This window comes from Buteo buteo, chromosome 14 (genome assembly GCF_964188355.1).
Source record: "Buteo buteo chromosome 14, bButBut1.hap1.1, whole genome shotgun sequence".
Taxonomy (NCBI): Eukaryota; Metazoa; Chordata; class Aves; order Accipitriformes; family Accipitridae; genus Buteo; species Buteo buteo.
Window position 1 is genome coordinate 30,080,308 of NC_134184.1, and position 144,179 is coordinate 30,224,486.

Here is a 144,179-nt window from a genome sequence, read left to right on the forward strand (position 1 = left end):
AAGGCTATCATCAATTTCTAATTTTAGCTTAATCCATGAAAAAAAAGCATCTCGCATTTCTCTCTGGTGTTTCCTTATTAAGAACACTCTTATATACCAAAATATCAAGAACACAAACTACGAATTCAAGTTGACACTCACTCCCACAGAGACACTCTCGTGCGTGTACTTTGAAATACTAATCCAAATAAAGGTAATGCAACTACTTACGCTGTGATACAGCTAAGCAGTCCCTGAACTGCTGAACGATGAGTACCCAAAAAGCAAGAATTTAGCTACAAATCACACAAAAAGGTGATCTGTCCTGCCTTTGAACCCCTCGCCTTCTCGTTTCCTCTGCTATATCTGACTACTCTCAATAACATGAAGTTCCAAAAGAATGGTATCTCCTGATTTTCATTATATGGAGTAGGCAGTCATACAAGACCCTATTTAGAAAAAAAAAAAAAAATTGTCATTAACCCTTACATTTTAAGTTACATTAATTCCTTGTATTCAAATTCTAGGACACTGTTTTCAAGGTCAAAATACTGTCCTACTACTCCAAGTACTGACTATTTTATCTCATTGTGAATACTCTTTAAGTATCCAAGATTCACATCCTCAACACCAGCAAACACAATCCACTGTAAAAACTGCAAATTCCTTCGCTCCCCTGGTTGCAGGCTATCAATCACAACATACTTAGCCATTCACCTAGACATTTGTAGGTTTAGATTCAGTTGTATTTTAATCATCATTACTAAAGGAATTTTTTTTTTTTTTTCCAAACTGAAGGAAAAGTTTTATCTTCACACAGAACTGGAAATTCTTCTCAACAATTTCAGAGGGCAGAATTAACACAACATGCTGAGTTCACATGATTTCTACTCACAAAATAGCTATGAAATAATCAAGGTAGGAGCTGTGGGGGTGAAAGCGAGAAATTCTTGGCCATTATGATTTCAGCCCGGTCTCATCACTGGAAGTTTCTGAGAGACGGCGGTGCTATGGCTGTCCTGCTGGGGAAGCTGTAACGCTCGCTGCCCTTATCACCCTGAATTAAGGGTGTCGAAGCCGCTGCCAGCATGGGACGACCAGTGCCCAGGCAAGGGTGCAGTTTGCCACTGCAGGGAACAACTGCTGGTCGAGATTTATACGTTCATGGTTGATCACACAGATGTCTGTGCTCCTGCTTACCTACTGCTCCCTGTAGTCAGCCAACAGTCCCAACTGTACAGGACTGGACCAAAACAAGGAGCTTTGCTTAGTCGGGCCCCCTATTCTCCCCCCACCCCCTTCATTTGACTTCAAGCTCACCACGTTTTTAAGAAACTGTGGAAAGCAGGAGCTGCACTTTTAGCTGAAACTAAAGCTCTGAAGCCGACAGGCAGGATCTTGCACCCAGACCTATGCTTCCTGACCTCACCGCTCATGTAAAGCTGCACTGCAACATGTTGAAAGCGACTGCAGTTAACATTAGTACAATATACAAACAATGATTTATCAACATTGTATGCTTTATTGAAAGTTGACAAGTGCAACAGTTAAATACATTGACGTGTTACAACTGTTTAGAGAACATGCACAAAAACATATGCATACTACTATACAGATCATATGCAAAAAATCCATACTGGGAAATCCAATTTTTTTTTTTTTTAAATTCTTTGCTAGCAGGGTTTGATAATTTTTGGAGTGGTTTTTCCTGTCTTGAACCAAACTACAATGAACAAAGATTTACTTCAAGATAATCAGCAGCCAGGGAACTTCAGAAGTTACACAAACAGCATAAATCTGCCAAATTCTGAACAGTTGCGTAGGTGCATTCTTATTTACGTAGCATAAAAAAAAAAAAAAAAGACTTTCCAAACTTCTTCAGATCAGCCAATGAAACAACTAAACTTCAATCTGTACAACCTAAATAGTTACAGTTTTCTATTTTACAAAGTAATTACACTAAATACACAAATATACAGTAGGCAAATAACCTTCATTGTAATTATCCTATGACCCAACAGTACGTCACCTACCTGCTTTCTATATATAATACAGCTTTATGCACCTGTCCACTGCTTCAGAAAACGGTGCAAATATTTGCACTTAAGGTTTCAGGTGACAGTTAAGTGTTAAACACTGAGTTTACCTTTCTCCCTCTTCCTCTTAGATCCTATGCACCAGTCCTCACTTTGGAACCCCAGTGCACTATGGGGGATTGAGCCATCGCTTTTTACTCCAGTCTATTTCTTCATATTTCCAACCTCGAAAAGCACTTGTATCAGTTATATCACTGGATGAGTGGAAGATTTAAAAACAAACCAAAAAAAATTCAGCATGCAGCTTCGTTTCTCAGCCATTTGCAGAAGCTGCTCAAGTCCCCAGTGTACTTGTGCTAATTCTCTGGAAGAAGTTTATTTTATTCAATCAACCTAAGAACAAAGACTCCTTCAAGCCAAAGGGGGAAGGGAGGAAAGACAGAGACAGATGAGTGCGTAATACAGGGGGGGAGAAGCCTCTCCTGATGTGTGCAGGGCATGGAGTCCTCAGTCTGGGTTGCAGTGTGCACTGAAATGGATGAAGGGAGGCTGCGGCGGATTCCCGCTAGTCCTTCTTGCTCTTGGCAGTCCAGAGGCCAGCGATCACGATGGCGATGACATCTCGAACTACGCCGAAGGCCCTGACCCCTGTGACGCCGGCTGAGCAGGCTGCTGTGTCGTCCCTTGTGACTGGGAAGAGGAAGGCGGGGAACCAGTCTGCAGCTGTGCTTGGAACTGGGCAAGCTGCTCCGGGCTGGCAAGTGTTTTTAGCAGAGTGTTTTCTTGCTCCAGCTGGGAGTTCTTCTCTATCAGCTCTTTGATTTGCTCTTTGAGGACCTCCACTTCCTCCCTTACCGCATACATCAAGTGACTCTTTACCAGATCCTGAAACGCAGAACAGAGCACGTGCGTTAGGAAAGCAAGCCCAGCGCCCGGCCCGGGCTCCCTCCCAGCTCAGCCGGAGATCCAGCGGATCACACCTTCGCAGAGAGCCGGTGCGAACCCAGCTCCGCTGGGGCGCAAGACAGCATCCCCAGCCAGGGCCTCGAGCCCCCTGCTCACGCCCGCGGGGCCAGACCGACGGCCCTTCGGTGGAGCGAGTGGGGCCGGGCAAAGCCCGGTTAAGACGTCCCAGGGCTCGTTCGCCCCAACCGGGACCGAGGACGGGGACCGGGACGCGGTCACAACGCCGCCGCCTGCGGCCCCGCCGCACACGTGCGGCCCCGCCGCCTGGCCCCGCCCCCCCGAGCCCTGGCTCCACCCCCTCCGCCCCGGCCCCGCCCCCGCCCCGCGCACCGGCTGCAGCCAGTTCTGGGCGCAGGTTGCCGCATTTCCCTCCCTCCCGCCGGCCGTGCGCGGCCGCCGGTGACGTCAGGGCGCGGCCCGGCCAATCGACGCCCGAGTTATTTATAGCCGGGAGTTAAAGGCTCGGAGTTTGCCTAGCAACAGTCGGCAGAGGCTCCCGTGAGAACGGCTCCAGGCACCGCTCCAGTAACAAAGGGCGGCCGGGCCCCAGGCGCAGCGCGGCGGGACCGCGCCGGGGGCAGGGCAGGGCAGGGAGGGGGGGACGGTGGGTCGGACCGGGTCGGCGGACCCCGAGGGTGAACCGCCGGGTCCGGGCAGCCCGACGGGGGAGAAAAAAAAATAAATAAAAATAAAAAGCGAGGGCACGGAGGATGCGCCTCTTTAGCGGGGGGGGGGGGGGGGTGGCACGGAGCGGGATGCGCTGGGAGGGGAGTTCAAAGCAGTAAAACGGAAAGCACCCAAAAATACACTCCTCCCCCCCCCCCCCCGCAAATAAATGCCGCTTGCTGCCCCAGCAGCGCCCCTCCCCCGCCGCATGGAGCCGGGATCAATCGTTTGGGGAGGCAGGAGCCAAAAGCGATGCCGTCATTCCTTCCCCGGCATCGATAGGGAAACGTGCGCATTCCTCCCCGCAGGAAGCCTTTGATCAATTAAACCACCACCACCAAAAAAACCCAACCAAACAAACAAACAAAAAAAGCAGCAGCCCCCAAAGCCAAACCCCTGCGTCCCCCCCCCTCCCTGCTCGGCCCCGCTAGAAAACCCGTGTCCGCGCACGGGTTAACCATCGCCCGCCGCATCCCCATATTGTTTACTGCTTTAAACACGAACGGGGTTTTATGCCCCAATCGGTACGTACCATCGCTTGCTCGATTTTGTTGTCGATAGCTACCACGCTTGCACCAGAGGAGCTGCAAGAGAGAAAGAAAGAGAGAAAAAAAAAAAAAAGAAACAACATACAACATTAGCGGCGGCTGAATTATTTAAGAGACAAGAGACGCGGGCATTGGTAGCCAGTTGGCTGAGAAAGTCATCCTCACGCTGCCCTGCCGCCGCCGCCGCCTCACCGGGATGCTCCAATGCAGCAAAGCAACCTGTGAAGCCGCCCCGACCCCCCCCCCCCACTACCCCTACCCCCCCTTTCCCCGCCTGCAGCCGGTTCAGATACCCCGGCGTTTAGCCCCCCAACAGACCACAAAGATGGAGCTTAATGGCAGGGCTGCGGCAGAAGCGCTCGGCGCCGGGGAGGGCAGCCCCTCCGGGGAGGCGAGGCGAGGCGGGCGCCCGGTGCCGCCGCTGCGGCGGCTCCCCCGGACAAAGGAGCCAGCCCGGCGTTCACCTGCCCCGCTCCCGCCTCGCCGGCGAGAGCCCCCTCGGACACAACACGTATTTACCTACTGTCGAGCCTCAGGGACGAGTTGTCGGTGCCCAGCAAGGACGATAAGAAAGAAATTGAGAAGTGTCTTAGTTGATAAACTCCTAGATCCATTGCCACTGGTCTACAACATCGGGCATTCATGCAATCGCGGCCAGAAACGCTCCCCGGAAGAAATCAGGTCTCCCTTTCTCCGGACGGACGGACGGGCGGGCGGGCGGCGGGGCAGCTCCGCCGGGCGGCGGCGGCGGGCGGCGGGACCCTGCGGGGCGCGGGGCTGCGCTCGGCCAGCTCCCAGGTCAGCGCTCCGCCGCGCCGCACAAAACCTGGCCATCCCGGCCCCCCCCATAATTTATGCGGCGGCGCCGGCGCCCATTGGCTGCGCCGCCACCCGGGCTCCGCCCTCCCTTCCGTCGCATCTCATTAGGAGCGCTCCCCCCCCCCCCCCGGCAGCGCCCTGCGCGCCGCGCAGCGCCCACGCGGGACGGACCCGCACGCGTGGGGGGGGGGTGGACACACGACACGGACGGGGGACGGGACATGGCACACGGACACACGACAACACACACACGGACACACCTGTGAGACCCTGACAGGCTCGCCGTGCCGATTTCCACGCGCGAGAATGAAGAGGGAATTAAAAAATAAAAAAAAAAAAACAACAACAAAAAAAAAAAAAAACCACCGAAAACCAACCAAACACCGCAATGATAATTACGGGAGCGGAGGGGAAGCCCAGCCGCCGCCGGCGGGAGCGAGGGGCCGGCCCGTCGCCGCGCCGACACCGCCACCTACGGGCACCGGGCAGCGCCGGCAGCGCCCGGCCCCCCCCAGCCGCAGATTCGGGCTCTGTCCCCCGTGGGGAGGCAAATTTTTAGCCCCCGGACCCCGCTTCGGCTGGGAAAGGCGGTAAAAAGCAAGACGGGCGCACACTGTATGCGGGAAAAACCCGTTCTGACTCTTACAGAGTCCCCAGAGCAGCAACCGTCCCTTCGTATGCCTTACGCAGGCCTCATTAGCCCATAAAACCATTCATGGAAAGGAAAAAAAAAAAAATATTCAGGCATCAGATCATCCACAAAAAGCACGCACAGCACAAGCCTGCGGATTTCTAGCAAGCCAGCCCATACTCTTCTTCTACAGCAACCTATTCACTCACATTTAGATTCTACCATACTAGCACTTACAGTCGTAAAAGTTGCAGCATGTGCGTTAATAATTTAGGAAAAATTCTTCTCCCACCTAACTGTGGTGTGTTTCTCAACACACGTTATGCTCTCACACATCATGGAACACAAGCCACTGCAGTCACAACCCATCCAAGGGACCCTCTCCACCAGTGACAGCTAGGAGACCCAACAGCTAGAATTAGACCACTGCAAAATACTGCCACAAGAAACGGCCCACCTCTAAAAACCACTCTTTTCTAGACCTGCACTTTCATCAGGCATTGCATGACTTAAAGGCACAAAAATGAAGTCAAAAACCTCTTCGATTCTCTACCGCAAACTTCTCCAAGAACTAGAAGTCACATCTATGTCACAGGTGTTGCTCCCAGAGAAGCAGGAAAGCCAGGAGGCACAGAATAATCATCTTAAAGCTAAATTTAGCATTTGCGTATCTGCATCATCCTTCTTAGTTTATTTATGTTGTCCTAGCCCACTATTCTTTCATTCAATAATGCCAGCAGAGTAGTACAAACTAATCCTATTCACGAGAGAGGTCACATTTAAGAGTTCCTCACAGCTGCTTTCCTGCTACCACATAGGATGCACGTCCCGCGAGGGCACAGCTCTCATCTCGCCCTTCGGGCACCTGGGGAAGCTGCCCAGGATAGCGCCTAACGGGCAGAAAATTAAAGGAAGTTTTTCAAAACAACCCTTGCCTGCGTTGACTTGCAAATTTAATAGCGAGTAAGTTAGAAGCAACGCATTAAGACATATGCATCCACCTCCTGACGGACAAACACTCATAACCACACCTTGTACGTACGCTTCAACTAACCACTTTCTTTGCAGAGGTTACTTACTACACACGATGATACTCATCACATTCAGTGATCAAGCCAGCCATTTAATAAACAGCTCCAAAAGCACATCATCTGCACCAGAACCTGTATCAACTCCTGTCCTAGGCTTGGTCTAAATTAATGTTTTATGAAGGGTTGGTTTTGAAAATCAGTAACGTCTCAAATGACTGCTCACCATGGCAGTTACTGGGGTCCCTAGAACAAACAAAATTGCAGCTGGACACAAGCTCAGGGCAATCTTGGTCCCCTGAAGCTCTTAATCAGAGTAGGTGTAAAAAGGGAGAAGTCCTATTTCTGCTAATTAGGTCCTTATAAAATGACACGCTCAACATAGCAAACTCGCACGCCTGAACAAACATACCCTTGAAACGCCTGCTTTGCAGTTGCAGTACAGACAACAAACATTTGTATGTATATTTTTACATGTACAAATAGAAAAAGTCACGATGCGTTGTTGGTGCTGTCATAATGATAATTATTAAATGCCATCATGATAATTATTAAATGCCATCATTCCACTTATGACAGAAAAACGATAACGATTAACAAGAAATAACATTGCCTTCTTTAATCTACATTAGCATATCTTCACAAGGAAGAGATAAAGATATGATCCTAAATCCAATTCCCACTAAACTCATTAACCATCTTCCATTAACTTCAGTGGGCTTTTAGCAAATTCTTTCATTTATTTTTAGATGCCTACAAGCCGAGTTGTGATTCAACAGAAAGCTGTCAGCTGCGTAACTAGGACTGCATATTAATATGCATGTTCTGCTTTGCCCACCCTATAAAAAGCAAACTGTAAGTGTCCCTTTATGGCTGAGAAAGCTCGGAGCTCTCAGATCATCTAGGAAATAAAAAACAGGACATGTACTACTTTCATCCCCAAAATTGGGTGGGGGGTGGGGAGCACCACTAATCTCCGATATTCGCCTCAACACCCCATCGTCTGCCTGACGAGGACAGAGACTGAACTCCGTATTTAAAGGTTGGGGGGTTGCTGTTGCTTTTTAAAACTATGTATCATTTATGAAATAAAACAATCTACGGAAGATCTAAGGAAAATAATCCTCCAAACTCCCTTTCCCATTGCCTGCTCATCGCTTTGTCTCCCCTCCTGCCTCCTCCACCATGACATTCAACATGCACTTCGCTCAGATCATGGTGTTTTCACTCACTCACCCTCCCTGAACAGCACTAGAAGGGAATCAAGATGACTGCTATTGTGTGGCTCAAAACCTTCTAACCATCTCTTTTAACACCTCATTAACAGATACTACACGATATTAGACTCCTGCCAAAGCTTACAGTTCTACATTCCTGGGAACAGAGGTGAGAAAGGCTGCAGAATTCCACATTTCTGTAAAGCCACACGAGGGACATTTGTCCAGAGACCCCTCACATGGAGGGCCACTCGCTTTGGAAGCCTGCATGTCTACGGAGCACCCCGGGTGTTCACAAACTGCATAAAGTAATAGAAAAAAGACTCGAGATGGGTGATTGAGAAACGAGTAGGGCAGAATACAATACAGTGCTAAACAAGTAGTTCACCGGCATCTCTGATCCTCAAATAAATTAACTGCTTAGGTTGAAACATACACGATAGTCAACGACTTTTTAACAGCTTCACCTTTTGTAGTGTTTCAGTTCTTAAACACTGTTTGTCCCACTAAATAATTTCCTCTTGTCTCAATTCAATCGTGCTAAGCACTTGAAAAAAGTGCTTTTCATCTTGAGCACATAATGAGGTAAGCTGCAGCACAGAATCATTTTGTCTCTATGCAAGTCTGGTTTGGCATATATTTCTGTGTGCATGTGAAAAAATTCTTTCACTTAAAAAAATTTATCTTTCAAGTAACTTGTCAATGTATGCTGCCTTTAGATGCCAACATTAAAAGCCCTAGACAAGCATCTCCTGAACTTAAACTAAATCTTGTCTTTTGACTATGTTGCAAAGACACCACACCAGAAACCATATTAGAAAACAGCAATTTCTGTCACAGTGCACCTTCATCTTACACGACAGACAGGCTCAGATCCTGTGGACTTCAGCTGCAGTTTTCAACTACAAAATAAAAGTACTGAAGAGGTTAAAAAAAAATAAATCTGTTAATTACTCAAGAAAAGACTACAGTAATTAGATTCTACATGACATCTGACTTGACATTTCACTTGGCATCTAAAAAATGGTCAAGAAGTGGCAAAGTACTATTCTGCCTTAAAATTCATAAATTCAAAACTATGTTTATTGACAGCAACCACCCCAGTATCAAACTTACACAAAATTGCTCCAAGCTAATAACCTAAAGAGGAAACTCTGGCTACAGTTGCCATCAAGGACTGAAGGATTATTCCTTTCAATAGGCTGTGATTTTTTTCTTCATCTCAGTAAAGGTGCAAGATAGGCTGGAGAAGCTGCCCAATGATATTTTTTTTTTCCCCACAGTACGTGAAAATTATGTTTTTCACAGACTAAGGACCAAAAAAAAAAAAAAAAAAAATCACATTCAGATAGTCTAAATAAGGATCACAGCAGCTCAGCCAACCTCCTTTTCCAGCCTCAAACTTGTAGCTAGGATCTTGATCTAAAGAAACCAAGCCACTGAGAACTTATTGCTCTGCACCAAAGGCTAACACATATTTTATTTCTAGTTTGAATTCTGCAGATTTCAATTTACATACCTCTGCTAAACTGAAGAACCTCTCGCTACCAGATATTATTCTCTCAGTTTTCCTAAATGTGTGCTTTTCCTCCCCCACAGTAAAGTTATTTGCATCTATAATTTGGTTTGCTAGGAACTGGTTTTTAGTTCCATGAAAAACAGATAAAAGGGAAAGCTATGCAAGATGCTAGTGAAATGAAGTGCTGTATTTGTAATTTTATTTTTTCTTTGCCAGATGTGCAAGCATAACTAAATAAATATTCAGCAGAAAGAATACATACACCCTACTGGGGTTCTGGAAATAACTTGACAGTATCTCTAATCGCAATGCGTACACAGAAGTATCACGCTGTGCTCTATGCACAGGAGACAGAAGGCTGCATTTAAAAGCAAGAAGATAACCATGTAAGATCAAAAGACAAACAAGGAGTGATTCTCACTGGCTCCTCTGAGAATATCCTCTTTCCCTTTTACAGGCAACTAATTGCCAAGTCAAGCCCAGTTGGTTTTAATGAGAATTATAATGATTCTACCAATTTTAATGCTGACAAAATAAAACATAAGGTCTGTATCAAGTACCTGGATATAGACAAACACAGAGATAATCCACTCTTCACTGGTCAGAGGGAACTCTGCAAGGAAGCATGAACCATCTTAAAGCAATTTTATGCTTGGAGAGGGACATGGGGCATCCCCTTTCCTGAGATCATCCATAGATGACCATCTAGCAATGCAGTTGGGATGAAGGACCCTGTTTCTGTGCATATCCACTGAGTTTCAAAGCCTCCTCACAGAGTCAAGTCACTTGACTCATTAAAAGTGAAAGCCCTCCTCAGTATCCTATAAAGTGTCCTTGACCAAGGACTGCAAGTGGGAAAAGATCCACCAACTGTGTTAACATCCTGAAAGTTTTAAGTGAGACATCTGAGCCAGGAATTGATTTTCTTTCCTCCAGAAAGCTGCACGCAACGTCACTCTGCATGCTGACACTGTCCCCAGGATGGAAGGGGAGAAAAACAGTTTAGTGCCATAAAGCAGCATATGTAGAAAAGTGATAAAAGGTTACAATCTTTAAGTTTCACTACCTGAAGCATGGAGCTGAAATTCGCTTTTCCTTTATGTGAAATTTGGTTTAAATTATTTTAGATTTAACATTTTTCATAAAAAGAGCGTTCAATTCCCTGGTCTTACATGTAGATTTCACGTGCAATGCTTTTCTCAAAGTGAAGGAGAGCACCTTGAAGTGAAAACCACTTACACTAGCATTTAATCCCATTTGTTCTAACTGTACAACAGATTTTTCAACCATGTCTTCCAAAATTAAATGAAGAGGGAGGGAAGAGTCACTGGAGCATTTCAAGTTACACCTAACATAACAAAAGAAACATAGCAAGTATAGGAAGTGGTTTGGCACGATGAGCATTTGGAAAGCCGAAGTTCTCTATATTAATATAAACAGCATCTCTGACCCAGGGGGGCAAACAGCCCAGGAGGGACTCTGGGACAGCGGCTGACACCCACCCACCCCACCCTTGCTTGATAACACACAGTGGGATTTAGTCATCAAATTAAAAAACCCAGCCAATTTAAGCTGTAACTGAGAAGGGTCATCTTTTGTTATTTTTTAAACTCTTAATATCTTCTATTTCCTTAAGGCTATGGAGAAGTCACACCAAGTCACATGAAATGGGAATACTACATCTTACTGACTGGTGCTAATTGTGGAAGGGGGTGGGGGGGATGGAGGACCTTAAGTCCCTCCATTTCCCCTGTCCCCAGCCCCCTGTAAAGCCTACACCTGTTATGCTTTTTTTTTTTAACCACTTAATCCCTTCCTTCCTCTTTTCCCACCTCCTCCCCTTTTTCTAATTGCTTCCCTTGAAACTATATTGAAAATCTTGGATCAGCTAATAATTTAGTCATGCTTATTAAGAAATTATTTATATGGCATAACAGCTGGCTTACATATCTCACTGAGTATCGTTTTCCCTTTGATGGCCACTTTTCAACACTTGAAATTAAGCCTGTATTTCCCACAGAAGTATATCACACTAGAAGCCAACTCAAAGTTGCGAGGAACAAAGCTAAAACCCCTGCAATTAACCAGCATTGTCCTATGGTCTTCAGAAAGTTTGGAAAGAAGTTCCCCTACTCCAGCTTCTATGGAAATTATTAAAAAAAGTCAACAAAGATGAAAGGAGAAAAGTACAGAAACAAAATATAAGGTAAGACCGCAGTGCGGGAATGGAGCACACGGGATGTGGAATACAATCTGCCGTGAACGAGGATGAAGGTCTGCCACTGCTTGGCTTCTGACATGGCAGATCACTCATTACCACCCTGTTCTGCAGGACAACTTTTAAGGCCGTTCTGTTAAATAATAATAAACCTCGAACACCGCTACTCGATTACACATGTACTAGAACAAAGACAATAAGGTGAGAGTTCAATGCCACTTTTCCTCCTCAGCAAATATGCTAAGACGACAGACTTCTAGCCACTTGTCTGTTTACACTAATACAATCTCAGTTTCTTCGCAATCACTGGCAAAAGGCTTCAGTATCAATGAACAACTAGGTGACTTGCTTTCAGATTAAATCCCCTGGCTCTAATGCATGTATATTACACAAATTTGTAACACCGCATTTCCTAATTTCTGAGTGGTCAAAACCACTCTACTTCAGTTGTGCCTGAACCCAAAGTTTATCATCTTTTAGAAACTTCCTAAAAAATTTAGAGAAAATACCAAACCTGTTGTTCCATCCAAGCAGAAGTGCACTTAAACAGGCTGAATTCACTCTAATGTATTTAAAGGTATTTTTATACCCAAATGGAAACTTTCCATTATAGGGGTCAAATCCTATGTATCTCCACCCATTCAGGAAGCATGGGGGAATTTCCAGAAACACATAAGAATGACCTGATTTACCAGATTTATTGCAGTGTGGTATATTCCGAAGTCTTGCTTCCCTTTATAAACCACCAAGTCGGGCATTTGCTGGACAATTTCCTGCCCAGCCTGTGCTTTTCTTTTTTTTTTCCTCCTTTTCTTGTGGAAACAAGGATATGAGAGAAACCCGATGTATGCCTGTGCTTCAACTCAATTTGGCATTGAGAAACAGGTACAGCTAGACCCTGGAATGGGAAAGTAATCCCAGGCTTCTTAATCCAGGCATAGCTTCAGTGACTTAAGAGACACAAATCCTGCTGACTCACTATTACAGAAATCCCAACAGAGTATCTCCATGTAAGAAACATTTAAGCTTCCCGTACTGAAGAAAGAAATTGTAAAGCAATATTGGTTTGAAACAGAATGCAAGATACCTGGGAAAGTACATTAGACTATGAAATGAGGTGTGCTTTAAAGTTACTTAAAAAATTACCTAAAGACAGATAAATAGATATTTTAATCTGACCTGACTGTGCCTTATGGCTTTTGAGATGTATTACCCACTTCAGCGCAACACTACTTTCCTGTAATCCTGCCACACTGCAAACCAAAGAGAACAGTCAGAACACAGATGTGCCAGCTCAGCATGTTTTGAACATGTCCCTGGAGCACCTTCCAGGCCAGAGACTGCAAACGGCTGGCATAGGTCCACATCATCTACGGAAGGCTTGTATATCCTGAAGTCCTGGTCCTCCTTCAGGTGGGATTCAGTCTTCCTCAGTACCCTACTGCTGCTCTAGAGGAGACTCGGGCAGTAGAAAGCCCTCCTTTTCCACAGGACTGTATCTTCTAGCTTGTAAACAGCAAGTACCTCGAGACCATCGGCTCTGTGGTGGCCACTGACGCCACTGACATTTAGCCACCCTTGAGCCAGACATTCTGCAAACAGAAGATACCCTCTTAATCTTTTAATACACAGCTTGCGAAGGAAAGATTACAGCATATTATTTCATACTTATTCAATAACCAGGTAATCGTCTTTATGCAGAGTTGGCTAAATTTATGAGTGGCATCCTGTTTACGAAGCAGCCCAGTCCATTCCCTCATACTGCTGATGGCTGTTTTCTGGTGGACATGCACCTAAAATATGTTTCATTGGCTGTTCCAAGAGTCTTTCGTACAAAACAAGGTCTGAGCTCATGTGTATACTGTATCAGGCACCTAACACTTCTTGAAAACAATTACCTCATCCTCCAGAAACCACTGATCATTAAGGTGACACCTTGAACCTTTGCGGCTTAAAAAAACCCACCAAAACTCAAAACAAAACAAACCCCAACCAACTGCAGTATCAGAAGTCTGAGATGAGTAACCCACTTAGTAACGCATGGGAGTCCAAAACAGCTCCTGGGGACGTTTCCTCGTTCTCACGCAGGGTGTTAGCCCAGATGCCCACTGGTCCCTCTTCCACAGCATCAACGCGGCGAGCTGCCACACCGCTGTCAAGTTATAGGAAGGAGAGAACTCCTGCTGTGGGACAGGATCTAAAACCCCTCTTCCAGCTCCACTGTTGGAGCCAGGGAATCGCTACTGCCGTGTCCCACCAAGCAGAGGACAAGTCACCTCTTACAGGAACAACCCTAGGCAGCCTTCCCTCTGGGGAGGCACTGCCTGCACCCACACAAGGTACAGAACAGGGGAATTCCTCTCTGACTCTTCCCAGACACTACTAATTGCTAGAAGCCCCAAGCAGGTAGACCGTAACAGCAATCAGCAGTTCAAGTACAAGCAATCATGACAGCGATAAACAAAAGTATTTGTTAAGTGAATGTTTTGAGTCACAGGGTAGCACTGGTGCAACTGAGATAGGCTCCTGCCTTGAATTAGTTTGCCCAAACCTGTTTTTCAGCCCCATTACTGAAGAACTCAGCATTTTAAAACAAGTCCTTGATAAACCGAAACAGGTAAAAAAGAACCATCGAACTGATTCAGAGATTGGGGTTGAGGGAATTTACTTACACTGATAAGACTAAAAGATGTCAAGGTACTTCAAAGGATCCTTGAAAACCCTGGAAGGACCCCGACCTGATTTAACTGGCATAAACAATTACTTTTAAATAGAGTAAATACTAGGTTTCAGGGGCTGTCAGATTTTTGTTTTTTATTTTTCATATCAGAAGGCATCTATTTAATATTTATCTAATGATGAATTAAAGTCTGCCTTTTAAAAACAGTAACAAGGACTATAGTGGGTTTTCTACCCCTTGGTATCATCAGATAGAGACTGGATGCCCTTTACTAAGGTACGCTTTAAACAAACTGAATTTATTGAAGTTCGGCTAGGATGACCTAAATATAATAGCGCAAGACCCAGTAGTTTTTGCCCCTGCCTTCAGTATTGTTCATGTATGTTAACCAACTACAGCCCACCTTAAGCATCCCAACAGTTAGCGGGTGCATCCAGCACACCCTTCTCCCAGCTGATGCCATAACTAGAGGCTCAAAGATCTTCTGACTTGGTTTTCCCCCGTGCCGAGGCTCACATCATCTGCATTTCCAACCACATTTCAAAAAGAAATACGGAGGATGCCACACCACCATTCATTCAGTACGAATATGGAGAGGTGCAGATATACACCGGATCTCAAGTGGACACAGCTGCTTGTCTGTGGTCTGCACTACAAGACAAGTAGGAGCTCCTGCACTCCCATATAATCACCATTTCCAGCTGCCTAGTGCTAGACAGCTACCCAGTAGCACAAAGACATTAGGGATCACTTTTCCAAAGCACTTTGGTGGAGATCCAGTGCCTGAACTCTAGATCTTGGACTTCATTCTGGCAGCCAACACTTAAAATGAAAAAGTATGAAGTATTTAATTTTCTTAAGAGTAACAGCCCTTCTCAGTAGGCTGTAAACTGCCCTTGACCAAGGACTGCAAGTAGGAGAAGATCCACTGTGTCAGTATCCTAAAAGTTTTAAATGCGATGCCTGACCTGGGAACCGCTCCTCCTTCCTCCAGAAGGACACACACAACTTCACTCACTCTCAAAAGAGATTCTGCCTCTAACCTGGAGAAAGCCAAATGCTTCTTTGGATTTGGCCCACGCATTCAGTAGGGTCAGTTTTGGAAAGAAAATACAACCACACGCAACATTAGCCAAGAACAGCTGCAAGAGAGGTTAAAGTTTCTCCTTCATTTGCAATTTCTGGTGACATGACAGTCAGCCAGCCTTAATTCACCAGAAAAACAACTAGAGCAAAACCAGCGTCTCTGCAAGAGAAACTAGAGGAAACAAAAGCAAGTGAGAAGTAAACAGGAAGTAGCTTACTGAATAAGAATACAGGAGAAATCATCCAAATTTTCTATACAACATTAACAGATGCAGATTTTGGTTTATGATTAGAGGTGCTACATCATGCTGCTATGTACATCAGTAAAAATCAGTTATAGTAAAACCTCTTAATAATGCAGAGAGGTTAAAGAAAATCACGCCTACTCCATCACACTTTTTTCACTACACTTTTGTGGAATAGCATGGTTCGTGGTAGGAAGCAATCTTCTCAGTATTGCTTTTCTTGTTCAGCAATATATGACGACACAGGTCATTGCTGTATACACGCGCTGCTCAAGCATAACATAACTGTTGTCATTATAGTTCAATTGCTATTATAAAAGATTTCCACTACGCTGATTCCTTAGGCATTCAGATGAATTAGTGTAATTTTTAACATTCATTTGAAACTTCAAGCATGTTTTCAGATACTGTCGATTGCTGAAGAAATTAAAAATGAGTTTTCAAAAAAAAGTTTTCCAATGTATAAATTTATATTCTTTAAAGAGACACCGTTCACAGAGGAAAGCTATTCTCCACAGGCAATACCACAAACATAACATGACAAGAATATCACGTGAAATATATTAACTGGTATTTGTCAAAATTTACATCATAAGAGCAAAGCTTTTGGATTTTAAGGGTGTGGCATAACAAAAAGCACCAGTTCAGAGATCAGAAGTTATGAAGAACACATTCTGTGCTCCCTCCCACAGAAGGGTATTTGCCTCCTGTACACAGAACAACAACTCTGCAACATGAAGAGTCAGGGCATTTTTTTCCCCCCACTATCATATATTTTTAACTCAATAAACTAATTCTTCCCATTCACCAAGTTAATTGGTATTTCTTTTAAACACTAGAAAGGAACCAGATCAAAAACATGTATTTCATATTTCACTGTTTATATGGAAAAGGAGGTTTAATAAATGTAACTTGCAGAAGACTAAACTGTATTTCAATGCCTCTCCAAACATTTAACAAAACCAATTAACTGAACTTTTCTTTAGACATGTGACAAAACAGAAGATAGTATACATTATGTATGAAAAATATTTGAATGAATATGAACTTCTTTGATAATAAGTTTCAAATCATGATAAATTCTTATTTTTGGTTTAGCATTACATAAGATTTGGAATAATTAGAATAACTTTTTTTTGAAAAGAGGAAAGAAAAGTACTGTAATGGCAAACATTTTATAATATGGATTATTTTAAATATTGTGGTAAAGATTTCAAGACATGTCGATTTTCAGTGAATAAGTAAACCACTCTGCGTGACACAGTACCCTCACGCAGTATGACACTCCTAGCTTGAAATAGTTTGAAATAGTTTTAACAAGTGCCAAGCACCTTGGTTTAGGAGAAGCATTTTTAAGTACTTGCTCAAACAAAATAGTTTAAGAAATCATTAAAACAGAGGAAGATGAGTAAATCAAGCATCTAAAAATTAAAAACTTTATAAATACCTCTTTAGATGCTGTTCCAGTTCCAAGAATAACACTTTCATGGTTATTTGGTCAGAGCCTTGTTTCTGGAGAAGTGTCACTTTCATTGATGTATCTATTTAGTACCTGCTGATTAGCTTCCCCCGAGATGGAGGGTCGGAAGAAATACCTCTCGGTCCTTGGCAGCCGTAAGATTAGCATTAGCATTCCACTAGTAACCACGGGTCCTGAACTCCGCAGCACTTTCAAGAATCACAAAGCCTCGCCCGTTAAAGATTATCCACTTGCTTCTATTCAAAGTTTGCAGAGTTTAATAGTGGTTGGTCATGATCAACAAAAACAAGAAGGGCGAACAGTGACGACACCACAGATCCTGAGATCACATGGTGTTCTGTTACATAAAGCATCAAGAGAGATTAAAATCTTCACGATTAGGTTTTCAAATCTCAAACAAATGCATCTTCTTTCAGCACTGCCAAATTTGCCAAGTCTCAAGCTGATTCAGCCTGCTCCCGCTTTTTGTAAAGCGCATGTTAATTGCTACAGGTAGCTAATTCTGCTTAGAGAAAGGCAGCTGAGTTGTACTGTTTCTCAAATCAGAGTTCCAGCGCTTAATGGCAACTGTAATTAGACACAGAATCGACAGTACCCACTTTGCCAGAAATACTTTACACAGGCAAATCCTATCCCTGACTGCTATTATAACAAGAACCTGTGACAAAGAGTTACAGACATGCATCTAGTTACAGTCTTCTGCAGGCCAGATAAAGACAATGACTCATCACGTATCAAGTCCAAATTCAATCAAATATTGCATATTCTTCCTCGCAGAAACACAGCTCACCATAAGGAATTTTTGGTGCATTGTAGGACATCTATACCATGTTAACTACAAGCCTACTTGCATAGGTAGCATTATCCAACGTTCCTTCAATGTAAACATATTCCTTCCTCTATCATGGTGAACACTTTTCAGTGCAAACATGAGTCAACTGCCATGGTACATTGTAGAGAAATGAACAACCTTCACTTTCCTAGTCTACACGTGAGCTGGAGAGAACCCCTTACGATGGGAATAGCCGGCTACTTGCAGCATGTGTGCAGGAACCCCCACCACAGAAGGGAGCATGGGCATTGATGTACACTCTTCCATCAGACCGAGACCACAAAAATGCAGACAAAACCAGAAATCAAACCTAGCAAATGTTACTTGGGTTTACCGCTGACTGCTAAAGCGATGTCAGATGTGTTTCCTCAAGATTTGCCTTGTAAGACTATGTAGGAAAGAAACCAAATAGAAAGGCCAAACAAGTTGGCTCAGAGCATGGCCATGTACTATTTAACTGCATTTCTGCTGTACCTTGCCAAGGCACTGAAGAAGTGACTGATGGCAAGAGAACCAGGTAGTATACAATAAAAAGAAAATAGACTGGCTTGGGGGAGGGGTAAAACCAACCCTACTTATTAGAACCAACAAGTCTACCATCACACAAAGGAAGTATTTTGGTTAGGAGGTGGAAAGGAAGCAAGCAAAAAGAAATAATGCAAAAAAAATTTTTTTTTTCTGGGGGTGAGGGGTGCAATGGGATTAGTTCCCCATTCCCAGAGCCAAGAGGAAATTCAGGTAATTTAAACTGGGCATCAGAGCTACTAACTGTGAAGCAGCACAGAATATTTCTAAATGGTCATCCCAGAGACTGGTATGCCTGGCTTGTAAGGACAGAGGATCACGTTCCTTTTAAAGCATACCAGGGAGATTGAAGCAGGCAAGTTACACTTAACAATAAATGTTTCTCCCATTACATCAAATCCCTCTCCCTCAGCAGAGCATGGAAATGGGCAACAGCCATGGCTCATTTGAGCATTCTCCTCTCGCTCCCGCCAAAAAGCCATGGAGGTGGGACCACTCCGAAGGCAGAGCACTTGTACTCCAGGATCTCGGTCCTTGGAGAAGAGGCAGACAGGTATAACAGCCCTACGAGAGGGATGCTTGCTACTCCTGAAAGCTTCAAGTGGAGACTAACATGGTACCACCACATATAAAAGGCGGGGGGGGGGAATGATTTGTAGAAGGAAGTGGACTTCCAACAGGTTTTCAAGGAACAGTAAGCTAGAAGTAAGGAACAGTAAGCCATCTTTGTTGCCTGTATTCCCCTCTATAAAGCTGCACAATTGATACTCGCTAGGAAGAAAATCTTTCTCCGTGACTGTTGTGCATATAGTACATGCACTGGTCACAGCTGTTTTCCAGGATGCCTAAAACAATGAATCCACATTGTGCTATGTTGGAGCAGGAAAGGGATAAAAGCTGTGATAATAGACTTTCCTGTGGACAGTCTTTACTTTCTCCTTTCCTATTCCAAGATGCCCTCTGAGCAGGAGCTCCATCAGGGCTGTGTCAAGACAGTTAAAAACAAGATCCACTAAGTTGTGCACATCTGACCAATACATCGCTCAGCTCCAAAACCGCTCTGACTCAAATCTGGGTTTCCTTTATAGCCAGAAGGATCATTAAATGTTAGGTTACGGGGGGGGGGGAGGATAATTTTTTTAAGAGACACAAATCTAAGCACTGAATATAATTTATGAAAGATAAATAACCAACTGTACTATCATCTCAAGCCCACTCAGAAATAAAAAAAAATACTGTAAAAAGCTATCTTTCCAGCATCCTCCTCATGAGCTTATGCTAAAATCCTTTTAATTTGCTCTGCTTGTTAAAAGAAGTCATGCCAGAGTCAGTTTGAAAATGAAAGGCAAATATATACAGGGAGATGTAGATATGCATGTATGATGCAGGACTACTGAATATATTCAGCTGCTTCATTCTGCAGAGAAGCCCACGAAGAGAAGCCACAGGTAGCTCCATCTCTGGTAACACTCATCGCCTTTCCTCATACTTTAGCCCCAATTCTAGTGATGACTTTACAGTAAGGCAACACTCACAGGCTTCATTTGATGCTAATTCTCCAATTATACCAAGTAAAATGGTTTCTATACCACTGATCTAAAAGCAGCTAATTCTAACTTATCACCTTTTTATTTGGGGGGTTTGTGCCCCAGAGGAGTCTTATCAGTTCCATTTATCACCTTCATGAAAAACAGCAAAGCATTTGCTTTGTCAGTTACCAGATTGAAATCAAATTAAATGTTAAAACATAACCACTTCAGAGGCAGGTATTCCAGTAACTTCATGATTTTTCTCATAATCATTCCCATAAATTTGACAATTCTGGTTACAGTGCATTCAAGTAATTAAAAACATTGCTCAGTTATGTGTAGGTCAACAACTTACAGGTAATAGAAACCACAAAGAAATTGTAAGTCAACTGGATTAACTAAGCGATGGAACATTTTTACTGCTTTGAAAAATAGCCTCTAGCTGCAACCGAAAAATGCCTGAAGTACAAGGATCTTCTTTCTTCTCCTGTCACATTCAAGAATTCAGCACCAAGCTATGCTTTCCTTCCTTTGTCCTGAACCATTGTGGCTGTTATATAAAGTGACAGATTGCGCACAGATGAATTATCACTGTGGGTACACTAGGATGTCAGATACGCGTAAGTTTTAGCATTTAATGAAACAAAAAACAACAGGATTTCATGCATGATAGCATCAGGGTACCTAGGTCCCCGTCATCCCCCCCCGCCCATACCTCTTATGTCCAGAGGGGAGGAGGGAGTGTATTTCGAGATACTTAACTTGCAGTACTCCTTGGCAGTTTTGCTTAAAAAAAACCCCAACCAACCAAACATCAGCCCAAGTTTAGATTTAACTTGGTAAGTGAATGAATCTGGCATTGAGCCAACAGAATTTACTGTTTATGTCAGTCTGAATGAAGTGCAGCACTTGAGCACGAATTCCTGAGCATGTCACACATCACTGAGTTAGCTGACATACCTTCATGGGGTAAACATTTAGCAGGTTCATTTTCCGCATGCTATAGAAGACTTCAGAGACAGCTTGAATAATCCAGACTTTACCATAGGAAAAAGCAGAAAATAAAGCACAAGCCAACCTTTAGACTACAGCCATAAAAAGCCCTACAGTTACAATGTCAATTTTGATGCGATGCAACAAACTAAGAATGAATTTAAAATTCTGATGTGCATACAAGTGCTTGACAAAGCAGAAAATATACCAGATAAACATTCAAGCTCTTCTGGAAGCTTTAGAGTTACAAACATGCAATCCTTAAGATATTTAAGGGTTAAAAAATTACTAAAAGAGTGATCTGAGACTGATAAAGGCCACCAGTATTCAGGATTCCCGAAGTTTCTTTTGTGATTACAGCACAGTCTCCAGGACTATTACTTTAGGGGTTCAAAAAGAACAAACTTTTATATGAAGCTACAGTGCTTAGTGTTATTGGAGATGCCCCAGATACAATTTGCATCATAACATGGGGTTTTTTAATGCTTTGTTCCCTGCCCCCCAACTTAAATCAATCTTTATGGAGTACTTTGGCACAAAGTGTTTTGCAAGACTGCTAGTCAGTGACAGCAGCACACAAAAACCAAATCTGACTTCACAAAATACTCATTAGAACTCATCAGTGAAGCAATGCATGCTGGATTGTCAAAGGAAATAAAACTGAATGAGAGAAGGTAAAAAGTACAAAAAGCTGTACAAAGACATCTGCACCATAATGAAAACCAGAGCACTGAAGTGAAAGACAAGTGCATGGTTGGCGGGTTGGGAACTATCTCATTCCCAAATGCTAGCAGCAGAAGTCACTCCTGTACCTTTGCTATCTTTGTATTTTGAACAGATGTAATAAAGTGCAGTTAGAGAAGATAGCTTTATTTCAGTCCATCATTAAGCAACTCAAAAAAAGTGTGTCTTTAGCTATTAACATCCTAATTGAACATCTGAGGAATATTCTTACACATCCTTCATAGTCATCACCAAGCAATACATCCGGTAAGGCTTTCAGTTACACAAAGATAAGCATTACAATTGCACAGGATTAGTCTGTTGTTTTACACTTAATTTTTATTTTCATCTTGGTACCACTCCATATACTGCCAAAAAGCAAATCCTCCCTATGTGAAAGATCAAGAAACACATACAGGAAAAATCATACTGGGTCTGAAACACCCATCTAGCCCAGGAGCCACCTCTAGGCATGGCCAGAGGCAGAGGCCTGGGGGAGAACCCAAAAAGGCAGGCAGATAAATGCAACTTTCCTACAGTATCCTCCTACCTGTCAGCAACCAGCAGCTTGAGAGGTTCCTGCACAAAAAGGAGTAACTTAGTGCTTAATAACTCAAGAGAACTTTCTTCCAAGAACTGGTCCAGTTGTTTTCTTTTAAAGAAATTACACACACCACAGTTCTGAGACTTTGAAAAACTCTGGTTGGGGCTAATTCTGAGTTAATTACCCAGGGAAGAGAGAGTTTCCAAACTACCAAATATGAAGCATCAACCACCCTGGCTACTAAGGAGATATGAATTTGAATCTCTAGAGCAGACTTGACTTAAAGAACACACATTATGAACACCTGGAAGCCACCACAAGCATGAAGGAGCAGCTACAGGGAGTCAGTCTTCTCCAAGAACCACAGTGAGCCATCTGCAAGCGAGTGCTTTACATTCCGCTAACTGAAGTCACTGAACTTCTAGCATTCAGTCGTACAAAAGAACAAATATCCTCAAAGTATATTCAAGCTGTGAAACTATGTTAGCATTGGGACAAAGAAAAATGTTTAAAAAATTGAGTAAAATATCTTCAGGGGAAGAAATAATCTCGAGCATTGGTACTGAATATGTATTGCCAACTGAAATATTTACTGGTTACTGCTTTTTGCACTGTGGAGATCAGTAAAATCAGATTCAGGAGACATGCCTAGCACCTCTACTTCTACAGGTAAGGCATCTCTTTACCCTGGCTATGCTATGCTATCCTAGTCTAAAGGGAGTGCTCCTTTCATTCGCTGTAGCACCTGTGAAATCCAAACCACCAGAATCTCTGATTAACCAGGAGCCTGATTAACATGGACTGACACAGCAGCTCAGCATTTTTTTGCTGCAAGGGACTGTCAATTTATTTTGCACATTACATCAGCTGAATGCAAAATTAATAATGAAGGATTTATGGACATTCAGCTAGATTGGAGGGGAAGGAACCCCCAACACACATGCACATGCGTTTGGCTGTGTTGGGGTTGTTTTGGGTTTTTTTAACCTATGCATGCAAGAGAAAACTTCAGAGAACTATGAAGCTGCTAGTCATACAGTCCATGAAATGGAGCCTCACAGTTCAGGGTAAATTAATTTCAACAGACAACTGCAGCACGAAGCAGGACTCTCAAGCCTTCCTACAGAGAAGGCTTTCCTATTGAGAAAACCTTCACAGGACTATTCCAAACCAAATCTACATCCTGCCCACACCTCCAAACTGAGACTGGTCACAAGGTATGGGCTAACAGGAACCAGTTACAGCTATTTCTGGTTACCAGAAACTCCTTGGTAACACAGGAACCTTATAAGACTAAATTACAGCTGACATTCCTTAAGCATTTGGTGACATCCATATTAAAGGAGTAAGTTAAATTACAACAATGTAGTTTAACTATTATTGAGACAGGAGGAGTTTTTAACTCTACAGCAATCTTCCTCCAAGTTGTTCCTTTCTTTCAGATTCCAGACAGCAGCCTGCACTCAAGCAGCAGTTCAGGCCCAAAAAGCTTTAGGCTCTGTGATGCTAGCATCTTATTTTTAACAAGTCAACCTGTTTCAAAAAGGAGGCAAGTAGCAGAACAATGCAGCATCACCTCTGAGACACTACACCAGCAGAAATTCATACAGGAGTAACCAACTCCTTTTGGTATCGAGCACAGCAGTTGTAACATGACTTTCAATGCTCTAAAGCAAGCTGCAGAGACCAGACAGACGGGGCTTCTCTGCCACACTCAACTTTTTCCCATGGAGGGAGCAACACTTCGCCATCCTGATTCTCTTCTGCAATTAGGCCAGAGACTCTGCAAGGTGAGATCTAGCTAGAAAGTGATTCTCTGATGTTTAAACCAGAATAAAGCCCTCCAGAAACCCACTGCTACCAACAAGAAGGCCACTCTCCCAGGCCCAAGCATTCAGCTCCTGGACCACCAGGACCGGAGGTATGGCAGCAGGACCCCTCAGCAGCAGCACGATGCAGGCGTGGAAGGAAGAAGGGTGTCACTTGCTGCTCAGACTGAAACTTCAGGGTCTGACAAGTATTCTGTCCATAATCTGTTCTCATACAAGTAATTTTCACCGTGCTGGGAAACCTACTCAAATATGCTGATTTCTCTGAATGTATGCAAGCGCTTAATGAGGTTTGACAGGAAAACAGCAGCAACAAAATAACACCGCAGGTAGCAAACTGAATGCCTTGCCATTTTAAGCCACAGATACCGTAAGGTTTTTTCCTGCAATGAATCCCATCAGTGGCCCACCATAAATGATTAAGCCACATTAGTTCAAGTGTCAGCAATACCCTAACGTTAAGCATTAGTTCCTTCAGCAGGCATTAGAAGACACTGCTAATCCTATACTTGATTAGTTCTACTGTGAACGTTTAACTCTTACGCAGCTCTTACCCTGTGTCTATTTTGGTATTCTTCTAAATTGAATGTATTCAGCAATGTTCATTTCAGAAAAGACTGAAAGTCACAACCTTCAGTTTTCTTATCTGGCCACGTAACAACAGCAAGCGGTTCTGAAATTAGCTGCTTCTGACAAAGCATTTTCTTCTAAAATCTTCTGACTATATTTTCATTTCTTCCCTTATCAGTAGGGAACACAGAATGTGACAACATTGCAGACATGCTGAAATGCCCCTCTTTTAAACCAGAAATTGGGACTTCAGTTCCATAGCCAGTAATCATCAGTTGTTTTTTTGAAATTAATTGCTCTAATCAGGTAAGTAAAAGCCATGGAGGTTATTTGGGAGACCAAAATAGAGGTTTGGAAGAGTATTACTGCATCACACAGAGGAATAGAGATTATTTTTATATATGCTACTATTAACGAGACTGAGAAATGTATTTATCATTAAAATAAATATTAAATAACAGAATCATAGAAAAACCATCTAACTACAGATTTGGAAACCAGAAAAACACGTCAGTGAACTAAGATATAATAATGAGAAGAAGAGAATAGAAATAAAAAGGCAAGTGGAAGCAGGGAAGGAACAGGGAGAAAAAGTAGTCAGAGGCAACAGCAAGGAGAGCAAGGCATTAAAGACAGAAGGGTCAGGAACCGCATGAGGGAGTGAAGAGGATAAAGGAATTATGAGCTAAAAATACCCAAAAGAAAGGTAACAGCAGATGTTATTTTTTTGGTACATTTAATACAACATCTGAAAAACAGAAAGAGCATTTCTGGAAGTGCCGGGTTTTTCTGGAAAAAGAGAAATATAGGAAGGGAAGGATTAAGGAACTAAATCTACAGCGAGCAGCTGCCAAAGCCCTGCAATTTCCCTTGGCAGACCAGCACTTCGATTCATTACCCAAAGCCATGACATCACTGTCTTACAATGACAGCTTTTGGAAAAGAGGAAGAAAAGGGAAAAAAAAGTCAGAAGTTTCAGATTCTCAATCTCTCTTCTCTGCATGAGTAAAAACATCCAACCTGTGACAACTCTTCTTAGTGCATGCTCCATATACAATGTACTGGAGAAATACTTCAACCTGTCCAAGGTACAAGAAGTAAAACAGTTATGTTAGCCAAGATCTTTACGTGGCTCATCTTACCCCACTGGAAAGGGCTAAGGTTGCAATGCTAGGGTAGCTTATTCCAAAACAACTCATACAGCTCTGAACTGTGCTGGCCTGCATTTTGTAGCCATGCACAAAAGCCTCTCCACCATGAAATTTCTCCTGCCTGGAGCACTGCAGTTCAGTATCACACCAACAGCCCACTAAGGCAGCTGCCATTCGGTAGAGGTGGGTTAAACAGTGCAGCAATTAAAAGCAAAAAGCCCGCCCACACCCACCTTTCCACAATCACAACTGATTCAGTCACCACAAGCATGAGGATTTTTTAAGAGAGTGGCACTCTGTGTGAGCTCCAAACAACACAGGGCTATTTTCACTCCTCTTCAGAGCACGGGGAAGAAGAGAGAGCAAGCAGGCGTTTGAGTGGGGAGGACAGATGGACGTACACAAAGCTAGTTTACTGACCTATCTGCATTTCAGCTGTAGTTAATAATGGCTAACACTTCACCCTGTTCACCGAAAAAATGCACCAGAAGCAGTAAGGATGATGGGTTCTAAATGTATTCCAAAAAGTCTCTGTACCTCTGGCTTCTGAATACCAATTTATCAAGTTATAAGAACTGAGAGTTCTTGTTTCCAAGGTGCCTGAAAAAAATCAAAGTTTATTACTTTCTCCTTCAGCGAACAGTTCAATATCCCATTAAACATTTGCAGTGATCCCTATTGGTACATACATACCGATCTAAGTCCAAAGATGTAAGTAATCTGCTCAGGCATTCATGGCAACAGGCTTTTCATTGACAAAGGCTGAACTTTCCATGTTTTAATAAAAGGCACGAACGCAGCTAACAAGACCAGTTAAATAACATTCTTTTCCTCTCACTCCATTACACATATTCCACTATTGTATTTCACAATGGGCTCCAACTAATTGCCATGAAAGGTCCTCCTACTTCATCCCACCCACATGTTCTTGCCTTGTCCTTTGCGCATTGGGTCTGATGGAAAACCAAAAATTATTACCTGCTACACCATGTGAACAATATAAAAGTGAAAGCAGAAATAAGTGACTGGCAGAGAGGGAAGAATGAGAATATATAAACATTTTTCATTCAAGGCTGCTTTCCCCTTCCTTACACACACACACAGGCCAACTCCACTATCAGCATAAGGTCTTCAGGAAACACCAGGCAGGAAGCACTACCACCAAAAAGCAAACATAACATTTTGTTGTTGTTATTGTCTAACTGGATGTTTTATTGTTGTTGTTGTTAAAAGGGGAGAAGAAATAAGAAAAACAGGTAAGGAAGAAAATATTCAGGCCATTTTCCTGGCCAATCATCTTTTCTAATGATGCCCATCATGGCAGTAGGATTTCCCTTTCCCAGTCTACAGCTAAGTGTGTGGCATGCCTGATTTAAGATTCATTGCAAACTGGCAAGCAGAGGGCATGCTCGGTAAATACAGATACAAACAGACTGATATTTACCTGTGTCAGAAGTTTATCAGAACAGTTGAAGAACCACATTCCAAAGAAGATAAGCAGGCAGGCAGAAAGGACAGCAGAAAAGAGAAAAAAACCTAAATTATAATCAAAGCTATCATATTAAGAGATACACAACAGCAAGTACAATTAACTTTAAACCTGTTACTTCAAGGTTACTTGAGAAGTGACTGAATCATTTGTGCCTAGGAGCAAAGAGGTATTGACACAGATATAGCATTACCCAACTATTTTATTAAAAAAAAAAATATGGTTAAGTCATGGATTTGTCACTGTGACACTGTCTGGTCCATTCAAAGGAACCCTTTAAGATAAGCACATGATTAAAAAAGTCTGTTTGCAATTTTACTGGAAGTAATTCATATACTGGCTATCAAGAAGTGTTTCCCAGAGCTCACTTTAGCATAGGCAAGCTTTGATGTCTAGAGGGTACTACCCAGCCTAAGGCCCCCTGTCCCTGCCCTTCTCTCCACTAATCATAGCCACAGCCCAACACAATGAATGTCCCGCACTAAGGTTAGCCTTTATAACTATCCTCCCCTCTTACAAAGCAGTTTTTCCAGTGGCCAGCATAAGCCAAACTCCAAAATGGAAGCTCATAAAACAAACAAAAAACCCACAAACAAAATCCATTCAGTGGACTAAGAGAATTCTGGTAGCTAAAAGCCGTTAGGCACAGCACCTAACAACATTCTGACTTCACAAGGTTACTCAAGCCGATGCCCTTACTGTGAAGGAGCTTAGTAGCACTTTTTCTGTTCTTGTGCTTTGTTATCCTGGATTCTGACTCTGTCCACTTCTCCTTCCCCACCTCCCCCGTATTCTTTTCTCTGTCATTTCTGATACTTTTCCCTTTGTTTTAGTAGACTGGCACACAGTAAACCTTCCACGTGTTTCCCCGCCACCCACCAGAAGACACAATTGGCAATCAAGTTCCAAGCATGAGGGTGGTGTAAGGAGATGGGTTGAGGGACAAGGGCAACAGATACCAAGCATGCATAATTCATCCGAGCTATGGCCGTCTCTGTAGAGAATGGAGAAAAATTGTTCCTCCTAGCATATCACACTGTAAAGAAAGCTGAGATCCACAGCACACAAAAAAAGATCAGTCTGGCACCTTTAAAAAAGCCAAAGGTATTGGGGAAAAAAGAAAAAAAAAACCAACACCCAACAATTAAAAAACTTTATCTATTATCCTGAACTGCACAGACTAACCCTAAAACCATTTTAAGTTCAGATATTTTTACATTCAGCTCAACAGCTCTCAAGAAGTGCTCAAAAATCCAAGAACTCCCATTGCCCTCAAGAACAACAGCTGGGTTATGTTTTTTAAAGACCTGAACCTTTGTTCAATTGCACAGCAAAAGGTATCTGAAGAAACTGGAACATTACATCTTAATTCTGTTTTATCACTTGTCTCAGTTATTTTCTTGCCAACCTGAATTAGGAGAAAATTAGATAGTCTTCAGTCTCAAACTGCTCATTATGCTCATGCGTAAAAAAGTTTTTACTAGAATTAAAAGGTATTCCACCTAGCACATTTTGTTTTTTAAAGCAAGTGGTTATTCATGCTGACTTGAGACTCCCTTCGTTCACCAGTTAGGGGGCTGCTTTTTTCTTCTTCAAAGCCCCTATTTGTAGAACAGCTCAGCTGCCTATAAAACACTCCTACGTCTCCCTACAACAACCATGAAAGACAAATTACCCATTTTTGATACAAACACTCCTCTAAATGCACAAAAGCAACTTTTTCTGGTTTTCTTATTCTTTATCTCTGCACCAACTTAGTTTTATATTAAGATGAAACTGCCACTGATAACAGGCACCTAAAATAGCAATGCATCTTTAAAAAAAAAAATCAAAAACCAAAACTATCCTTTGACCACGTACATAACGTTTGAGGAAAACCAAAGAGGTCATGCGTATTTTTAAAGTTGCCATATAGCACACTGCACACAAAAATAGGAATCAGAAGTGCACAATGATTCCAGAAATGTAACCAGAAAGTCTGCAGTCTCACTGCAGGAAGGCTCAACATTATCCACACCAACCCTGCCCCGGAGGGCTCTTTATATGTGGAATTAACTTTCGCAGTCATGCCAAGACAAAAAAGCCTCCCCGTTTACAACTGGGAACTTAAACATTAAAGAAGTTTTTCTCCCAAGCATCATGGAATTCTATGATTAATAATTCTACCTGGGATTTATTCAATGACAACAATAATTAAGGATGCTTTTCCTTCCTTTGATGCTTCCCTCCTGTTGGGGTCTGTGGGCTTGGAGAGGCAGCCACTCCTCTAGTCAGAAACACACAGCTGGTTTGCAGAGGTCAGGCAAATGCCTAATGATGACTTCTCCCCAGAAGTCTAGCTCTAAATATCTTTTATGTTAAATTTCATTTTTATTCAGCTTTTAAGTAAGCAACCCCAAACCAGTACTCTGCAGAATCAATCACCATCATACATAAATGCAAAATAGCCAGATATGGTGTCAGAAAAAGCATCTGCAATGCTATTAGCTACTTCCATCAACCACCCCACAAAATATAAGGTATATAGGGTCAGTGGAAAGCTCTGCCTAATTTAGTGAGTACCATTTCACAACCGTCATATGCCAGCAGTTTGCATCCCTGCAGATCACAGTGGAGCATCACCGCTCCTTCCCTCAACCCACTGCTGTTAGTTTGGTCAGATGCAGATACAGCTGTGTTTCTGACTACCTGTACATGCAGACAGGAGTTATTCTTGACCAAAGCTGTTCTGGTTTTCACTGGCTATCAAATGGTGTTCAGACTGAATCCTGCTTCTAGTGAAACAATCTACTTAGGGGTAAAATCCAAATCAACAGTTCAGAACATTTAAGATCTCATGGGGAAAATGAAGATGCTAAATCGTGCAAATGCCTCATACTCTGCCTACTTTGTTCACTCAGCCACCACTGAACTCCACTGCCTATTTTCAAGGAAACGAGGACTTGACCCTCTTCCCCTCTGCAAGGCCTTTCCGCTGATACCGCATTCAGCACTGCTGCACTCCTGAGATTAAGCTTCCACCAAGAAAAAAAACAACCACAAAACCTCAAGTTATGGCCAGTTTCTCGCAATTCCTGAGGATGCTGCTTCCACACGAACACTCCTTTACTTATCCTCTCCGCGTTAACTGGACGAAATTTAGAGAATTTAGACAAAAGTCTAGGCCCAAAACGTTCCTTCGCTGCCCGAACGGTTCATTCGCACCCCTGGGCTGCCGACGGCGCAGGAGGAAGGAGGGAGGCCAGCAGTAACCCAACCCCGCCACCTCCTGGCCGCTGCCGGAGGGAACCCGCGCTCCTCTCCGCCGCTCCATGCACGGTGGGGTCGCCCCCCCATCGGCTCTCTGCACGGATACGGATTTTTGGGGGGCAGAGGAGGGGGGACACGGAGCGGGGGGGGGGGGGAGACGACGGGACCCCCTTCCCGTAGGCGCCGGCAGAGCTCGCCCGGCCGCGGGGATCCGGCGGCCCGGCCGGTGCCTCGCCGCGGCCGCCAGGGGGCGCCGTGGTGCCGGCTGCCGGCGGGCCGAGCCGCGGTGAAAGCCGGCAGGGCTGGCCGGGGAGCTGCGGGCACGGAGCGGCTTCTATACCGGCCCGAAAAACTCGCCATAAACCCAACGAATCGATCACGATACACCCCAAATAAAACGGGATGGAGCCGTCCGAGGTCTCCTTCGTTCCTCCAGAAAAAAAACCGTTGCGTCGCCCTGAAAACAGTCCGCAAACCGAGACCCAACCGGCCGGTTTTGCCTGCGTTCACGCAGGGAATGGCCAGAAGTACAGACACAGAAATATCTTTTTTTTTTTTTTACACAGCGGCTGGGTATGTAAGAGCCCCTGACCCCCGCGACAGCACTCAAGGTGCTCCAGACAAAATCCAATTCGCAGCGCAAAGCGGGTTCTTGGATGACAGCGGAGCACAGCCCGGAGATGGGACACGGGGACCTGCCGGCCACATCTGTCCCCAGCTGCTCTCCATCCTCCCCGGCCCAGCCCACACACCTCCTACCTGGTTTTTATATCCTCCTCCGGTTCGTTTTCTGTTACTACAGGGTCAATGCATGAAGACCATGCCAAGGGGAAGCTTGCAGGGACAGAGAGCCCTAGAGAAAACCTGAGCAAGTAAATCTTCACCCTGGGCCATGCTCCCACCAGCAACTCCCCTCATTGACTGCCCCAAAAAAGTGGGTGCCTCCGGGACACAGCACCAACCCCACCAGCATGGCCCTTCCCCAGGGCACCCATCAGAGTCACCTGCTGCACTTTCAGGTCTAAAAAGAGCTCAGGGCCAAAACCTGTGTTGGTTTTCCCGCTGAGTAAATATTTAAGGCTGTGTGCATGCAGAAGCCCAGATAAATCTCCGCTGTACTCCACGTACATAGAGGAAGCCAGCACAGCTCTGATTGCGGGAGCCTGCTTGTGAATGGGGGCAGAAAGAGACCGTGATCCGAATCAGATTGGGAGCACACCATGTTTTTCTTGGGAGAGTTAACCTCCAAAACACCACGGCAGACAGGCTGCAGTACACCACGCTTGCCAACTCAAGTCAAGCTAGAACAATGTCCTCCCTTCCCTCAGTTCTCTCATCAGCAAGAAAGCCACAAACAAGGCTAGCAAGGTACTGGTGTCACACCAGAACATCCACACTTGATGAGAAAGGAGAATAAAAAAGAGCATTTCAATTTATGGAGGCATAACTTATAAGAGAGACCTACTCCCCCCCCACCCCTCTTCAAAACACTGGATTCGTAATATGTTTAAAAATCCTTCTCCCTTCCCCACTGAAAAGCCAATGTCACTTCTTAGATTAAAGTAATCCTTATACTAATTGGATTACTAGATTCCCTCCGGTGTCTTCCTGAAAACTCCCCTAAATTTACTACTTTCCATTGCTAGGAGGTCATTAGCTTACCCACAACAAACATGCCCACAGCATTGCAGCTTTATTGAGAAATGACCCTCATCCTTTGTGCCAGCCTCACAGCATATGACAGGACAGAAAAAAAAAAAAGGTGGGGGGGGGGGGAAGAGTTGTTTTAGCTGAAGATGCCAAAGGGTCATTGCACTCTCCCCCCCCAACCCAGTCCAACTTTGCTCACTGGCAGTTACCTTTGAGCAAGTACTAAGGCAGCAAGATGCTGTGCACTCAAATCCTGCCACTACTCCCTGGGATACTATGAGGAAGAAACAAGTCCTTGCTGAACCTAGCTTAAGAAAACACACACAAGCATGTGTGTGTGTACATAAGCACACAAGTGAGGTTGCTATGTCAGAACGCACAGATTTTAGATAGTCTTAATTTCTGAGACTTAAAAGTATATTCTAGCAGTGAACAAAGTCAGATTTTATGATTTAAAAAATAAAAAAAAATGCTTCTTATGAAAGATAAGAAGCTTAAAAAAAAAATAGAGTACTCCACCATGCAACCTTTTTCAGTGCTGCTATGTACTTCAGTGTTTTTCCTTTTTATGAACACCCAAACACTTGAAGGTATTGTTTTTTGGTTTTTTCCTTCGTTTTTTTCTGTTTGTTTGTTTTAACAGAGCATCAGCCAACATGGCAAAGACTTGTTCTTCAACTGCCAAAAGCATCACTAGTATAAAAGTGATGTCAGCACTGTTTTGTTAGTAACGTTGGCCTTCCTCGGAAGAGGCAGAGCATACACATTGCCAGGTCAAGCATTAATGGAAACTATTGTTAGTTTACTTAGCCCAGCAGCGTGAAAGCTCCTAAGACAAGACAACATCATCAAAAAAGACCTGGGATCACCTCAATCACTCACTCCAACTACTTCAGAAGATCCATATGCTCAGAAATCCAAGCGACTGAAGACATGGCAGAGGTAATCACAAAAAAAGGGATTAAGTCTTGACTTTTTTGAGCTCCTCCACCTCACCTTCCCCCTCACTGACTTACCTACACATGTACTGGAACACGGTATTTTGCAGAAAAAGATGTGCCTGCAAGATTGTGAACTCAATGAAAAAAAGGCTTTTTTTTTTTACAGTCTACCCTTCCAAATTTAGTAATGAATCAACTGTCATAACAGGATTTGACACAAGAGTCTGAATCTTTTGTTACTGTGCCAGGCTAGAGCTTTGTCTACTACTGTAGTTTCAATACTGCACGTAGACTCCATGAGTTATCTGATCAAAATCATATTTACACTTTTAATTATGAAAGCAATGTTTTATTCAATTATTTCAGTGAATTGCCTTAGTTTTCCTGGTTACTTAAGTGCCTGAGTTCTTTCTACTCTCTACTTTGCATAAAGTTACAAGAAAACTCTCTGAAAATGGACCTTGACAGGGATTGCACAGAAAGAAGAATACTGAAGGGCAAGCATTCTTAACTGACCAAATGTCTTTTCCTATAGGTTCTGCCAGTTAGAGAATTGAAGTTTGTATCTTTAATGTATGGGAACAAGTAATGACACAGCAGGTCCAATAAAAAGAAAAAAAGCAAGAAAAGTAGCTAAAAATAGAAGCCTTTGAAACCACTTAGTGACGTATAATAATACAGGTGCTACTAACCACAGAATAATAGAAAAAATTAGATTGGAACTGTTCTTTGGCTTTCATCTAGACCAACCTCCTGCTCAAATGAGGGCTAGCTTCAAAAGTAGATCAGGTTGCCTTCCAAAGCAACTGAACAAGAACAGACAGACCTCAAAGTTCATGAGCACTACTACCCTGCAGACCACCACAAGTTGGAAGGTGTCATCTGAAAGACTCAGCCTTAGGAATGCTGAAGAGCAGCAAACAAAAATGGTGCAGACTTCATATGGACCTTGCAATTCACATCAGCAACCCTCAACTAAAACAGCATGAGTTATTTTCTGAAACAGCAGAAAGGAAAAGAACAGAGCATCAGAAGAACTAGCAATCAGTTCCCAAATATTACAGTTCTAGGATATGAGAACCAGGAAAAACTGTATGGCTCATCAAAAGTACAGTTACAGAAGTACAGCAGGCAACTCCTCAGAACATACCTTATATTAAGCTGTTTTAAAAATTACTTCAGCTATTTGGCTTCTGCACTCCTGGTTGGAGGCCAAACCAGAATCTCAGCTCTCCAACAGCAGTAGCCTTTAGCATGTCATACCCATTTTCTTGCAACAGTTTAAGCTAAGAGATGACACTAGCCTGAAAAATAAGAAGTATAAATAAGTCTTCTCCCTCCTGGATGTTTTTAAGGAGAGAAGTCACATTCCCTCAGTCTTCCAGGTAAACAAGGCAGCAGCTAAAGAGAGCAAGAAACTCAGTACATGAAACCTTTTCAGAAACGCCCAAATTAAATTTGAACTGCTGGGGGGTGGGGGGGATATCAAAGTGAAAAGTGACAGAGAAAAGAGGACCAAATACATCAGTCACACAGAAGGCGGTAACTGGTTTTATGGTATTGTCTCAGATGAAACCCTACTTGCTTGCCTTGCAAATGTAACTATGACTAGGTTCTAGCTCCAAAGCACCCAGAAACCAAGACGACAGTGTAACTGTACCACCATATCATGCTAATAAGATCCAATTACATATTTAAAAACAACGGTCACAAACAATTATGTTGTAATTAGGTATGACGTCATGATCCAGGGTGCAGACAGCATTGAAAGAAGGCTATATCCAAACTGGCAAGAGAGATCCTACCTAAAAAACAATGGCAAGAGACTGATCCAAAATGTTAATGCTCTGAAGACTGCAGACTTAAGACTAAATAGAATCCATTTTAAAAATGCCAGGTCTGTTTAACAGGCAGGTGAAAATTAGAATACTTTGGTCTTAACTGTATGTTAAAAACCTGCCTATGAATCTGCATGAGTTTTATATGTTTTGGTGCTGTTCTGTAACACTCAAACGACCACTTCTACAAACACCTGCATACCTTGGGACTATTCCCTTCATAACATATCACCCTGTTTCAGTCCAAATGTTTAGATGAATGCTGCGCGAATTAAACCATGATTAACAGTTTGTTAAAGTGCAAAGTTATGTATTTGATTAGTAACTCTGTGGGTACTGCTCTCTACAGTCCCTTCTGGAACTCAAAAGCAAAATAAAGCAGAAAACAAGAACAGAAACACCAACATTAAGAGATGCAGAAATGAATTTAAGAGACATAGAAATGAATTTCACCAATGGCTAGTTCAGGAAAAAAAAACCACAGAAGAACACAGGGTACATGAAGTATGAAGACTACATAAATGAACTGGAGACATATCTTAGCCTTATATCATCTCATTTAAAATGGCCATGTTACACAACTACAATTTTAAGTATTTTCGAAGTCTATTAAGACCCAGTTACCTTTGAATCCCAAGCACTCTTGCCTGCACTGACTGCCAATAGTAACCACACACTTAACCGAATGTCTTTCTATAGCTTCTATGAGTTAAAGATTGACATTTCTACTGTTTCAATAACTTGATGGTCACACAGTTATGACAGAATTTTACTTTTTTTAATGCTAGAAGTTGTACTCCAGACTGAGCTCTAACAGCAAGGTTAGAGACATGCTAGAAATGTTTGCAATACATGTTTGCTGAGGTTAAGAATAGCTCAAAGATAAGCAGTTGCCTAAACTTGGCAGTTATGAACTGGGACTCTACACAGGCACAAAACATTCTTCTGATGCTCAGACTCATTTGTTCTCAAACACCGACTGTCCCGGCTCCAAAGCCGTACAAAAGTTTAATGAGGTGACAATCCCCTGCTGTCACAAAGTTTTGAGATATTCAGGTCACAGGAAAAAAAAAAAAAAAAAACACACCAAAAAAACCCCCATGGGTAATTTGACACAACAGGAACTCACTGAAGAGAGTTAGATAATAGGTGCTGGGAGTTAGGTTTTTCCCATAAAGATAAAAATCCTGGGGGTTTTCCCAACTTTAAAAGAGAAGGCTCACACTTGGTATCAGAAAATGTGTGCATATTTGATCCTTGAATCTTGGGGAGGATTTAAGAAAACCTCTGATAAACCCATTCTTTTCAGGGGAGTCACCATTCATAATCACTTCTTTACCAAAACTCTCACAGAAGCTTCAAACATCTTAAAGACAGTCTTACCTTTATATGCATCCATATTAAAACTGGACTTGGAGATGTAGGTTAGCAGGGAAAGAAGAGGTGTAGCAATGCATATAGCATCCATGGTGATTGAGTAAGTCTGTCTTTCATCAGCAAGAGTGCCATATTGAATTTATCTTCATTAACAGCATAGAATTTCCCATAGCATTTGTGGGAAATACCGATTTTGCAAATTTAGCAGTATTTGATCTCACATGCCATCTCTACCATTTCTCCTGAAGCCACTGTAATGCTATAGCTACTAGAAAAATAACTTAAAGTCATGGCAGCAATAAAAGAATTCCCTCAGCCCATAAAATACATCCATTTTGTCTACAGTGAAACACTTTTTTTTAAATTTTATTTTACATTCCACTTTCAAAAATAAAGTATACTGAAGGCCTTGTTTGTACCAGTAGAGCCCATCAGACTCATTATTTCCATTTAAAATTTGATGTAAGAACATTCATGAACACCCTGAATACAGACACACTAACAGTAGCTTGAGTAATTGTACCTGCCTGCTCCGCATTAATTTTATTTATCACCAGTTAGCATAACATGTAAGGGTCCATTAAGTTCAAATGCTTCCATATTAGAAAGCTGCACTGAATCATTTTTCAACTGATTGTAATTAAATAGGACTTTTCCCTAGAATTGGTGATCAGTTCTGAAAGCAGATCATGCACAACGGGACAGCTTCTTCACCTAAATTAGTCAGACATTGAAGTTCTTTCATCTTCTTCCCTTTTTTCATAGATTCTTACTAGGAAGTACCCAGGTTTCCATTCATTTTAAAAGCAAAACCAGATAAAATGGCATTTTGGTCTCTGAAAATACAAAAGTGTTCTATTTTCAGTAAAATCTTCACATCAGTATGCAAGACCATTACACTGTCATTACATTTCACAATCATTAAAAAAACGGAACTTCCAGATAACAAAGGGCAGACACAACCATTTGGACATTTTCTCATCACATGTAATGGACAAAAATTAAATGATCACAATTTAGACTCAAGCTTTACTGTCTCCCTGTCTGCACACAGAAGACAGCTTTTCATTCTTCTCTAAAATACCTGCATCTCAGAATTAGCTTTCAATGGAAAGTTACTCTAGCTAGTGATGGATACTACCACTATAAATACTTACTTGAAATAAAGTGATGGAATCAGCTGTTAAGCTAAATGGAAGACTTGTTTTCATCCTCAGATTGACTCTCAAACACACTACCCATAATCAACAGTACGATCCTCAAATATTAGCTAATAAAAATGCCAAAAAAACCATGAGAATTAACAAAAAAGTTAGCAGAGTCAGAAAGGCAGAGCTATAAATATTCAACATCTACCAAAACACAGGACAGTATCATCAACACAGAATAACCAAATATATAGCATAAAGAGTATCAAAGATTTTTATTCCTTTCTTGCACTAAAGAGCATAGAAGAGAGTGAGAATTTCATTCCGTTTCTCTCCCCCCATATCATGGGATAGAAGTTTCACGTTTTCGTCTAGATAATTACTACTTTTGTCTTTTGTGAATTATAGTGTCACCCATTTCGAAGTGAAACCAATGCATTTATTAGCTTAAGCAAGAAGGATTTGGGCTTCAAGTCATTAAGTATTTCAGAAATATAGGTTAGCCTATCTATAATTAGCATTCCTGATGATTTAAACATGGTTTGATGATTACTAAATTCATCATCTTTAAATAAACACTTCTGACTCAGCATCAGCAGAATAGAGACATTTTCATCAACTAATTTAGCTTAAGACTTTTTGGCAAGCAAGAATAGGAAAGAACCGATACTTTTATAAGATCAGTGAAGGCAGGAATAGGCATGCAAGTATGCTAACAAGTAAAAGGGAAAATATTATCATGAAACTGAATCCAGAATCACTGAAGACAATTGTTCCCATACTCCAGTGTTCTGCGTTTTCAAGTGAGTAATCAGTAAGCAGACACTACATAGACAAAAAAAGTTCTTATCTAAGTATTCAGGTAAGGGACCTACCCTTTTTTTATTATGATTAAATACTAACATGCTTTAGAAGTCAAGTTGTATCTTGTGGGAGCTAACAGAATATAAAATGGAAAACACTTATTTCAGTACTTAGTGGTCAACAAGGATGAAGCTAATGACTTCTGAATCAAAGATTTAATCCCATAATGGAGCCACAGTGTTCACTTGCCAACGATGAGCAGCAGTCATCTCAGCAAGTCACCTGCTAAGCAAGCCAGGAAACATACAAAAATAAAAAGCGCCATGTATCCATAGTGGAAGAATGTACAAAGAGTGAAAGGACATGTGCCCACTAAGATCCTCAGCAAACAAACAAAAAACAAAATGAGGTACTAGAATTATTTCATCAGTTCATTATTGTCCAGAATTGAGACCTTCCCACAGCTCTCAAAGATCTGACCCATATTCTGAGGCCAGATCCAGAACTTTACAGGTCATCTGAAACACAAAATCTTGTTTCCAATACACTGGTGTCACACAATGTATTGTCAATCTTTCTAAACACTCACAAAAAGATTTTTTCAAAGATTCATATAATCCTTTACACTAGTTTATTGATAATACATACACACCCCAATAATTGCACTAGAACACAAGTCATTTTGCATATCAAGTCTTAAAGTCTGTTTTGTCTACAGACTCCTTGGAAACTTGGTTTGCATAACACATTCCTTCCAAAAGACTCCTCTGCTGAAATTACTTTCTGGTTGGTTTCTTTTTCTTTTATTAAAGATGAGGCAGTTCTCTTCTAGTTTCAAAAACTCAATCTACACTTTTTTATCTTGAATTCAGCAGAGGACCCTTCCTTCCATCTTCATGAAGCAGGCATTCCACCCTACAGATTTTAACTGAAATCAATCCTTTCCAAATTCAGTAACTCCCTCAGCTTTTATATATCGCATTGGCTTATTTATTCCACATGGCACATGAAGATATCGGAGACCTTTAACTCTCTTTTCTAGTGTGTTACATCAGTCTTCAGCTACTAGGCTGCATACCGTTCCTCAAATAGCACAAGCCATTCAGATTTTTTAGCAGTACTTACACATGAAGCAAACCATTCCTTATTTTCCCCTACATCAGTTGCTTTAAAATAGATGAGACCTTAGAATGATGCTGAGTGTCTAATGTGAGCTTCTCCAAAGGTCTGACCATATTTTAAAAACAAAAAAAAAAAGGTGACAAGCGTATCTGTACTGGGTACAAGAATATGGCTGAATACAATAGCAACATATTTACGCAGTGCCTGTGACATTTTGAAACCGCCTTGCAGCAAAATATCTGGGGCTCCACAGAGCGCAACAGCATCAAACATTCATTCACCTGCTTACTGCAAGTAGCTTTCCACACTCCCTGTTGGTTTGGTTTGTGGTTTTTTTTTGTCTGGTGGTTATTTTTTCCAGCCAAATAAGTGCTAAGAGAATTCACCAAAGCAAAGTATTTTTTTAAAAGCTGTCAACTTACACAAGATTAGACAGTGTTACTAAAGAACAGTTCAAGTATCTAGAAGGTTTTATGAATAATGGCTTTTGTTCAGAAGAAGTTTTTTACGTCATTACAGAGAAACTTATTACAGGTTTAATATGATTTGCAACCTCCGCTAAACCAAAATAGAGGACTATCTCAGGAACTGGAGACACTTAATTACATGCTGCTTGTCTGGATTTTTCTTCAGGGGATGCATGTGGGGAGAAGGCTTCAAGGTCAGATTTAAGACCCTGAATTTTGCCTAGAGTAGTCCAAAACCGAAGCGTAACAATAATAAATAAATGACAATATGCTACCAAAAAGATTTCATTAACATTCTGAAAATCCACTTAGTAGAGGTCTAGCAGGGGAACAATGCTGTCAAACACTGTATGCCCACTTAAAGTTGTATTTTAAACCAAACTTTATCTTCCAAATTATATATATGTTCAAAGTTAGTTATAAATGGTATAATCTCAGGCTTCTGACTTTCTGTAAGCCACAGCATCTGTAAATCTTTACATTAAAATAATTTTCTGTTATTCCATTATACTGCTAAATTTCTTATGCTTTTCGTCAGCACAGTACATTTGAAAACTGAAGTCAGTGTCTCCTGAAGTAAATGCTCTCAGATGTTCAGTTTGAGCTTTAATAAGGAGAGATTTTTCAAAGAGCCTCAGCATCTCTTCTCAGACCCACATCCCTTTATTCATAGCTGCCGAATCCAGCAGCCCGACAGAGGCGACGCAGCCCCAGTTCCCTGCCCCAAGGTCCAGCCAAGGAGCGAAGCTAGCACACGTTCCCTATAGGTGCACACGCAAAAACACGTGCACAGCACATACGTACCCGGCTGGCCACACGGGGCAACGCAAACTCAGCACTTTGGGAAACAAGCAGCACCACCAGCCTCCTCCTGCTCCTCTCTGATCACGGTGAAAGTCCATTAGGAGAATATGCATGTGCGTGCGCGCACATAGAGGGAATATGGATACCCCTGTAACTGGCCTTGGGCTCGCTCTCAGTCTCCCTAGCAGCTGACCCCAGACCCTCGGTCCCCCCCCAGCTGCCAGCACGTGGCACACGAGCCCCTGTGGTCCCACTCCAGTTGCTGGTACTCACACCCCCTCGCAAACATGTAGACACACTCGCTATGGATCCCTCCAGGACGCGGCCTTGGACTCTCCGTCTACCCAGCGGCAGGTCCCCAGAGACTCTTGCCTCCGGTTACTTCGTGCACAGACACACACACACAAACTGGGGTTTCCCCAGCAGTTGGGCTAGACTCCCGGTTCCTCCAGTAGCCAACTCCTCCAGCTGTCTCCTGCAGATGCACACACGTTTTGTCTGGACTTCACAGCCACTCCCAAGCCTCTTCTTCTACTCCCTGGCTAGTCCTGCTTCGTAGTCCCTCGCGATCACACGGTGACACATGCACTCTCGCTTGACCCAGCCACGTGGGCCTGTGTCACCCGTGGACTGACTCTAGCTGCTGGCACCGAGACCCCCACAGGCACACGCAGTAGGTAGCCCCTTACCCAAGGAAACAATTAGAAATATAGTTTAATGAGAAGACAGGCCAGATTGCACTGATGAGGACAGAGCATGGCCAGACAAACATACAGTCCAGCCACCTGCTCGCACACAACCAGCCCCCTTTACCCCTTGGCCCCTCTATTTTCCCCACAGTTGTTCTTTCCCCTAAAATCACCCCAACCCCTCCTTTCCCCAACCTTGCTCCCTCCCCTAAGCATCCCATGCCGAGTTGTGTACAATCCCAAAACGTTCTTCCCCGTGTCCCATAACAAGTCCCACAGCAACTCTAACCCCTTCCCAATCTGCAAGCTGACCCCACAGAGTCTCTCCATTTTACTCATCAAGTGTGTGTCACCCAGGTCCCCGGGGCTGATATCCCCAGTGACAGCCCTGGCAGGAGCCAGGTCAGGGGCTTCTTTCTCCGACGAGGTTACTGGGGTTCCCCCGCCTGCCGCTGTGCCTCAGGGCTTCGCTGTGCGCACAGAGACAAGCCTTTTAATCACACAACCTATCACCCTCAATATCTCCAGACTGAACATCCAAAGCCATTCCAAGATTATTTATCAAAGCCACGAAAATAACATTTCAAAGTTCAAAGCTAATGTGTTTGGAAAATCATCATGTTCACCACTTGTTTTAAGTTGTGGGGTTTTAGATTAAAAAACACAAGCACATTATTTATCAGATTTACTTACTCAAGTTGTTGCTCTTAAGTGTCAGGTGCTTGCTCATGTGTAATCCTAATAAACGTTTTCCAACAGTTATCAGGCCACTTAAGTAATACAAAAAGCACCACATACCTTGTTGACCATATCATATTATATTTGCTTTATAAACACTCATGACTGTTAATGTTATTGCTAAGCAACTGGACTATCTACCATACAGTATTTGCATAGCACTGTCTATCAGCAAACAAATGATTTTGAACTCTTTTAGTTCACAATTCACAGAATTACACCCTTAACTAACACTGTACGGGTTATTTAAGCTTTTGATAAATCATTCAAATCATCAGATGACAAAAAACTCATTCACCACTAGCATTTAAAAGATTGGAACTGTAAGGAGATTAAAAAATATGGGAGGTTTGGGTTGTATGGGAGATGACAGGAAAGCTGAAGTTTTAATCATACAGCAGCTCTGCAAGGTAGAGGAAGCAAAACTGAAGACATTATCTGGAATTTGTGAAGTACCTTAGTAGCTGCAAAGATGCAAATCTGTTCATGCACAGAAGAAAAAGACTTAGTCAGAAAATGGAAGAGGAACAGAGAGAAAGGAACTAGGGCTGTGTTCCTAATGTTGCAACTGAAAAGCTGCCCTCTTCTATTGTCTCCCACATATTACTTTCTCCAGTAACCCTAATTGTGTCCTTCTCTACCAATACACGGGGCAGTAGCTCTATCAGATCCCTCTTCCTTTCCATTTTCTCTAAAAAGCAAAGGTTTATTTTTATTTGAATTAAAATCTCACTGTTTCCAAATTATTTGATCCCAATGAAATAATTTACAATCTGGCAAAACAGCTACTACTACTGAATTATACTCTAATGCCCCCAACCCGAGTTTCACTGTTACATGGTGCATTCCCTTGTGCAAACCTACAAAAATTCATATTCCAAGAGAGTAATGAGCTTGCTCAGACACACTGAGTGAGGGCACGTGGCTGGGCAACCCCACTAAGGGCAAGCAAAGCAGGTTCTTGCAGGGTTTATACAGGGAGCACGATTTTAACAGCTGAATTTCAGCGAGTGGCTCTGAAAATCTGATGTAACAAACAAGTTGTGCTCTCAGCACTGCAGTGATGAACTGAAACGCTGTCAGTCACTGCCATGGAAAGGTCAAATATACAGTAAGAGTCAGCATATCATTTTAAATGCCCCATTCTTCCACGCAGAAGCATCACCTCAGTTGAATGGTGTAAGCAGCCATACACTGGCTGAACAGCAGCAGGAGGAGCTCACATATTCCTGTTACTGTCAGGTCAAAACAGTGGGTAATTTTAGAACTACTCCACAAGAGACACGTTTAAAATAGACAGATGAATGATAGGAATTTGGAGTGGTGGGTGAGACTACAAAAATTCTGATTACCAAGTGTCTGGAATTGAATGCTCTACTAGCTAGAGATTAACCCAAATATTAGTTAGGCAGGTTTTCTAGGCATGGAGCTTCAGAAAGTCTATGGCCACCCACACAGCCATATGCTTAGGTTATACCAGACATTCCCAACATAAATTGCCTTATTTTTTGGTTTGGTCCTTCCCTCATCATTATTGATTTCTCACCTTTACTATTATCAGGGAAGCTGTGGCATCACCGTTAGCAGCCTACAGCTCAACACGGACATAAATGCAAAGAATCACGCACAAGAGGATATACAACTGATTTAAGCTGCTTTTGCACAACCACTGACCTGTTAGCATAGTTTGTGAAGTTTTTAGGACAGACTATATCTTTTCCGTATTGAACATGAGAGAGGAAGCTTTGGTTTGCTTGTAAAGTCAACGTTACGACAGCTGGGGTAGAGGGAGGAAGAAGTGGTAAAAAGGATATCATACCCACCAAGTGGAAGTGGGTAGCCAAACGAGAAGAATATTGCTACGCTTTTTAAAAGGAAAAAAAACTTCCAAGGTGATGCTCTTAAAATTTTAAGGCATATGGCTAACAGCAATAATTAGAAGTAGACAGAGTAAGGCTGAGGAGAAAGGACACAACTCCCTACCTCTCCAGCCCTAAAATGTCTACTTAACATGCACTGCACTAGCAAAAACATGTTCCCAGTAGAAGAATTAATTTAAATAATTGCTTCCTCAGGTGAAATATTTTTACGAAACAATACACATTTAATATTTATACAATTGACAGTACCTGGCATCATACAGGCCTGAAGTCTTTGTGGACAATGGACTGCACATCAACTCTGTCTTCCTGTTAAAATGTAAGGCATTCTGGAGACTATATCTCTGAATTTTTCCAGGGAGAGTTGGGGAATACAGGAGGAAGTGGTACGAGACGGACAGATACTTTTAAATACATTACATATGCTTACTCAGATCAACAGTCATAGGTTTTTAAATCATATCATAAAACCACATTGTTTTTCAATATAACAATAGAAGAAAGAGAAGGGAAACAAAGCACACACCATCAGTGTCAATGGAGAACTACTCACGTACTGATATACTGGGATAATTTTAGTATTACAATGCAATAGTGTCAAATTTGTACTGGTTTAATTCCATTACCAAAATAACAAGTTGGACTAAATTTAACTTTAAGTCCTGGCACATCCGATTATGCTAGAACTTGGATATCACAGTGATAACAACATGAAGGGATAAAAGAGGGGCTTTCAGGAAGGTATCTTCAGATACATGTAACAGTTACACGTGGCCTAAAATTCTCAGAATGAAATATTACAGAAAGAATTAAGAGAATTTAATCAATTTCAATGTTGTTGATCAGAGAAACACAAATTTTAAAATCCCTAGTCAAACTGTTACGGTTTTACCACTCAGGTTACAGAGGAAATGACTAACTTAACATCACCAAGTATCTGTTACATTTACATCAACATTATTTTAACTATTCTTTGTGCAGATTCTACTTCCACATAAAATCACAAGTGCAGTACTTAGTTCAAAGCATATGTATGACAGAAGGAAAACAAAGTCTTTATGGCTCAGCAAAGACAATTTCCTATTCTCACTTACACTTTCAGTCCTATTTTAAAAGGCAGTCAACAAGACTTCAGTAAGTTACTTCAGTAAATTGTGCTTCCTTCATTTTAACAACTAATCTGCTAAGAAGAATTTTATTTGGTCTACGCAACATCAAAATAAGCTCTACAAAAAGGATTGGGAGAAAACAAGAACTCCAGTCTCAGATTTGTGTTAGCACAATTAAAACCTTGCAATCAAGCTGTGTAAGATGTTAAGTCACGTATCTGCACAAGCAGAAAGCACGTATTTCTGCATGTGAAGCACCATCTGCAAGCAATAAACTTCTCTATCTTATTCTGGCCTCCAGGAACATGAATAATGGCCTTTCAAACAAAAGATACACAGCTGGAGGGGGTGCCAAGATAAACCTGCAGTACTTGTGTTTACTGTACGAAGTCCTACACAGTCATTAGGAGTTCCCAGGAACAGTCTCTCCTAGAAGCCCACGTCTCACTTCTCTCTACACATGCCCCGAACTACACCATCTATTCTGACATGCTGTAACAATTAGGTTTAGTATAACCCAAAAGCTGCTGTTATACCCCAGGAAGAGAGGAGGAGAGCCCCCAGATCTCTAGGTGAGATGTTAGAACAGACCCTCTTAACAGCGCTAGCAGGACTGCTTAACACAGCATTTGGGGAAGAAGCACTGCCCTATGTATGCACTGTCATCCTTCCAAGCAACAGTGATATCAAATAAGCATGTGTTTAGAGTCAGAAGGTACCCCACAATGTGTAAGACAAATACAACAAGCAATTATTTCTACCAGAAATACCAACGTGCCCTGCAAGGGCACATCAGCTCACAGAGCCTAAATCAAGACAAAGATTCCTAAAAGGTAAGATACCATGAGTTCGTAACAGTGTTAGATAGTACCTTGTCTATCCATAAGGACCACAATGTCTCTATGAAAATTCAGTAGCCACCTCTCAGGGAGGCTGTACTGCAGTTAACAGGTCCTCTCCTAATGCCATACAGAATTCTTATGGCTTCCCTACAAACGGGAAATGAAAGTGGTATTAATGAATCCTTTTGAGTTCTTAGATGAATGAAAGATCTTTTTATGAAAAAATCTTTTTATAGATGGCCTCAGGACTCAAAAGCATCTCCTCAAAATAGAAATCTTGAGCTGATGCTCTTATAAATACACCACAAAAGCAGGAGAGCCACTTCAGCATTCAAGTTCACTTCTAAAGTTAAAGATTTGAATAATTTTTTTCCCTCCAGTGGGACCTTTGGTCTTGATCTTCTATATTTCTATGGTTGTGACTGAGAAATACTCAAGTCCACCATATCTGAAGTTTAGAAAGTACTGAAAAGTTAAGTTGCAGGTCATGTTATTTCATTACCATTTCTAGAGGACATGATTCCCACCTTCCTCAAGCCCTAGCCCACTTTATTCCAAGTTTCACTGAGCTAGCACTCAGGTACTAAGCCATAGGAGTGGCAAAGCCACCTCTCGATAAGTAAATCTAGTGTTGTTTTGTAACACAAGGAAATCCCTTCTAAAAAAAAACCCAAACAAAACACATATTTACAGATACTTGTTCTGAACCAGGCTTGCACTCTTCAGATTCATTTACAACCTTCATCTTTAAACAAGTAACACATCTGTTGTTCATCACTGCAATAGCTACCATAAGCAAGCAGCTTCAGCAACTTACTACTTTGAGCTTCACAATTTAAGATTGAGAAGTAAAACCACCAAACACCACACATGGTTTAAAAATCCATACTGCTTACATAAGCCATTTCTTTTACTTAAAATGCAAATCAGTGACCAACAAAACCATGTTAATACTTTATTTAAAAATGAAAGAATTAACTGACTTAATGCCTTGTTAATCAGCCTGTGCTCAGCATTTAAACCTCACTGCCCTTACAGGGCAAGAGCATTCAGGTCAAGTCAAAAAAGCAGCACACAGGAGTAACAGATGGCAAAAAAAAAAGCTTCCTACAGCCCTATCTAGTGACAGAGGAGCACCACCACTGCAGTGACTGATCACCGCTCCTTGTGGGGACAAAAACATTCAATTACACATTAGTGCAGAATCATCAATAACTAGATAAATGTAGTATAATAATATTGTTTTGAAAGGCTGGGGAAAAGTTATTTTAAAGCCCTTATCTATTTAATGATTAAATGCTGGGTTTGATGGACTTTAAAGTCAAAAGGAAGAAACTGAAGTTCTGGGTTCCTAAAGCTGTTTACAAAAGTGATATTCTGCACCAACACACTATAACCATCTATAGAAATATACAGACATATCTATATATCTATTTATATAGATATAGACAGATATAGACATATAATCTCATTTGCACAGAAGAATATACCTGATACTCCAACATACTCTTACAGACTGCAAGAGCTTGGACTGAATATAAATTCATGCTTTTAACTTACCAAGCACTTAAAAAGATATCAAGACTAATGGTTTTGAAGCTGTAGAAAACAATATCCTGACTTTAAAAAACAGTCATCTGTATCCTTAACTAAACCTCCTTATAACCAGAGGAATAGCCTCCTTGCAGAACTCGTTATCTTAGTCTGCTTTCTGCAGGCAATCACAGTAGTTGCTTTAAGTTTGAGCTTATTTTGGTTTTAGCTTTCATTTTAAAGGTCAGTATGAACGTCTAGTGCTATGAAGCAGCTCTTTAAATAAGTTTAAGACATCAGAATTTAATTTACCACTTTCCTTTCATACTTCAATATAAATGTCACACAATGTATCATCTCCAAAACTCCTCCTCAGTGTAAAAAATAAATACACAAAATAGTGTTATTCAACTACAGATCCCTTTGTAACCTCATATATACATATTTGTGTACATATATGCACACCCCCATACAGATAATATTCATGGGTTGGAAAGATACTACTTTGATTTCTTCTATATATAAGAGCATAAAATGTTATATAAAACACTAAAATAGATATTTAGTTCCCTTACCTGTAAGAATGCTTTAATTTAGCAAGAGGCTAACACAAACTCGCAGCTGAAGCTGTCACTAACAGCACCATAGAGAAAAAACAACATATAAACTAAAAAAAAAATTAAAAAAAAAATCTTTCCACTACCTTTACATGAAGACACTACTACAAACGCAGTCAAAAAAACAAGGTCAGTGTGCTAAATAAGACAGGAACTAGGCAACAAGGGCAGAGGGCTTATTAAAAGTAGGTCTTCACTAGCAAAGCCTCACACCACTCAAGTACAAACTACTCCTTTTTAAAAAACCTCAAGCTGGGGAGGGGGAAATCAGGGTAGAATCCCCAGTCTTTGAAGATAATTATTTTTGTGTCATGTTAAAAAGAAAAAGAAACATTGTATCATATATTATATTGTACTTCAAACTATAGGTCTGGAAACTCCCACCAGTGGGATTTTTGTCTTTAAAAAACCTTGTATGACAGCCTATGCTTAAGTCGAATTTTGAGGGAACAATTTTCAATTTTGGGTGCAAGCAAGGAAATTCAAGCTCCTTTGGGGTGTAGATAAAAACCCTTGTCTTATAAACCAAATGAATTAGTTTTTGTACTGAAATACAATCCATGGCTCTCATTTAATAGGCAAAGTCTCCTTGGCATTGAGAGAAAAAGGGGAAAAAATGACATCATGAATTATTGTATACAGACTAAACTGAAGATTAGATTTGAGGTGGGAGGTAGAAACAGCATTCATAGCATATTACAGACACTATAATTCTAGGTTAAAAGGTAAATTCCTGTATTTTGATACAGGTCAAGGCTTTTTTTTTTTTAATCAAGATTAATATATTTCATACATTAGGTTATGGATCATATTGAAAGCAATGAATTTTCCAGGTTTATCTAAACTGCAAAGATTCTCCGATGGGTGGGGGGAGTTTGCTAAGTAAATAAAATCTCTTCTTCATTGTGCCAGAAATTAAAAAGGAAACACAGGAGCAAAGAAGGGGGGGGGGGGGGGGGGGAATATGGGACTCTGGCAGTTTTATTGTATTTGCTTTTAGCTAGAGCAGAAAACAGTTCCTTCAGGCAACACCACCACCTGCCTTTCAGAAAGCCAGTTACTAAGTGATTTACTCCAGTGCAGTCCACATAAAAAAAAAATGTTCCAAGGAATGTCCCGAGAATAACTGAATATCACATGCCAATCAAACTGGTGAGACTATTCACCGAACCAAGGCCTTACACAATCTGGTTCTTAAATATCTCCAATCAATAATTCTGCACTCTGTGCAAAGAAACAAATACAAACAGCTAGTCAAGTCATAACATCTTACATATACCTCTGTATTTATGTAAAGGCAAAAAGCAGACTTTATGAAGTACACTGAATTGCAGAGTAAGCCAGATTTTGAAACAGTAGGCACTGCAAGAGGGACACAAAACAGATGGTAGTTCAGGGTGACAAAATGTGGCAATATAAACCATTCTCTGCTTAAGCGTAAAGGCAAGTGAAGATCCTAGATTTATCGCATCCATGGCATTAAAGCCCTTAGAAAAAGGTTTGACTTGCAAAGTCAAAAGGAATGGGCAAGGAGCATAGGCCTTTGTATCATTTTATATTGCCACCAAGATTACAATTTTAAAAAGCCTTTGAAGAAGGCAGGAAATTAATCTGAAACAATAACTTAAGTGCAACTACAAGCAGGAATTTGGGTGTTAAGATTACCTGGAGAGACAAGCAAAATGCCCTGCAGCTGAAGTACTGCCACACTGGAAGCACTGGTTTGACTGCTAGCGGTGGAGACACATGCAAGTCTTCCAAGTAATATGTATTTTTGGAGAATGTGAGGACTGATATGGGGACAGAAGTTTCCTTGATTTTTCTTAAGCATTTATTCTCTGAACAAACATAGTATTGCTGTTCATCTTTCTCATCTGCAGAACTGCTTTATTAAAAAAAACAGTTCTGAGCTAGTTAAAAAGGAAGTATTACAGAGACCTGACTAGTGTACCCTTTCAACAGGGATAGATGGGAAAAGTCTCCAAAGCAGATGCAAGTATAGGGAAGAATAGCTTAAACAAAAAAAGTCAATAAAATTTAGCACTAATACAAGGGAACAGATACTTAAAAGATATCAGGCACACAAGTATAAAAGGGAACAAATATGTCAATACAGAAATCACTTCTTGGAACACTCCTCAGCACAGTATGTAACAGAATAAAGCATTATTGCTCCCTAAAATACTGAAAGAAAATAATTTCCTCGGATGCTTTGTAAATAATGTTTTAAAAAGTTCAGATATCAATCAAGCAATGTGTGAAAAATATTAGTTGTGTTCTAGGATACTATAGAGGTAAAACTGAGAAGAGGTTGACGCATGAAAAGCTAAAAAGTTTGTTACAGCACATTCATTTTTACTACTACTCTTAATTTATTAGGAGAGGAACTAATATAAGTTCTTTCTGTGAATGTCCCTATTCTCACGTTCCTATCAATTTTTTAACCTATTTCTAATTTCAACCAGATCTAATAGAGGGTTATAGCTTCCAAAGTTACATAAGCTCTTAAAAAGTAACATAAAAATAAATGGAGAAGTCCAGAAGCCCTTCTAACTTGTCCTTTCTTCCCTCTTAAAAAAAGCTGCAGCACTAATTCAACTGTTTTAGGCACCATTGGGTGATAAACATAACCAGTGCCCAAGGCATAATAAAGCTTCAAACTGGTGCTTATACTTTATTAGACACCAGAGAACCTAACCACACAAGCTACAAATCTATAGGAGTCCAGACTTTACTGGTGTCCTTGCTTGTAGGGGGGGAAAAAAAGCTTAGCTGCTGCCAAGTGATTTTCTGTCAAGTCTACTGCCTATTAAGGGAGAGTTTCTACATTAGCTGGCTGCTTGTTATTCCAATCCCTGCACTGTTCCAGTAACTGTCTCAGCCTCAATTTCTCTGTAGTCCTGAAGTCACTCAGGAACATCCCATCTGTACACAGCAACTGTGCTGAAGTCAGCTGTTCTTCATTTACTTTTACAAGCTGCAGTCTGATTTCATCTCTCCATTGTTTATACACTTACGCAAAGATTTTGCAAATTAATTTTTCATGCTTTCTCATCTAATGCAAAGTACTACCAGAGATCAGGAGGACATTTTAAAAGGTATTCCAAATTTTACTGTTCTGAAGAGTTCTAAACATTAGCCAGCAGCAGGTGTGTGAAAATTCCCTGGAAACACTGGAACAGATAAGGATGCTTTCCCAAGTCATGGTGTATATGTGTTCAAGGTAATTTCCACTGTTTCTCAGAGACACACGTTTCACATTCACGTTACCTCACTTACGCTCCACATTAAACAGTAATTACTTGCCTTCCACAATATCCTCTCTCACCAGTAAATGCCAGGATATACAACTGCAGGACAACATAACGAATGAGAACAGAATTAAACTTCTTCCTTAAGGAGCTGAGATTTCCTGATTTTATGCCTTAAGCCTTCTCCCAGCCATAGGGAACCAAGCTTTGGAAAAACTGGTAAGAATCTGTTATTTGTCAGCAATTTCTGCAAAATCACATGTCCAAACAGTCTTTCGATTCTTCCTGTAGCCCCATGCAGAGTACAAAACAGTGTATTTTATCTCCTGTTTTTAACAAAGGTTTCCTACCAACAAGAAGCAAAACGTTTACAAGCTCATGCTACCTAACCAGTTAAACCAATTTTAATCAAGGTAACATACAGAAAAAAGTGCATAAGCCACAGAAAATTCCATCATATTTTTACTAGTATTAAAACTACAAAAATATACTTATCTACCATTTAACCTACAGCTTCTCTAAAGCATTGTTTGACAACTCTTAATTTTTCACCAGAAAAGCTAAAACCAGAAACAGTAAATTTCCATATATGCCATGCCAATAATTCTAAAGATTACTTAAAGTGATATTAATTTCTAAAGAGTACCTTTCCTCAATAGCAGTTTACATTTGCTGGCAATCTTTCTGCATTAATATTATCGCTATTTTAATGTGGGCTCCAAATGAGGCAATTCCACCTGGTGAATAAGCCTCAGTTCAACTCAGCACAAAGCTAAATTTTGGGGAAATCTATCTAAATCGCACTTCAATATTCAAAATTCAATTACGATCACATGAACTATATTTATAATCATAAAAGTTTTGTTATTTCTTCAAATGCTATTTACTTCAGAATTAGAGATGGTATCTTTACCTGAATTTGGCAAGCATGGGTCAGATACTGGTAAGGTTGAAATTGTTGAAGCAGTTACTAAGAAGAAAACCACCCCAAGCCATATGCCTCTAATTGTTTGTGCAATATCTCACAACCATCCATCAGGATAAAACTATTTTGCCCCCATACAAGTGATACCCATTTGTGCAAGATAGATTTCTTCACTTACTGTTCCGTAACAGAAGCCTAAACACCACACATTTTCCTGACCTCCACTTGATCGGTACATAGAAAAAGAAAGAAACATCAGTTTCTACCAGAGAGAGAAAAGGAAAGCCACCCATGTGTGAGTGGATCAAGGAAATGAAACAATGTTTATCAGAACAGTAATTTTATATTCTTCAAAAAATATTAGCGAGCGATTAGGGAAGCATCACTGTCATCAGTAAAAGAAGCACAAATTTAATATGGTCTTCAAAACTACTTTTTAAATAGTTAATTCATCATGCCTTCCATGTCATTTAGACAACCCAGCTTAAGTAGCACAACCCAACAATTCCTGAAACAACCCACCAACTCACCTCATGTTGCCGATATCAACTTAGGGACCTGGCTTAGCAGCTGTGCAGCCACCAATTCTTCATAAAGTCCATGCAAGAAACAAAACTGGAATGGTTCGACCATTTGTTACCATTGCTTTCAGAGAATGCCTTTTTCCAGTTTTCAATTAAAAACACTTTCCTAAATGAACCCCTAAATCACATTCATTCTTTCAATGATCAGTAACAGAGGTCTGGCAAACCAAGGTATCAACCTACTTTCCTCAACCAATAAAAAAAAAAAAAAAAAGAGCTGAAAAAGGATTTTTGTCACTGCTACCTGCTCAAATCCCAGTGCCCTGCAAACAGGACTGGAGAAACAAAATCCAACTTACAGCACACCACTGCTGATGGAACCAGTCTGGCTTTCAGGAAGTTCATAGAAAACAGCTGATGTGTTGTTACCCATCTCCCTCACTGTAAAGCAAGGGAATATAAACACCCCAGAACCTATGCTCATTTTCTCCTTTATAAAATTAACATCATTTTCTCATTTACAAAAGGAACACATTTTTTGATACATCTCCCTTCTTTAAACTACTCTAAACTGACAAAGCATCTCTTACACGTGACAGGTTTAGCTCTGGTTGAAGTAGCAACATTAGCAAGATTTCCCCCCAAATTTCCTTATTTTTAAAGAGTAATTCTTCACTCTCAAAGCATCCCATAACAGAGAAAGAGTTGCAACATAAGCCACAGAGGGTGGACAGAAGGTGGAAAGAAGAAAGCAAATCTTTCAGGTTAAACAAGATAGCTCTTCTGGGATAGGAAAAAAGGAACTGTCAACAGCCAGGATTTTACTGACTGGCTATGAAACAATTAGGAGGAGCTGGCATCTGGTTAAGAAGATGTAAAGGATTACATGAAGTGAGTTAGGTAGCTCAGATGCTCAAGGAATCTTAAAGGGAATAGAAAGAGAAAAATAGGAACACTACAAGTCTATTTTGTGAAATTCTGTTAGTACTGGGGATTAAAAACCTCTAAAATCGTGCAGTGTTTTTCCATGTTTCCTGGAATTCTGGAGTCAGAAGAGTCACTCGATACTCATACAATTATTTTAAGTACAATATAAACAAGAAGAAAATGGTTTTAGACATCTTTATTATTTAATAACACAAAGGCAGGAGTTATTGCTCTAAAGGTGTATCAAGAACCCAGGATTCCAGCTGCAAAACTCAGAGCATGATAGTAATATGCTAACACAACACTGATAGACAAGAAGTATCAAAATACTGACTGTAGAATAGCAACAGGTTTTTTGGTTTGGGGTTTATTTTTCCCCTAATTGTGACTGGGGGGGGGAGTAAAGTCATTTTAGCAACTGAGACAATAACATTAGCAGCAGTTCTCAGTGCCCCTGTTATTTTACTATTAGTATTTTGTGTTCATAAGTATGTGATGGTCTTAAATTTACGTTTTACTACAGAACAAAATAACCAAAAACTGTGGCTGAGGCAAGTATACCTATTAAGGAAGGCACAAAAGATATCAAACCTTAAATGGACGAGAAGTTAGAAAAACAGGTATTTTCAACTCAAAGCACTGCTGGTACAGATCTTTAGCCACAGATGTTAGTATTTATTTCTAAGACTCACAGATCTTCAGCTTATAACTTCTAGATTACTCCTGTTCAGCACACAATTCGTGTCTATACCTGTAACAACTACTCAATTTTAAGGTCATCACATACCTATTTCCACATATTAAAAAAAAAGTATTGAATTTGATACATTAGAGTTAAACTGATTTCTCTTTAAACTTCAAAGTTCACAAGTGTTACTGTGGTTGCATAGTTTAACACATGCATCTGACTATCAGTTTTCTAAAAATACCAGGTTATAAATCTAGCATTTTACTCGATAACCACAGAAGCAGCAAGGCAAAGAAGTTTAATATTCACAGCAAAAAAAGGATATTAAAAAGCCATCCAACAGAGAGCCAAATTTCAGAAAGTCCAGTGAAAATGGCTCACTACATAAGTATGTACTTAAACAGCACCATCTGAACAATTATTTTTAGAATGTACTAAGACTGCAATGCATTCCAGCATAGTAAGAAGTCACAACCGCCATGAAGCAGTAGCCTCAGGGCTACGTTAAGACCGTTCAACAATTTAAATACGCTGGTGAATTTAATGAAAGATCTAGGCATTAGTTAAAAAACAATGTTTTGTGGTAACTGATTTAAGAAATTAATTGGATCCAAGCACAAGCATCTGACTAGTTTAGTCCAACTGCCAGAAGCAGAAAACAGGAAAATAAAAGTGCTCTTTACCTACTGCCAGAGGGTCCAGTTCACCCTCCTGCCACCCCTTCTCACACTCAGCTTCAGAACAAAGCTTTCCCCTTCCCTAATCTGAATGTTAAAAGTAAGTCCTATTCTTCAAAACTAATTTCCTATAGCGAAAAGAACAAAAGCACACGGGCATGCGTGTGTGTTGTTCACTACTGCCAAACATAAGGTTTTTATTTGAGATCTCGCAAGACATTTAATTATGTTTGACTATAGAATCCCTTAGGGGGAAAACAATTAAAAGCTTTCTGCTTTCTAACAAATAACTTTCCACTCTCAAAGAGAAAAAAAAAAAACACCTAAGTTTTTCCACTTTCATAGCTCTCAACACTTCCAACCTACCTTTTCTCAACACGAAACCATAGGAAACCTCAAAAGATGCAGTACTTCCCATGTTGCCATTGTGACATTTTTGGCTCAAATTTATTTAAGTAAACTTGGAGAGGTAGAAGCCTAATTAAATACCATTTTCACAAGAAGCTTTATTATTTCCCATCATTTAAATGGACTGTAGTAGAATAGGCTTTACAAATATAACAGTCTGAACCACAGCAGAACCCTGTTTCACAGATTCACATGGCATCTCCTATGCAGGGGACCGCAAGATCTGATCACATTAGACCTGTGAACTCTTAAACTTGGATTTATTGACTTGATCTTCAGATAGGAAGATGCCAGGTTTAGGTTTTGTAAAAGACATCTTCATGACACTGTAACAAAAGGACCATGGGAGGCCAAACAAATTTCCTAAAGAATGATGCGTTAGAAGTAATTTTCTGCCTAGGCCTCCATTTCTAGGGTGGCTCTGTGTGATGGAAAAAGTAGTCATTTCTTTCCCAATCCCATTTTTGTCAGGAGATCCTGCTTAAGGAAGGCCAAGATCCAAACCCAGTCATCTTCCAGCAACATAAATGGCTCTCAAGATCTTCTGCTGAAGGCTTGTGATGCAGTATAAAGGTTAGAAGGTGTCCTGAAGCAATTTGGAGGGAATGAAGAGGGAGAGAAGAGTCACAAGATGCACCAAAGTAATAATGCACGTAACATAGTTCCAAATGACTTCAACTCAGCATGAAAGAGGAACTGGTAAAATCTCCTTAGAATTTCATTGCCAGTTTTCAAGTGATTCCTTTTGCTAAAAATCAAAAGGAAATTTAGAATAAACTTCCTGTGCCAGCAATGACATAGCTGGAGAAAGAAAGGTCTGACCGATGTTTGCAAGGAAGCAGCTGTTGCTCTGCACAGCGTGAAGCGAGAAAGGCAGAATTTACCTGAGCTGATTCTACTGATTCCCCTTCTCTGCACCTGAGGGATTGCCGATCGTGTGGGTTAGTAGCACATCCCCTTAATCGGGGTGTTCCAGTCTATTTCCTTCACATGGACAAAGAAACAGGACTTAACAAACCCAGCAGCCACAGGCTCCTCTGAAGGAAGAACGTATTTACACGTTTAGAACTGGGGAACTTTTTCAGCGCTGGGAATCAAGTCGGATTTCAAACCCATCTGGCAGTTTCCACCTTATTGCTCATTCAAACCTAGCACTGGTGTAAAGAGACAGGGAGGAGATGAACATAGTGTGGCTATGGGCCATATACAATCACTGGCCTTACCTTGGCCCCAGCCACCAGTTTCTGCTCTTGACTTAGTTTCCTGTCTAAAAAGGGTCAGACGAAGAATGTCGTTAGTACTTCAAAGAACTGAAGTACAAATATGACCCATGGACAGGAAGCTTACACAGAGGCATAAAAAACATTCTTTCCAAGTGCCCAGGACATTTTTTTCTCCTCTCTCTCTCCCCCACATTTTTTCTTTAACTGCTCACACTATTTCCCTCTCTCAGCCTAGAGAAGTGGAAGACAACATCAACAAAAAAAAGCATAGAGAAACAGCATAAAGTCCATCCTTCACACCTGAGCGGATGGCAGTTCAAAGGGGCCCTACCTACCTGCAACCCTGTTGTTTGCTTCAAGAACTCTCTTTGCCCAAGGAAAAAGAGACGAGCAAATCCTGGAAGCAGATCCTTCCCCAAAGGAAGTTTCTTTCTGAGTCTGCAACCTGGAGCTTTTGCTTGAGACTCAGTCCTCTGAGCGGGTTCTTTCTTCAAACTCTCACACTGGTTCTTTACTTTTGTGGGCAGCTGGAAAAAGAATGAAGCCGTAGGCTGAGGCAGGGACTCCATACTTCCAGGATAGGGAGGCAGAAAGACTGGAGGGGAAGGAAAAGTGCTAGTTGGTAACTTCTTGAATAATGATCTGCATTCCCTCATTTTCTGCCACACAGAGACATACACATAGTCACTGCAATAGGGGAGGATGACAAGAGATGAGTACTAGACATGCAGTTTTTTCATGCTCTGATGCCAAAAAAAACCCCCAAAAACCAAAAACAAAAACCAAAAAACCAAAGTGTTGAGCCATGAACTTTCAAGACTTTTAAGACATCTACCAATAGATGAGATCAATCATAAGATGTTTTGTCCAGAAAGTTCTCTCAGTTTGTTACAAGTAGATGTAGGTGGGGAGAAAAAAAAATAATAAAATTTAAGTGCTCATTTCTTGGAAAAAATTCCAATCTCTCCTCTGTTCACTTTCTCTGAAGTGAATTAAAAATGGCATCTATTGCAATGCAGTGAACGTCTCCCCATAATCTCTTTAAGAAGAAACGATCATACTTACCTGAATGTTTTCCTCACCAACGACTTCCTAACCCCACCCCCAACTTCTCTGTAAAGGCCTCACTCCAATCTCAAGTCTTCTACTCTATTTGCAAAATCAGATCGATCAAACACTGACAGGAGTTTAATGGTCTTGTGACAACCTCTGACTTAACCTAGGCACATTATGATTACTGTGGAAGCTAAGAACCTACCCAAGTTCCTGGATCAGGTTTCTGGATTTCTAGAATATTCCTCTTTTTTCCTGAAAACCTAGATGTCCTAGGAATTAACTGTCATTACTTGAACAACAATAATATAATGCATAAGAGAGCTTTTCTTCTTCACAAATCCTGAGAGCTGGCAAGACTCCTGTGAAATTTTATCAGTAGCATGGAGCTAACATGCAACAAAACAGAAGTCACTGGACTTAAAACACAATTATATGCATAGCCTCTCATGTATGCATTTACTGGTTATTACCCATTGCAATACCTTTTGCACAACAGCAACAGTGTCTGGTATTTGCAAGTCGGGTAGCCGTTGTGCTGCGTGCCTCAGATGAGGCACTATCATTTTACTTGCAGTGCTCTTCATTTCTCTCAAGACAACAGGTATAGTATTATCCAATAGTTAACCAAGGAGGTAGGCTAGTCATTATGTCTGATGCAATTTCACTTAATTAATTTGGGGGCAATTTTGGTGGTTTCTTCATTCTCTCCTTTAGAGCACACACCTAAACAAAATAGCTTTATATGGTTAGGTATCTCATGTGTCCTTCAATTATAAGCTTTCCCCTACTCAAAGAAACCTTCCTTGATTGTGCTCCAAATAATACAAGGAGAAGTTGGAAAAAAAGCTAGGTTTTGTCATTAAAACCAGAGCAATAATATATTTTTAAAAAGGCATCTTTAATTTTTGCAGTTAGAGTAGCAGACAGGAAAATTTCCTTTTTATTTTCTTTTAAAAGGTGACAGATAAAGCTGTCAAGGACAGAACCCAATATCCTACAGTAATTAAAACAGAAAAATCAGCAAGCTTCTTCCAGAGAAACTGCTTGGGCATGCAGAAAGATACTCTGCTTCTTGGTTCCTCTGAGGATATTGAATATGGTGACAGTATCTCAATCTAAGAGATTTACTCTAAATAGCAAGACTATATCATAGAAATAATAGGATTGCCTTTTGGTGGAATTTCGTGACTTTTCAACAACATGAGACTGAGATGTGTTCCTATACATTTACAATTTGACACAATACTGCCTTTTTGATTATTTAGAGACTCAGGTTCAGTCTTTTCATCCCACGTGCATTTTTTTTGTGAAAGACGGTCTTTCTGTTTGGAAAGAATAACTGACCAACACACACGCATAGGTACTTGGCCAACAGATGTCTCCAGGCTGACGTTTACACTCTCCTCTTCCAGTAAGATAGAGGATACAAGATAAAAATAAAAAGATAAAACATAATAAACAGAACGTATTCAATGCAAATTTTTACTGCTCTGTACTTGCTGGCTAAGAAACTATCATAAAAGGACAGCATAATTAAAGCACATTTCTTCTTAAGAATCTCTTGTGAGTAGAAGGTTCTTTTTTACCAGATAACTTGCAATACCTTGAATCTCAGGAACTTTTCAAGTTGCTAATACTTGTTACTTAGAATTTGTAACTACAATGCCACATAGAGCATTATAGGCTTAATTTCAGGTGATGTGTTGAAGCCTACAAACACTACTAACACTTCTGAATTCAATATTCTTTTCCAGCTCTTAAGCAATAGAAGGTATCAGAGCAAATCAACCCAGATGAAGAAGCATGACCCAGCTTATTGCAGGTTCCTTTCAAACAGGAATCTGCCTAGGGCCTGTAATATCAAGACAAGGCTGTCTTTGAGAAATCCTCTTTCACCAGGGAAAGATCCTACTCACTGGAAAAAGACTCCAGATCGTCTTCAATATACTGCACAGTATGAAATCACCTATTGAATTTTCAGGAGCGTAGAAGAGAGGATTACTTGGTCTTATTCTCTTCATGTAGCAGTTCAGCAGAAGACACAAAGATCCAATGTAAAATTTAAGAAGAAAAAAAAGCATTATGAGGACTTTGTCCTTTGCTGTTTTCCCTCATGGAAATAGCTGAACAACAAAACAGTTTCTGGGAGATCAATCTGAAACATGCTGTTAGGAATAACTTGTTTTTAAATGCCTTTCCTTACACCAAGGTCACAGTACCTCTCCTTTTCCAAGAAAGGGAGAACCCTTTACTTCTGATTTTTATCCTTTTATACATCTTTCTTCCCTTGAACAGACTTGTCTTGAATTCTAAAGAATACACAAGGCTGGTAATTTTTGTGTTCTAGCTATCAAAAATACTAGCCTGATTATTTCCTATATGCAGATAAGTATTTCAGGCATATGATGTTGAAACAACATCTTTCTGCATTTTGAGATGAGAAATGCTAATAAATGCTCCTTTGTTCTTCGAAAGATTTAAAAGAATGGAAAAGAGCTCTAGAATAGACCATCCAAAGTACCTGAATCCCTCTTACGGGAATTTTGGGAGAGGTTTTTTTGTTGCCTCGCATCAGTCATCAGAAATGATTCACGCTATTGAGATGGGTAAGATGTATGTTCAGCTCCTTAAGCTGGCTTAACAACAGCTCTTCTCAGTCACTGTACCATAGAGTTTGCTGATTTACCTCAAGTGCAGGCTGTGATGGGAACCTTCTAGTTGGAGCAGGAAGAAATTATGGCTGTGATGACACAAGAACAACATATGTTGATGATCTTCAGATATAGATGAAGTCAGGAAAGGCACTGGTAGTTTTGTTTGTGAGCATACAGAAAATGGTAAGGAATCCTGTAATCAATGTTCTTATCTCCTTTGGGCAAAGAAAGGAATCTCTGCAACGTCCTTCCATAGCGACCTGGCTGTTGATAGATATTCTGGGAGGAAAACTCCCTTTAGTGCTTTCATCCACCTTCCTTCTCTACATGGCAGGTTTCACTGCCACACACTAATTCCAAGAGCCAGTGAAGAGTGATCCCCATTTTTCTGCATCAGTGAGCAGAAGCTCAACAGCCAGTAAAGAAAAGTTTAAATAATCGTGAGTAAATTCTACAGAATACCATCTGCAAAATAAGCAAAAAACTGAATCTATGTATTTGGTAAGTGGTATACAATATAAGCAACAATACTTTTTTTTTTTTATTTCTAATACTGCAGCTCCAACAGCTGCAGGATCCAAGTGAAAGAACACATAAACAAAACACAAACTGCCACACCTGATTCAAGTTACCTGCAGCTAGATCAACTATTTCTCAACCCTCAAACTTAAATTTTAAAGCATCATGCATTTATTTTAGATTTAAAGTGCAACTAGCCATATGCAGTATCCGCAGTTCCTAAAATGAAACGTGTTCTAGGTTAAGTAGTTGTTGCCCTGCTGCCATTAGTCATACCTCTAGAAATATGTGCAGCCTGCAAACCCACTGCAGGATCTATGCACCAGCATCCAGTTGAACTGTTATTCAAAATAAACATTACAAGAACAACAAATTTTAGTAAAGCATCTCTCTCGGAAACTAGCACCAACATGACATGCATATTAAAGTATCAACAGGAGTGATGTAAGGCTGACTGTTTAAATTCCAAGATACTGACACTATGAAAAAAATACTAGTTTCTCCAAACTTCCTAGTTTGGGGTTTTTTGGAGAGAAGGGGAGGAAGGGACTTGATGAGAGAGAAGGGAAGAATTCATTGAGCATTACAACAGCTATACCAGATAACGTTATCAAGTACCAAGATGAAGAAAAGGCAGCAAAACATTGGTCAAAGTGTTGATTTTAAAAGATTGTGTCATGCAGCCCATCATTAAAAGCTAAACTTGCAGACAAATAGAACGGTAGGAACCTTGACATCCTGAATTTCAGAATTTGTTTTAAAGCAGTTGGCCTCTCTCCAGAAATGTTTGGTGCTCAACTTCTCTAAAGGCCTACTAAAAACCAGAGGGCCACAGCGTTGTCTAGATTATCAGACAAGGTGTCGGACAATACCTACTCGAGATTGGTGTAGGTACCAATCCCTGAAAGACACTTCCTATTGCCAGTTTAGGAGTGGTAAAAAACTACGGCTTTTCCGAACTTAGGATGACAAAGAATTCCAAAATTGTATATAGCTGTCACAGTGACACCCATTTGAGAAACACAGACAGTATTTCTTGGCGCATATGTAACAGCAGGAAAATGCTAGGGCTATAAAATTGAATGATTGGTTGATTATAGAAAATACTACCTTTTAAACATAATTCCCATTAATAGATGCATCAATTTTACAGAATTTAACAAATACCCATTTCTTTAACAATGTTATAATTACTTTTCATTTTTAAAACTGTTTACATCGCAAGACGATTTTTACATGTCTTTATTAACACGCTTTTTGTTTCTTGTCAACTTTGTATGCCAAGTACAGTTGAGAGCAAACTTTTTTTTGGCCCAACTAAACCACGTTTTAAATCAGTTTCAACAGACTTTACTGGCCTTAATATACATTTGCCATAAAGACAGACCTTCATTTAGCCTTAGGGAAATTCTATGCTTCTGGTCAGAGTGCATGAGCCAATATTAAAAAAAAGAACCAAAAAAACACCACACCAGTGTTTCTAAGACATTGTATGATGTCAGATTGTTCACTTTTTTCCTCCTTAAGAAAGCCAACTATAGCAACAAATGTTACAGTATTTATGTATACCTTGAAGAAACTACATAAAATCTGTAGTTTAATATTAACAGTGTCTTTATACGTTCCTTTTTAGCTCTTAATACATGGCTTGCTTGATTTAATCCAATTCCATTTACATGCAATTAGTTTACATTAATTTCTTGCACTTTTTTTTTTTAAAGCATCACTTTTCATAATGAGTTCTCAATCTTCACATAATTCCCTACACGTCTCTGGTCAGGGTCTTTCAGCCAGTCTATCTGCAGAACCTGGAAGGTGAAATACTACACATAAGCAATGTTAAGAGGAGCAATTCCAGTACTGTTCAACAGCCACACCGTACTGGATGCCTGTGATTTGGGGTTCTTTTGGGGGGTGGGGCAAGGTCCAGACTGAATTTTCGGGTGAGAATAGCTCAAGACTTTTCTCTGTAGGTTTTCACCCTTGATCATCTCCTTCATGACTTTCCTCTGGTGTTTGGGATCTCTGTAGAACTCAAACACAGCAAAAATGCCCCTTTCACGCAGTATTTACTCAAATATATTTTTTTAATAGATTAATGTTAGTAAAGGGCAACATGGATGCACAAGAAAATAAAAGCTAAACAAATGATTTGTTTTTTTAAAGTCACCAGTTTTAAGAAGTTCTACTTTGGAAGTACTCAAACATGCATTTCAGAATTGAGCACTTACTGTGTTACTTTCCGTATCAAACAGTAACTTCTAAATGTTTTATGTTAAAAGAACTTCCTGATTCTAAAGCTTACAAATTTAGCATGCAATTTGACCAACAGGTTTGATCCTTTCCGCATTTTCAGTAGTGGTAAGAACTCTACAGCCAAAGCTGGACTGAGTTTTCTAGTAACTGTTACTGCTGAGATACAAACTGATGTCAAATGCTACTGTAAGCTGTATTAGTTCTCCAGCACTAAGAAGTGCGTGATATAACTAAGGCTTATTTTTGTCTAACACAAGCTGGTGACAGCAGAGACAGAAACCAATTTAGACTCATGACTTGCAAATGATGCACAAGCACACCATGATACCTCTGCAATATATAGTCTGACTCTAAGGTTCAAGATTCAAGTTTAGAAAGTCTCATGTGCAGTCAGTTATGTTTTAGATTAGTTAGATTTTTTATTTTTACCCTGTAGGTGTTACGAATACAAAAAAATGCATTCTGGATTATCTTGTACTGCTACCACCACACAAAACATGCTGTCTTTAATTAGCTAGTTAAATGTTTTCTGAAGATTTGCTGACTTAACTTTCCTTAGAGCCTAGTGTCTCAAATTCACCCATATTTTAGTATCAAATTAAAATTGTGTCATTCTCTCAAATACCACTTGGAATAAGACCACCTCAAGTTTTATAATAAAAATGTTCATAAGTCAACTGAGGTAAAGGCCATTTGAAATGTATCATTTGGCTTTGTTAAAGAAAAACTCTTTGCATTGAGTTGTCCCTGTATCTTCTCTCCATGTAAGCACCTTCACACCTACCTGCTTTGATCAGCCAGAACTCCCAGCTTTTGCACTAGAGACAATTAACTTTGGCAGTGCCTCTTCACAGGCATACCAGTGTGCAGTGTTTGACTGTCATTCTGTATCTGTTGAAATATTAGCACTTGGTTTAGGTTGCGTGTAAGAAGAAAAAAACAGTATCAAGTCATACATAAAAAAATACATATGAAAACACAAAGATCTAGTTCTAGCCTAGGCTTACTGCTTTTACAAAATTATTCAGAACAGGGAAAAAGACAGACACCAAACATCCATACCAAAATAGAAACTTACCCCACTGACTGATCTGGGTTGGAGAGTGTTTAACCATACATTGAATCTCACAGGACCCTCTTTCCTTCCAGTCAAGACTCCATTGACAAAAATAAACACAATCCAGGGCAGGGGAAAAAAAAAAAAAAAAAAAAAAAAAAAGAGCTTCCCACACACTCAGGCAAACACACAAGACACTATGAAACCTCTTAAAAAAAAACCACCATTTGAATCATTACTGAACACTTCTATATGATTAGTATCTACAATATGCACAGTTTATTTTGAAGCAAGTTTGACAACAACATACATCAGAGATATTCTTGACACGACTCTTTTAGCATGAAATTAGTTGCCTGATTTCCGATTTCTGTGTCAAAATGTAAAGGCCAGCGTTTCCTCAAAACAGCTGTTATATTTAATAAAATGCTTCTGCCTCTAAGTTCCTAAGATAAGCTCTCCTATAAAAGACCAGCAAGGCTCTTTTCCTTCCATCACATTTTCTTTTTAAGGCAAGATTCTAAAATTAGTTTGCAGCAGGACCAAGAGAGATCTGCATTAAAGTTCTCATGTTTTAGCTGTATATTATATGCAAACTATTGTATTTTCTACTTAATGGCTTTCTAGCTACAAAAAAAAAGTAAAAAAATCTCACAAGCATTCCATGCTGCCATTACGTCTACATGCAAAGTTCATATTAGAAAACTCTTAAGACACTCTTAAATCAAACTCCACCTTCTATTTTACTGAAATGTACAAAAAGGAAAGTATAGTGCATGTGACAAAGCTTCACATAGCCAATGTAAAGAAAACCACAATGCAGATGCCTAACAAAGTAGAAGTCCTTCACTGTTGGCATGTGTTCAAAATCCATTCTCTAGAGTTAAGCATTACATTATATAAAACTCAACTGAGAATGAGGGTGTTTTTAAGTGTAGTTACTCTTCCAAATAGCTATTTCCAAGTTTTAAATGATGCTTAATTCACAGTTTAATATCTGCATAACTAAAATCCCCATAACAATTTTGCAAACTAGACCAGAGTTTAACATTGCGTAACTGCTTTTTTTCCTCCTTTTTTTGCTGGACAAGCATTATATTGAGTATTACTTCATGTATATAATTTTACATGTGAACATCAAGTAATTTCCTGTTCTTTCATTTCGTAACTATTTTTATTGTAGACTTCAGTCCAGCAGAACAATTCCTCAAACAGAACTGCCAACTTCATACTTCAAGATGCGACTTACTGTAACAGTCCGCTATTCCTAGCCCAAGCAATCTTTTAACGTCCTTTTTCAAGCCATCAGGGAATTGTCATTTACCAGTCAAGTTCTTTCATTCTGTTTTATAAAATAAAGCATGCATATATATTTAAGCAGCCTGCATGACAGAAGGATCATATATGGTACCCAATAAAATGCATTCTAGTGGTATCTGCATAGGCAACTGCACAACTTTATTGGAGAGAAGCTATAGGAAGGACTTGGGTGAGCACTAAATGGCAGACCGCAATACAGCATTAAAACATTTTTTTTCCACATGAATTCAATGCAGGCTTCAGAAATACAGCATATTCAAGCTTATGCTAATCAAGAGTTTGCTTTTCCAGCAATATATCTTGATATTATGACTCAATATTTTCATTCATTCATTAAATTTTTTCCTCCTTGTATGTAGACGGAAAAAAGGGGTGTTTCCATACTACTGCAGTTCTTTACGAAAACATGCAATGAAACATATATTCTGCATTCAACGGAACTACATGGAAGATGCTTCCCATCTCTAAGGCGGGGGCAGAGCGCACTGGGGGGGAGGAAGACACAGGGAAGGGATACTCCACAACTCCAGTGGAATCACTTGAACACCTGTTAGCAGCATGTTCATTGGCAGATCATTTGCAAAGAGCCAATAATTTAACCATGATAACCTCAGCCTTAAGGAAATGAATCATTAACTGGACTGTACAGATTTTGAGCTCCACAGGATCTAGAGCTCTTTAACTGTAGTAAAATAATGCTGAGTATACACTAAAAAAAAGTATGCAAATATATGATGAATCTTTAACTGCAACTTAATAAACAGTGGTAGAAGACATTATTGAGAGAGTATAAGTACTTCAAAAGGAAAGTAACGAGACAAAACGTAAAATCTTAACATTGCTCAAAATGTAAATCCTAACATTCTTCTCACTACAGACAACCACTTCATGTCTTCTTCTCCTACAACACAACACATATTCCTTCCCTCTTCTTTATCACTTAAATCAGAGCAAATGGATATTCTGAGCAGTGTCCTAAATATTAATGTAAAAAAATTTTGTCTATTTAGCAGCTAACTATTACAGAAGTCAGTATCATCTGACTACCTGTTTTCCATCTATCAAGGCAAATTTAAACTACGACTACATGTTCATTTGGAGCATGAAAATATAGTGTAAACAAAGTTAATCTGAGGTAAAAACGTAACACTACGGACAAGAACATCAGTAATCCATCTCTACATGGCCTACTCATTAAGTACACAACTCAATGGGAGGCTCCAGAGTTAACTATGAGGAAGCCAAATTCTCCCAGGCTTAACAATCCACTTCAGAATTGCAGCTAACATTAAACGCAAAAAACTACAAGTTACAGGAAAAGCAGGCTAACAGCTATCGTAACAATAAATTCATCTCCATGTTTTATTAGAATTACTCATTTTGTTTAGTAAATGACTAAGAGTTACTAGAAATTTCTTTAGTTTACATACACAGTTTAAAACTTGTAAATTTCTAGTTATTATACTTAAATGGCTTGCAGTGATAAAACCACTCAGACTCCGCAAGATCAGTGGCCATTATGCATAGTTCTATCTCAATTTTGATTGGGTCTTCAAAACAAAAACAAACAAAAGAACATGACAAACCAAGTATTTCTGCTGCATGTTCCCTACAAAACAACCTCTGAAGCCACTGTTTAATTTAAATCCAGTTTGAGACCTCAAAGAATAGGGGTGTCATGAAAGCAACGGAGTAGATGAGCACGGCCCTATTTCTGCCTCCACAAGCACAAGGCAAGGGATGGCAAGAGGCATCCCCAACATTAGTCGTTCTGATGGACAACGACCAGCTATCCAGGTAGCACATCTCAAGCTGAGAGAGCAGCAGACCAGCCTGTTTTTTTCAGGCAGCCAGCAAGCCAAAAGACATAAAGCAAAAGGGAAACTACAGTGGGGAAGGCAGAGGAAAGAGGTACGAGAAGAGCTTAAATTATTGGGGCAAAGGGAAGAGCAGCGTAGCATTAGCAAAAGGATAACTGCAGTGCCACGGTCAAGGAGACATCTGATAGAAACCACCAGAAGCCCTACACACAACCCCCCTATTTTTATTTTTTTTTTAACTCCAGTACTCATGGAACTTTTTGTTTGCTTCTCAAACAAAAATACCCAGGGAGGGGAAGAAAACAGACTTGAAAGTCAATTATTTTAAGGTTGGTTCCTACATCCTACACTCCCCCTGTAGCAGAACCACTGACTGGAATGAACTCCACTGACTAGAACGCTCTTGCAGCATTAACTTTCTTCATTTATGAAGCCACTGGCAGGACTGGAGCCAATGTTATGGGTATAATACTTAGGCTTCAACATTAGCCTGACTATTGCATCAGCCACGCTATTTTTAAGTACAATTCAGCTTTTCTTTCACGATCTGATGCAAGCCTATATGTCTTTTGCTTTGTTTTTAAACATTGTTCAAATGCAGTTTGTTCAACACTACCTTATTTGCCAAATATATAAGAGCCATTCTAATATCATACAACATCTACCAGTGAGAACATTTATTAAAAGCAGTGACTGCTATGCTTGACAAGATAGCTGCTAATATTAAAATGTAGCCTTCTAAATAATATGCAAAGCTGGCAAAACATTTTTTGTTATAACTTCCATTTTACTATTTTAGGCTGTATGAAGGACAGTATCAAAATGCTTGGCATCACTGTGCAAAAAAGTTAAAAGGCATCACAGATATTAAACCCTGAAACCAAAACTTTTCTAACAGAGGCTCACACTAAAACAAATAAAAAGCACAACAATTTACAGTGGAAATTTTGAAAAATCAGATTATCAAGGTTTAAACAATCAAAGTAGGGGAATTCTCAGAAAGACAACTTTCAGTCTTCAAAACTTAGAACCAATACACATTCTTATTTGTGCTGTATTTCAAACAGCTTGATCAGTTAATATACAGCTTGACATTTTAATGCAGTTTTAACTTGAAATTTGTACATGCATTTTTTTTGGATGATCAATGCACACATTAGCACTTACCACAGCTGGCAATCATGCATTTAGAAAAAATTAGGTCCTGTCAAGAATATTTTGCAATAGATACAATTGTTCTTCCCCACGTTTTTTTTAATTGCCTGTACTGGGGAAGAAGAACATTAAGTTGCCAGTTTTTAAGCACCCAACATTTTAAAAAACCCTTCCCCTTTAACCAACCAAAGCACGGACGAATGTTTTGAAAGTGTTCTCCAACTGCAAATGGTTTTGAGTGCCCAGTTTCAAGTATCCTTGGCTCAGCTTCAGGAGCATTATTCCTTTGAGACCATCAATACAAGTGCATTTTAGAAAATTAAGAAGTAAGACTAGTCTGTGCTAGAATAAATACCATCCAAGAGACAGCATGAAATAAAGAATCAACTAAAACCAAAGGAGTTTTATTAGAACATGAAGCTGCAATAAAATGGAATGCAACAGATGAGTCAAAAGTACAAGAGAACTACTCTAGAAAAAAATGTTTCTTCCAATCCTCTGGGGTCAGGGAGGAACAAATGCCCTTCACTATATATTACCTTATTTTTGGTTTATCTAACCCAAACCAAAGTTCAAAATATTTCCATAGAAGCAAAACCACATTTATGAAACATTTATGAAAAGCAGTGCATACTCTCTTAGAAAGAATTCAACATTAAAAAAAAGCTTAGCTAAAAGGCTACTTGAAAACAAGAGTTTGGGAATTCTCAACCTAAGACTGCAGCAGAAATGCAACAGAATTCTTTATGCAGTTTTGCTGAGCTTTCCCCAGTTCCTACGCTGTGTATGTAAAAAAGCACCCTCCTACAGTTTTCAGACAGTTTACAACCTCAGAAAAAAATTTTAGAGTCTGATTTGTCAGGTAATTTAACTCAATTAGGAGGCTACAATCACTGGTTTGTTTCTCATGCTGGCTTTATCCTTCGACTTGCTTTCATTTTCAGCAAGGTACATTCAGGATGACATTTAAAATATTGGCAGTTTCTCAGCCGTAATACTAATATATCTTAAATATGTATCATGGGAAACCAGGCTTATCATGTGTGAAACTCCCGTTGTCATGGTGATAGAATCAGACCCCAAAATACAGGACCTGGCAAGGGGAAGACAGACTTGAAGATATCTTTTCTCTCCCGTTTCATTTAATACTTAACATCCTAGCTTTTTGAAAAAGTTTCACTGAAGTTCATGAAAAGGTAATCATCAGGCTCAAGACAGGGTGTTTGAAGAACAACATGCAGTTGCCAATTCCTCCACCTTTGTTTTGCCTTGAGTTATCTACCAAAGCCATTTAGCAATTCAACAAACAGGAAAAAAAAACCAAACAGTTTGAATAAATCTGAACAAGGATTCCAAAGCATATTCCATTTTCTTGGCTCCAATACACCCACTCTGGTCTGCTCACTGGCCAAAGCAAAACCACAAAAAACCTAACAAGTTCTGAATTACTAGTATAACTAAAGTCTGAGCATGTTATTTTCACTCCATTATGCACTTACACCACATTCTCTACTAGTTCAGAAGACACAAAATGAGGAAAGGAAAGCGATGAACAGAAACTTTCCAATGCTAGAATATCTGGAAACAATAGGTCTAAAGTACCTCATTAGGCCTAGTGATCCCTTGAGACTTACTGAGATGCATACCACAAGTCCACCTGATACACCTCTCCACTTCTGTGACCGTCTACACCTACCTAGCTGCTGCTTCCTCTAGAAGGAGTTTCAGAGTCTGCACAGGTTGACAGCCGTCCAGAAGTTTGTAGGCTGCTGCCCAAAGCAACAGAGTAACAGCATACCATGAAAAGCGGAAGAGTTGGCAAACAAGTTGGACAACAGCACGTCAGCAGGTTCTCCTGCGATACTCTATCAAACACCTTTGGTCTTTACTTCAAGCTTCTGTTCTCCTCTACAAGCACCAGTGAAAAGGAATTCAGAACATAAGAACAAAACTAAGACTTTTTCTTTCCTTAGAGGTCTCCCCAAAACTAGGCATAACAAAATAAAAAAATCCCTCAATCCCAAAGGATTGAACTCAAGGTAGCTTTGCTGATTGCATTGTCGATTCCAAGACTGAAGGAGCCAGGAAGAGGGACATGGTATGTCTTTCAAGCAACAAAGGGCAAAACAGGCAAGCATTAGTTAGATAACACAGAAGAAACAGTAAGTTTCCTGATGGTCCTTCTAGAAATTTTACTTTACAGAGCACCAGATGTTCACTCTCTCAAACCACAGTGTAGTGGTAAATTAAATTCATTAAAAATAAGTATTCACCTTAGTACCACTTAAGATATAAAACTGTACACAAATTCTATAGCTTGCTAAGACCTACTACTTTTAAGTCAACCTGGCAATCACATAATGTATCAGAATAAACTAAATACAGACAAACAGTGCCAGAACTGTGGGCTTAACAGAGATAAAATACAACAGTGAATTCACCACACTTCCTTTCTCTTCCCCTTCCCAAAACATTCCGTCTGAAGCCTTCAAAGAAAGCAAACGAACAGATCAGGGAGGAAGGCAAAGATACAGACAGCCAACACAGTTAAAGGGACCTTAGGAAGGAAGCAAGCTGTTTGAAACAACCCAGCCATTGGAATTTACAGCAGTATCTACATCAAGTTTCTTGAAAAATGTTTCTAGGGAAAAAAAAAAAATCTAAATCAAATGCAGGTGTGTCAGGAATAAGTTAAAAGTGTTCTAGAGAAACAAGAATTAACTGCAAGCTTAAGAGGACTAATACATGTCAGGCTTGCAGTCTACACATCAACCTAAGATAGTTAAGGTTATCAGTTTCAGTTCTGTGATAGAGGAAGAACATTATCTCTGTTTTAGTGAAGCACCACCTTCAGTTCCTGTTTTACCATCATAGGTCCCAATTTTTATGTTAATTTCTTCTAAAAAAAAAATAGCATCACCAAACAAGCTGTCATGTTTCATTGCTGCATAAGTAATATAACTTAAAAGAATAATTTAGAGAAGTGTATTGAATTTCTCATGAGATCATTGACTAGTTGAGGGTTGGAAGGGATCTCTGGAGACCACCTAGTCCAACCCCACTGCTCAAAGCAGGGTCAGCCAGCAGAAAGGAGTAACAAGCTATAAAAGGAATAGTAAGCTGTGAGATGTTCCAGTGTACCAAGTTCTGAGACTCAGAAGCAAGCAGGACTAGCAACTAACAGACTACCTTCCCCTCTTCCTGTCCATTTTTTTAAAAGGAGGGTAGCAACAGTACTTGTACTTCATTATGGGTAACAGAAGCTGCATTTAAGAGACCTGCATGCTCATTTTTGGAAAAGCAGGCTTTTTCTTTACAGAAGCTAACACATATTCAGTGAAACACAATTTGCCACAAGGCCATTAAGTAACTATATTTAACATATCATTCTGACACCTCATTATCAAATCGGTAAACTTTCTTGTTTACACGTGTCACAATTTGATATTTCCCAATTTAGGGCAAGCCCTCCTCTATTTGTCAAGAACCTCTTCCAGGCAATATACCAGACCTGCACTGACGGGAACAGTCTATTATTGATTCGTAACTAAAATCTATATACAGCAAAACTAGGGCATCACATAAAAAGCTTCTACTTAAAGTTTTAGTTTCAAGAGTGTAAAATTTTAGTAAAGATGGTAAATTCTTCTCCAACTGATACAGACCTGAATCTGTGCAATAACTGTATTTTTTTAATTTATACCTACTTGTTTTGAAACTGAAAAGCCAAGAGACAGCTACAGAAAATATGTGAATTTTCTTTTATCTATCTGTATGACTTAACCCAGGAAACACCAAAAGATGTGAAAAAAGAATGTGTGAAAAGAAACAGAAGCTTCAAAGAGCCAGTTCCAAAAAGAGCAGAGATAGCAAGTAATATTCAGGGATGCTATTTTTTTATTGACTTCAAGAGATTTTCATCAGGATGCTTTGGGACACATTGCTTTTGAAGATAATACATGCCAAGACTACTAAATAAACCAAAAGAGCAAGAAAGCAAATAATGTAACCTCTCTTGAAGCATGAATATTAGCATGAGGTTTTTTGGTTGGATGGGTTGGTTTGGTTTTAAGTGTTGAGTTGTATTAACTCAAATTCATAAGCAGAATTAAGGAGACTAAATTGCTCCTCCCTAGTTGTCAAGTAAACACTTACAGTCACTTGGGACCCTTTAAAGACAGTGATTTATTTAAACTGGGACAAAGACTTTGAAATTATCACAGGCATTTCATATTATATTTCTATATTACATATTATAAAATAAGGTTTTAAACATCAATGATTTGGAGATTTTTAAAGCTATGATGTCTGTTCTAGTTTTTACAAACTAAGTCACATTAATAATAAAGAAAACACTATACTGCAAATAGAGTAGAAGAGATGTAACACGATTCATGAATAAACGCAATGGCTTCAATAAAAACTCTTTAAGTACATATAATTTTTCAGCTAAAGCTACATTATTACAAACCTTAAGGATATAAAAAGTTTCAGAAACCAGCCAAACAAAAGTCAAAGTTATGAAAAATCAAAATCCTCAAAAGGAAGGTATCCAGATTACTATTTTGGGAGTTCACTGGTGCAAGAGACAGATGAGAGGTTCAAAGAACTAATATAATCAATTCTCTGTCAAACCATGACAGTTCACATTTCCCCCTCTTCCTAACGTTCCCTTGGAGAGCCATTCAGACAAAAAAAAGAAACATAAATAAGCAGTTGCAATACAAAATCTGAATGAATTTTTAGATGGCTATGAGTAAAATTCCAACAGAAAATTCTTCCCTGGCTACATCATTCTTCTTTTTCCTCCAGGGAAAAATGGGTTCCAAATATCTAGAAATAATAAGCATTTTGTCAAAGGCTTTGAAATTAATCCTGCCTAGATACAGCACAGAAATAACTATCATATCATAAATGCTAAATACCTTAAGAATCCTTTTCCTAGATCTATGCAGCATTGCATGATCAGGTATCAATTAAAAAGTTAAGGAAAAGATTTGCTTGTCCATCTCCCTTCACAGCTAGGACTTCCATGCATTAAACCTCAGGTGTTGGGATTTTTTTAATTACTAAGTAGGCTTTCTATTACACAGCTAATTATTTGAACTGAGTATATTAACCTTTAGAGGACAAAAACTACTAGTACAAACAAGAGAATTTAACAGCTTGTTTTGATGCTGGAATGTGATGTAAGGTTCTTTTGTGCAGCAACTGAAAAGCTTAAATAACATGGGGGATCAGATCATCCAAACCAGAATAGAAAAACAGGGTTACACAAGTATCTGAATCAGGTTCCACAGTCCTTAGAACAGTTCCTATTTTCCATATGAATTTCAAGCAATGCAAAAATTGCATTTCAGTCTCATTCCAAGGAATAACACACTTATTAGTAAATACAATCACTGAAATTCTTCTACTTCTCCATCTGGTATCTCCTAAAGCTTCTGGATTTTGGCAGTTTACATTTTAAAGTAAGTCACATACTAACAAGAGTAACAAGTTTTCAGTAGAGATCTACATAACATGCAAGTGTTTCTATTCCCTTTTGCATTTTTTAAGGGCACTGACATCACGAGTCACTGATTTCAAAGCAATTTACACAGTATGAGTTACACACTGAGCCATTCTGGCTTCCTTATTTTTCCTCTGAGCTTTGTCTTCATCCTCACTCTACTTACATGATTTCCCCCCCCCCCGCCCTCCCCCCCATAAGAGGACTTTGGTACCATTTTGGTATACAGTTTAACAAAAGTATTTAAGCCACATCAATTAACCAAACCAAAGAATCTAAATACTCGGCAATACTAGAAACTCAGCAATCCCTTTCATAATTTTCTTCCATTAGTCTCAAACCCCTTATTACAGAAGCATGATTGTTTCCAAAACTTGAACAGCAGTGACAATTCTTTTCAAAGACAAAACAGAGTCAACACTTACTCTTCTTTTCAATTACTCAGAACCAAGTAGTGCATCAGGAGCACCTTACCTTAAGTCCTCATCCAGCAGAAATAACATTCCATCCATCCTCACAGCCCACTAACCAATACTGCATACTTCAAACACTTCTGCTGAAATCATAACTGATTGCATAACAGAAGTTTTTGCAAAAGACACCTATTAAAATTACTGGCACTAAGTTACTCAGCTAATTAGATTTATAAACTTATCCAACCCAGCAGCCAGCGTTCTACAGAATTACTTGGCTAGTTTAGAGCAGTTTAGCCCCTTATACTGTTGAACTGTTCATTACAGGCATATCCTCTTGTATGCAGGAAGCAGCACATACAGATAGAATTCTTACATGCACATCTTAAAAAAATGATTCCACAGTACCATAAATGGGGAAGATAAAAAGACAAGAGTAACACTTGTAAGATCAGCAGAAAAGCCCTAGTCAATGACAGTGTGGAAAATGTTTCTGAAAAAGGAGCTAGCCAGTCTAATTAGATATACCTAAACATACTGAGTAAGTACAGCAGCTTAAAATAAAGGGCTAAAACGCCACATACTATTACAGAGTAGTATCTGGAGGAAGAGGATATATTTACAGTCAACGCACTTGGCTTTATCTTCCTACCTGCCCCTCCCCACCTACCAGTGCTTATAAACATTCCCTACCAGAAGATCTCTTTCATAAGAACATACTCCTTTTAGTCTTGATTATTAGCACCCCTTTCTTGTCCTGCATTTTGGCTACTTAACCACCTTCATGAGCATAGTATTCCCCTGCAGTCAAGCTTCTGCTCCTGATCTTCAAAGGCTCAGCTGTCCTGCACTGCTCAGCAATACACAAATTACTGTCTTTTTCATGCTACAGGTCAAGTCCAAAAAACACAGATCAATAAAGTCACCAACTTCTTCAGACCCCTTTCTCCTAGGACACTTTACAGAGATATCAACAAAGGTATATTAGAGAGGTGCATTAGGTCAGGTACATTTTCTTAAGAGTAAAGCTACACATAAGTAGTTTATACATGTGGTTGCATCCCCCTCCAGTTTATCTTCCAAGAACATTAGATGCTCATATTTGTCCCTCTTTCAGTAGACATGAGCAAGATGTGGCACATGTTGGGCGCCAACATAATAAGACATTATGGTTGTTATTTCTTTATGGGTATGTTATTCTACTTCTAACAACTCTGTACCTGTTTCCTAGGAAGTTTAAGATATTCAAAACTAACTGAACAATTAATTCACCACCTTACTGTTCCCATAACCACAGCATTTTACAGTATCACCTAGACAATAATATGATGCAAACTTCGAACACAGACTATCCAGCATGAGGAAGAAATAAAATTTCCTGAATAGTAGTCGAAGTGTAAATAGAACACTTGACTAATCCTATTTTAGTTTGTGTTATACAGCACTTTCTAATCTCATATTCAAGATGACTCATTAAGGCCATGGAAAGATAGTCTCCATGAACTTATTACTGAAAACAGGTTATAGACAAAAGAAACAGATTAAGTATGGAAACTCATGCCAAGACACTAACACTAAGCAAAACCACATTTACTAACTGGTCTTATACATTAGTTATATGTCATGCAATGACTTGGGAGTATATTACCTTGTTTTTTGATTCTTGTATTTTAAGCCGAACATAGCAATTCCCTCCAACACTGCCTGATGTTGCAGCCAACAGGGAACATTTGAGATAGTTTGTATTTGATATCTAGAAAATGTTAAGGTAATTTATTTGCTTTAGTAACTGCGATTAATTTTAAAAAAAGAAAAAAATAAGTTTTGTCAAACTTTTACTATTTAAAACAAGATCAACAGGCTTCCTTCACTTCTGAATTTATTACTCATTTCACTGCTAACCTGCAACATAACTGCATTATTTGTGTATAATCCACATCACACCCCTCTTTAAAACCTAATCAAACATCCTCTCCAAACAGCAGGGGCAACCCCTGAAAAGTCTGCAGACTCCTCCAGCTTCTGAAGTAGGGTTCCTGGAACAGGTGCTGTACATGAAATACAATACTAATATTTAGCAGATAGCCACATGATAAGAAGAGAAACAGGCAGATACAGTACCTGGAGCTTGTCTTAACCCAGGTTTTGACTTAAGTCCTTTCCACAATGGTACTCTTTTGGGGATCATAATCAGGTCTTGTACAAGCACAAACTCATTAAGCAAAACATACAGTTCCACAGACTGGACAAGATACACACATTCTACTCTGTGTAAGTATTCTGCGGTTGGATGGATTAAAACAGAAATACAACACAATTAAAAGAAAGCTATTTTCAATATATTGCAAACTAGAAGTTCTAAATAAAGTCAGAAAAAAACTAAGTAGATTACTTGTCTCCTTTAGGGTTTAGTGAACTCTGACGTGCTTGCTGATCTGCAGAGCACCTGATACGCCAGCAACTCCAGAAATCTGTAAGTACTGAAAAACGTGCTCCAGGATTTATTAGTAGCATAAAGTCAAATTCCTCCTCAATTTCACTTACTTAAAGCATTTGAAAAAGCAGCACTGTGGTGAGGGAGTGTTTTGAAAAAGTTATGCCAGATTTCAGAGTCCTGGTAACGCTCTTTAAAATGACGTATTAGTGCCCTGGGTGCAAATGTGACCACACAGGGATGAATCAAGCTGAACTGTCCTGTTCTCTTTTTTTACTACAAAGACAGTTCAGAGCAACTCTGGTAACAGCATATACCTGACAGAATTGGAAGGGGAAGCACAGGAAGCATTTCACATCTTTTATTCAGAGTCCTTTGCTGGCAGCAGTAAAATTGAGAACCTGATAATTTTAAATGCTTACTACTTGCCTATTTATTCATTAGCAACAGCTAATGGACTTATCCACAGACACTCTAAGAGGGGTTATCATAACAGAAGACATCTTTCCTCCCCTGAGGCAGGATGTAACTACCAAGGATGACTTTAGGAGCAGCAGGGAAGGAGGCTGCTAAATGCCATCTCTACTTCTGGTACCTGCAGCATCCTGCAAAAGGACAAATGACATTCTTCAATTCCATCACATAACCACTAACATTTTTATGCTTATAAAGAAGAACTCGCCTAGAAAGACCTACCATGTAGCCTGATGTACAACCAAGCATTTGAAAAATACACAAGCAGGGACAAGAGAAAAATCCAACTGCTGAAATTTATTTCTTCTTACCTCACTGTCGCAGCTACCACTTTACTCTGTACAACTTTAGTAATTCTTCACAGCTAGCTACCCTGCATGCACTTGTATAATCAATTTAATTATTTTGTGTTGCCAATAAAAATTGTTGCTATCTAGTGTGTCTTTACAGGATTTTAAGCTCACTCTCAAATATTTTGTTAAATAGGCACATAATTTTAAAATTTTAGAAAATTTAAACATCAGAAGCTGACTTCTGAAGACTTGTTTAACATTTAAAGCATTTTTCTTCTTTTACAGAACTCCTGGATGTTTGCCAATGAGGCTCTAATGCCAGTGCTATAGCATCCAAAATGCTATTTTAAGCCATTGCTGTTATGACCATTACATTTTTCAAGCACGAGAACAGCTTCCTGAAAAATAACGATTGCAACTAAGTGTTTTTGTTGTTAATGAAACCTTAAATATCTTGCTTCTGCTTACATGTCATCTTAATTTCTGACCTACGCTTTCACAGAGTAGGGCAGTTGTTACACTTTTCCCTACTTTAAAGGTGCAACGACCTCTAAACTTTTGCTACTCCATAAAGTCAATAACACATCATTGCATCCCAGCTAGCTTTTAGCAGCTATGGGATCAACTGCAATCATTCACGTTTCTATAAACAACAGTCAAGGGTATGTATGGCCACCTTCTGTATGTCTGTTTTTCCATTTGACTGGATTAGTTTCCTCTCCTGCCCTCACACTTCAATACTATTTTCAATAAAGTTTAAATAAAAAGAATTTTAAGTTTTAATTTATTTCTAGTTGGGAATAAGAAGGTATGGAGCAGTACCCTGCCTTCAATAGTTGCCAGCACCAACCACTCCAGAAGTCACTGAAAAAGGTGAAAGTAGCAGCTACAGCACATCTCAAAGATGTACTTGCTTCCTGGGAATTAGCTAGAAGTAGTCCCAGAAGCTGAAGCCAAAAGTAATTTAATTTTTCATGTACTATTATAATTCTGTATCATTTCCTACATAAACATACACGTGTCCACATATTTTTTCCTTAAAATGCTGTTAATTTCTAGACCTCCACAGGATCTTGTGGCAATGAGCTCCATGGACAAAACCTTTCTTAAAATTAGCCAAAGCAATTTTATCCATGTCCTCTTGTTCCCAAATTATTTGAGGGCACATAAGGTTCAGATCTTGTTCTAAACTAGTTCTCATTTATAATTTAAAGTACAAAAAAGTGGATGTGTTATCATAGCTTTAGGTCCTTATGAGTCATTGTCTCAATCAGAAGTCTGACAGAGGTTTACCATTCAGCTTTAGAGATTTGTTTCTTGGTTTAGGTATTGCTTTGTCATTTCATTTTGAATTCCTTCTAATATCTGTAGATCATCTGTAGTCATTTTAAAAAAATACACCACCACAACTGAATTCTGAGATATTGTAGGACAGGCTCCAGCAACACAGTAGGCCTTAACTCAGTAGCTTTTTGTTTTCAAAGGCTCAAGTTAAAGCACTTTTTTAATTTACATGATGAACGTTCTGGGCTTTTTATCTGTCCACACCAAAACCAAATGACCATTTTGGCACATTTGGCAACAGATTTGGAACTCTTAAGCATATTAATTCACCACAGTAATAGTGGTAAGAGTGGAAAATCCTTAGGAACACAAAAATGACCAGATAAGACACTCCATTGTACTTGGAGAACGTACATGTGAAGTAAATTACTCTTATTACACCTATTACTTATACTTCTGGAAGGTGCTGGCCTCAACAGTTAAGCATCAATTAACACAGTCACTTCCAAGGATATATGGCATCCCCACAACACTCTAGTCATACTAGCCAGACTCTACAAAACCCACTCTAGCTGGCCAAAAGCTTCTCCACTAGTCACTTCTTCCTATGGCAGTGGGCCTCTGGCCGTAAGCCATCAAGAGGGAGTAGAGAGAAACTCTTATATCCCCTCCCAATAAATTATACTGAAGGTAAGAGAAGCACATACATTTCTAAATACCTTTCTCGTAGAAGGCTAAAGATTCAGAGTCTCCATTGCAAACTGCTCCAAAATGCAAACCTCAATTCAGGATTCTCAAGTTCTCCACTTCACAGGGCTCTATTCAGCTTCCTTCTTCAGCAGCTCTTTCTTCTATTACTGTTATCAATTAGTTGATTCGATGAATTAACCCAAGTAAGTCCTTCAAGAAGATCAAGCTGCCAAGTCAACAGCAGCCATCATGACATTTTAGGTGTTCATTGTCATGTTTCAAACATGATTTTTATTCAGTTTTAGTTCTCAGAAAAGCCAGAACTGAAGAGACAGTCTTAATTTTCATGTTTCATGTCTATGCAATCTTAATTCAACCCACTAACGTCAATATGCTTTACAGAGAGAAAAAATGGTTACCTCATCAGAAAAAAAATTGCAAATCTCTTTTCAGATACTGCATTTCAAACCATTTCTTACCAGTTTGAGATTACAAACAACCTTTGTTTACCACTTAAGGACAATCTCACAGAAACTTGTCACATTCACTGACAGACACTGTAATTAAATAGTATTCAGACATGGCTGAATCTTCTTTCATAAAGAAAAAAGCCTATTTTTCCTGGCAATTATGTTTGGTACATTTCTTTTGTTGTCACTTTAGGCAGATTAGACTACCAATAGTAGTTACTCCTTTTAACTCTTATTCCTGAAGCAAAATGTAGATCTTTCCAGCAACCTCATGATTCCTGAAATGGCTTTGTTTCTAAATCTTGCCTCTTCATTAGAAGCAGACAACATTAATCAGTGGCTGAAAACATGCAACGGATGAACAAAAATTAAAGTGCCCAGTGTTCACCTGTCGTGCTCTAAGTATTTTGCACAGGGACAACTCATTTTAAGAACTTCATTATAGAAGTATACCTTAGGATAGAGTATATATTTAGTACATAAAATGCTACAGAAGATAATCGTTTCATATGATACGGTTTTTCATATTATAGTTACATTTTTAAAAATACTGTCCAAGAAAGTTGAAGTTTTTAGTAGAAAAGGCATTGTTTAAAAAGTTCAAGCATAAAACTTACAGAAGCTCTACATACATGTATTACAATTTACTACAGAAAACCAAAACTTACACTTGAACATTTCTGAACACAGATCTCAGCACCAAGTTGCCTATGCCAAATTGTGCAAAGCTACACGGCAATAGTATTCAACGAATGCAATCTGTATGACTGTTCCAGTGATCACAGTAACAAAAGCACGGGAAGATTTGTCTGCATATAGACTTAATGCAGAAGAAACCAACTTTCCTCTTAAGTCACAGACAGCAGGTCTAGCACCTATCAAAGTACTTCTGTTCCAGAGCTATCTGACAGCAACTTTGAGAAAGTAAGTCTAAAGAGTAACTGTAAATTCACCGAGTTACAGGATTTTTAAAATCCAAAGAAGAAAAAAAGAAAGTTTGGGACTTTGGATAACTGCATGGATCTTACACTGATCTGACTTGATTATCCATCTAACATGGTATGCAAACTCCACCATTTAACAAAAAGATATCTCAATGTTTTGGGGTGTGGGGGTTTTGTTGTTGTTGTTGTTCTTACTACATAAAAATGAATAAAACATTTTAGATACTTGTAAAATGTGCATGTTCCTGAAACATTAAGAATAGTTTAGTCTATCATGTTTGGAGGTTGGAGTCGGAAGGAACTCTAAAAATAAACTTTAAAAAAGCGAAACTTCCTTAAACATTTCTGCAATTAAAAAGTATTAAGAGGGAGGTTTGCATGGCTTGCTTAAACACTTTTTAGGTCAGTAAATACCAAGACAATCCTCTATTTTAAAACACCTATAAACACTTCACACAATTTCAACGTGCTTTACAGAATTCTTTGGAGGACTGTTTGTGATACTTTCAGAGAAAGCACTTTTATCCAATAACTTCACAGGCACTAAAAAAGCATTTCTAAATATTTTAAGTATTTGGACAGTAAATATACACGCTGAAGACTCCCAGAGATTGGATTCTGATAGTCAGGCAAATGCAAAAAGTAAAGATAACTACTACTAGCCACAAATGTCTGCTATAGTATGTTATTTCTTTTTCCCCTTCCAAAGATCACAATACTCTCTAGAAGCTGAAGATTTCTTCATGCAAATCATCTTCCATTTACATGTTAATTTCCAATGAAATAAAAAGACTGCTCAATTACTTCACCATGCTCCAGTATAAGCAAGCAGCACTAAGAATCTACACATCCCAAGAGCAGAGTCAGTAAAATCTTAGAAAAGAGGCTAACCCATGCTTTCATGACAAAATGGTGACTTGAATAATTTTCAGTGCAGTAGTATTCCAGAGATGGTGTACTTCATTATTAATAGGGTACACCTCTAAGGGAATATACAGGTTACTATCCTGCTTTGTTGCTCTGTTTTTTTATAAACTACTAAAAACATTTAAGATTTTGCCTGCTTTAAAGCATCACTGTCTTAAAATCAATTCAAAAATTATATGGACATCAGACAGCAAGTCCTTTAGGATCTTTTCTGCTCATTTTTTATAAAGCAGCCAGCAAAGCAGAGCCCCAGTTCACAGCTAGGCCTTTTAGCTACTATCCCATAAATAAGAAGAGGCTGTATTGCCAACAACTACATATACTTGGCTCTAACACACGCATGCCTGATACCATTTCAAAAATTAAAATCACTTTCCCCACCAGAAGAAGAAAGAAAACCAAAACCACCATCATAAACATTTCACACCTTTTTTCCTCCCTCTTCTCTCTCCAATCAAATACGCGCACAAGAACTCCTCTTTTTCACAAGCAATTACAGAATTGGAAGGAGTCTCACAAACTTGGAAAGAAAGAAAAGAACACGGAGGCACATGCACATCCTGCACCAATCCCTGAGCATTTATGAGTAACTTGCCATTTCACCCAATTTAGGATATTAGGCCTACTAAAGAAACACTTGGCAGTGCAACTTGCTGATCCATTCTTAACATAATAACCTCATTCAATAGATTAAAGAGGTACATTTATACCTTGAATTCATTTGAGTGCTACAGTAAATTATTTAACAAATACTTAAAATATGTAGTCATTAACTCATGGTTCCTTTTATTTTATTTTCACTTGGTCTTATTTTGTAAGACTGCAAGAAATGAAACTGTAAAAGCAGCAAATGCTCCTTCTCTCACCAGCAGGTTTCTTTACAGGGTTTTTTTTGCTGGTTTTGTTTTGGTTTTTTTTTTTGATAAATAAGCTTTATATGGTCTTATATACATGTATACAGATACACAGCGTTCCAAATTTTAGACCAAAGAATTTAAAAAAAAAATTAATCAAGATGCTTAGTAGACATGTCAGGTTAAGGTCAGGTCAAGATTTTCACTAAACAGCTTATAACATAAACAAACCATAATGCTGAATATAAACTAATTATTACTACAAAACCCTTCCTTGCCAGAGTTCAGAGATGCTCAGAGTTTGAGAATCCTGTACCACAAGTGACATCAAGGGACAATGAAAATTAACACCACATGCAAGTTTGACACACACAACAATCATGAAACATCCTGAGTTGTTCTGCTTCCCCTTACATGCCTTTCCATAGCATTGCTGCGTGAACCCTCACAAAATCCTAGAGGAAACGAAAGCATTCTCCTTCTGTCAGGCTCAACCTATAACTACAAATTAAAATGCTGTTTATAGTCCACAGACAAGACTTCCTCAGAGAAATACAGAATCTTTTCACATGGTACAAAAATACATTATGATACTTTGACACATACATCCAGTAAAATTGCCAAGCTGAAAATAATCTTCCAGGAAATCTACAGAAGTTATTTTTCTGACTATGCTTATCCCAACTCAGTGGCAACATAGGCCAAACAAGTCACTCACTATTCAGAATCCACCCAAGAAATTTTTCCTTGCTCTTCTTTAAAAAGAGAAGTATTTCAAAATTGCAGTCACAGTAGAAGTCAAAGCAATCATACGTGAGTTACTGGGTTAGTTTTTAATCACAATCTTCCTTACTAGCTATAACAGCACTAAATACATAGAGACACAAATTTAGTATGGTTACATTTTTAATTCTTTGATTTCTACAGCTTCTTATATGTAAGTTAAGACTGCCAGTCATCACCTCTCTCCTTCATCTCTACACAACTGTGAGAGTTGGGTGAAGCAAAGGTCAGAGGAAGCTTAAAAGGCATTTAAGTTTGACAGGGATTTCATCCCTCTACATTGCACAGGGAGTTCAAAGTTACCAGAAAAACATTAAAAGTTACTTCTACACCATACATTTGTTTATAACAATTTAAAGGAAAATACGATTTCTAAACAAAGCACAAGCAACTCGCAACAGATACTAAATTCAGAAACTAAACACTTTATGCAATTAAAGGGACTGCTTACTAGATATGTAAGCACCAAAGAAGATTAACGCTTAGTTACCAATAACTAGGACTGTTATTGACCCATGAGACAATGGATTACAAATAAAAGATCAACAATGTCTGAAAAAAAATGGTGTAACTTACATTTGATTTGCACCTTCTGATCTTACAGGAACTAACCAAGTGTAACACTAAGGATACAGAAATAAGCATACACTAATAGCCCCGTGCACTGAAATTACTTTATCTGCGTAACTCATCTTTAAGAACTACACCGCAGTATAATAGTAAAAAAGCTATTATTAAATGCATTAAGACAGTAAGACTATTATTGAATGTGTATCCACATCAGTACTGTCCCTAATACTTAGCACCATACTTTGATACTGTTGCTTAAGCAACTGCTGGAGAAGTTCAAATCTTGATTACACACAAAGAAATTGGAGCCCTGAAAAGTTTCTACTGGATATCCCTGCTAATTAAAACAACCAAAGAGACAGACATACAAACAGAAGGTTGGGCAAGTACTTAAGTCACACACAAGCTCAAACAATTTGCCCGGCCAAGTGGTTTAGCAGCAAGTTATAAAACACACTACAACCAACTTCCAGTTGCTTTCAAGTCTATACCTTACTAGAAATACTGTCTACTTTTTTTTTTTTTTAACAGATCATGGGCCCATCCATATCCTTCTGTTAAGTCTAAACTTACAGAAGACCTTCTGCTGCCTGTTTTAACAATTTATAAAACCGTACTCCTCCACTATACTCAAAAGAATGGGCTATTCAAAATCATTTGAACAGATGATCAAGATACCCCTTAAGCTTTATTAAAATAAACATGAAGCACAGATTTCTGAAAGTTTCCTTGAGAAAAAACAAACATCAATGGTACCTGCATTTGTTGCTCTTCAAGGACTACAGTCAACTTCAAAAATGTGTTAAATTTCTAATCCTTAATGATAAACAAAACCTCAAACTACTTTACTTCCTACTCTGTTCTTCTAATGCACTTTCAAAATTCTGTATCCATTTCAGTTTGTACAATACCTACAAACCCGAGCAAGGAAGGCTAATTATAAAGGTAGTTTGTTTAGGTAGCCATTCTCTGTTGAACAAAGAAAAGTTACTTTGACTATTCTGGAGCATCACTAACCCTGCACTGCAAGAAAAAATATGAACTGGGACAAGAACTTCAAGCCTGAATGCCTATAATACTTAAATATATGTCCTGACTGTCAAAGGTACTCAACATATGAAGCTTCACCAATACTAAGCACCTCAAAAATAGTATAATAAACACTGAAACATGAAGAAAAAAACATTTAAACACATGGCAACACGCATTGGGCTAAATGCCCAAATATAGACATACCTACATGTGAATTTTTCCCACTTAACACAGTGGTGAAAGCTTGACTTCATATATGAAGCACATACAGAGCAACACTTCGACTGAAACATATTCCTATGTTTATAAAGCCCAGTTTAAATGTTTTTTAATAATTCATATAGCATTATTTTAAACTTACAGTAGTAATGTTTAGGCTCAATGTACGCTTTCTCTAATTTTAAATATTATGATAAAAACACTAGTTAAATTCTGGAAAATTACTAACTGAATTAAAGGTTAAAACAACTTAGATGAAATCAAGACACATAAGTATAAGTTAAGACTGTGGAGTAGAAAAATACTGAGGAATACTTTCTGACATACAAAAAAAATGCCAAATAAAGAAAGTCTAATAAATTAATTGCTTGAAGAAAAATAGTGAACAAGTTTACTGTGACTTTTCTGCTCTACCAAAACAAGTGTTCAAGATTTTACCTTGCAAGTGTAAGAAATTTCATAGCATTGAACACGTTCAGTTAAAGCATAACATTGTATTTGAACTATGATGAGTATCATTCTTAATCTCTGCATGGCACCAAAGTCAGAAGTTCTCATTTAGTAGGTACTAGCAAGTCATTTAGTCCATCAGGTAACCAACAATGATAAAATGTCTAACTATCACTGGCAATACTCTAGTTTACATGTATGCATGGGATCATTACAATCTCTGCCTGCCAAACATTTACAACCTCTCAGTCTCCCTCTCAGGAAAGTCTATCTAGCTTTGGTGGAAGACAGAGACTTTGCATGTAACTGCAACCACAAACCAAATCCTGCTTCAAACACTGATAACGCATAACAGGTGTTTGGAGGCTTGCACAAAATGAGCTGATAAGCTTTTCTACACCACAACTGACTGTAGCACAACTATCTTGGTTAGCAAATTCCAAAGGCAGACCAAGAGTTAAAAAGTGTTGCAAGACATTAAAGCCAAAAGGATGATCAAGTCCTCCAATTTGATACCATAATTATGCTGCACTTCCATCATGCAATTCGTAAGTCCATGAATGCTTTAGAACAGGCTAAAATAAAGTGGTATCTCCAGTCACTAAAAAGCTCTCTCCATCTTAGCTTTAGGCCATGGTTTCTTGTACAATCACATTGAGAATAAACTAGTTCCTTATTTACCATTACCATGAAATAATTTATTGAATAATCTCACCCTTAGTCCCTGCTTAGTATGCTGTTAAAGCATGATTTTGCTTAATAGCATTGCCTTTGGTGGCCTAAATGCAGTAAATGAAAGGTATAGATCCACTTTTAAAAAAGTTTTTAGTCATTTGTTAACGTATAATACATATTACACACAGCACATTTTAGTCTCATGAATTAATCAAGAATAGAAAAGAACCAGTGCGTTAAATCAATGACAACAGATACACAGTACTCTTTTCTATTCTTTTTTTACGTTTCACCTACACCAAACTGCAAACCCAGATCACGAATCATCCCCCAAAAGGTCATAGCAAGAATACACTTGCTATTATTACAGATATTCAGGTGTGCGTAGTTTCTTCTTCTAAAATACTATACTAGCAATACTACTGTTTACAACTTGACCTGCCTCCGAAACTGGTAGAGACAGGTCTGAAAAGGCTTTTTTATTACTCTCTGTAAAGTGAACAGCATTATTACAGGGGTTTTTTTGTAGCATAGATGTGCTACCTGTATGTCTTTTTATTTACACTTATAAGCAAGACACATTAATGTTTTGGGGTGGAGCTTTGGGTTGGGGTGGGTTTTTTTAATTATTTTCCCCTCCCATCCTCCTAACTTTGCTAGCTTACCACCAATTGTTACAATCATTACTCTGTTGTGGCATTATCTAGATCACAGTAACTTGTAAAGGCTGAAACACTTCACTACCACTACACAAAGTGACAAACAGATAATTCTCATTTCCAGATTAGCCTGTAATGTAAAGAATGCAAATCACCAGACAGTAACATTAAATATTTTAAAACCTTTTGTTTGTTTGTTTTTACATACACACACATAGATGATTTAGTCTGCTTATACACTGACAATTACCAAAGAGCAGCCAAAACTATAGTGCTAAGGAACATTTTCTGGAAATCACGTTATCAGTTGGAGAGACATTTCTCAGCATCTGCAACAATCTTCCTTATCTTAAGGGCTAAATTACGCCTTTTACAACCCCCTGAAATCTGTTGGTTCTTCCTGTCTTTAAAGACAATGCAATACCCAGCACTGTAGCAATCCTTAGTTCAAAGCATATCATGGCATGCAGAAAATGCATCTATAAAAGACATCAGAAAAATGTCCATCCAAACAGGTATTGCCACCTACAGCTGGCCAGCAGACATACAAGGTGCAGACCCTATATTCCTCATTGTTTTTTACTTAGAGCAGAGAACTAAGCTAGTTCCGCCAACAGTAGGTATTTTATTTCATCAGATGAAATGAGAAGCTGGACTTGTCAGCATGACACAACAGCAACCATATTTTCTTTGCCAAAGCGCTCTCTTTTTACTCATGTGACCTGCCATTACTGAGGGTAACTAATATTTTCAAGTTCCATAAACAGCCAAATTGAAGATTTGACTTTTTTAAAAGTCAATCTCCTAGAACTCAAGTTATGCAATTTTCAAATTGGTAGCAAGACTCTGAAGCACATTTAAAATCTGAAAAATGGAAACCAACACTGCCCCTAGGATGCAACAAAAAAAAAACACCATAAAAATCTATGCTAAGCCACCATAAATCCTTTGCTGTGAAGTATCTTCTAAAAGTATCTTCTCCCTCTTTCAAACACAGAAGCAAAACTCATAGCAAATAAAAAAAACATATAAACTCTAAAACAGCTTACAAAATAGAAATAAGCATGTAAAACAGTTACTGCATCAAAAATAATGTTTAATTGAAGCTTCCAGTTCTATTTTAATATGTTTATTCACTACTGCTTACTAACATCTTCAACAAGTATTTATCTGTAAAAGTCTCACTTGTACCTGATCAACCTTCCTACTACATACTTGCATACATGATGAAAATTCACCCAATCTCCTGACTGTACTAGTTACTACTACCAGAGATACTCAAAGGGTGTTCACAAGTCTTCCAATTCTCACACTCAGCTTTAATCTTTCAGCCTCTCCACAGACTTAGTAACAAGTCAAAATGTACATCCAATACAGAAAACACTTCCTCCACTTTTTTTCCCCCACTCTGTCCAGCTGTAAAGGGATCTTTTCATAAAAATGTCTCTTCAAAAAGAAAATCATGAGAGTGTCAGACAATGAAGAGTACTTCAAACCTCTATGTCAGTTTTATGTGTTTATCATCACCTGCTCCTTTCTCTTTTGCTTCAGTGTTGGATGAAATGCCCAAACAGGTGAAAACAACTTGCATCAGACTAAAGAATGAAAGCAACTCTACAGGAAATGCTGTCAAGGACAGGGAGACAGTTTTTAGTTCTCCTTCATTCACAAAATCTGCTTTTGAGTAATGGTAAACAACAGTTCAGATTAAGTTATTTTTAAATTCACTTACAGCAGCCTTTCTAAATGCTGTAAAATACACTGATTTCTTTAAGTTTTCACTTTACAGGTAATTTAAGAATTATACAAGTCTATAGAAAATCTTATTGCAAGCATCCATAGCATACTAAAGCATTGACTAGGAAGATGTAAAACTGAGTTTGCAACACTAAGTATAAATACACAAAAGAATTCACTGCAATTTAAGTATGTATTTTTCCATACTTCAGTTTCAAAAGCATAAAAAAATAGAAATCCTCTTCTACACTTCTAGAGATGAGATACTAAGCTCAAAAGACCATGTCTAAAATTGACAGGATTTAATAACTGAACTGAGTAAACCGAGGTAACTGCTGCAAATTCAAGAAACTATAGGAGAATCATGCACTAGAACGAGTCAATACCATGACTCAAGCTAAGAAAAAAAAAGATACTTAACCACAAAACTGGCCTGCATTTTTGTAGCTTGAAATATTAGAAGAGATGATAAATCTACCAACATACAAACACCTATGGCATACCCAACAGGCTGAAGAAAGACTAGTCAGAAGAACTAGGTGTGGGGTGGGTTTTTTTTGTTTTGGTTTTTGGTTTTGTTTTTTTTTTTTAATACAGAAACTATAATGGTATGATTTGTATCCTCTTTAATAAAGTGTGCAAATTAATTTTCCATACAGCATTCTGCCAAGCAGTTCATTTTTAACATATCTTATTTCAAGACAGAGAGAAGATTAAAAAAAATAAAAAATCATGCATACTGGGGAAATAAAGGTTACATTTTCAAAGAAGATACACTCCAAACTGTCTATATTTAAAAGGCCATGCCCTGATAACAGGCATAGAAAGAGCTGCAAATGGTGTTCTAAAAACTGAACAGGGCTAAAGACTTACAGATACTGGCATGTCTTTAAAGGCAATTATATACAGGTTTAACGAAAGCTGGGAGTTAATCTAAACAAGGTATTACATGGGTCAGATGTTTTTTCAAAGGCACACTAAATGGAATTTTACAGCTTCTTCACTGGCCCAATTATGTCATCACTTAGTTCTTTCTCCTACCTTTTCCCTTGCCAGGTTTAGAATCTCTTGGGATTTATTGATATAAATCTTCAGTGATATATGTTTGCGTGCACATGACACAGAGAGAGAAATGGGGATTTTATACATGCATATTTACAGTACACCTGCTTCTTAAATGTTTATGTACTTTAACAATACACTACCCTTCACCTCCTGTAAAAGGAGGGAATAATCTAACAAACAGGCAAAAAACTCTCAAGAGAACTCTGGTTAGAGACATCCGATGGCCAGAGAAGTGAGGAGCCAAGCAGAATAACAGCGTTATCTTGCACTACCTTTAGTGAGTGATGAGGTCTAAGCTCCAGACTGAGAGAAGTTCCAGTCAATATGACAATATAAATAAAACCTTGCCCTGAGATCCCCTGGATGCGGAAACAGAAGCAATCTCACTAAGTTTTTAGTGTTACAGACAGATACACAGGGAGAAATGCTGCTGTAAATTATCTAATTGTACACAAAAGTGACCTGACCACTACTGCCATGCAAAAACCACAATTATTTTTGGTCACCATTTAAGGGAGTCATATCCTGCCCTGCGTAAAGAATCTAAATGATTTTCCAACTGCAGCTAAACAAAAGTGTAGTCTACCTGGAGATGACAGATTGAACAAAGACGCAACGTGCACAGGAGAAGAAAGGATATGATCTCTGCCTAGCCAAATAACAGAGGAAGAAGGTATTTCTGGCTATTGTTACCCTGAGGGATTTAAACATTCTGGAAAAACTACCAATCATGACAAACAGCTAACATATGCTCTTAAAATCAGGGTACAGTCACATGCTAGATGTCATTTTCCAAAATACTGAGTATCACTGAGATATCTCTTATTTAGCTAAGATCCCCTGAAAGCTTAGGGGTTTTTTTTCATTGGTTGGTTAAAAAAAAACCAAAACACAAAAAAAAAAAATCACAAAAAAAAAAACACCAAACAAACCACCAAACACAAACAGGACCCATGAAGAGAAGGATTAGTGTCCTGGTTTAGAAAGATCGAAGGAAGGAAAACCAAAAAACATTTCTGAGAAAATTGACTACTAGTAGCATAATGGTGACACCGTGGGCTTTAACACCTCAATCTGTCTTCTACCACCTTCACGTACTTACTGACTAAAAAACATAATCAGAATGAAACAGTGTTGGAACTTGTCTTCTAGCACTCCTGGAAGACAAGCTGCTACTCATTATAGCTCTCTGGCATCTTAGAAAGATGTGATGAAAGCCACTAAGGCAGTCAACACCTCATGATCAACATAATCAGAGACTGCTGATAGAGTTAGTATTTTCAATATTAAGAAGAGACTCCAACCTCTCCCAGCAACCCGTTTTATTAATATTTTTTTTAATAAAGTTTGGCCACTGATATTATTCCTCAATTAAGTTATGGCACCAAGAAGATAAATTTAAGTACTTCACCTCCCATTGCTATGGCATTTTTCCCACCTTGTATGCGTTTAGTGTTTTGTCTCTTCACCTGAGTCTCAGTATTTCTTTTCTAGCATTCTTTTCTGTCCTCTCCCACGTTCTCAAGGCAGGTTATCTACCTTAAAGTTACTGCTCCCATTAACGTAGCTTCGTCTTAGACAAGGAGTTCTTTGGGAGAACCACCACAGTCTTCCCGTCCATTTGTAAACGCGTATCACAAGAGGTCCTCAATACAGTGAGGAATTTCCACACATAATTACTATCAAACAATTACATGTTAAAACTGCTGTTCAGATCGCTTCAGCCTGCACATGCAAGGACCTTTCACAACTGACACAGCTTCTCTGCACACAGTGTCAAAGAAATGAGACTATTCACATGCACGTGCCATTAAGATCAGTGAGTGGTCATTTATTTCAAAAGGTGAAGGTGGGAAAACGTGCAGTTTCTTACTCTGAGTGCACAGAATCGGTATACCAGATTCAAGGCTCGCCACCCCTCCACAGGCCTGAGCGGCTCTCACAATGGAGTAATGCTTTGAAGCAAAACCACCAAGACCAAAAGTGCCTCAAGTTCAATTTAAAGAGCCACAATGGTGTTGCTGAACCTCCCTTTTCCCACCATACTCATTTGCCTACAGCGTCTCTTGGCTGTCAAAAAGAGAAGGCTTCTTACATACACCACAGGCTCACAACTGGTTCAACCTGAGTAAAGTTAATACTTGAAAAAGAGAAGCTGAGGCAGGATGAAGTCTAGGCTTGTGGAAAAAAAAAAATCTACCTAAGAATAAATATTAATTATTTCAGTATAATAAATAATCTAAACTACAATCACCACTAGCATACCCACATTCCACAGTATTCTTTTGTCTTCCTCTATACAATGGGAATATACACACCGTCACAGATTGTTAAACACAATTTACCCACACAGTAGTTTCAGAGCATAATCAATACAACCCACCCCCTCAAGAGAAAAACAAGTATTTTAATATAATACCTACACGCGCTGGGACCTGAGAAAAGAAATATTTGTAATTAGACAAACACATCACACCGCTTCATTTCATAGGATGGCTGTAACAAGACCTGCAAGTTAGTGCAAATCGAACTATCAGACAGTCTATCTTTTAATAAAGTTACAGGCAGTCTTACCTCTCATCCTCACCATCTACTCCGAGAGGCGTTGTCAATGGCAGCACCTTCAGCGGAAAGAGGGAAGCAGAAGATGGCACGTTGCTGCTACCACCATCTGAAACGGCTGATGCTCCAACACCACTCTCGCCACTGGCAGCTTGAGGTAAACCCACTAAGGAAGGTTCTGTGGGGCGTCTGCCATCTTCAGTTTGGCTTACAATTGACTGAGCTAGTGATTGTGCGGGGAACTGGGTAGAGCTTAGCGGTATCTGCTGTGGCACACTCTGTGCCACTGGCATACCTATACTTGTTGATATCAAGGGAGGCTGACTAACACTTTGAGCCAAATTCCCATTCTGCACAGCCGAAGCTTGTGCCATACTCTGTGGCTGTCCCAAACCTATAGAAGCAGAAGGTATGCCAGGAGGCACAGCTGAACCAGCTTGACTTGGTGCAGGAACAGTACTAGCAGAAGGTATAGGGCTAACCGCAGGCAGCTGCTGGCCAGTCATCCCTTGGACTACAGATTCCACCCCTTGTGCCTGCGGCTGTACAGGTAACAAGGTGTTTTGCTGAGCAATGACCATTTGCTGAGGAAGGCCTGAAGCGCTAGGCTGCAATCCCTGCTGCATTATTCCTGTCTGCACAGGCTGCACTACTTGTGAAGATGGAGGAGCAGCTGTTGACGGCATAACTGGAGGTGGAATTTGGTTTGCAGCAGATGGTGGTTGCACCACAGCAGCTACACTTCCTTGCTGCCCAACATTCAGCATTTGACCACTGGTACCTACACCTGGTATCGCTGCTGGAGCATGTGCAACAGGCTGAGCCGGGGCAGCGGCTGGATGTGCTTGTACTGAAGGCTGCATGCTCTGTGCCTGGGCAACAGGAACCGGTTGCCCTGCTCCCACCCCTGTAGAACTAGGCTGCATGGCAGGGGCTGGAGTTTGAAGGATCTGCTGATGTTGAATGTAGTCTGGCATAGCCCCCGTAACGGAGTTTTGGTTCACCGGCTTAACGTGACCTGCAGCCATCTGCGTAGGAACTGTCTGTTGCTGCTGTTGTTGCTGTTGTCCATACTGCAACTGCTGCTGCTGTACAACTGGCAAAGTCTGCGCCGGCTGAGAATACGGTAGCTGCTGTTGAGCCATACTTTGAATGGCAGGTTGCTGGTGGCCCAGGGATGGGGATACACCTAGGATATTAACTGGGGCTGGCTGAACCCCAGTAACAGTGGTTAGACTGGCCTGTGCAGGAGGTTGGACCCCTGGCTTCTGCTGTGGATAGCTTACTTCTTGAGAATGCAGCTGGACTTGTGCAAGCTGTGATTGAGAAACACTCTGTGGTATACTAGATGCTGGAATTGCCGGAGGAGCAGCGCTGCTAAAATCCATCTGCTGTGGACCCACACCTTGAAACGCTTGCTGCTGTACCACAGTAGGTGCTCCCATTTCTCCACTTCCCACACTTTCTGTATAGTGACTCAGTGTGCTTACATTGCTGCTAACAGAACTCCCACTGGTGCTCTCCCTTTCAGAAGTCACTTCAAGCGGGTTTTGTTTTATCGTCTCTACTGCTTTGTTTACTGCTACTCCTTCTGAAACCGCAACAGTGTTTTCTTTATCATAGAATTCAGTGCATGTCCATCTACCTTTTTTGAAAGGTTCAGAACTAGAATCTAATTTTACAACCCTAAACCTTGACGTGCCAGATGCAGGCTGCTGCTGGCTTGATCCCACTGCCATTCCTGCAGCTGGATTAGTAACATTGTTAATGACACTAGAGGAAGCACTCGTACCATTGCCAACACCACTCAAGATATTCACATTAACATTGCTGCTAGTTCCAGACAAAGCATTTACGTTACCAGTACTCGTGATGTTGCTTAAATTTATAGTACCAAGCATGCTGCTTGCCACACTAGAACTACCACCACCCATATTACTTAAGGTACTAGTTCCAGTAGCAGGACTTACACCTAAATTGCCAGGAGTACTTGTAGTGCGGATATTAGACACGACAGGTGCTGGGGAACCAGTGGATGATGCAGCAGAAACTGGTGCAGTTGATATAACATTGTCAGAGCTTCCAGTTGTTGATAGTTTCCTAAACGATGGACTGGGCGGTGGTCCTCCAGAAACTGGGGCACTGCCCACCCCGGGATGCGATGGATGATGGTGTCCATGATGGTGGTGGTGAAGATGATGGTGGTGATGAACGTGATGGGGGTGAACACTTCCATTGATCACAACACTCTGCTGTGGGTGATGAGGCAGAGGAGCATGCTGCTGAGGAATATGAGGCTGGTTAGGAGAAACAGCCCCTGGAGTCTCTGCCTCTTGGAAGTTATTTAAAGTCTCTTCAGAGGAGCTCCTCTCAGGTTCTCCCAAGTCAGTGGCCCTGGATAAAGAAACATCCAAGATTTCTGAAGACGACAGGTCTTCAGTGTGGGACTCATCCAGGTCATCGTAGCTTTCTGTATCTTCAGCTATGCTGTTATTAGAGCTCATGCTAGCTGATATTTGAGCAGGGGTCACACTGGTAATTTGGAAGCCACTTTTCTTTTTCATTTGAGCTCCAGTCTGTGCAAGAGGCTGTGGCTGGAGCTGAGACTGCGAGAGGAGGTTCAGGCTTTGTGGAGGAGGGGGTGTCGGCTGTGGACCCACTGATGAAGATGCTGCAGGAGATGGAGGCGGCGGCTGGACCAGCAAAGGCGGCTGATAATCCTCGGCGGAGAGGGCAGCGCTCCCAACGCCGGTACCTGGTGCAGTGGGAGCAGTAACGCAGCTGCTGCCGCTGCTACTGCTGCTGCCCCTTCTAGGAAACATTGCCGGGTGCGCCATCTTCCTAGCACTAATGTCTGCGGCTGAGTCAGGCTGGTGCATTGTATCGGGTGTATTTTAAGAGTGCAATCCCCCGGTATGGAGAGAGACAGACACACACACACACGGTTAGCTTTGCGCTCACGGCAGGGCAGAGAGACACCACGCACAACCCACACCCCCCCCCCCCCTCCCCGACTCCCGCAGAGCACGGGCTGAGGCGCCTCGGCACCGCCGCTAACCACCCCCCTCCCCTCCTCCTCCTCCTCCTCCTCCCCTCCGAGACAGGGAGGGGGCGAGGACCGGTCCTCTGCCGCCTCTAGATTAGCGCCTCTGAATGTGACACTTTCAATCCTCCGCCATTCACTTTCTTTCTCCCTCCCCCCCCCCTTTTTTTTTTTTCAATTTCCACCACCACCCCCCTCCTCGGCCGCCCCACCACCACCACCACCTACCCCTCTCCCCAGCGGGGGGGGGCGGGCAACGAGCGGAGGAAATGCCCGCGGTAGCCGGCCGGCCCCGGGGACGAGCCCCTTCCTCCCCGCGGCTGAGCCGGGCGCCGCGGCTCGCCGGCAGCCGGCAGAACCGCCCTCCCCACGGCGGCCGCCGCCGGGCCGCCGCCTGCTCGACGGCGGAGCGAAGGCAACCGGCGGGCCCTCAGGGCAGCCCGGCGAGGCGGACGGCGCCCCTCGCCATCCCCGCTGGAGGAGGAGGAGGAGGAGGAGAGCGCAGATACGTACAGGACTGGCACACAGCAGGGCGGCAGCGGCAGGCTGAGCCGGGCAGGCACATCCCCGTCAGTGGCAGCCATGGAGCTGAATCATTTTGGGTATTAAGGAGACGGAATAAGGAGGGAAGAAAAGCAGCAGCAGCCCGACAAGAGAGTCCATGAAAAGGAGGGAGGGAGGAAGGGGGGAGCCAGCCAGGCAGCCTCTCTCTCTCCTCCCTCTGTGTCTGGCTGTCTCTGGAGGAGGCTCCGCTCCGCACGCTCTTCCTTCCCCCTCCGCCTCCTCCCCCTTTATAACAGGCGGCACCCGCTCTTCCTCCGCAGAACCGCGCACCGGGATCGAGCCCTCCTCCTCCTCCTCCCGCCTTGCGCCCGTCTGCCCCGTCCTTTCTTCCCTCCGGGTTCTCTCCCGGCTTCCCTGCCGTCCGCGGAGTCTCTGCCGGCCCCGTCTCCTCACGGAGCCGCGGGAGGAGGGCGCTGCGCGGGGCTGCAAGGGGGGGGGGGGGGGAGGGGAATAGCTCGCCAAAGGGGAGGGCAGGCGAGAGACAACGTAAGATGGCGGCCGCCGCGCACGCGCGCCCCGCTGGCAGACATAAAGCCCGTCTGGCCGAGGCTGACGGAAATAGGCTCGGCTTCGCCTGGCGGAAATTGCCGAGCGGCGCCGAACCCGAGGATGGGGGAGGGAGGGAGGGGGGTGCTGCTGTCCGCGTTGGGGAGGGGGCGCAGGGCTGTGGCCATGGCGGGCGGGCTGCTCGTCTGGTGTGGGTGTGTGTCCCCCCCCAGGTGCCCCTCTCTGCCTCTTCTTCGGGCCCGCAGCATGACTGTGCCTCACATGACCCGCCGCCGCCTCCCTCCCCCTCTCCGTTGCAGATTTATTCAAGTTATTCATCACCTTCTCCCCCCCCCCCCCCGCCCCTCCTCGGTCCAGAATATTCCTGCCCATTCCTTCTCCCCCTCGCATGGGGAAAACGGAGGCGCTTCGCTTGGGGGGGGGTCGCCTTCCCCTTTGTGCCCCCGGCGGCTTGCCCCCCTCCTCACACACACACAGACGAGGGTCGCGGCGGGTGACTCTCCTCACGCCGCGAAATGGCCGCCCCCCCCCCCCCCCCCCGCAGTTCCCCGCTCCTGCGGGAAGAAGGCTGCCGGGGTGAGCACTGAGGTGGCGAAACGGTATCGGGGACACGGGGGGGGGGAACACGGACGGACACCGCCGGTACCGAGGGGGGAACGGCGCCCGCAGGCAGCCGGGTCAGGTGAGATGGTTCCTCGGCATTCGCAAGCGACACGGGTGGGTGGGTGTGTGGAGGAGCTTCTGATGAGGGCTCCAGAGGAAACGCGCCGAAGTGCTGCTCCGAAAATGATGCCGTTCAAAGGTGTTTTTAAGTTACCAAACGAAATTGAGGTGAAATCCACCGGCCTTCCCTCGATGTTTCAGTGCTGGTGAAGAAAGACCGCGTGGCCCTTCTCGGAGCCGGGCGGCAAAGCTCGACGGGCACGGCACGGCTGCTCCAGCTCTCCCCGTCCCAAACAGAGCTTCTCCTCCTCGTGGAGCAACAACCGTCTGATCTCTGAAGATTTTTTTCCTTCCAGGAAAACCTCCAGGAGATTTTCCTTCGCGTCCTTGCGGCTGTCAGCATGCACAGAGCTGCCCGGCAGGTAGACAGGTACCTCATGGCCACACAAGCCTGACAGGTTGACACCATCACCACCTCTCCCACCGGCAGGACCCTCTCTAGGAACGCTTTCCGCAATAAATTGGGCGACCTGCTTCCCTACGGAGAGGGGGACAGGTTCTCTCCCCCTTTTCTCCGCCTGCCTGGTGGTAGGGTGTGCGTAAGTGCCCAGAGAGCTGCTCGCCTTCCCACCTTGCACATCCTTGTCCCCAAACACGGGCATCCATGAGCGGGTGGGGGTGTCCCAAATTGCCGCTTTGAAATTGGTCTGGTTCGCGTGGAATAATAAAACGTTCACGAGACTTGACTGGCTCAGGCTAATTCTGTCACCTGACTACGAAGACCGCTGGTTAGGACAGTCAGCAGGGCACAGGGGAAAAAACAGGGCTTGGTGTTTGCTGCAGTGAATATTTAAGCACATCATGAAGAGTAGTAGAGCTTGAACGGGAGGAAAGTTGTGAGAGTCCAAGGTATTATATCATATAGCTGAGTCATTAGAGAGTTCTTGTGGGAGATGTAAATGTTAGTTCCTTCAGGCAGAGAGGAGATTTGAGTCTCCCATGTTCGGCGTGTGGCGTTTAATCACTGAGGTACTAAAAAAGCTCCATTTTGTGAAAAGGATGAGGATTCAAGGTCACACACGCAGTGCGAGCTTTTGCTGCCTGTTCCTGAATTTCACCCTTCCATCTTGCTTCTCCCTGTTAACCTAGCTTATCTAGCTCTAGCTCGGTGTGGGGACAGGGGTGTCTTTGAGAAAATCCCACCTTTTGCAGCCTAATTCCTTTTATGTCTGGAATGCAGACATTCAGCTCGGGTCTCCAGGTATCTGAAAGGTAGACTTGCAACCCTTGCTCCTTCCGTGGCTCTAGGACACTGCCTGTATACATGCACTATGAAATCATTGGCATGTAAGTAAATAGGATTCTGCCTTTTCTGAGAGCAAGACAATATTATTTTTTAAAACTGATAATCTGGTGGAACAGCTTGGAGACCATGCTACCCACATGTGAGCTCCCTGCAGGAAGGAGCCTCTGTGTAACCCTCACAGATTTCAGGAAAGATCACAAAGGTGCCCACAATCTGTCTGCATCTTGATGCAACACTAAGGCCTTATATGCGTCTTTAATGAGATACTCGTGTATATAAACATTTTGGAGACGAGAGCCCAAGGTTGCAAGCCAACTTCGATTATAAATTCCTCTTCTGTTTATAACTTTCCCAGAACAATTTCCTTCAGGAATTAAGTCTTCTGTAAGTAGTTGTAGCTCAAAGATGATTTTTTTGAACGTTTGAACAAAGTCCAACTACTTTTAAAGCACATAGGCTATGAATACAGATGAATCTGTTTCTAACCTTAAAAATTTGTGCAAGTGACTCAAAAAGGATTGAGCTATAAAGTTTGTATGCACCTAATAGATATCAACAAGCCTGAAAAAGAATTAAAACAGTGGTATTGTCATTGGTTAGATGTTTGCTTTTACCCACGCTAACTAACTTATATTAATTTTGAATAGTTCTTAAGTCTTTTGGGCTATAAATTTCTTTGTACAGTATGTGAAACAGTTCTTTAAATTGGGTCCATATAGTTCTCTTCTTACACAAGAGAAACTGAAGAAAAAATGAAATTTAGGTAACAGTGTTAACTTATCTGCACAATGTGGTCACCGGTCAGTTGACAGTCCAAATGTTGGTCTAGACTAGACAAAGCACATCTGAAGTGGCATGTTTGAAATTAATTTTTTAAATGCATTTCGTAAATATGAACATTTTCATGGTACACCTTTTTTTCTTTGCTTATCCATTTTCATCAGGTATATGCTTACATTTCTCTTTCATTTTTTGTAAGCCTTAGTCTAAGCACGAAAATGGGATTCTCAAATGAAAGATTTTAATTCCTTTTTGTATCCATTAAGGTTTATGAAATTAAAATTAAACCATTGATAATTTAATTGTTATGAATTGTGTTATTTAGTTGTTCAAAGTGGGAAAAGAAATTTCATCATATACCTCATTTACAAAACACCAAGTATTTCAAAATTCAGCCACAACACAATGGGCCACCTTCGCGTATGGACAGTAAGTGAAATCACCCGATAGTTTTTTCCAAACAAGTCCACCTGCTGTTTTTTAATGAACTCTTATCAATCGACTGGCTGGAACCAGAGGTGCTTGTGTCATCACTGGATGGATCCAGCACCTTGTTCACCGTGGTCACTGCTTGTGACTACAGGACAGACGGTCCCGCAATCCTGTCATGACCTCAGCCGGAGACTGAAGACTGCCGGAGGGTTGCCAGTACAGAGGAATCCCCTTGGATTGCATCTCCTATGTCCATGCTTCCCGAATGGGCACACACAGGTGGGCTCGATGCAGCCCTTGCTGCCAGGTCGGGAGAGTGACTGTCTGGATTTCAACCTTAAAATCTTATCATTCAGGTTAGTGCAAGAGAGCAAGGTCTTCACAGTGTAAATATTTAGAGATCTGTCTCCCATATATTTCTTCAGACAGGAAACAAGAAGCCTTGTTGCCACCACAGATTCTCCAAGGATACCAGAAGCAGCAGTATTTTAATATTTTCTTTCTTTGGCTCCTTTACTATTTGACACAGTTGTATGCATTCATCCTAGCATATGCAGTAGTTTTTGTCTTTGTACTGCATAATTATAAAGCCAACAAACAGGAATACTATGGGTTTTTACTCAAGACCGTCAGAATCATGGCATATCGGTTTGATGTGTGTTTTAAATCCTGTGTGACTGCTTCATAAATAATTTTTTGAAAACTTTAATAAAAAGAATTTTTTTATGATCTGAAGCTGCCATTGTTAGTTTAGACAGGAGGCTTTTCTGTGTTCGTTAATATTGCTGACTGTAGTCTCTAAGTTGATTTACAAAGATGTATGCAATGTTTTTCTTCCTTCTTAGAGAAGCACTCATAAGAAAATTCTCAGCTTTCAGCTCTGAAAAAGTTGTAATTCTGCTTCTGCATTTTCTTAGAAGGTTCAAGTCAAGTCTTGATCTTCCTTTCTTGTTTTGTTTTTAGTTGGCTGGTTAGTTGGTTGATTGGGTTTACTGACTGATTCCAAAACGCCTACTGAGACATTTTTCAGTCCTTATTTTAATTCTTATGAAATAATGTTGAACTTTTTGGAAAGGGAAGTTTTCTCGCAAGTTCTTATTAAATAAATCCTTGCAGAAATAGACAATTCTATCAATCTTTAAAAAAAATCAGCTTCCTTTAGACTAGTCCTGTCTACTCCAATGCCAATATACTCAAAACCATATCTTTCTAGATAATCGGGAAGAGTTGTTTTAAAATGCTTATTATACCTGCACTTGGGGAAAGTAGCCAGGTAGGTTGTCTTGGCTTTTTATGGGGATTTGTCCTGGTTTCGGCTGGGATGATAGAGTTAATTTTCTTTCTAGTAGCTGGTACATTGTTATGTTTTGGATTTAGAATGAGAATAATGTTGATAATACACTGATGTTTTCAGTTGTTGCTAAGTAGTGTTTATACTTAAAGTCAGGGATTTTTCAGCTTCTCATGCCCAGCCAGCAAGATTTTATGAGACTTCTGGGCTTCTAGAAGCTTTATCATCACTTTAACTTTCAACTGTATAGACTATAGGTGTATAGGCTATGTGCCCTGTATTGCAGGAGCAAGGGTTAAAACCAGCCTGTGGCCGATGCATTACCACCTAAAAGTCCACCATGATTTTATCACTGTTATCATTGTGCTCTCCTTTACTTCTCCATTTTCACTTGCCTTTGCAATCAACTGATGAAATTGCATCTTACAGAAACACCAAGTTCTGGAAAGTATTTCTGGGATACCTCAACCTATAACTGTGATGGATGCAGTTCCATTGTAGTCTGAGATCATTTATTTAAGTGTTTGTAGAGTACGGGTCTTAGATTGTTAACTGCCTGATATGTGATTAGTCAGCTAAGTGGTATATATAATTAAGCTGAAGATCAAATAAAATAGATTATCAAATCATTGAAAAATGGTCCAGTTGTTAAAGAGACCTTCCCTTTTTTACCTCTGGAAAATCTGTGAGTAAAGTGCAAGTCAACCAGTTTTTTAGATTAGTTTTAGTTTCTATGAATTAATCGTAAACATTTGCACAGGACTTTTTAGTAGTGTTGGAAATGGGAGCTCTTGGTTTGTAGTTCTCAGTCACAAGGATTGTGTGGAATTGTTTTCTTTTGACTGATCCTAACCCTGACAGAGGAAGGCACTTAGGAAAACGCTTTGTTTAAGAATGACGCTTTGTATCCCCTGACTACACTGGGAATTCTGTGGTGTCTAAAAGTTCTGCAATTTATATGTGATTTTCTTGAATGATCAGGGGTGAGTGTGTCTGTTGTGATGAGGCACAAATCTTTAAAATCTCAGGCTAGGAATAAATAAATAGATTTTTTAATTTTTTTTTTTTTCCCCCTGAAGCACCAGGCTTGTTCAATGCAGAATTCTTTGGAAAAGCAGAATGTGTAGCTGGTTAGTATTTAGCACAGCCATGCAATTTTTGTCATTATATCATCACATAGTAACTGGAGGCAGATAGGCTGTCCTAGTTGTGAAGGGTACAGAGAAATCCTTCTTGAACTCATTTAGGTGTCTGAATCTTGTGTATCTAATTTTCGTCTCCCTTTCGGCTGTGTCAACAGTATTTCTTCCCACCTAAAAGATATTCTGTGGAAGCAAATATTTGTTTGCACAAAACCAGAATTTTCTATTGGACAGTACTTGAGCAAACTTCAACTTTGGGGTTTATATGCATTAGTCGTAGTGGAACTGAACTCCTTACTGAAAGCAAGCACAGACTGGTCATGAGCACAGCAGAAGCAAACACAGTTTTTATGAGTAGTTACTTGGTATGTTTTTCCATAACTCCAATAATAAAAATCACCTATACTACATTATTTCTCTGCTAAAGGACAAACAAACGTATTCACGGTAACAGTAAATATAATTCCTCCACTCCTGTGAGGTCCTTGGTTTGTTTCCCTACTTTATAATTTTTCAGGCATCTTCTCTTTGATTATCTCTGCATTTTAAGTTACTGTATGTGACACTTTCGCTTCTGCGCACATACACTGACAAGCCCTGAAAAGTCAAATTAAATGTCCTTGTGACAAAATTCAGTGGGAAACAGGTTTAAGATTTCCAACTCAGGCACCAGAAAAGATTGCCTTTATCAATTTCAGTAGAACAAAAGATGTGCAAAGTCCTAGCAGTTCAAACACATAGTCAGAGGCTTAACTTCAGTCATGTGAATAGTCCCTTTGACTATTCACCTGTGATCACTAAACCCCTAAAAACTTAACATTAAATGTGTAAATATTTGTAGGCTCAGAAGACAAAAAGATGAGGTGTGTGCTAAGGTGTGGTCTTACGGAGCTTTAGGATTACGTTGACCTTTAGCTGGTAACAGTGTTGAGACCTTATCAACAAGAAGGTTACTCCATATGCTGCCAGACCAGGTATTCTCCAATATTTTTTGAAAGATGCTAACTTTTTGTCTAATAAGAGCTTTGTGTCTTCGCTTAAAAGCCAGCCCTGCAATATTTCACTGCTTTAGGATCAAGCCACTTTACATAATTTCCAGTTTTACTACCCATTAAGGCATTTTAACTGTTGTTAGTAAAAGACTGGAAAATTGCCTATTTTAAATAGGGCATCAAACAAAAAAGCATGTTTCTATTGGTTAGGAAGTGCTTTATTTCTGCTCAGTCTTAATATCTTTATTAGTAGTTCAGCTTGGAAGCACTGATGAGAGTTTAAAACCCCTTGGGGTTACTTGCCACATCTCACTGCCGAGTAAATTCTTAGATAATAAATGAGGAAAGGTAGAAATAGTGTCAAAACATGCCTTAGCCTGTGCTGATCAACTAGCCCGTCCTACTCGAATAAGGGGCAGTATGTCAGTGTGCCTGTCCCGTGAGACAAAATACAGTGACACCGTAAGCGAGGGAATTGCTTCCCGCAGCTAATGATGTCCCCTGTCCAGTATCACCCCAGTGACTCAGTTGTCTCTTTTAAACCATCTGTAAGAAGCAAGAGACAAATAATGGTCAACACGCATGCTAAATCTAGCTCAGAAACGTCCAGAGCACTTGCTCTGGAGTTAACAGGTGTCTTCTCAGCAGGTAGCGAGGATGGTCAAAGGGGAATCCTGGGTGAGAGGACTTCTAACAACTCCCTCTTGGCATGGGCTGCGGGAGATGGTACTTTCTTCGTGCATAGAGGAAGGAGTTAATAGGATACAAATGAAATTCACAGACATGAAGGTGAGAGGTGGTGTGGAAACCAGACAGGTCCAGGAAATAACATGCGGACTTAGTATTTCCAGAAAAAGTACATTTGCTTAGTTCACACACTTAGTAAACACGAAATTAGATATGATTTTGGAAGATTAAATGGATGCAAAGTAACATTTTTAATGTTTGGCAACATTCGTAAAGATGCAGTTGCTGGTATACCCTAGGAATTGTAATAATTTAAGCACACTGTGGTACTAAAAGTTTATTGAAGAACTGGAAATAGTCTGGAGAAATGCAACAAAAGTGATGTTGGAAAAAATTGGAGTTTCAGCCATAATGTGTGTTAGTTTTGCAAGTGTCTGCAGGTCGAGTCATTAAATCACAAGATAATAATCTCTGACTCTTTAAGGGAGGGGGGTGATATTTCAGACCCAGATTCAGCTCACCCCCAGTGAGGTACCTGAATTAGAAGTGTTGCTGTAAAATTTCTCATAGAGAACAGGAAACTTCACCTACAAGCTCAGCATCCTCTGGAGCTGCTCATTTTGCTCCATTGACTGCTAGGAGAGCCCAGGGTAATTAGATGTCTAGAGTGTGTCTCTCAGTAGGGACCTAGAGTAAGGTGGGAGATATGTGAGCCAATAGCAAAAGAAAAAGAATATTTAGACTGAACACCAGAACAAACAATTTTGAAGATACATTGGACACTAACAGTGAAATACAGCCTGTGAGAAAGCGATAGCAAATCAATTGCAGGGACACTCAAGTTTAGCCAGGATAAAATACTAAAGAGTTGCCTGTAGAGAGTAATCCTATGCTGATCAAGAGAGGGCTCATATAATCTGTAAGATTATTCCTACCATTAATATATAACAATACTCTTATCTGGCAAAGGACAATAATCTATAATTTAAGGCTCTTACCTGATACCAGGATTAAAGTGACAGGCGATTATCCAGTGCAGGAAAGAATGTGATTTTATTTCTCAACATTATGCTGGGGAATAAAATCACATTCTTTATATAGATAAATATGTGTAAGCATATAAACAATACACATATATGTAAATAATTATATATGTGGGTTTATATGTGAATATATATACAGTGTATTACTTATATAGATAAGTTTGTTGGGTTTTCTTTCCTAACTGAAGCTTGGTGGTGCTTTCAGTGTCTGCTAATTGACACTTGTGCATCCCCCGCTGTCAGATACCATTAGCTGAGGGTGCTCTGAGCCAGGTTCAGCCTGGCCTGGGCAGCCGAGAGCTCCTTCACGTGTTTCTTGTCTTCATTCTTACAAAACTGGACAGCTTGCTACAGTTCACATAAACATGACCTCCCAAACCAAATGCTGGCAGGTAGATGAAAAAACAGATTTGTGGGTTCAGCCCTTGGCTTCATGTTGCAGACATTGCCTGCTCTTCTTTGCGATGGCGTCCGCTGCATTTGGAGGCGGTGATGCTTCATGTTGATTTAAAAAGTGTTTAAGAAGACCAAATCTGTATTCTACAAATTTCTTCATTGTTCAGCTTCTATCGACTGTCCTAACGTCCATTTAACCTGTCATTTAAATTATATACCACGTTCCTCAGCACACTGAAACGCATTCGTTGCTGTGCTGATTCTGTTTCTTTTTCTTCATTTGTCTTCTATCCTACTTTTCACTTCTCCTTTTCTTTACCTCTTTCTCATTTCTGATGCTTAGATTATTTTCTTCTTCTGTGAAACTTCCCCTTAGCCTAGATCAGCTCTAGCACATCTTTGCATAGCTGCCACCACTTTCAAAATGCTGCTTTCAGACTTCCAGTTAGACTAGCTTCTTCTCCGGTAGGGTCACAGAGAGGTTATGCTGCTTCTCGGCTAATCCTCTGAGGCCTAGAAACAGGTTTTTCAAGCAGAATAAATAACTCTGCTGAGCCATTACGCTCATTACAAAGTGTTAAATAGCTGATTTCAGTGTTTTTGTAGACAATGATGAGTGAATACTGCATTTTGTTCCTTTTTTTAGCCTGCTTTCCTAAGGAAACAAAGCTTACACAACTGTTCTGCCTGGCTGTCTGTCTGCTTGTCTGTCAGCCTCTCTTTAATAACTTTGAACCTGTTGGTTGGTTTCAGACTGGGATGGAGATCACGAAGGTACACCAGCCCTGAAGTTCATGCGTTTCTACAGCTTGGGAGAGGACAAAGTCCCAACGCACCGCTCTCGTGGGACAGCAGGCATCCATCCCCACGGCCATTTGGGACGGCAGTGGCCACGGCATCGCAGTCCAGCCTGTGGGCTCTGGCCAGCCACCTTGTGTCCCTCCCCGGGGACAAAGAGCTTGAGTAGGGGGGATGATGCGATGAGGAGAAAAGCGTCGATGAAGTGGGAAGGAAGGAGGTCTGCTCTATATGGGGGACAAAAGTCTGTAGGCAACTGAGTTGCGTTATTGGTGGTGGTGGTGGAACGAGTGTATTTACGACAAAGAAGAAAGCATGCAAAAAAGTTTCCTTCACAGGAGTCTTTCCCTTCTTGGAAAGGGTGTATGCACATCATAGGTTCACAGTGCGTGTGTATTCATTTTTCAGTTGGGTGGCTCATTCTTGGATTTGGGTCACTAGGTGCCACTGAAATACAAACAGGAGGTGTTAATAATATTGCAGCAGGAATGTTAGACTTCGTTCTTTAGTACCCAAGAGATGGAGCCTACAGCTTGCAATTTTCAGAGTCTTCCTGGGCATTCAAGTTTTCAGCTCCTCAGAGACTTAATCTTCTTCTCAGTATTGCTACAATTTCCAGCTGTTTATTCTTGCAGGATGCTGATCTCCAGATATCCAGTATCCAGATACTCAATATTTGTCCTCTATCTCTCTTTGTGCTGTGGAAGATGAGACTTTGCAGCTGCTGGTTAACAGACTTCATTCTCTAAGATTTTAATGTCTTTGTGCTTTAGCTCTGGAGGTCATGGTCTGAACTCTCAGTCATGATCGCTAATAGCAAATAAGGTAAATCATCTGATTCACATGTTAAGCGATAAAGGTGCACATAATTACAGTATCTCAAAAAAACAATCACGGTGGCAGCTAATACAAACAAACTAGAGAACAGAATATGAACAGCTAAATGAATGCTAAAAAAAACAACTCATGCATCTGGCATCCAGGGCTGAGAGTTGCTATATCATATCTGAAATGGGTTGCTGGTGGGAGTGAATTCTAAATAAGGTGCCACCAGCTAAACAAGTCATTCTGTCAGCAACAGATTTAATGAGACCTATTTCCTGGAGGTTTGCACTTCATACTTGGATTCTCCATTGTCTAATACAGTAGCAACCTTGATCCAAGCTTTTCTTGTGGATGGGGCACTCCTAACCCCTTTCCTGTGGAGTTTCTCTGCCAGTGGCTGTACTAAATCAAACGCTCCCAGGGAACATTTCTGGCCACTTGAATTTGATCTTCTGTACTGTCAAATTGTCCGAATGGTGCTTGGCACGGTGCTGGCCTGCGTCCATAGCAGTCTCCCGAATGGCTCCTGAACACAGTTTGAGAGCGAGCTTTGGCCAAAGCCATTTTCAGCAGGTAGTTTGCATTTGGCCACCCTGTTTCGGAGGGCAAGAGCATTTAGTAGTACGTGGTATGGGCTGTTCACTGCCTGCTGCCCTTAATGGCAGAAAACGGTCCTGGAAAATTCAGTGTAGGAGTGTAGACATTCTCTCTGTTACCTAATAGGAGTTAGACCTTTTCCTCAGGACTACTGATACACTAATAGAGCTTTTATCCATTATCGAACTGCCTATTTATACAGACCCATAGGAAATAAGCGTGTTAGAAATCACTGCTCTGCTGTCAGATTTGGCTGAAAGTGGCTGAGAGCTTCGAAGTTGTTAGCAGGTGATGGACAGTGATGGGAAGGGGAATTCATACACATGCAAATGCACACACGCATTTGTGCGTGTACGTGTGCTTGCATAAAGGCTGCAATCACAAACTTTTCCTAAGGAAATCAGGCTAGAAAGGTGGTGGACAAAGACAAACTGGTCAAATCTGGCGGAGTGTGCTCTGTGACCAATCTCGGCAGTTTTGGTGGGGTTTAATTAAGGTGAGCTGTAATTTCTCAGGGAGCCTGGCCCTTTGGAGCTCTACATTTGCTTAGGCCCCTTGAATTACTTCAGTTGAACTGAATATTAAGCAGAAAAAAGGCCACTAAGAACTAACACATTTGACTACATTGTGTAGCAAGCAATCTATGACTGTGGGCGTGCACAGATGTACGTGAGCTACCATTAAACCAGCTCGGGGACTCTCAGCAGTGTAGTATTCTGAAGCTCAACACAGGTAGTAGAAGCCACTTGAGTGATGGGGTAAATTCTTGGTTGGCGAGCTTTTCCTGAGCTAATGCATATGTTAGCATATGCAAGGTGGCTCATACAAGGTTAGGTCAAGGATATTGCAATATGTCAGGATGGCCTGCACCAAAACAGTGCCAGCACTTTGGGCAGTCTAAAGCTTGTGCTGTTGTTGCTGTCCATTTTCAGCCTGAAGTACCCTCCTGCCCTTTGAAGTGGCAGAGAAAACCTTGAAAATACAATCTGCTGTAAACTTGGGCAGCAAATCTTCCTGAGTCTGCAGGCAACTGAACCAAAGGTTGCAAGCGGCAAGAAAATAGCTTGTACTTTCTGTAGCATGAAATCTTCAAGAGGAGGGTTTAAGAGGTCGACAATGTTAGCTGGTTCACATCTTGCCTCTTCAGTAGATATAGTTTATGTTCACAGCCTGAACCTGCTTCTTATGCTTCCCTTGATACACTACCCCTCCCTTCATCTCCTCCCCCAATGCCTGAACATGGAATTGTCGAAACGCTACCAGCTGGGGGTGGTTTACTTATCCAGCGCAAGGGGAAGAAAGAACATGCAAAAGCTGGTTTTTCACCCGCATTCTGAGCAATTTCCAAACAATCTGCGCCAAAAAGGAAAAGATTCCTCATGAATTTCCATGAGGAATCATGAAAATCCAGGTTCTTCATGATTTGGATGGTGATTATGTTTTTTTTTCTATCAGGAAACAACAGAAGATCAAAGTGGCAGCCTTAAAGGTAGGACAGTGCAGCCAGCAAGGGTGCAAGACATTACAGGCTCTCAAGATGGTATTGTTCAGGGCTGTCAAAATTAAAGACAATTTATGCATTGTAAGGGCAGGCTAAAATCAAGGCCTTGCAACTACAGAAGAACCTAAACATTATAGTAGTCTAGCTGCTAGAAATATCTCATTGACTGAATGTTAATGCATCTGTGGGATTTGCAGGAGTGCGCATTGAGGGCAGCAGAAAATGGAATGGAGTTTAATCTGGAAGGAGACAAGAAAATGATGTCTTTCTCTGTTAGAATCAAAGCCAAGGAAAATTTGGATGCCTTCCATTACTTAGGACTGACTCAGCCTCTTTTTTGAATTTAGTGTAGTGTCTATTGCAGAGATGCCAACAAAGCTATCCATCAAAATGCTGGGAGGAAAAAGCACAGGTGCTCTCCTGCCCCAGCTATTTATAGGAAAGGCTTGCAATTGCATGTGATACAAATGCCCTGGTTGAGTTTTTACATTCCAGAGCCCTAAATCCAGCTCTTTGGCTGAAAACAGCTCAAAAATTATAATTGGCTATCAGTTGTAGCTGTTTAGCAAAGCTGAAAAAAACAGGAATTAAATTTAGCTACAGGGGACTGGGAAAGGAGAAGTAAATTTGGGAATCTTTGTAGAAAACGTACTGGTTTGACGGAAAGATATAAAGGCACCAAAGAATTTGTACGGTATGTTAGTATAATAGTATTTTATCAAAACCTGTACTTCCAGTCATATGCATATTTAGGATGTAGAAAATGCTATGGCTTCTAGATGCAGACCAGGATTTGGATTGGCACGTCTGTCACTAAACTTCCCAGAAATTTTCTATTTGTTCTCCTGCTGTTTGAGGAAATCCCAGGTAACTGTTTTTTTCTAAGATGATGAATATTGCTGTGGACTTCTGAAAGTTCTCATAATTTGTTAATTCTTAAGGCTAAAAATTATAGTAAGTATGAGAAATGTCTGGGATTAAATCAGAAACGTTTGCAGGCTACTGAAGGAATCATTTAAAGCTTTGCATAACGATATATGTTAACATGTTGCTTCTCTTCTCAACATGACTGCTTTTGTCTCAGTTGCCATAATAATTGTTTCACTATATTTTTAACCACTTCTTTAAATAAGTCCAAGCAGACTGCAAAGCCAGCAACAAATAAAGCAATTTCAGATTTTTACATCTCTCAGGAATCTTCCAGCAGTTCTGCTAAAACTGATGTGCAAACGCATTGACCTACTTTGGCAGAGATCTCCACAAGAGTCTTACAGGACTTACAGTCTCTCTGCTCTGTTGTTATTTCTTTCTATATTCTCTAAGCCAGTGATTGTTAGAAAGCCACCTAATCAGTTGTTAAATTGCTGCTGGACAAAAAAAGTGCATATTTAGCAAAAAAAAAACCCCAAACCAGTCCCTATTCTGTGCTGTGAGAGGGATTCTGCTTGTGCAAAGGCAGCAGACTCTATGCAGACTACCTGCTCACCTGAGAAGTTAGTAGAAAAGACAGCATAAACAAAGGGTGTGGGCAATAAATCCCAGGATATTCAGTTTTGCGACAATACCAGCCATTTCAGAGCCTCTGCCTCAGCTCATCTAAAGAAATCACGTCTCAGCAGTACTCTGTTCTGTCTTGTGCAAAACCCAGTCTTTCAGAAAGGCACTCGAATACCTTCAGGGAGTTAATAAGATGGGTATAACTATACCCAAATTTTGGTGGCAACGTACCACAGAGAGCATTTAATCCTGTGCCTCTTGTTTCCAGTGTGCCCAGTAGCTGGAAACGTTACTGTAGGGAAGTGATGAAGATCGGCTTCCTACTGATGAAAGGCTTTTTCTACAGAGCAGAAGTGCCCCTGCCAGCGAGGTGCCCAGCAGCACTGTCTTAGTGTCTATAAATAAAGTGCTGCGACCATTTTACTCCTTTTGTTCAGCAGCATGGTGGAAAGTGAAAGCCCTACATCTAATGTATTACTTTTTTAACCTAGTTTCCAAAAGATTCAAAACTTCTGTGAGTGAATATTTTTCCCATTTTTTTCTCCAAACCCCAGCAATTATATATATTTCTGAACAATATGCGATTTTTAGCATATTTGACAAAAAGATAGAGGTCCCAAAACACTTTTCGTTAGTACAAGCTTAGTGCAAGTGGAGGAGAAAGGTTGTAGTGCAACTTTCACTCCTGATACGACAGGAGGATGGAGAGAAGAGTGTAAAAGAAAGAGAGAAAAGCTGAGGATATTGCATAAAAACCCTATAATAGTAGCTCTCCCGAATTTCACAGCCACACAGCCACAGGGAAGGAGGCTCTCCTAGTCCTGCTGAGACTGGCTTGCAACCCTGCGCTGCAGCAGCTGTGGAGGGTGGTTGTATAGCCATTACTAACACAATAGCACATGCGATGATGACTTTATAATACTGACGTAAGGTAGGTGGGGAGGTGACACGCCAAGCCCCACACCTACCCTAATGTCATAACGTCCCTATGGAAAGCCAGCGCTCGTCTCCCACAAATCCAGAGGCTGTCAAAATGCTCTGTATGTAATTCCCGGTGTGATAAGCAATGTGTACATTGCTACGACGCTATCAGAAGTTCTCCGTGCAAGTCATGCCATCTGGGAAGGGCAGTCTCATTCCGGAGCGGGAAGGTAAGCCTGGCACCGGCTGTACATCCCACATCCAAACCACTTTTAAAGTATGCTTTAAAAAATAGTGCGGGGAAGAAAGGATTTTGTGAACTCTAAGGGTCATTGGCACAGAGTGAAACCCCGATACTGTCGGGTGCAATGGCAGTCTGGGAGGATTGGGGTACCAAACAGAACAGCACCTCAGAAACCAGCTGCTCACCAGTTCTGGCTTCGACTCCTGGGGTTAACCTCATGCTTCAAAGAAAGCTTAAGTGACAGCTTGGGCATAGGCAGCTGTCAAACACGGTTTAAATTCCTGGGTGGTTTTTTGTTGTTTTTTTTTTTTTAAATGCTTTGCTTCCATAGCAATGTTTCCAACTCATAATCAAAGGTGCAAACCTGTGCTTAGCAATAGCAAAACTAGCTGCTTTTATTTGGAGAGTGTCCAAAGCGTCCGAAAAGGATTTGAGTGAATCTGATGGGGTGCGGCACAATTTTTTTTCTCTGGTGGAACCAAGCCAAACAAAGAGGCATTTGCAGGCAGAGCCTGTGGGTACCTTCAAGCCCTGAGCAGTTTGGCAATCCCAAGGCATATCTCTTATCAGAAAGGTCAGTTTAAGAGCTGGTCTTGCCAGGAGAGGTGCACAGAAGTCTTTTGCCTGGTTTATCTAGCGTGTCTCTGGTGAGAGGCAAGCAGTAAAATGACATCCCACGGCTCTGAGAAATATATATCATCACAAGGTATGTTCACAGTGTTTATGATGAGTTACTTGAAATACACAGACCAAGGAATGCATGATTTGGAAAAAAACTACCAATATTGGTTTCCTGAAGTGCTGAAATAGCACTGGATAAGCTTAGTGAATGAAAGCCTAGCTCCACTGAAATCCATAGGAGTTTTCTTTGGGATTTAAAAAAAAAATTATAATTTCACCATAAACTAGTTTATAGCTTTCACTAGGTAGGGACTATGAAGTGAAACTATATCCCTGTACAGTAGACAGGTATTTGCCAACTGGGTTTGGGTTGGGATTAGAAAGAAATAAAATTTGCTCTGTTCTTTCCTTTCAGTCCTCTAATTAATTTTTGCTTAGTTCCCCACTGCCTTCTTTTGCTGCAAAGAGCAGACATTGAATTGGGATTGTATGTGTTGACAGTCCCGGCTTGAGCCTTCCCGCGGGTTGGCTGAGGTTTAACAATACATTTTTTCCCATGGTATTTTCTGTCACATATTTTTTTAAACAAACACTATTCTGTCAGCTATAGAGGGCACGAAGAAAAGATGCGCTGTAAAACAGCAAACAAAAGGCAATTTCAGGTTCAGGGTTTGCAAGATTATATAATTATATTGGCAACTCTGCTTTTCTATAATCTCTTTATGAAACGTGTATTCTATTTACTCTGCTATTCAAAGGAATGAAGGCAATTAAGGAACATTTCATTAAAAAGAATGACTCAATTTACCTTTGGCCACAGAAGCATAAGCTCTACCGACGTTTTACAGAGTCACTGCCAACCGATCTGGACTTTGGCTTCAGTCTAGAGGAAAGGGACACCTGAAAATAAGCCCAGCTGTGCATCTACTCGCTGCCACCCTAGCTGTGAAAACTCTGAGGAAACGTGCAGAGCAGGATGACGTCACACGGCAAATATTTAGTGCCATCACACTAAATGTGGTACTTCATGGTCAGAAGGAACCTGATAAGGTAGCTCATTTTTCCAAGAGAATAGCCTTATGGTGCAATTGCTGTTGACACCATCGGTCTGAGCTTGTTGCCTTTGAAATCAATGATAAAATTCCTATTGTCCTGAACAGGAGCAGTATGGGGTCGGGAAGCCATCGAGCTAAACCACCATGCACTGCTTTGAAAGTTAAAGAAGCGTTAAGGTCAGAATAATAACTTTCATTAAGTATGACAAAAATCAATGCCATTTGCACTGTCCAGCTATTCAGCTTGTTGTACATGCAGATTATCTGCATCTGGTTATCACACTTTGTAATCCCAGCCTGGCACTGACTGAAAAAGTGCTTTACAAAACATACAGCCCAGGGCAGGAGACTTCATAAAGTCAATGTTTTTATTGCTTTTCTTATTGATGTAACAACCCTCTTGTCATGTAGATTTTCTTTTCTTTCTTCTTTTTTTTTTTTTTAAAGAGAGGGAAAAAAAATAGATGATACAAGATGATAACTTAATGCAGTGATTGCTGGTTGTCCATGGAGAAGCATAAACTTGACCCGGGATTTGGAATACAGCCAAGAAAACTGCTGAGAAGACGGATCCTTGGTATCACGTGCTGCAGGTCACCGTGGGACCCATTGCAGAGCCTGTCCGTGGGTTCCAGCTCCTTCTCTGCAGGCACCAGTGTCTCCCTTTATGGGAACCACTCTGTTAGACACCAGGAATCCGTACTGACAGCTCTTCAGGTGGGAGAAAGGTACTTGCAATTAAAAACTGCAGGCGTGGTGGGTGTTACAAAATAAAAAAGAGATGGGGCAGAGGATGGAGGAATCATCCCCAAAAAAGCACTTGGATTCCTGCCACTCCAAAGACCTACCTGAAAGAAAAAAAGTTGAGAATCGAGACAGAGCTGAATCAAGTCCTGCTCCAAAAGGTCTCTCTGTTGAGGGGGTAGCGGTGCCTCTCTTGCTGCTGGTCCATCAGCTTGCACGCTGCTCTGATCGCCGATGGCATCAACATTTAGTTCGGGATGGCGTGCATGCAGGGAGAGAGGGTTGCAGAGGAAAGACTGGACTGGCCGGGATGGAGCTGGCCCTCCCAGCAGCAGCAGTTGTCCCTGCAGCTCCCATTTCTGCTTGCGTGGCAGCGACCACAACCTCACCTCACCTTTCTCCTCTAGCAGCATCCTAGACCTGACCCCTGGGGCTGGCGAGGAGGAAGAGGTGAGGGCTTGCTAGGGAAGAAGGGCAAACAGCTCCAGGTGAGGATCAGGGAGGACGAGGGTCCATTGCAGAGTGGGGATGAACAACCCCAAATCCCAGGTCCGGCTGTGTTGGCTTCTGAAGTTGGATTCCCTCCTGGACAGGAAGGTCAGCGGTGTATGGCGTCGTTCAAACTACGGTGACAGAAAAAACCTAGTTAAACACAGGTGATGAGAAAAGCCTGGCGGGACGAGGTCAGAAGGAGGAATAAACTTCTAAAATGTATTGGGCAAAGCCTGACTGGCAGCTTCCCTGCTTGGCCCGCTGCAAGAGAAAATGTGCAGTACGTGCGTCTGAACTCTCCTTCCAGAGGTCACGTACTGAAATAGACTTTTGAAAGGATTTACACAAGCTGAATAGCCATATTTTATTTCTTAATACTACTGGTATTTGTAGCCAACTGCCATAAAACCTGTAGTATGAAATACTATGGCATGCTACTCAGGATTCATCACAGCAATGAGTCCGTGCAAGCCGGTTACGTCTTTATGTGCTAGGAGCCTGCTCGCTGTAGGAGGTATTAAGTTACAGTGAACATAATGAAATGCTATAACGTACGAGCCTGGATGGATGGGGCATTTTCAAGCCGACAACCCATCAGCAGCAGGATTCGGGCTGCTAACAGGCGTTACGACGCTGGGCCTCTTTGCTCTCCTAAGCTCTTAGATAAAGTGGCTTGTTATTGCTTCTTCCCCAGGCACAGCAGAAAGTTCTTACTGCCTATGTGTCTTAGCTGAATTAGGCTGGTACTTGGCCAACCTCGGTCACAGAATTTTACTGAAGAAATCTCATGCTGTTGGCCGCAATAAGTGCTTTATAAGTGGGTGATCATTACCAACATACATTAGATAGTAGAGGAGTTATTGTTCAGACACTGTAGTCAGTAAAGATAACTGAACAAGCATGTCTGTAACATTGGCATAAATATAAAAACCTGTCTATGGCAAGTTTCTCTTTTTCTATCTAGTGTCATAAAATATGAGATGGAGTGTAACATTTATTTTACATAGCAGAAGAAAAAGCGCTTAAACAGTAGTATTCATTATTCAAAGAAACCCTGTTTTTCCTTCTTTATAACCCCCCCTCCAAACTCTCTGTTATTTATGGTCCCACCAGCATTACATACTGTCTGACCATGCGGCACAGCTTGTCTCTGACAGCTTGGTTGTAAGAGGACTTTCTTAGGAGGTGGAAGATCTCTTTGCACCTCAATCTAGAGGAGTTCAAACCCACAGTGCCCACATCCCAGGAGACAACCATAGTTCCACAGGTGGTGCAGTCTCTGTTCTTGCTGAGATAAACCACTCTGCAACACAGGTTCATGGAAGCAAGATGGTAGGACAGGCTGAGGAAGGCTTTAGGGTTTAGGAACAGACGATCTTAGGATTCATTCTGTGTTTTACCCAACATTAAATGCAGATGCTGCCCTGGGATCAAGGACCTGAACCTCAGGCTGTTCTTTCCTATGCACATTCTTTGCTCACTGGTGTTACTAAGAACATACCTCCATGGGTTATGCCATTTCATTTGTGGCCAGCAGAAACAGAATATCTTCTCAAGGTCATTAATTACAGTAGATATTCAATGTTGGGGGGGGGGTATGTTCATTTAAGCTAGAAGTAGTATTTATTGAATTATACCTCTCCTAATTCTGGCTTCTAGGAAGTGAACATTCAATTCTGAATTTGAGGACATCAACAGCTTTGTATCCTAACTACAGGACAGAGTTTTATCCATGATGTTGACCAGACTATTCTCCATTTGTATTGGTATAAACCCAGAACTACTCAGTTAAAATGCAGTGATTTATAGTAGAGGCTGATTCACACAGTTTTAACCAATACTCCATCTCTATCCCAGTATTCCACACTTCCAAACAAATATCACAGAAACACTGTTCTGCAGGAGGCTGAATATCCTCCCTTCCAGCTCAAGGTCCAGCCCGCTGCTCGCTGCAGTCTCTGGGAAGTTTTCCATGGCTTCAGGATGCACTGGAGCTGGCTCACAGTCTGTTCCTTTAAAGCGGCAAACTGGTTTAGCTAGCACAACCAGCGCTTTGCAGACAACTCAGCAATTACGGGATCATATAACTACAGTAAGAGGCTGAGCTGCAAATTACTGTAATTATGAATATTTCTGTTGCAAGGCAAATTTACAGCCAGATATGTCATGTCAAAATTATTTTATTTTGTGGGTAATTCTAATTTTGCAATACATTTCTAGAACTTCATTTTCCTGTTAAACAGCATTTTAATTTGAAGAGTCTATTACAGTGGTTATGGTGGATTATTGCTAGAATTCAGAGGCAGATTATGAAATGCAAACATGCTCCATCACAGGCTAAATCCTGATCCCAGACAGAATAGCACAATTGGGAATGGCGATTAATATCATTATAACGATACTGGATAGTGTCTCAGGAGAGGCTCGGTTGTCTCTAGTTCCTCCCATATACCCAGATAAGGCTCCCTGTGCAATAAAAGGGGAGAGACCTCCAGAGAGCTCAGCCTTTGGAGGTGTTCATCTCGGAAAATAGAAGGAACATGAGGGGACGCTGCTCCCAACGTGTGTACCTGGCTTGAATGCCAAAAGCAAGGCAGTGGGTCTTTTGTATGACTTTCAGTAAGTCACTTTATCTCCCAGCGTCCTGTTTTTTAGTTCTTCACCTGTACAGGGAACAACACAGACGTGTTTTGGGAGGGTATATTCACTGACAGCATTTAGGTTCCCAGAAAGTTTGGTAAAATGGTCTTGCTCATTAAGAAGGTGACAATTTCCCAATCTTGGTTTATCTCAACCAGATGTCAGGTAATCCACATCACTGCTAACACCACCTCTGACCGTAGCCCCAGGATTTTGAACGCGGTACAGACTGCAAAGTGGCGATTTCCACAGGTTGAAGCACCTCCAGCTTCCAGCAACGGCCCCGTTTTTCGAGTAGACCCCCCCCATTTCCAAAACATCACCCTCCTCAAACTCTTCCCGAAGCTTCAGGCGCTACCCAAGCGTTACGGAAGGCGATGTGCCAGCACGGTCCGTCTTCGGGGGACGCCGCGAACGAGCACGTGGACTTTCCCTGCCCCATCCCCGACCGACATCGGGCAATTGCGGCGGCTTCACCGCGCTCCCCGGTTGGTCGGTGCAGGCTGTGACCCAGCGCCGCTGGAAAGAGCCGCAACCCCCGGGGCAGCCAAAAGCAGGAATGACCTTGTCGCCTTTGTCTTCGTATCTAGTTACGTTAAGCTCCCTGGCGGGAGGAAGCCAAAAAAACAACCCTCTCCCTTGCCAGCTTGTTCGTTAGCAGTTAATGGGACAGGCTTGACCCTCGTTTCCCCCTGCAGCCATCCTCCCCCCGTTGATTGCAGGGGGCTTGAGGCATGCATGGCATGCGGGGCCAGGCTTTGGGCCATGATCCCGGCGGGTCCCAGGTGGAGCCGGTGACCTGGGATGGTTTTTTCAGGAACAGCTGCAGGCTGGGGCCGTAGCTGGGAGCTGGCTGCGTTCGGAGGGCTTGCACCGCCGAGATGCGAGCGAGAGGTGGTATGAGCTTTCAGCCCCCTGCCCTGGTGATGGAGGGTACTTTTCTCCTGTATCCCTAAAAGTTTTGGTCATAGCAGTCATCACTGTGATACTCAGGCGATCCCAGGTCTAATAGCCTGTCCCTGAGAAAGCAAAACTTTGTTTTGTCTCCTTTTTCTGATGCAGAGGTAGCTGATAAAGATAGGGGGGCTGTGGATTTACTTCCACGGGACTGTTTTCCTGCTGGCTCAGGTGTCCGACAAAAATCTCTCGTCTGTTAGGTGCATGCAGATAGATCCAGAGCACGGGAGGGAAAACTTGGACAAAGATACGCAGCCATTTCGTAGACCAGCTTCGCTCACCGCCTTACTGGTTCACAGCCGTTCCCTGCAGTTTGTGTTGTACTCACAGATTTTTTTCACATACCTCATCTAGGCTCTAAGTCGGGCGGTGAGGCACTGACTCTGACCAAGCAGTCCGCAATGGGATTTTCTCTTGGTTTGTCCCCAAGCTAACAAAAATGAAGCCTCTGTGCTGTATGGCCAGTCTTCCCCTCCAAAGACGTGACCTTACCTACAAACCGGTCAGTGCCACTAAACCCATCCTGTTTCTGAGGTGCCGTTTGCAGGATCCTACCCCTTAAAAGCCTGAGCCTTTATTTTAAAAAAGAATGTCAGTCCTTTCACTCCCAAACGCTGTAACATCCAAAAAGCCTCACGGTGGAAATGGCCTTTGCTTGGTCCCTCTTGCCTGCATGCTTTCCAGAGAGATGCTTTATTCCAGCAGGAAAATTGGGAGACCCTTCCAGCGGCGAGCCTTGTAAGCAGGCTGCCAGGGCAGAGGGCTCTAACAAGTGGCAGCTGGGTAGAAATGACTTTTCAGACACTGAAAGGGTTTAATGAAGAGCAGAGATTAAAATGGCATAACAAAAATATTGACGTATCGTTAACTTCTGCGTTATGCCATAGCCAAATCACTTAGCATCAGTATTGCATGTGGTCTGGCCGTGCAAACATCCCCTCCAATGAGACTAATTCCCAGCAGATTGACGGCTCAGACCTGCTAGTCCCCTTCGCGAGGTATCAATTATTTCTTCTGTGCACTCCAAAAGTCGTCTGGTCCTTTTGATATGCAAGATGACTGCTAAATGAGCTGCTGAAGGACTACTGCTGCTCTCCAAGCTCCAGCCTCAGCAAGAGACATTCCCACCTCATCGCTCCTTATCTCACTCGTTTCCTCATGGAGCAAAGGTGATTGATTGAAGTGATTTCTGCCCTGGCTGCTCCTTCCCACCCCTACACTGCAATTCACTGTCCGGCGCTTGTGCCGGTGCCATTGTTTTGTGGGGGACAAGCAATAAATCAGGTCACTGAAATATTAGTGCTCCTCCATGGGATGCTGTCGATGATTTCATCCAGGAGCTGGGCAAGAAGCTGGTTGTCCCAGCATTTCTTTCTGATGTCCTTCTGCACGGGCATCCTCTCAGAGGTGTCCTTCCACTGCCGAGAAGGTCCACTCCAACCACCGGGCAGGGCACGGCGCCTGCATAACTGCTGTCCTTCTTTCTCATATATGGCAAACTAGATTAAATTCCTCGTGAAGTTCACTAGCAATTCAACTCATCATGAATGTAAATAGCCAATTTAAAATACATCCAGGAGGAGATATTTAAATACACGCTTACTGGTCATTTATGTCTATTACATTACATTAGGCTGCAAGATCCATCTGTTATTAAGCTTGCCCAAGACTTCTCATTAAATAAAATTGTAACAGTTGTTATAATGCAGAATTTGTTCATGCTAGTTATCTGCCTCAAGCAAAATAGCCAAATATTTTAGTTACCTCTAAGAGTAAAGATAGAAAAAATATACGTGATCTCTTGTGAAATAAACATTCCCTCCGTTTCCTTTGAAAATGTGAGGTGAAAACCTATGCATTTTTCAAATTTTAGAAAAGTAAATGAGATCAATCTCCTTGGTTTTTTCTCAGCCCTCCCATTTGCACTGGACTGCTAGACTGAGGGATAGGTATTACGGTAGCTATTTTAGGGGTATAAAAATTATTAACCTAAGGATGCGTCTACAACAGAGTTTTTGTTTGCACTGGGAGAGTGCTTCTGAAATGCATCCCCCAGGCACCCCCACTTTCCATGCTGTGGTTTGCATCACGGAGTGGTCTCCGGAGGCACCAGCTGAATCCCTTGCTGGTGAAACTAAACCAAAAGATATGCCCAAGGGACACTTCTGGTGTGCTAATGGGATGAGACTAGAGGGAGACCAATGCGTATAGTGTAAACATCAAGTTTCCAGCACCGCTTCTCCCTCTCTCAGTCTGCTTTTAATGCACTGCACTACTTGCTTAAGTGGACATGGCCCAAGTCAGTGCTAATCATCAAAGCTCACCTGCTGTCGTGGAGGTGTCTGGATACACCCTAGCTAACTCACCTAGAAAACTCACTTCTTTGCAGTTCAGGTTAGAGAAGAGGACTCCACCCCAGGCGTGCATCTATCTATAATTCTATCTACCTACCTACCAATTAGGACCATGCCTACGGAGGCAGCTTAACCTGCTTTCAGACTCCAAAAAGTGCTTTGGCAAAACATGTGTCTGTAAGTAAGAATCTCTGCTCTGAAGAGTGGAGTTGCAGCTCCTGAGTCCTGTCCCTCTTGCATCCCGGGAATGCCCAGAAACCTGCTTCGTGGCACGGCACAGCATGTTGTCTCGGTACAAAAAGTAGCTAGGACTCAGGACTCGAGCAGAAACACTTCCTAACGGTGCTGTGTGCACTGGAAAGTAATCTCTGGAACCCAAACTATGTAAATAAAGTCTTCTACTGACCTCTTTCTCCCCTTTCAATTCCCAACCTTATAAATAACTCTTACTTCCACCTTCAGAATTTTTCCAGAGCTCTGCTGAGGCTTTTGGTTTGCCTATTTTTAGCTTTGCATTTATTGACAGTGGTTTCCTCCTTCTCTGCCTATTCAGGCTGCAGCCTAGAAAACGCAAAGGTTATTTGATTCCCAAATTGGCTTTCTGTGGACAGATCCGTAAAGTTTCTGAAGACAAAAAGAGAGGTCATCATTTTTTTCCATCACGACTGGCATATACGTCCTCTGAGAGTCACCAGGGGAGCCACGCACTGTCTGCCTTCAAAAACTTCCTGAGACCTGGAAATGTGCTCTCTGATACCCAAGTACAATCAATCATCTCTGGAGAAGCCAGCAACGAAGGCTGTCATGTACATAACAAGGAGCAGGAGGGCAAGCTGCATTTTAGATAACTCCAGTAAAAAAATATTATCACTAAATGCATAGGAAAACTGTTAAGATTTTAATAATACAGATAATTTTTCCCATTTCTCAGCAGACAGCATTGAATCACTAGCCTTGTGCTGTGCACATGAACTAGATATAAAATTGTTAGTTGGGCAAATTTCTTACCGTGTGGTTGGATGTAGTGCATGATAGGCTGTGTGGGATCATGCCAATTTAGCATGTTTGAGGAGTGCAAACAAACTTGTGAAGCTATATGGTATGCCCATGCAGTTTACGGAGCTTAAGGAAAGACATACAGGTAGATAGATCGTGTAAAATGTGGCTTTTTCTCTTGTCTAGTTTTATTCCTATCAACCAAAGGAAGGTAAAAAACCCCAAACCATGGGTAGTTTTAGCAGCAGATCTTTTTATTTTTTTTTTTTTATGGTGATAGTCCTTTCTTCTGGGGTAATAATGCAGAAAAATGGAAAACTATGATAGTGTCACTTTAAGCCGTAAACAGATAACTGTTTGACAAACATAATCATTTATATGAAATTTTATGTTTGCTTCATGTTCTGCTTCAGGCACAGAATTTCAGGCAAATCCAACCAGAGAGCAAAAATGACAGGAAAAGCTGCAAATTGCTACAAAAATTGATTTTTCAGAGGTACGTGACATAAGGCCCGATTTTCAGAGACATGCTTAAAGTGGGACACATGATTAAGGAACTTGCTGAATCAGAGATTTTGTGTACAAAAGACCAGTTATGCAGCTAACGGGCTGTGCAAATAGACTGTGTGATTTCCTCACGCGGTTGTAACTGCGTACAGAAGAGCTACACGTTCATGGCTGCTACAACTTACATGAACGCTACCCGGGAAAATACGACACTTAGTATGGCAGCAGCTCCAAAGATTTCCCACTGTGAATTGAATTTTAGCTTCTACCTTGTCTCCGCAGGTAAGATCTGCCTTGAAAAGCCAGTAGGTTAGATGTGGTCTGTGGTAGGTTGATCCTCCAAGACTTGAAGTGCCTCAGACACTCGATCTGAGGGAGTAACTGATAGCAGCGGTAGGTTGCCATCCAATCCTTGGACCAGCGAGAAGATGAGGATGATAGCACAGTTTGTGGGTGAGTTTCGTGGCTGTTTCATGCCAACAGAGGACTGCCAGGACGGGCTTTGTCCAAGACCATGGTGGACAACGTGCTCCAGCCTCTCCCACTCTCTGCTCTGTTTCTTTTCTCATCCCTGGCTTCTTGTCCTGGTCTCCTAACCTTTCCAGCCTTTCCTATTTTCCAGCCTGTGAGCTATTTTATCCTTCACCCAGCCTCTCCTCCCAGTCCCAGCCCACAGAGCCAGTGGCCTTACCCCAGTCAGTCTTTGTCCCCTTCTCCTTGGAAGGCTCCTGGTCCTCAGACGCCTTCCCCATGTCCCCCCATCTTTGTGCCGGTGCTTGTTTCCTCTGCCTTTGAGGTGGGCACCTCCTTCTCCATGCAACCTGGGCACCGCAATGTCGAAAGGCCAGGACAGACAGACGCCATGTCCTCCATTCGTGCTCCGAGAGCCACCCTGGCCACCGGCAACAAGACGTGGTGACAACGAGGAAAGACCTGTGGCGCTGAGCCGGATCCAGCCCGCAGGGATGATGGATCTGCAGTGGGTTTGGTACCTGAGGGCTTGCGAAAGGGCGAAGCGTGCTTACAGGAGGTGAGAACCTAGAATTTAGCAACCACGTTCGGGCAAGATGGAGATACAACCACCATCTCCCCCACAAACGAGGCTATGAGAATAAATTGATTTGTAACCCCATAGTAGTGATGAGTGGCACAGAAGGGACCATGAGGAAAGGGAGAAATCTGCCTCTGGGAAAAGCTTGGATAACGCGTGGTCAGCGGGGTATTGGGCTGTGCATTGAATAACGGTGAAAAGCAAAACACTGAGCAGCTGCTGGCTTGGTGGGCGCCATCCTTTCTGTGCAAGGAAAGAGGCAAGGGCTTGTGGCTGGCGGGGGGACAGTGTGTTCACAGCGACTGGAGGACAGCACAGCCATCTGGCTTGAGGGCAATTCGGAGGAAGAAGTTAGCAATCTAGTTGGTGGGGAGAGGTTGTGCCCACGTAGCCAAAGACGGGAGGTATGAATACTCCTTTATCATACAGTTAACGAAGTCCAGAGGCTTCTTGCAAAGCCTCTAAACTAGAATTTTCACAGTCCACTTTCATACCGGTGTTCCCCAGGTGTACCCCACTTTGCAGCCTAATGTTCCTCGAGCGTAGTTTTGTGTGTGCACGCACAGCAGTGTATAGATTCAAAGCAACACCTCCTTCCACACCCACAAATGAATAGCTGGGACAGACGATAAGGCAGATGTGTAAGACATTTGCGGTATGAAATGATACTGAATAAGCAAGCAGCTGTATACTGATCTAGCTTCTTTTTCCAGATGGTCGCAGCGAGCAGCATCCTGCAGGGAGCATTATAATGGTCAAGTCCTGAGCTGACAAAGGCTGAGTAAGTGTAATAATATCTGCGACTTGAAAGAAAGGATTGTACAATTCCTGCCAAGAACAGATGGCAAGATAGTGTTCTTAGCCACAACTGATACCGACCTACTAGCAGGAACCACAGATCTTTATTGCAAACATATCTTATGACAATTGATGCAACCCCTTAATCAAAGAGCCTTGACTGTTCCTCTGGTTAATTCCCCCATCCAGTCAACATTACTGGGCAGTGTCTGGTATAAGGCTTAGCCACATAAGCAGCTCCTAGATTCCTATCTCGTGAAGATGCTGGCTCGTATCGTGCATTACATCAGCCCGGTCAGATTAGATAGAGAAAGGGGCTTTATTCAGACTGCCTATCAGCGGTGCCTCACGTAGATGCTGTGACTCTTAAAGGATCAAAGGGCTGATGAGTGATCCAGATCCCAGACCTCATGGCATCAAGAGACGTACTTGTGGCACAAAAATTAGGCAGATCTTCTGCTGAAAGTGCCTATCGGGGCCACAGCGACTACTCGCCTTATACATCTTAACATAAACTGTGGCTCGGATTTTCCATGAGGGTCCCCTTTGGGAAATCACGCGAGCTCAATGTCTTGCTGAGCAAAGAGTAGGCACTCGACTAGTACTGCAGATCAGCTGATGAGGGGCGACTTGATCAGCTTGCCGTCATGGACTGTGCCCTTAATCTAGACAAGGAAAACTATTCTAGCACAGGTTAGCCAGCTCGAGCAAAGTTAGCTCCTCACCAGCTTTCACTTCAGTCTGAGCCGTACTTTTAAATATATGATAATATATTAAAATTAAAGATATTCTTTCATATGAATGTTAAAAGGTAGCAGTTAGAACACGCTAGCTAATGCATTTTACAATAATACCTTTTGTCCTAAACTAAACAAGTACTCACCAGCCATAAGGAAATCACCCCCAGTGTTTTATTTTTCATTCATCCCAGCTTTCCTTTTTGCTATATGTGCACTCTCCTTTCTTTTCCCACGAGACCTTCCACATTTATACTTGCTTCAGGAAGCTGTTGCTCTCCAGCCTGCCATGCTGTGAAATCGAGTTTGCCCTTGACCATTCACCCTGAAGCCAGCAAGGAAAAAGATGGGAAAGGTGAAGAGAGAAGGGAAGGAGGACTATTTTTTAAAAAGATACACCAGTGCTGTTTTAAAAACCACCCTTTACCCACGTTTGTATTGGCTAAGGGATAGTCTGGACATGCAGATGAATGTTGAAATGGGGTTGGGGAAAACAGTCCTGTCCAAGGGAAAAAGAGGATTCCCATACGGAGGGAATGCCAGACCCAGGCTGTCTCAGTGGGCAAGACTGAGGATGGACAAAGTGACTATGCGGCAGCCTGAACCTGCCCCTCTAAATCTGCCCCAGCCAACCTCCAAGCATCCCCCCAAATCCCAGCACGTGCTAGGAAAAAATCCTGGTGGCCTCAGGGAGAGCCCAGGGCTCACGTCTGGTTTCAAAGGTCAACTCTGGGTGCTCTGAGCACCACCAGGCTGAGCGCCTACCTCAGTTCGCTCCTCTGCACGCCACCGAACTTGCCCACTCAGCACAAGTCATCTTTTGTAATGTCAACTAACGTGCATTCATTTCCAAAACCCACAAATTAAAAGCAAAACCAGCCTTTGAAATGCCAATTGCGCTTTTAAGGGGGATGGTTTTTTTCCTCTTCCATCCGCGTCGCTTTTCATCTTTACTGCCATGCATTTATACAAACCGTCGGGGTTGGGGGGGGTATCGTCGCTGCTGTTTTCTTTTCATACAGATTCATCCTTGCAGATCGGGCATGAGCTCAAATGCTCTCTGTGCCACCAGAGCCTGAACCCACCTCCGGAGCTGCGGGCAGGGCGTTCGCCTTCCCCTTTCGTTAGCTCAGCAGTTCCTAAAAACCCAAGTGCTTGTCTTTTGATAGTCTGCACTCTGGTTTATTAAGATTCACAGACAATACTGTTGCAAACGCCAGTGGGGATAGAAAGAGTCTGCACATACCAGCTGAAAAATAACAAAGTGACATTCACGCAGAAAATGAAACATAATACATCTAGGGAAAAAAACAGCTGAAATGCAGATGTTGGAGGGGATGAGAAACCTAGAAAGTCAGAGCTCTGGAGGGAAGCCAGGGGCGACGGAAAGCGGAGGATGCGCTTTGCAGGGCAGCGTGAAAGGAGACACTGGGGGCGATTTTGACCTGATCTTATATGACCCCACGGGCAGACGGGGCGATGTCGGTGCTGGAGCCCGCTACCCACTCGCTCACGCGTGATGCCGGACCGTAAATCCAGCACGGCAGGGTGAGACATCCATCCCCGTGCTGGAGCCAGGCTGCGGTTGGCTTTCCCCTGAAGCTTTTTTGGCGTTGTACACCCACACTCCAGCAGTCCCGGTAATCCTGCCTTCACCCGTCGCTGCCGTGACACACAGTGACTAAGATCTCTGGTGACACTGACAACAGCAGAAGTGCTTTGACCAGACCAGTCCTTGAACCGGCTGGGTCTGCAGAAGCTCCTTTGCGCCTTGTGTCGCAACAAGAGAAACTCACTCAAGGAACAAATAAGGAGGTGCAATTTCTACATGTTGGTGTGCTGCGACACGGCGGTAGCCATCAAAAGGAATTTACCCGTCTATACAGCTGCTGATGGAAAGACTATAGATCAAAGTTTAAAATTTATAGCTTATAGTGCCATTACCTTAGGGTTAACCTTTCAGTATCTCCCTTGCGCTTCTTGGAAATGTAGGAAAGTACACTTCAAAGGGGCACTGATTTCAGTGGGACTCAAAGCAAAGCGCACGCTCAGGAGGTGGGCTGAGGCATGACCTATAATGTCTTCTTTGAACAGTAGGTCTGGGATGTTGTATTTCAAGAGTATTTTGGATGCAAACACACTTACCGTTCTTTAGAATCTGTTCTGCACTGGGACACGTTCCCTTCATCCTTCTCAAACGGTGCAAAGAGAACTTTGCTGGTCAAAAACAGTCGGGGAAGCATCGGCCCCACGCGAGCAGATACCTCCCTCTGTTGCCTCTTTCCTACCCAACAAAGAAACCCCAACTGTGTGCATGAGGTCTGCAGAGAACAGGCACACTCCCTGTGGATAATCTGACACACCTGAATCTTCTAGTGAAATCAGGGCACCGATGAACCTCTGTGACAGCTGTAGAAGTTAGAAATCTCCAGTGAATCCTAGCCTCAAGGAGCTGCTGGCAGGTTCCCTTTGCTTCCTTGCATGCATCTGGGCTTCACGCAGAGGGTAAGGACCCACATTTCCCAGGCTTACCTTAGCTCATTAAATAAGAGCATTTTTGCAACATAATAGAAAAAAAAAGGAAAAGCCGTACTAAAAGATAAGTCAAATGCACACTCTGTCTCTCTCTTGCACCTAAAATGTAATATAAAAGGAATAAGAGATTTTACACTGAGATTCTTTTCATTTCTCTTTGCCAAAGTTCAGTGTAAGTCTCCTTCTCCTTGGTCTGCCCTTGCCGGTTCTCACTATTCATGGCTGAGGTTCTCGTGCGACACAAGCAACTCCCTGTGTCCAGACGTCTGGATGTCTGGATGTTTTCCCCAACATCTTTAACTTGCAAGGGCTTTACAACACCTTCCCTTACAGCCCTTCATCTACGTCTGAACCTCTTTCTGTGTATTTCCTCACCCTGGTGTTGGTATTCCTAAACCCGCATCTCTGTTCAGAGGGCTCTTGCTCATTTTGAAGAAGTTTTTGAATCATTTCCAATCCTAATCTACTTTTAAAAGCAGAACACACGGAAAATGTTATGTATAAACATGGTTTAAGGCAGTTGGTGTAGCTACCTTTGATCTCATTTTTTTTCATACTTTCCTGGAGGAGTCTGGATAATGATGTCTTTCTGGTGGATGTTTTCTGAGATTTTTCAGGGTTTTGTTACATATTTCCTGGATAAAGGCAGGATCCGTGATTTTTTCAGATTGTTTTGATATGCAGACATCTACCCCGTAACACTGAAATAAAGAGCTGAAACCTACCAAGGGCTCGTTAGTCTTCACTGCTTTTTACGAACTCCTTCGAAGCAGTCCCCTGACGTCCAGGAAAGCCCTGAGCTCAACCGTGTTTTGAAAAAATCCAAAGATGTCTCCATGTTGATAAACATTCAGGCCCAAGACATTTGAAGAAACAATGTCCTCTTTCTTATTCCCACCGCGGTGAGCGTATGTCCGGCTGTGCGGGGGTCTGAGCATCCCATGGCCCAAATTCCTTCCCTGACTCGCAATTGTTTTGCTGCGTGACCTCTCTTCGTCATCGCTCCCCATAGCCCTGACTGCTGTCACCCTCCAGTCCTGGGAAAGGCACTTAACCTCGCTGAGGTTCAGTCCTGACCTCTGCAAAAGAAATTGCTTCAGAGCCTGACACGGTGAGCGCGCTGGAAGCTGGAAACAAGCTGCTTTTGCTCGTTAACGGGAGCTCGAAGGAGTTCAAATGGAGGAAGAAATAGCGTATGGTCTCCGTAATCCTTCCTGTTGTCTTAAATCGTGCCAGCCTGCCAAAAAGTGCTGCCCCGCTACCTGGCATTGCCTGTTTTCTGGCCCTTAACGAAGATCCCGTCGGAGACGCACGTCTCGGCGCCTGGCCGGGTCCCAAACGACAGGCAGCTGCTCACAAGGCATTTCGGCTTTTTGCCGAGAACACCCAAGCGTCGGTGGGGAAAATATCGAACATTTTCATACATTTTCATTTGTCGTGAGGTTTCGCTGGACAAGCCAAGTCCTCCCCAGCCCTCCTGGTGGAAATTAGAGCCGCCTTCTGGTGTGCTGTTTCATCGCGTGAATTAAACCCCAATTGCCCGCTCTTAAAATTTCAGAATTCCCGTATGAAGTCCTTCCCTGCGACGAAGGAAGTCGTCTCTCTTTTTTAAGGACTACAGCACATCGCTGCAGGTTTCATGTTAAAATGTCTCTTTCCTCCTAGTGACCCTTCATGTTCTCCGAGACTCGTCTCTCGAGCCCTGCAAGGAAGGCAGATTCACGTGTCACGGTTTTGAACATTTGGTTAATAATAACTCGCTCATCTCCAAGGAGCAAACTAAATGCAAACAGCAATTACCGTAAAATAATTTTCTATCAGTAGCCTCTATTTCTGCATTTTATTGTGTCACGTACAGATGTGCTTCTGCTTCCCCATTGAAGATTGAGATGAATCGGCTGAGGGAGGGGAAGTACGTGTTTAATTTTAGCTGTTTAGTACATTTCGAAACTAAACGCAAATGCTTTTATTGTGATTCCTCGTGTGCAGGTTATTATTATTTATTCATTGTGTAGGAAGTCTTCCATAATGTGAATCTATGGTAATACCTGACATACACAGACTATTTCTTGAAAATCAATCCATTACCATTTGTTAACACTATCACACTCTTTTAATGTCCTCATTTTTAAGAATTTATCAGTTGTGTCATCAAGGAACTCTCAATTTCTTCCTGATGACCACCTGTAGTAACAGGACAATTATTTATATTTTTCTGGATGCCAAAATAAATATAGAAAATACTTTAGCTTTACTCGCATCCCTTCTGTGTGTGCTATTTGGGTCACCGCACAATATCCTAAAAAATATTTTCTCATCATTCTACGTCTGGAACTATAAGTGAATAAGACCATTGAATCTGTGAGAGCGCCAGCACATTTTTGCTGTACAAGCAAAATGAAAAAATAACAATAATTATTTTAAGTGTCCATTGAGCCACAAAACATCAAAACGAGAGTGAAATCTCAAACAGAGAAACAGTTTTCTGGGGACATAATGCTGCTGCTACTGCTAGACAAGTAACCATCATATATATGCAAGACTTTTCTATTTCTATTGTCTTTACCTTACTCTTTCCTACTTTGTTATCCAGAATTCAAGTGAATATCAAGGAAGCAGTCAGCCCCATCATGAATGCTAATATTGTATTAGATGAAAGGTACCCACAAAGATGCAACATCCATGGAAAAAACACTATGAAAAATGAAATCCCACAACAAATAGATTTTCTTCCCACTTGAAATAAAATGAAAGTGTTGCATTAGCAAATAATCCAGTGGCTTATAAAGATGTGCCTCTTAGCATTTAGAGGTAGAAGAAAAATACAGTATAAAACAACTTGAGGTCAATAAAGTATTACATTGCAGCTTATGGATGAAATTAAATCTCAGGCTCACAGTTTTTAAATTATGGTGCTTCTAATAAAAGTTACTGTTGTGGTTTTTTTTTTTTTATATTGCCTATTATATTTCAAAGAAGGAAAGACTGAACTTTTAGAGCAACTCATTTCAGCTTGCAATTTGCGTATTCTGTGCTTTTCTGTTTTACTCCTGATTTTCAATAGTGCCTTTGAAGAGATAATTAAAAGATATGAATTAGCTGAGGGTGAGCATTATGACCAGCAAGCTCGCCAAGAGGAAGGTCTTTAAAACCGCAAGACGGATGAGGAGCAGTAGGTACGCATGATAGCATTATTATTCTTTCCATTAGGCCATTTACTGCTCTTGATCTGTGACAGAGCTCCCACTGATGTCAAATGAAGTCGTACGCATCGATCCAGAGGGAAGAAAACGCTTTTGCAGGAGGAATATTTTTTTTTTCCTCGCTCCCTGTGTGACAGAGAATTGATCAAAGCATAAATGCTTGGGCTGGGGAGTTCGGCGCGGCAAAGTCAAGGCCTGATCCAAGGGGAGGACTTGGGCATCTCCAGGACAGGAGATGTGGTACCCAACGCTTGGGTGGCCACCTACCAGCTATCTCTGATGGCCCAAGTTAGGCAGCAACGTCACCTACACGGCACGTTTAGGGGTGGATTTGGTGCCTACAGCAAGACTGGCGAGCCCAGGGCACAGGCTTGGGATTGTCCACAGGTAGGATGGATGAAGCCACCCGGTTTTGGGGAGAGGTGAAAGAGTTCGAGCAGAAGGATGGAAGCTGTGTGTGCCATCAGTTCTCAGCTACGAGAGCTCTCCAAGAGGCTCCTGCCCTTTTGCTGGTGACACTGTCGATGGTGAGGGCCAACACTCGCTCCCCGGGGCGAGGGCATTTGAGCCACAACTCAACTTTTTAGGACACGGTGGTGTTGGGTTGACAGTCGGACTCGATGATCTTAAAGGTCTTTTCCAACCTAGACGATTCTATGATTCTATGATCTAACTCCTCAGGAAAGGGCATCGCCATAGTCCTCCTCTGCAAACTGGGCCATTAATGCAAGGGGAAAAGCAAGATTTGGAGGGCCACAAGGGAAGAAAGCGAGAATTTAGAGGTCCCTGTTCCCAGGGGTGTCTCGACATTTAACCTCCACCAGCCTTTACTCATCTCAGTGAGAAGAAACGTGGATGCCACGGCAGTGGCTGGCTGAAGACACTGAGATCGGGATGGGAGTGCTTGGGGTCTGGATCTGGTCGTCAGGAGGTTTCGAGGATGGGAGATGCGGTTCCCGCTGAGGAGGTGCCGCGGCAGCTGGGAAGGCCGCCGGGTTTTGGGACGCAGCAGTAAGGAGCATCATCGCCTGTCGCACAGCCTACATGACCCAAACCATATCAAATATCCCCAGCCCTTTAAAGACCAGCCTCAAAAAGTTGCGTGAACTGGAAACCTGGCATCATGCAGGGTTGGATGTGGCCAAACTGGCACTGCGCATCCCCCCCCGACAGCCCTGGTGCTCCGGAGATATTCAGGCCCAGCAAACTCTGTTTAGCCCCTTTGCCCTTTGAGTCATGTCTGATTTATACTCGTCCCCCACATGTATAACATTTGTTTATTTCTGTAATATATTAAAATGCAGTAACATTCCATGCTTGGGGGGGAGCTTGGAGGGAGGGTAATGACTTACACATGTACTGTGCTGCACTGGATCTTTTCCAGTATCATAAATAAGAGGGAAAGCAAGATTTTACAGCTCAGCCATTAATGAGAACAGTCCACTATTGCATACGGAAAAACACTTTAGTCGGTAAAAGCTGACACAACACTGATGGCATTTAGCTGTCCGGTATGAATCATCTTCATAGAATAAATTCCAAGAGAAAATATTATATCATTAGTTGATTTGTAACCTCATTGCAGGCAGCTGCAAATAAATGTTTGCATTGGTGTGCTCTAAAACAGGCTAGCACAGCTCTAGAAATAAGTTAATTAAACCGTAGGTACTGGACAAACACAGTCTATCAAGGGTTAAGCCTTCTAGGTATTTCTTTGCATTACCTGCAGGTAATTCCTTTTGTGCTTTTTTTTCCTCCTCTCCATGCTAGGTGGTTCGCAGAAAGAAAATCTGAATGAGCAGCGCGCAGGATCAGTGCTCTTTTAAGAAATGGGCATAACCTGAAACTTCCCCACAGCATAAAAAACCCCAGCGTCCTCAGGAAGACACTCAAACACTGGAATGGAAATAATCTGAAAGGCAGAAATGAAGGTTCAACAGCCGTCCAGCTCCCAGGTTTGGGTTACACCGATGTCTCCATCCCCCACTCCGGAGAGTAAAGCAGCGTCTTTTTTTTCCCATGTTTTTGCTGCTAACAGAAGCGCTCTTCAATCTCTCACGCAAAATTTCTCTCCAGGCTTGTTTATGGACCACAGTCTCTAGGTGGGGAGAGTCTGGGTGCCAGCACCTACGTGGGATATATAAGTGCCTCAACACCTGTGTGGATCCCAGCCCTTTGGCCTTCCCTAATAAGATGGTTAAGATTTATGCCTGCCTACACATGCACCGCTGTTAGTAAAATAAGAGGTCACAGTCACAGATACTTTCTGTAGCTAATCATTAACATTGCTCGCATGCATTTGCCCATGCCTTGGGAGACTCAAAGGACAAGTTTTGCATAAAGGTACTAGCAGAACCATTGTCAGTAAACTCCCGATTTTTTTTCTTAGCATTCGGTGCATGCCTTTAAACAACCTCCAAGTTGTGCCGCTCTGAGCCATCATGCTCCTTCGAGCGCGGGAGCTTGCACCACCCCAAGTGTACGCGAAGTCTGGGTCTGAGATCAACTTATACCTGGGGCTCAGTCTTTTCTCACTGATTTATTCTTATAAGGATATTTCCTTTCTTTAAACTATTAAGGAGAAAACAAATATCGTGTTTTAGGAAGCTGCACACTGTGAAATGCTTGTACTGGTAAATAGCAAGTAGCTTTTAAAAGCTGGGAAATCTGAATTCTTGCCTGGGCTTCCACAAGGAGCTGATTTCACCCACGGCGAGCACTGATCTTTAACCTGCAGCAACCGGCAAAGCAGGCGACGTGCTCATCACCCCCGTTACGTGCGTTTCTGTGATACCTCGAGACTCTGGGCCCAAATCTTTCGTTCCATTGAGCTTAAAGAATGAGTGAAGTCAACTGTCCATGATCCAGGGTAACGAGGGAGCTGGGTTTGCCAAATAACGGAAAAATGCAGAAAACAGGGGTAGAGCGGCAGAGCCTGCTGGGAGGTTCGAGCTTTATGTAGCACAAAAGCAGGTCTCAGATATGAGGTGACCTTGAAAGCCATTCAGCTCATTTTCACATGATCTAATTAGCCAAACTGGCTCCTGCACGTAGGAAGGAGCTCGTGCCTGTGTGTGTCTAACCTGCGCCTTGGATAAAGCAACAGGAAATATTAACTCTGTGCCCGCGGCCGAGATGGATGGGGAGTAGCAATAGACGGTGGAAGAAGAATAAGGGAAGGGACGTAGCAATAAAAACACAGATATTTCTGCATAGTGAGCACCCATCTCAGCTTTTGTGCTGACTCCAGCAGATGAGGACGAGGGCTGTCCTGCCGTGGACAGAGAGCCGTGGGCTCTCAAACGGCTGTCGTTGTGAGCAGTCACTGTCCATACGGCAGAAGCACTGAAAAAAAGCGAAGCTGAGCATCGCTAAGTAACCGCAATAAACACGGGAGAAGTACTGTCTCTGAAGAGCTATATAGGTGACAAAAACAGGAACAGAAAGCTTAGGCGTATACACAAAAGTAAATAGGTCAGTCTCTTGGGCCAAGCCATCTAATTCAGTACAAACTTGTTTGAACCCAAGCCAAGAGACTGCTGTCTAGTGAACCTGATATATCAGTGGGGACTGGCAAGATCTCAGCCACAACCTAAAAAAGAGTAAAAAACAAATTTCCCAAATCGCTGCTTATGTTAAACGAGAGTTACAGTGACTTCCTAGCCCTGTCACACTAGCACTGGGAATTTCATCTGTGCAGGGACTGTGGAATATTTCGGGCATCTGAAGCCTCTCGGTTCCTTTTCAGTTCACAGCTTTGCTCTGCAATAGTCTTATTAAGAAGCATGCAGCAATACATTTGCTTGGATGTATAATTATATGCTGACAAGATTTCCATATAAGGGCATATTATTGATTAAATTAAAAAAATAATTTTCTGTAGAGTCATCTCTATATGTTATGCCAGACCTCAGATTTATTTTGGATACTGCCAGCAGGAAGCTTTGTTAATGAAATAGAAAAGGGAATTGTATAAATTCTTACATATACACCATGGAAAAGATTCCTGAGATTTGCATCCAAATCGTATTGGATTTTTGAGAGATTCGAGCACTTAACATCTCTTTGTTCCTTATCAACATATAGTAGAAAGGAACAAATTACCTTCCCAGAAATTGCCTGATGGTTCTAATACCGTCGACGCCAGAGGAAATGTCAAGCAAATCAGTCACCATATTCCAGAGGAATTACTGCCTGTGAACCAGGCTGTTAGACGCTCAGTCTTCCCACACTCTGCTTTGCAAGGATGTAGGGGCTGGGGATTGACAAGAATACATCAGTTTTTCACCCAGACATTTTTTCTCACAAATGTTGCCTAGCTAATTCTTGGGGTAATTTCTACCCCTCCCTAACTTATGCAATTTGTTAGGTGCCTGAATGCTGTCCTCCTTTGATTAAGAGTGCAAACTTTGGGAGACAAAAACAATATTCCCTTTGTCTTTGTGCAGCACCACACACAAGAACAGGACTCGATAGGTAATTAGAATAATGACCGTAATGGCTTAGCAAACAGAATGAACTCTTGACTGCAATTGCAAAGGATCCCTCGCCTTAGCTATTAAGAGGGTGCTACAGAATCGAGGTCATTGTCTCTGCAGGTGATCAGCGATTTAACAATAGTGCCTTGCACGCGGTTTCCATCTCTGCGATAGCTAAGCGTGCAGTATATTCTTTATGAATCTCATTGGAACAACGACAAATCTCTCGTTCAGATCATTCATATAAACAGAGATGTCTTGGTGTACCAGGAATATTGTCTTTCCTCCGGCCAAGTAATAAGTGAGGTGATACCAAGGATCGGTTCAGGGCCTTTGATCTGTAATCCATTAAATATAATTTATGCCTCCTCACTAGTGAGAATTATTGTTACAGAGCCAAATGGATAGTTTCTGTGATGTCTCTGAAGACATTTGCTGTTTCTCATGGGATAAGCAGTTTGAATCATTTTGCATGTCTAGATGGTGGGGGCATGACTCTCTTTCAAACAGGGATAACTGTGTTCAAAAGGAAAGGCCGATATATTTTGAAATCCTGACCATGGTGGCTTCATCTGCGAAGTTAATGCTCGATAGGGCCTGCTCTCATTAACACGATTTGGATATAAGGTGGATGGAAAATTGGCTGGATTGCCAGAGTCAACGGGTGGTGGGCAATGGTTCAGAGCCCAGCTGGAGGAGTTTGTCAGGTTTTGATTCAGGAGCATGACCTGGCGACGGGACAGACTGCCTCATCAGTGAGGTCACCAGTGGTACTAAGTCAGGGGGAGCAGTCAATAAACTCTAGAGCGGGGCCAGCGTGCACCGGGACCTAGGGAGGCTGGAGAAGTGGTCCAACGGGAACATTACGAAGTTGAGCACGGGAAAACCCTCTGCTGGGGAAAACAGCTCCGCAGAGAAGGACCTGGGGGTCCTGGTGGCCGACAAGGTGACCGTGAACCAGCAACATCTGATGGCAGCAGAGGAGATCGGCATCGCCCCGGGCTGACGTGAGCAGGAGCGCAGCCAGCCCTCCTCCCTTTGCTCCTTCTGCTCCACGTTGGATGACCAGCCCCGCTGTCCGTGGGCTGGTCTGCCGTACCCAAGCACGTTACGGGTTTACACCACACTTGGCAATTCTCGTTCGGTTTCGTCAGGTGGGGTCTCCGCTCGAGCTGGGATGCTTCTTAATTCATCCCGGTAGGTAACGAGGAGAGCGAGCTGTGCAGCAGACTGCGCTCGCTCAGCCTGCAGATTCCTTTTGCACGAGCTAAGTTTGGGCACAGAGCTCTTAAATAAGCTCTTGAACTTTCCATTCCCTTTTTGGGCTAGATTATCCCAGAGGCTGAGGCAAATAACTACCTGGCTCCTCTCATCAGCGGGGGATGTTCAGCATCTTGCAGGCTCGGGTCCTTCAGCTACACAGCTCTGGTGTGGGGAGCACGCCTGTTTTCGGCTGACATGGGAATTTGTGCCTATCGCTCATGGGTTAGACAGGGAAAAACCCTCTATTCATATCTACTGCCAATGGGATGTCACAAAAAAAAATCAGACTAATGAGGCACTTTACAACAAAACTCGGTCGAGACTTTTGTTATAGTCAAATCAGTCTCCGTTTTAACAGTTCCCTGTGGCTTGTACATGCTCGTGATTATCGTGGGGATGAGTGCGGTCACTGACTCCAAACACTGCCGTCCGTTTGCATACCCCGACTTGGAGGCATTCAGTCATAAACCCCGGATCTGCTGAGAATCTGCAAATGGGAGTTAGCAACTTCTCATGTGCAAATGCAGGGAAGTGGAAAGCATTCAAAACCACTTGGGTATGCTTGCATAAACCTTTTATGGCACACATTAACAGTTTGTGATTAAGTGAAAGGAGAAAAAACTAGACTGACCCCATGATTCAATAGCAATGGCATTTTATAGAGTATAGGGGGGACTTCAAACCTGACCTCGAGATGTGGGCAAGGTCATTCACTTCTGTGTGCACACCGCAGCGTACATCGTAAGATCCAGTCTGGCCAATTTAAGCACTTAGCTTGCACCTAGGTGTAAGGTGCATCTGCTCAAATGTGCACTGGGGATGCCTACGTCTGACTAGTCGTCTGGATTCATAGAGGAGAGCAATGAGCTTGTTTTAAGGTGCAGCTGCCTTTTTCTAAGAGAAGTGTGTGAGATGGGTCAGGGGAATGGCTTCCTAAAAGTGCCTATCCCTGCCCATTGACTATGAAGGGTGACTAGGACAGGCCAGATGACCTACCTAGTAATAGATTTTATTAGGTGACAAAGAGAGATGAATTATTCACACCCTAGTCCCTTGAGAGTCCTGTAGTGTCAGCCCTTAAAGGATTCCAGCAGGAAAGCCTGTGTGCCAGCACAGTGGTCTACTCCTTGGTGAGATATCTCCCTGGCTTGCCCTTGCTGGGGGTCTTCTCCTTCTGTTGATTTTGGAGGACACCTTCAGTGAGTGCCTGCAATCTCAGCACAAGCTAAGGGCCTGAAGGAGGCAGGCTGCTTCCCAGCCACCGCCGGAGAGGAGAGCTTCGTCAGCCATTCAGGATCTTCCCTTGTATAAGGGATACGACCCAGCAAGAGAAGTTAAGAACCAGAGAAGGTCAGAATTTTAGCAGGAGTTATTGGAAAAGCACTCCGTCAACCGATGACCCAGTCCTCTAGAGTATTTGCTGCACATGTAGCCCTTATTCAAGGGGTTAAGTGGTTTCTTCGACTGTGTGCATAGGACAGGGTTTGTTGGATTGGATCCCTTTTCATAGAAAGATTCGCTATGCTCAGCAGTTTGTTACGGCATCCTCTTGAGTGCAAATCATACAGTAAAAGTTGCAAAAGTAGTTTCTACTATAAAGCCTTGCTTTCACGGCATGCCAAAAATGTTGCCTTTTCAGATGGGACGTTCCAAGGTTGATTGCAATCCAAAGGTCACTGCTGAAAAGTCAGGGCAAAAGGCTTTCGGTTAGTTGTGAGCTATGATTGTCCTTGTACGTGCAGGGAATTCACTCATTTTCAACTTCCTCTACCACCCTCTGAAGTCTGTACCACGGACCAGCGTGGTAAAGTCACGATATGGGATAACATGAACCACCAGGATGAGTTGACGGATCGACCGTTGTGTTCGCAAAACCCTGTCACTTTTATAAGCATCACTGAGAACCCAGGACCAAACCTGAAATGGCAGTGAAATTAAAGTCTAGACGTTTTTCACATCTTTCCTGATAAGGCTGCGTATGAGACATTGGCTTGTCTGACAGCATGAACTTAAAGGGAACATTGCATACAAAGTGTCTTTCAACGTCGCATCCTTCCCATGGAAATCAGCAGTCATTCTAAAAAGACTTAAAAATGGCTTAAATGCTTTAAGCACCAAGAAGACTTAATAAGGATTTAAGTTGGCTTTAATGCTTACATTGTGCTACCTTAAAGATTTAAGGCAGCTTAAATGCTTATGTGCCTTAAGAAGTTAGGGTAACAATCACTTTGTCTGCACAAAGCCCAAATAATCGGGATTTATTCAGTGAAACACTTCAGGGAGGTCTTCCAATCACCTCTTTTCTGAGGCTACTAGAGATGTCTTCATTAAGGGTGAACTGGCAGCACCTGCTAACAGTTTTACCCATATACCTAAATATCCACCACTTTTGCCTGGCACCCAGCACCTCAGCATTTAAGGTTTATCCCAACCAAGCACGTACGCTGCTGTGGACCCCGGGAAAAGCTCTTACATCCCTCTTGTTCCTATGGGGAACTGTGGCACCATCAGGCTGAGGGATTTGCCCAAGACGGTATAGATGCTATGAAGTCGGGTCTCCCACCCACCAGTTCTCCCTCCAGCCACGGCAGCTGGACTGGCTTCCCTCCACTGGTTTCTTTCCTTTTAAAGCACAACCCCTAACTCAGCTCCGTGGGCACAAACGAGACTGCACTGATGGGGTTTTGGACTATTATTGGTCTGCCTTGGGGCAGCCCCACTTCTGTGGGACCCATCTATTTCCTTATGGCCAAAACCCATTTCTACCCCAACCCCGGTCCCCCCTGCTTTCTGCTTCATTATACAGAATGGCATTTTTTGCCATCTGGTTGGAGCATCTTCTAAGAAGTCTTCTCTCCTTCCCCCTGAGAAACCAGCTGCTTCTGGAGTTTGGGACTGCAGTCTGGACATGGACCTGGGCAACCAGCCCTATTTGAGCAGCGGGCTTGGACTAGATGAGATCCCTTCCAACCACAACCACCCTGTGATATGTCCCACATGCCTCAGCATCTGCTCCTCCGAGGATTTTGAAGTAATTACAGAGGAAGCTCATTTCCAGTGCCTGGTTTTACTAGTTGGCAGGGAAATTCCACAGTATCTGTTGGATAATGATTGCAGTCGGCCTGGAGAGAAGAGCGAACAGCACGGGACGGGAATGCGGTGGGTCCGGGAGGCACAGCTCTGGGAGTAAACGCTGGCAATCGTCCCTGTTTGCATGCACTTATTTGGGATTACAAAGTCACTTCTTCCCCTCCTCTGACACGTTCTCTCCCTCGCCCTTCTTGGAAATATCTTTTATATAAAACAATAAGTGCAGCCCTACAGAGGAGGAGCAGCTCTAGGCATGGCCAAAGGGGACGGATACCCACGGGGACGGCTGTTCTGAAGCAGGGAGGAGGGAAGGGGCTAGCTCAAGGTCTGTGACCCTGCTCTTCACTTTGCCTGTGACAGAGCCCTGGAAACCAGAGAGACCGCTCCTGCTGCTGCTGAAGGAGAGGTTGGGCCGTAGCGATGGGCAGGAGTTGTTCCGCTCAAGCTCTCGTCTCCTGTGGGCAGACGTAGCAATCTCAGCTCCCCACCCAAACTCCTCCTTATTGTTTTTTTGACCCTTGCCATAGCACGAGCCACTCCATTCAGCCTTGCCTGGCCTTTTGTCCCTGATCCTTGGGAGAACAACATTCAATTTTGCATGTGGTGCTGCATAGCTTAACTATATACTGCCTCAGATAGAAATTTCGGGGCCAAATTCAGCTCTGACGCATGAGCGCTTTGCTCCCTACATCGTTCCTCTGCAGCATTTCTCCCCGAGGCCAAGCGGAGCTATGCCAGTCCAGCCAGGGGCACGTTCACCGCACTGAAATTCATTCATTAGAAGTTTGTTCTTCATCCTTGCCAGTTCAAAGGCAGGGGGACGGGGAAACGCTTGGGTCCACACAACCGATTTGCTGTTGCCTGGCTGGCTGCTGAAACAGCACAGCGCAGAAAGCTTTCCATGGGATTAGCCATGCATTCAGCATGTCGGGAGCTCTCCCGGATTTTAGGATGGGGAAAGCATCCTTACGGGCAGCGGGAGTTTCACAAAGCGCAGCCAGGGTGCCCCAGCAAGGACGTGACTTGCTCTCCATGGACACCCCAAGCAAGCGTTTGTCAATATTGCTCAGGGGCAGAGCAAACCAATCCATTGCATTTGGGCTGAATTTGTTTTGCAAATGTTGTTTTGAATGTGCTACCAAGAAATGGCCCTTTCCTGGCTTTTCTCCAGCGCCTGGGACACATCCCATTCACCAAGCAGGCCACGAATGGAGAATTACATGGAAAGCGTCGGCACCATGAATAGCCACAGCACAAATTCCTCATGTCAGCTCTTCTGTAACTTATGTCCCCTTCCTGCCAAATGGCACCAGGAGCTGCTTTTCTTCTGAGGGGAGGTTTCAAACGTAAGACATACACTTTGGTATGTAAATTATTTTACAATATTTACAAACTTTCCATATTTAATGTTATAGTTAATATTTAATAATGGTCATTAACTATAATAATTGTGAAGATGTCTTCATCTTTTCTATTAGTACTTCACTTAAAAGTTACCCACCGCTCTGATATGACCAACTTTTCCTGTCTTTTTTTTTAGTAAGCAGCTTTGGAGGAGCAAGAAAGTGGTGAGCAGAGATGTTTATCCTAATGGCCTTATTTTGTGTGTTTTAACATACAAGATAGACATCCACTGTGTGGGCTGGGTAACAGGTAATATACGTTCAAGTAAACATATACACACTGAAGAGGAATGTGGAAACTCTTCCAGGGTTTCTTTAACACAGTGCAGAGCTATGAGGTTACTACCCATCCAGAAAAACTAGAGAAACTAGCTCTGATCCTTTAGAAAAGAGCAGATGAAGGGGGCTTTGCGTGTTTTAGAAAATAATGACAAGAAGCGAGGGCTCTAAATAACTTACCACCTTCAAATGTTGCTGCTAAGCTGCATGAGTTGGGATCCAGTTTCGTTTTGAATAGTGCCTTTCATGCAAATCACATCTCTGTATGCTTCAAGGCTCTAATTAGAGTGTTATGACCAAGATAAAAAGAAAAATCGGAGATATGAGCAAGTGTGGGTTTAGATAAGCTTTGAGTAAGATGGGAGAGGCAGTGAAGCGGAGAGCTAATGTCATCTCCCAGTAGGGGTCAAGAATTTAAGCTCAGCGTATGCAGGATGGGTGGGCCCAAAAGGAATGCCAGATGATTTAAAATAGCAGAAGGAGCTAATGTACAGGATGAGCTGCCATGGGGGAGAACACAAGCAGCTGGTAGAACAAGATTTTTTACCGTCTTTTGTTCAAATGAGTTACAAAAGGCAAGGAAAAATGCTCGGAGGCGAATGCAGAGGGGACAGATTTGTGCAGACTTCTTAACTCGGTCCTTAGATGGGCTGTCTTCTGGAGCATGCTACTGTATGATTAGTTCTTGAATTAATTAGGAAAATAACAAGTGGCCCATCCTCCCTGTGGTCAGTGCCCTGAACCTCATTAGCACCAGTCCACAGCCCATTAGCGGAGGACTTGCAACATCAAACCCTCCAAAGAGCTTGCTGGTGAGCGGGATGAGATCTGGGAGCCTTTAGCAAGCGCAAGAGCTACAAGTGTCCCAGGGGATAAATACTTAATGCCTGTGAGGATCAGACAGCGTGGCGTACAGAAAGGACTTCATGGACCATCTAGGCCAGTTGAGAATACCAGCGAATTTTTTGCAAGCTTGCTTTTTCTATCACGCTGGAGAGCATTGGCATTCCTTTGAACTGCTTGGTGCTCATAGTCTCGGGATGTGTTGTTTCCCAAGGGCCAACAAGAGAGAACTTGCAAACTGCTGATAGCCAGGCAAAAAAAGCATGCAGCAACGTTTGGCTTTGCAGCTTATTTTCTTACAAAGGTGGTTTGGGGTTATATTTTCCCCCTGAATTTTCACACATAACTACATTAGTATAATCTGAGTCATGTCTGCATATTTACAAAGAAACAGATCCCCAAGGAGTTTACGGATTTGTCATCCCAGCGCCGAATCTCTGCGAATGATCCTCCCAGACCATAATGAGATATTGTGTCTGCTCATGGAGACAAAGCCTGTCCTTGGACGCCTGTCCAACTTTTCCAAAGGAGTGAATAAGAGTCATGTGTATCTAACCCTTCTGCCAGACTTGATGGGCAGTAGCGAGGGCTGGGTTCAAGTGTAAGGGCATCACTACAAACATTCTAGCTCGAGCTCAGAACCAGCAACCTGGGAAAAAAATAGGCTAAACTGTCTGACAGGCAGTCATTCGCAAACCATTCTCAAACAAGAGTCAGACAGGTAACAAGAAATGCCCATATTCAAGGGAAAAAAGGAAACTTGGCTGAGGGAGGCAAGCAGCATCGTAATAACGAATGCCCAAACTGTAACACTTTCACTTTCTCTTGCTTTGGGATATAACTGCTTGGCAGCTTCCCCGCTCCTGCATAACCTTCACGGGTGGTTTCAGCGTTAGTCTTGCAGGGTAGCAAGGACTTAGGCAGCCGTGAGTGCTCTGCCCTGTGCCCCTTGCCAACACACTACAGCATCGTCCCTTTGCAGCTCGGATGCTGAAAGCTGTGGGGTTGGGTTGGGGGGAACCCCTCACCCCAGGAGCTCTCTAAAAGATCTAGTTGCACATATTATTGCAATCGGCAACTTTTCTGCATGCGATTTAAGCAGCGCACGCAAAATGAAGACATTGCAGCTCCGGTCACCGCACTTCTCGTTTCAGCTGGCAGCAACGGAGCCCTCCCAGGTTTGGGCACTTTGGCCCGTGGGAATTCCTGGGGCTCCAGGGGGATGCATGGGGGGAGCGTTTTTGCTGGAGTCTCATCCATCAGGTTTGCATGTATTTTCGCTGTCTAAAGAGCTTTTAGAAATGGGAATTTATTTGGCTTCCTGTAGCACATGCACTGTATCTCCACCTGACTGCAGACTTTTGCTAAGGACGTAGGTCCCAGCCCACTAGTTAAATCAGTTGAGCTATTTGCTTCCAGAAAGGTCTAATCCTAAAAAAAAGTGAAAAGACCCCGATATCAGGTACACTTGAGTACATCCTTCATGGGATTTTTTTTTTTTTCCCGCTACTTTTAGGAAATTACTGATTGGATCACACCTCGAAGTGGGATGGCTCATAGACCAGTTTTTTCTCTTGACATAACTGCTGCGCCTATTAGTCATGTAAATGCCAACCATTCCTGGAGTGCAGCTGAATTCTCACGTCCAAAGCTACCTTATGAAAATCATTCCCCTGCATGAAACGTTTGCTGTTAGTGTCATGAGAGAAACCAGAAGTCACACACCTATGGTTGTGGCCCTGTACACAGCAGAATGAAAAAACCCACCTGCTCAGTTGTGGCAATCGAGGGGCATGTGGTTCTGAAAAAGCAGCATTTCTTTTGGGGTTGTTTATACCTGTTGTCTTTCATTTTCGTCTGATGTCACTTTGCTCTTGTGTTAAATAAAAAGGAAATAAAGCGTTCAGCTGAAATTCTTTGTGTGACTTCAGCTGACATGTTTTATATTATCTCAAGTCATTCTGTCAGGTTCCTTCATATTTACCATCCTTCTCACCTGAGCCTTTTCACCTTTCAGTCTCTTCCGCTCCTCAAATCTTTTTAGTGCTCTTTCTATACTCCTTCAGACTCTTTTGACCTCATCTCCAAAGTGCCTCTCAGGCTTTTCTAGCTTCAATTAACGTGGGCAAATTGATGTCTTCAGCATATTTCCTCTTCTCTTCCCCTCCTGCTCTGCCCACCGGGACACCTGTAGCCACGTGCTGCCTTTGCCATTTTGCAAGTGACCTCTTGCTTTACACCCTTGGCGGCAATTTTTATCCATGACCGAATTTTCACCACATGCCC

General features: G+C 41.8%; 1 protein-coding gene across 9 annotated transcripts; it reads right to left on the minus strand.

Annotated features, from left to right (window-relative positions):
- Positions 1 to 1,481: 1,481 nt before the first annotated feature.
- Positions 1,482 to 96,643, minus strand: TSC22D1 (TSC22 domain family member 1). 9 transcript variants are annotated; one of them, XM_075046161.1, is made up of 4 exons: positions 96,175 to 96,643; positions 92,631 to 95,488; positions 4,180 to 4,231; positions 1,482 to 2,900 (listed from the first exon to the last, which is right to left on the minus strand). In XM_075046161.1, the coding sequence occupies exons 2-4, from the start codon at positions 95,453 to 95,455 to the stop codon at positions 2,643 to 2,645; spliced, it is 3,135 nt and encodes a 1,044-aa protein (XP_074902262.1). In that variant the 5' UTR covers positions 95,456 to 95,488; positions 96,175 to 96,643; the 3' UTR covers positions 1,482 to 2,642. The 9 variants fall into 9 exon arrangements, 7 of the variants coding, with proteins under 7 accessions (XP_074902262.1, XP_074902261.1, XP_074902268.1 ...); XR_012652924.1 differs by lacking the exons at positions 1,482 to 2,900; positions 4,180 to 4,231 and adding exons at positions 53,933 to 56,097; positions 57,070 to 57,329; XR_012652925.1 differs by lacking the exons at positions 1,482 to 2,900; positions 4,180 to 4,231 and adding exons at positions 53,933 to 56,259; positions 57,070 to 57,329.
- Between the last annotated feature and the right edge of the window lie 47,536 nt (positions 96,644 to 144,179).

Bases quoted from the DNA above. Each gene is read 5' to 3' on its own strand.
- TSC22D1 (XM_075046160.1), bottom strand. From the start codon at position 95,497: ATGCACCAGCCTGACTCAGCCGCAGACATTAGTGCTAGGAAGATGGCG. The intron at 4,232-92,630 runs GTAAGACTGCCT...TCTCTCTTGCAG, and splicing joins GTAGATGGTGAGGATGAGAG to CTCCTCTGGTGCAAGCGTGG. The intron at 2,901-4,179 runs GTACGTACCGAT...TCTGCGTTTCAG, and splicing joins ACAAAATCGAGCAAGCGATG to GATCTGGTAAAGAGTCACTT.